The sequence below is a fragment of the Myodes glareolus genome, chromosome 7 (genome assembly GCF_982192425.1).
Source record: "Myodes glareolus chromosome 7, mMyoGla1.1, whole genome shotgun sequence".
NCBI lineage: Eukaryota > Metazoa > Chordata > Mammalia > Rodentia > Cricetidae > Myodes > Myodes glareolus.
Window position 1 is genome coordinate 93,431,626 of NC_142032.1, and position 144,179 is coordinate 93,575,804.

General features: G+C 42.5%; 2 protein-coding genes, 1 long non-coding RNA gene, 1 other non-coding gene and 1 pseudogene across 4 annotated transcripts; 4 read left to right on the forward strand and 1 right to left on the reverse strand.

Annotated features, from left to right (window-relative positions):
- The first annotated feature begins 46,502 nt into the window (after positions 1–46,502).
- Positions 46,503–57,849, forward strand: Eif4g2 (eukaryotic translation initiation factor 4 gamma 2). The gene is made up of 23 exons (XM_087908699.1): positions 46,503–47,052; positions 47,218–47,229; positions 48,313–48,439; positions 48,788–48,853; positions 49,382–49,522; positions 50,292–50,394; positions 50,934–51,065; positions 51,158–51,224; positions 51,355–51,506; positions 51,837–51,947; positions 52,100–52,183; positions 52,273–52,371; positions 52,542–52,680; positions 52,761–52,921; positions 53,219–53,332; positions 53,911–54,036; positions 54,185–54,289; positions 54,385–54,600; positions 54,682–54,940; positions 55,047–55,251; positions 55,351–55,562; positions 55,666–55,787; positions 57,032–57,849. The coding sequence occupies exons 1-23, from the start codon at positions 46,503–46,505 to the stop codon at positions 57,095–57,097; spliced, it is 3,369 nt and encodes a 1,122-aa protein (XP_087764825.1). The 3' UTR covers positions 57,098–57,849.
- Positions 53,385–53,565, forward strand: LOC125417244 (small nucleolar RNA SNORD97). The gene has a single exon (XR_007237092.1). It is a non-coding gene; the product is annotated as a small nucleolar RNA SNORD97 (small nucleolar RNA).
- A 15,569-nt stretch (positions 57,850–73,418) lies between the features above and the next one.
- On the reverse strand, positions 73,419–101,829 carry Ctr9 (CTR9 component of Paf1/RNA polymerase II complex). The gene is made up of 25 exons (XM_087908563.1): positions 101,612–101,829; positions 100,470–100,568; positions 96,253–96,492; positions 95,701–95,818; positions 94,311–94,400; positions 91,191–91,339; positions 88,734–88,841; positions 86,285–86,392; positions 85,939–86,175; positions 85,725–85,814; positions 85,509–85,637; positions 85,228–85,411; positions 84,032–84,120; positions 83,034–83,219; positions 82,869–82,956; positions 82,581–82,729; positions 80,620–80,736; positions 80,361–80,506; positions 79,572–79,643; positions 78,975–79,110; positions 78,726–78,872; positions 77,868–78,025; positions 76,837–76,933; positions 76,480–76,592; positions 73,419–74,396 (listed from the first exon to the last, which is right to left on the reverse strand). Exons 1-25 carry the CDS (start codon positions 101,654–101,656, stop codon positions 73,976–73,978), a joined length of 3,516 nt encoding a protein of 1,171 aa, XP_087764689.1. The 5' UTR covers positions 101,657–101,829; the 3' UTR covers positions 73,419–73,975.
- A 16,474-nt stretch (positions 101,830–118,303) lies between these two features.
- On the forward strand, positions 118,304–120,893 carry LOC125417128 (uncharacterized). Its single transcript, XR_007237055.3, has 3 exons — positions 118,304–118,514; positions 119,485–119,606; positions 120,544–120,893. It is a non-coding gene; the product is annotated as an uncharacterized LOC125417128 (long non-coding RNA).
- An 8,726-nt stretch (positions 120,894–129,619) lies between these two features.
- LOC148121502 (pyridoxal phosphate phosphatase PHOSPHO2-like) lies at positions 129,620–130,338 on the forward strand (annotated as a pseudogene).
- Positions 130,339–144,179: the final 13,841 nt, after the last annotated feature.

Sequence of the window (144,179 nt, forward strand, 5' to 3'; positions counted from 1 at the left end):
AGAGACACCTTCCAGAACCCCATCACAGAAGTAGCCCGACTTGGGCACCACACTTACGTGACACTTAGATTTGGGAGTCTGGAAGCTTGCCATGACCTGAACCAGCGTGATGCCCCTCCTTGTCCTTGCTGGGACATCTACTAGGACTGTCAGAACAAACAAACACATGACTTCCTAGTGGAAACCACATTGGCAAAAGTACAGTCTTCTCTTGAGCCTCCATTGTCAACTTCCGTGCCATCCTGAGGCACACCTGTTTTACAGAAACTAGGTTTATAATCCAACCCGGAAGGTCTTCTGGCAAATGTATCTGTGTTTCTAGCCTCAAACAATAAGACCTACTATTAGAATTAAATCCTTCAGTCTATGATGTAATCAGCAATCCAATGCCAAACTATGCATCAGACTAGTGTACCCACCCATCTTGCTCTAGGCCTGATGTAACCATCCTGGCAGGAATGAAGAAAGCCACTTTTGCTCCTCCCTTTGGCTATCAGACTATTGAAATGATAGTCTCCAAAGAATGATGGGAAAGGGGCTGACGCCTGGTGCCAGTCTGAGGAAGAACTTGGTTTCCAGGAAGAGATTTCCCACAGTTCTGAGAACTTGTCAGACTACCTCACAACACAGACAGGAGCCAGACAATGATAGGTTGTTGACAGGCAGGACCATGTTTGACCAGGAACTTCTTACTTAGGAATACCACTAGTGACCACTAGTGGAGGAGAAGGGTTCCAGACATTCCTGTCCTTCCTCATCTTACCATCACCCCTGCTGCTGTAAAATTAAAGAACATTAAAGGGGCTGGAAAGATGGCTCAGCAGTTAAGAGCATTGCCTGTTCATCCAGAGGTCCTGAGTTCAATTCCCAGCAACCACATGGTGGCTCACAACCATCTGTAATGAGGTCTGGTGCCCTCTTCTGGCCTGCAGACATACACACAGACAGAATATTGTATACATAATAAATAAATAAATAAATATTAAAAAGAAATCTTTAAAAAAAGAACATTAAAAATAGTTTTTGAGAAGCTGGAACTGATGGTACAAATCTGTAATCCAGTACTTGGAAGGTAAAGGCAGGAGAATAAGGATTTCTTGCTCATCCTCCAGTCCATTCTAAGTTTAAAACCAGCTGAAGCTACATAAGACCCAGTCTCAAAAAACCCAAAAATGTAAACACAAAACTTTATTATTTCTGAGAATCTTGAATGCCATGCCAAAAGGAGTTGATTACCCAACAACAGACATACAGAATAAGGAAATGACTTTAATATTTTATGGAAAGTATCTATATTAATTATTCATCTCATTGTTGTGATAAAATACCTGACCAAAGAAACCTCAGGTCTATTTTGACTCACAGTACCGCGCCAGCACGGTCTGGAACCACGAGTCTCGGCGGAGGGTGTCCAGGTTGAATAAAATCCACAGAGCACGAGGTTGAGGTGAAACAGCAGCTCATTTATTGTTCTGCTGGGGCTAGCTTTTATACCATGGCACCAAATGGGGAAGGGGCTGCGAAGGGACTGTCACCTGACCCAAGGAGGAACTCTTACTTGACCCCAGTAGGGGTCAAGGACTGATCACATGCACTCCACCTTCACCTGTCCCCAGTAGGGACTGTCACCTGACCCCAGCAGGGATCAAGGAATAATCACGTGCACTCAAACTTCCTCATCCAACTCCAGGAGCAGAGGGAAGTTAAGATTCTTTACAGATAAGCACCTCAAATGGGGGCAGGGAGATATAACTCGGGGTAGCAATTCCCACATCACAGTTCAAAGGGACAGTCTATCCTGTAGGGAAATAATAGTGTTAGGAACTTGAGGCACCTGGTCACACTGTATCCAGTCCGGAAGCAGACACAGAGGCACACTGCTCTTCAGCCGGCTTCCTTTTTATGCAGTACATATAGGATGCCCCGTTAAGATGCCACCTACACTTATGGTGGGTCTTCCCACTTAAATTAATCCGATCTAACAATCCCTCATAGGTGTGCCCAGAGGCTTGTCTCCTAGATGATACTAGGTCTTGCCAAGTTGGCAATATTAACCATCATAGTACACACATACACAGATAGACTTGACAGATTGGCTAGGAAATAGACGAGAATTAAACTAATGGCAGTGGGGTTAGAGAAAAGATGGACAAAGAGATCTATTGATGGAGGGCCTTCCTGGAGAGTGGATGTAAGGAATAAAGTAAACTTTGTGTCTCCCACTCTTCTGGAAGTTTCCTCTGAGATTGAAACATTCCACCTGGAAAGCTTGAAGCAACTTAAAATCGCTTCAGGAAGTCCCTGAATCTGACCAGATTCACTAGGCCCCTCCTACCAGGACAAGAAATAAAAGCTCAAAGTTCCCCTCAGACTAAAGGAAACTGAGCTGCCAAGGAGATCCTCAAAGTAGAAAGACTGCAAAGACTCCAACCAGACAGCAGCCTGGAAGACTCAGAAACCAGCTAAGAGGCCTGGAAGAGGTTTAGGCCAAGTGAGGCATCTGGAAAGGACACTCTCCAACCTGTTGGGTTAGGCAGGGTGCTCCAAGCTTCCAGCTTTATGCTGGGGTGGACTTTGGTGCTGCGGCTATCTTTGAGTCATTTCTGTTCCTGTAAGTAACCCCAACAGAACTCATTGGTTCACCAAAATGGATTCCGATGTTGTTCTGTTTTTATGTTTGTTTGTTTCAGATAAAACGCTTCCCCACTAATGCAGTAAGCCAGATCAAGTCAAATTACAAGTATAGTAACAAGCTTATTGATAACAAAGAAACTCGGCCAGGTGGTGGTGGTGTATGCCTTTAATCCCTGCACTCGGGAGGCAAAGACAGGAGGACCTCTGTGAGTTTGAGGTCAGCCTGGTCTACAAAGTGAATTCCAGGACAGCCAGGGAAACCCTATCCCAAAAAGCAAAAAAAAATAAATAAATAAATAATAATAAAATAAAAGCCAAAGAAAACAAAGCTACGCCAGGGCAGGTTCACTAGTCTCAGAGAAAAAAGCCAGAGAAGTAGCACCCCCACACACACCCAAGTTAAGGTAGGAAGGTTTTCTAGATCTTAGGTGAAGGGTGATGATGTGCCAGCCAGAAGCCGGTATGGTCAAAGGCTAAACCCCTGGGAGGGCATGTGGTTGGGTAGTCATGTCAGGAAGGTACCAGAAACGCAGAATTGGGCTTTTGATGCCATTCCTCTGTTAAGAGGTTTTTTTTTAGTGCAGGCTGGGTTGGGGGAAGTAGGGCAGATGGGGTTTTCCAGCTTGGGCAGGGGTCAGCTGGAAGCTCCAACCGAACAGTCTTCACACTTTGGTCTGTCATTGGTTCCCTATCTGGGGTGAACAGACGTGTGTGTTGCATCTCCCCAGAGAAAGTTTGTTACATAACAACCACCTTTCCTTTTTCACAGAAACTCTTCCTTTTAGGTGCAGTCCCTCATCTATTCCATGGGATGAGAATGAACCTGCCCTAAACGGGACAGGGACTTAAGGGGCGGCCCAGCACTTAACGCTTGCTACTCTTACTGAGGACCCAAGTCTGGTTCCCAGCACTCATGTCCAGCAGCTCACAACTGCCTTGGATCTTCAGCTCCAGGGGTTCTGATGCCCTCTTTTGGCCTCTGCAAATACTTGCATGCACGCACACACAGAAGGGGAGAAGAGGAGGTAAAGAAGAGAGTATGAATATATTAAAATAAGTCTTTAAACACACACACAGAGAGACTGTTGCGGAACATTAATTTAAGATGTGTTACATTTGTTTATGCTGTGAAATATTTAATGATACAACAATGTGTTACATTTGTTTGATTAAATAAAATTAACTTGCAATCAAGTTAAATAAAATTAACTAGCTGACAGGAAGTGGTAGGGAGGAACCATGTATAGTTGGGGTTCTTAAGTGGGGGTGAAGCATTGGGAGACTCCAAGCTAGGAAAGGAGGTTAATTAGCTATGTGCTATTCAGCCTCACTGAGAGAGGAGAATTTCACTTAACCCCTGATAGAGCCAATACCTAAGGGAACAAAATTCCTGTCTGGCTATGGCCACTGCAGCCAAACAGCTACTGGTAGCTGCAGAGTTGCAACTGCCTATTAGGACAGCAGTTGCTTAAGGGGCAGCTACTGAATTTAATGAAAAGCAAAGAGACACTGAGACAGAGGAGATAGTGACCCAAGGTGGCCATGCCAACTGTTCAGTTCGCAAACGTAACCTAAAAGTCCTTTCTGGGAGCCTTTCTTCTAATGCTGCTGAAAAGAATGTTCTCTCTCTCCAGGAGTTTTGGGATGCCATAGACTATTATACTGTCATGGAGAGAGGGCTTATCAATAGACATAGAGTGAAAAAAAGAAAAACATTATTTGAGCCATAGAATCCACCCATGCCCCTACTGATGAACTGTTGATGGTGGTCTTTGTTCAGACAGGGTCTTAATACATAGGCTAAGAACTCCAACTTGCCATCCTCCTGTTATAGCCTCCTCCTGAATGTTAGGGTTGTAGGCATGTGCCACCACACTTGGTTTATGTAGTGCTAGGGATTGAACCTAGAACCTGGGAGGGCACGCAGGCATTCAGGATTATAGGCATGTGCCACCACACTTGGTTTCTGTGGTGCTAGGGACTGAACCTAGAACCTGGGAGTGCACAGAGACATTCATGCACACACACTGAATAAATGTAATTTTGAAAAGTTCTTGAGACTGATCTAGGGAAAATGTGAGATGACAGAAGGAAGATTAAATTATAATTAAAAATTAAAAATATTAATAGAGGGCTGGAGACATGGCTCAGTGCTTAAAATCATTGGGTACTCTTACAGAGGACCCAGGTTTGATTCTCAATAACCACCTGTCTGTCTACAACCATCGGTAACTCCAGTTCTAGTGGATCCAACACTTCTGGCCTCTACCAGCACCAGGCACGAGAGTGGTACACAGACATACATGCAGGCAGAACACCCCCACACACCTAAGTTTTAAAACTAACAATGACAAAATCACTAATGGAAAGTAACAACTTGATGCCTTTACCTGTAGGAGGTGAATGGTGAGTCAAGAAAGTATACAAGTGTAGGGTTGTAAGAGAATATAAAATCTTTAAATATTTCATTTATTTACTTACTATGTATGTATATTGGTGAATACATATAAGTGAATGTGAAAGAAATGGTGCAAGTCTCTGGAGAGAATATAAGCTATTTAAAAACTTGATAATTTGACATGATTTGTTTGGTTATTAATATAGTCAGAATGTGTTAAAATATGTAATGGTTACTTCTTGGGTCTTTAAGTTTAATTTACAAATATTATATTTTTTAAATTTCATAATCATAAAATATGGACACTTCTACTTTGTTATGGTCTAATTCACAAGCTTAATTAAATATTTCTCATTTAATATTATATATATTCAACTAGTTATGTTTTCTTAAGACATTTAAAACTATGATCACAAATGTTTTACAAATGTAATAATATCTTTCTGAGCATTTAGATAACTTTTGCAAATCTAGTACCATTAAACCAATCTTGTGCATGTGGTCACTAAACAAATGGCCTTCACTTACCAAGCTTCATGGATGTCAAAAGCTGAGAAAGCATAAATCACTAGTGATAATAATTACAGAAATAATGAAACTATATTATCATTGTTAAATGTTACAGATTCTGAAGCTGGGCAGTGGTGGCGCAGGCCTTTAATCTCAGCATTCGGGAGGCAGAGGCAGGTGGATCTCTGTGAGTTCAAAGCCAGCCTGGTCTACAAAGCAAGTTCCAGGATAGCCAGGCTGTTACACAGAGAAACCCTGTCTTGAAAACAAAAGCAAATGCTATATAGTTTGACAAAGATGGAGGTGCATCACATCAGTCTTCCTTCAAAAAAGGACAAGTTTCCTTGTTTGGGAAAGACGGTCTCTAGCTGTCAATTCTTTCAGGATGTGTCTGGGCAGCAGTCATGCCATATCAGGGCATCTACTAGCTGAGAGAGACAGGTGCAACACACAGTCCAAAGTGGACACTGACCCGCAATACTGGATTCAGAGCTTCTTGGCTCACCCTCTCTTCTGGAGAACTGGACTGCAGTGCAATCCAGGCACAGAGCCGCCACCTCACACCCCCTAGGCACTGCAGTGCGATCCAGCCACAGAGCCGCCACCTCACACCCCCCAGGCACTGAGCTTTTGTCACTCTTCCAGTGATGATCTTACTTGAGCCCCGGGTTACAGAGGGTTTTTGTTTGGTGTGTGTGTGTGTGTGTGTGTGTGTGTGTGTGTGTGTGTACCTGTGAGAGATTAAACTCAGGAATTGTTCTTCAGGAGCCATCTTGTTTCTCTTCAGGAGTTTTGATGTGCTGTTTGTTTTCTAAAAGCTTTATTTTGCTGTATGTGTACGAACACCTTGCCTGCATGTGTGTATGTGCACCACACGTGTGTCTGTTGGATTCCCTGGAGCTGAGCCACCAGACGGATGTTGCAATCAATCCCAGGCCCCTGCAGGAGCAACAAGTGCTCTTAACCTCTGAGCCATCTCTCCAGCCCTCCTGTCTCGTTTCTTAAGACACTGGGATCCTGAGTTTGATCATCAGGTTAGGCTGCCAGGTTAGAAAACCTCAGGAATCTGCTGCCTTCCCCAACTCTGAGATTACAAACGTGTCACTGTGCCTAGCTTCTTACATTGGTGCCGGGAACTGAACTCAGGTCTTCATGCTAGGCCTTTCCTGCAAGCCCTCCACTGAGTTATCTCCCTATCCCTCCCTCCTCATTTTGGAGACAAAGTCTTGCTTTGTAGCCCAGGCTGGTCTGACCCTTTCCAGTCTAGGTGGGAATCTCCTTTCCTCAGCCTTCTCAGCGCTGGGATTTCGATACATGCCAGCACATCCAGATTTCAGTTCCCTTTTAAAAGTGAGGCTCCACCTTCCTACTTGATATACTACTGAAACCTTACACATCTTCTAATATAAATTAACTTTGCATGGATGCACACATACCCATAGGCAAACTCACAATTTGTGGTTCCCACAACTAGAACTGAACCTAACACTGACTACCACTTGAACAAATTTGCAAAATTTACTTCTCTGTGCTCAGTGTTCTTACCTGTAAATAAGATCTGATTTTAAGATTGTCGAAGAGAAAGCTGGGCGGTGATAGCGCACGCCTTTAATCCCAGCACTTGGGAGGCAGAAATAGGTGGATCTTTGTGAGTTCAAGGCAAGCCTGATTTACAAGAGCTAGTTCCAGGTCAGGCTCCAAAGCTATAGAGAAACCCTGTCTCGAAAAACCAAAAAGAAAAAGAAAAAAGACTGTTGAAGAGAAAAATGAGTTAATACATTTAAAAGTGCATACAGCCCCTGGCTCCTACAGCATATTCAATAAATACTAGTTATTATCATTATTGGCCGAGTCCTCCATTGCTTGTATTGATCTCATATTCAATGTTTTCGAATAATTTGGCAAAGCAATTACAGAAAACCATCTGTATGTTTTAAGAACATTGTAGAATCTTCAGTCTATTAATATGTTTAACTAATTAAATATTCTTTCCATTGTTTTATTTTTGAGTTTTTTTTCAGTTTCCAAAGATACAAACCAGATATGTGAAGTTTAGATTTATGTAAATATAAAATAAATGTATGAAATATTCCAAAATTATTCTAAACCTAGACAACTTCATTCGGCCCTGAAAACTATTATTAGGCGTTAGGTTTCTTTTACCATATAAAGATGACTGATCACAAGCTGAAGAAGCATGTTTAAGAAAAACAGAAGCTCTCCTTGGTGTTAATACCAAATGGAGAATTTTCTGTCGTTGGTTGCAGGGTCTGAAATAAACGATCCAACCTTCAGCTATTTCTGTGAAGTCTCAAAAGGCCAAAATTTTGAAATAATGAGACCTACTGTCTAATACGACCTGTACGTTCACACATACTACATCTATTTCAAGGTGCCAATCTGGGGAAAGCCTTCGGATCTACAGGGACGCCACACAATAGCAAAAGGAAGAGCGCACACGGCCTCAATCCTAACCTCGCCCTTTTGGGAAAAAGAGGGGACGAAGAGGTATGACTTAATGCAAATGCAGCAGCCCACCGACGGAGGGATAAGTCGGTAACTGAGAGGCACCTCAGAAAGAGGAAAAGAGATCTAAGGACTTTCCCTTTCGTCTCTCTCACCCCTGGGCCACCTGGGAGACCTGACTACAGGAGACTTGACCTCGGCAGGCCTGACTGCCACGGCCAAGGATGATGCAGAGTGGAGAAAGTGAGTTTTCCCGTTTCCCGGTGTTGAGCGTGCAGGTCATGGGGTGGGGTTGAGACTCAGCAGCCCCGGCGGGCGAGCTTCCGATCCACACCTGTCAGCGCCGTCCGCGCAGGACACCTGAGCAGAGGGAAAAGCCGGCCTGGGCTCCGCCTAGCTGACAGCATCACCCAGGTGGAACTGCGAAGCCCGGCAATCCGCTCCTGACCCAGCGCTGAGGCCCACGGCACACCGGGAGCTCAGAGAAGGACCGTCCGGCTCGCGGCAGAAGGCTCAGCCGCCCGGAGCCTCTACCAAGCCTGGGCCCTTAGTCCCGCCTTACTGCTCAGCGAGGATTGGTGACGAAGGATAAACTCTGGCGCTGATTGGACGGCGGCGAAGTCGTTCAGATCGTAGTGTCTGGCCTCCGCGGAGCACTAAATGGATTTTCAGTCCCAGGATCGCCAAGTCTTAGAGGCGTCGTAGGGTATCCCCGAGCTGACAGCATTATCCCGCCCCGCATCCTCCTCCCCCGGCTTTGTTTTTCACCCCTCCCTCCTCCCTCCAGTCCGCGACGACTGGCTCTAGACCTGGTTCAGGCCTCGCTGAAGGTGAGGGCAGAGGTGCCCGCGAGGGGCGGCTCTGAAATGGCCGCTGGCTGGAGCTGTCTAAGATGGCGGTCTCGTGCTCGGCTGGGGACTGGGCGCTCGCTGCGCTGCAGCTGTAAGCTGATGGGATGGAAAGGTGTTGGCACGACTTCGTGTCGACAGCACAGGTGACATCCCGGGGCGAGAGGAATCCGGAGGCCAGGGTGGGCTACGGCGTGAAGCGAGCCTCCGGGGGCGTGGCGGTCCGCGGGCAGCGCACACCGGTGACACTCCGCCCCTCCCCGAGTCACGGAGGGATGGCTGTTCCTGGCCGCGGGGTGACCGCGGCGGAAAGAAGCCTGGTCCCTCCTGCATCCTAGCCTTTGTGATTGGCCTGCGCTCCTGCCCCTTCAGCAGGCCGACAGCGAAGGCAAAGGTGGAAGGACTGCTTGCCTCTTTCAGTTCAGTCCAAAGGGGAGACCCAAGTGTTCCCGTTTCAGGGGGTGAACTGAAAACTTAGGAGCACAGGTTATTTGTCCTGAAGAGCTGGCAGAAATTACCTCTGAAGAGAAAGGCATGAGGCGCTGTTTTAAGAAAATGAAGCTGCTTGTTCTCTGTTCACTTGACAAGGGGAGGGGATCCTAATTTTATGGGGAATCACTGGTTCCATGAAATGGTTTCTGTTTTGTTTTTGCCAAATTCAAATCAAGACGGGAATAGGTTTTGTAACTGCTGCCAGTTTAAAATTGCTGCCCGTCGCAGTTGCAACACACTGGGAACCTGTTTCTGCACACATACCCACTCTTAGTACCAGGTGGCTGTAGCGCTTGATGAAACAGAAAACTCACAAGTAATGGAGAAGCGCGTGGGATGTACAGTCAAGCTTTTGGGGCTCTGTTCTTGATTCTTCACTAACAAAATGTGTTAACCTAGCAGGTAACAACTTCTCCATGTCTTTTTCTAAAGTGCAGTCATTAACATTCCCAGGTTCTCGACAGTTGGATGAGTTAACCCATGTGTGGAACTACGCACAGATACTGACAGCTCACAGATAATAAGAAACAGTTACTCAGTAAGCATTAGTTGTCAGATTGGGGACACAATTTGGTTATCATAACGGCATCTGTCATGTAACACTTGAATGTATGATTTCATTTTAGCTCCAATGCTTAGTTTTAGAGATATTGAGATGAGACTGTCTTTTTAAAAAATAGGCTTTGTCTTGTTTTTCCCAAAAAATTTCCTGTGTTGTCAGTGGGTAAGGAAACATTTCATATCAGGGAAATTGCCTGGATAGTAAGGAGGATGAAAATATTAGCATGTTTACTACATGATGGGCACTTTCTGTTTACATCTAAGAGCTGCATTGCGTGGAGAATCATTTGTATTGACTACTTACAGTATGATAGATGTTCGTAGTGGAAGATTGTGCTTCTGATTGGTGCAATGTCTAATTTTAACTTTCCTTGTTCTAGCCCTGTCCCTTAATCTTATTCTTTTGAAGAATCTGCATTTCAAGCTATCAAGTTGGAGAGAGTGATTGCAGAAAGAAGGGTTGGTTGTTTCAGGTATCTTACCTACTGACTGTTGACAGGAAAACCATTTGATTGAGAATCTGAAAGGAAAAGACAGCTTAATTTGTAACCTCATGAAGTTTAAAATCAACAGGATCAGTCTGTATAGATTACAAATTTAATTTAAAACTTAAAAAACAATATTCATTAGATAGTCTTAAGTTTGCATTACTCTTGTATTTCTTTTGTTACATAAGAGAAAAACCTATTAAAGTGAGTTTATGTTTTTTGTTTGCTTGCTTGCTTGTTTGTTTCATGAGACAGGGTTTTTCTGTGTAGCTTTGGAGCTTGTCCTGAAACTCTGTAGACCAGGATGGCCTTGAACTCACAGAGATCTGCCTGTCTCTCCCTCCAGAATGCTGGGATTAATGGTGTGCACCACCACCATCTGGTGAGTTTATACTTTTTGTTTTGTTTTGTTTCTTTTTTGTTGTATTGTTTTGTTTTGTTTTTCAAAACAGGGTTTCTCTGTAGCTTTGGAACCTGTCCTGGAGCTAGCTCTTGTAGACCAGGCTGGCCTCAAACTCACAGAGATTTGCCGGCCTCTGCCTCCTGAGTACTGGGACTAAATGCATGCACCACCACCGCCTGGCGATTTTATATTTTCCTAAGATTCTGACTATTACTTCTAGCACAACAGTAGTCAGAGTAATTAGTAACATTGTGCACTACTTTTAGAAAGTCTTAATTAAGATAATGTAAATATTATATACTTTTAAGTCCAGAGAAGAAGTATGTACTTTTTGGTCTGTAGTTTATTCCTTACTGTTAACACATAATGCTTAGGATACACTAGAATTCTCTGTCCCAGAAAACAGTGTTTTCAATATAGCTTATTAGATTTGTTGCAGCCCTGAAGAGAGATTTCTGATATACAATACTATCAACATTTAATACATCTAATGAGAGCAGTTATCAGAAAGATAAAAGAAATTCTAAGGTACTATCTACTATGAGATAAGGTTGGTAAATTATGGGCCACACAGTCTGTTTTGGTGCATAAAGTTTTATTGGGACACCTACACGTTCTTCCATCTGCTGCTGTGCTATGCCTACAGAGCTGAGCAGTTACAACAGAGCCTATGACCCACAAAGCAAGCTTTTTTACTGTGTGGTCTTAAGTGTTTACCAGCCCTTGCCATGGAAGGATTCCTAAAAATGTTTCTAAAGAGCTCTTCCTTGAAATGTACAAATGAAATCATTATTATTTCCTAGCCAAATAGTTCCCAGATAGTTTTTTAGAATGTTTAATATTCTATGAGTGTTATGAGAAAAAAATACTATATTAGCAATAATTCTCTTTGTAGTTTTACTATAAGTTGATTTGAATGTAAGTTTGACTACTAAACTTGTTTCTGTAGTTTTTATTTTTATGTGATAATCTGCCTTTAAGAAAGGTGTGCCGTACCAGAGAGCACAAGGAAGTCGCATGAGATCACCTGATAAAAGAACAAGTGATGTTCCAAAATGATGCCTAGGCAGCATTTACGAATTAACCGGTGTATGGCTCTGTATCTTCTCTCTTCTTTGTTTCTTGTCTTATCATTTCAAAGCATTTGTGATACTCGGTGTTAAATCCAAATTAACCATGTTTTGCACCACAAACTCATTACCCCTGAATCTTTTGCTGAAACAAGGAAATATTAAACAAAGAGCAGAATCATTTTGTTCCCAAATTGTATCTGAACCAGACAGTCAGAAGGCTGGAATATTACAAAGTGAAGATGAACCATTGAAGTCTTCAGTTTCTATAAAAACCAGAAGGTGAGCTTTCCAGGGTCGAATTTATGTCCAATTCCAATAAAATAACAACATTTAGTAAGAAAATAGAAAGGAGAAAATATGATGAAAGTTTTTGTCCTTTGGATTTACTTACTTTGGCAATCGAGATACACCCCATGCTCAGTGTGTATTATGTAAGAAGAGTTTATCCAGTAGCTCTTTAGCCCCAGTAAGCTCCGAAGACATTTAGAAACTAAACATGCTGCATATAAAGATAAAGACATCAGCTTTTTCAAGCAGCATCTTGATTCACCTAAAAACAATAAACCTCCAGCCCCTAATCTCTCAATACAGATAATGAAGTGTTACAGAAGCATCATATACGATGATGTAAGTTACTACATAACCCTGAGTGGAGAGGCTCATACTATTGGAAAATTGCTTATCAAACCTTGTGCAAAAGACATAGTGATGTGGGTGTTTGATGAACAGTATACTGAAAATATTTGATGGGTTTTCACGACAGCTAGATGAATCAGCTGATGTTTGAGGACTGGCTACGATGCTTGTGTTTATTCATTATAGGTTTAGTAAACCTTTTGAAGAGGACCCGCTCATATGTGAGTAATGCAATTGGTAAAGAAATATTCAGCTACATCAATAGTTTTATGCAGAAACATGAATTGTTTGCAGTGATGCTTCTAGGGCAGTGAAAAGGAAAGTTGCTGAGGCTGTCACCTTGATAAAATATGTAGCTCCAGAGGTACCAGTCGTCACTGCCTGTTATATCGACATTAGCAGTTAAAATAATACCTACATCTCTAAAAAAAAAATGTGCTAGATCAAGCAACACACATTATCAATTACATCAAAACTCCTCGACCACATCAATCCTGGTTACTAAAAGCTTTATGTGAAGAAATGGGTGCTCAGCACACAGCACTTCTTCTGAATACAGAAGGAAGATGGCTTCCGGAGCTAAAGTTCTTGTAAGACTTTTTGAGCTTCAGTACAAACTATTGGATTTCATGGATTCTGCTTTTCGAATCTGGTTGCTTAACAAATTCATCTTGACTGCATATCTTGCTGACATTTTTACTAAATTAAATGAGGTTAATCTGTCAATGCAAGGAAGAATGTAAACACTGTTTACAGTGTTTGATAAAATGTCAGCATTGTTAAGAAAATTGGAGTTTGGGACCTCATTGTAGAAGGAAACTTTGTTTTCCTACACTGAGTGACTTTTTGACTGAAATTAATTCTACAGTTGATACAGATATTTATGGTGCTATTGCGCAGCATCTGAGGGGTTTGCACTCTACTCTTTTGAAATATTTTCCTGTAACAAGTGATAATAATGCTTGGGTTAGAAATCCATTTACAGTAACTGTTAAACCAACTTCATTAGTCGCACAAGACTATGGGAGTCTGACTGACTTAACAACTGATTCCCAAGGGAAACAAAGTTTCAATGAACTGTCACTAAGTGATTTTTGGAATAGCCTAATTCATGAGTACCCAAACATTGCTAGACATGCTGTTCATGTACTTCTTCCTTTGCAACACTGTCCCTGTGTGAAATAGGCTTTTCATATTATGCTGCAGCACAAACAAAATATAGGAGAAGCCTTGATGTTGCACCTCATGCAGATCCGACTTAGCAATATTGCACCTAATAAACAAATATGCGATAAAAAGACACAAAAACACTGTTCTCATTGAAATTGAAGGGTTTTGCATGTCTCTTGGTAATGAAACATGAAAATAAAAGATGATTTACTTTGTCTCTAGTATTGGAATTTGAAGAAACTAAGTCAAAAATTCAAAATTCAAATAATATTGCAATTATTTCTTACACTGTAAATTTCAGAGGGTTCCATAGTCACAACTGGAAAATGATGATCAATAAAATACAGTTCTAGTTCCTTACTTAGTGAAGCACTTTAGGGTGTAGGCCCTACCTTCTTCCCATCCATGCTTGCCCAACAACCCTCCAGGTCTGTGAAATGTCTTTCCATTCCCTAAAAAACAGCAGTTTCATGCTTTCCGATATCAAAAACTCAGTCATTCACATCTTACTTCCTGGTGACTGCCACTTGCTTTTCAATACTATGACTTAATTTGTCATGATGCTTTTTCTATATATTTCAGTTTTCACCCTATTCTGCTGTATAGTGTGTGTGTGTGTGTGTGTGTGTGTGTGTGTGTGTGTGTGTCGTCTATGGTGATTTCAAATGTTACTGGGCTGATATTTTAGAGGGTCTTACCCAGCTCTCTACCTTTACTAGCTGACAAAAGCCTTTACTAAAGTTCAGTAAAAAGGAGACGAGTAGGATAGTGAAGAAGAACCAACAAAAAAAATGGAAATGGAGATTTCTTACTTCATTAGTTGATATGGTGACATGTGTCACCATGTTTGGGTTTTTGGCTGTGGCTCAGGTACTCTGTGACCTAGAATTCAGTATGACCATTCTGTGGAAGTCATTGAGGCGTGCCCTAACATTTTGGTACACTCTGAACTACAGAGGGAAGGGAGAAGAAATAATGAATACTTCAGGTATTTTCTCAGTTCTTCTTAGATTATTTCAAATTCCATTGCACTTTAGCAATTATGAGACTTTTTGTGTGAAATACTTGGATGACTAATTTAATTTAGTAATGCTATTAATTTATCCTTGGAATACTATAAAAAAAATTCCTGTTGATTTACTGTCTTTGAACTGCTTTTCCCATGTCATATCATATAACATTGATAACCAATTCTGGTAAATATTTCGTGTTGCTCCTGTATTCAAGAGCTACCACAAATAGTCATTATTTAATCTCACTCACTGAAACTTTTATTCTCCTGTTTTGGCAAATTATGGTAAAATGGCTTAGGCTCAAATGCCCATTCTACTACTTACTACTTACCCAGATGTTTGACTACAGCATTCTGAGCTTTGCTAAGCTTCTGTTAATTCTTTTGTATTTATTTTATTTTATTGGGGTATTTTTCAGTGTAACCTTGGCTGTCCTGGAATTCACTGTGTAAACCAGGCTTGCCTTGCATTCACAGAGATCCTCCTGCCTCTGTCTCCCAAATACTGGGATTAAAGGTGTGCACTACTACCAGCCAGCTCAGTTAATTCATTTTTTAAATTAGATTTTCAGGGTGATTTTTAAAGTTAAGAGAGAATGTGTTTAAAGGCCCAGAATAAGTGTCCTCTACTGTCTCAAGTGTTCCCAGTCAATCTGACTTAACATTTCACTAAGAGACTCAGTAATTTTCTAAGCCAGAAAACATTTTGATATGAGGCAAAATGAAACACTTCTGTCAAAGTTCTCGCTCTCCTCCTGCCTTTGTCAGCTATGAAAGAAATATCTGTCAGTCACCCTAGTGAATGTGTTGTTTATGATTAATGTTTATAACAATACTGTGAGACTTGGACTTGAGCAAGGTCACACTGATTAGCAAAATTTAGTCTTTCTCAAAGATGGTACTTTTCTCTGTCATTGCCTTTCAGACTTTTCAAAGAAAAGTGAAGAGTGACTTTATAAGTCCAGCACATCCCCTCCTAAAATCTGAACATTTCTTTAAAATCTGTTTTTTCTCAATTCATCCAAAATGAACCATTTACTTTAAACTATAACTTTATTTTCCTGTTTAAAAAATTACCAATTGCTGTAATATAAAGTTAAGTATTCAAAAGTACGTCACAGGGGAATGGAGAGATGGCTCAGTGGTTAAGAACATTGCCTGCTCTTCCAAATGTCCTGAGTTCAATTCCCGGCAACCACATAGTGGCTCACAACCATCTGTAATGAGGTCTGGTGCCCTCCTTGGGCTGCAGACATACACACAGACAGAATATTGTATACATAATAAATAAATAAATAAATAAATAAATAAATAAATATTTTTTTAAAGAGTATGTCACAGTTTCCCATCGGTGCTGTGCATTCTATGTACAAGCCTGGTATTAAACAGCCCCAGTTTGAGAAGCATGTGCAAAGCTGAGCCTGCATCGGTCTTGAACTGAATCTGGTAATTAGAAGACTCCATGTGTGATTGCTGGGCTTGATTAAATCTCTCTCCAGGATGTCTCGCTTTTCAAATATATTCTTTTCCTATCTTTTTCTGGACCATATTGTTGGGCAGTCTGGTTTCTCCTATTTAAATTCAGTTTCTTTATCTGGGACCCTGTTATCTGCTATTGGACCTCTAAGACTGATCTTACCCAACTAGACACCAACTCAAACATTCTGAAACCTGTCTGGCCCCTTGTCTTATGGCTTCCATAACTAGGGAGAGTGGGCTTTTAGCTGTAAAGATGGTCTGATGCTGGCTGATTACTAACTCCACGCCATACCTTCTTCTGACTTGCTCTACTCTCTTAGTTATAACTGAATCCCCAAAGAGAAGATTCTTTTTTTTCCTCTGTGTTTAAGTACTTCTCGCCCTTCACAAAGTGGGCAACACTGCCAGTCTCCCTTGCCCGTTCACAAGCCCTTTGGTTATTGTGCCAGACAACATCCTTGAACACAGAAGCCTCGCAAGCCAGAGGGAAGCCACTATCTGGTCAGTCGTCCACACAGAAAAGAAATGTTAAAAGAAGAAATAAAAGTCATTTGACTTAATAGAACGACCACTTGGGGTCTAAAGGGTACAGTCAAGGACAACTACCCTGCCTACCTGTCATAAGCAGTGAAGCTCAAGAGGTGTCAACTCCAGAGGACTTTATCTTTAATTTCTGTATTTCAAATAGTTGAAATTACTTAGATTTCTTAGTGAGGATTGTCCGTTTTAATCTGACTTATATCCACACGTAAATACGGTAATAGTCAAGGTTTCTCGTGGGTCATTTGTAAAATTTAACACATTTCTTTTTTGTTTGATTTTGGTTTTCATTCTTTTGAGATGGATTTCTCTGTGTATCTCTGTATGTTCTGGAACTCTGTAAACCATGTTGGCCCCAAATTCTCAGAGATCCACCTGCCTCTGCCTCCTGAGTGCTGGGATTAAAGGCGAGCACCGCCATGCCCAGCAGCAACGCTATTTTTAGCAGCAACTTTATGTATTTTTCTTTCAAGACTGGGTTTCTCTATACAGTCCTGGCTGCCCTGGAACTTGCTCAGTAGACCAGGGTGTCCTTGAACTCAGAGACTAACCTGAGACTAAAGGCATGGCCACCACCCTGTCAGATTTCTAATCATAGAAAAGTGGATTGACTTTTCTAGCTAAAAGGTGAACTACAATTCATAAAGCCTCCCTTAAACAGGGCCACAGGCTAGGCTGGATTTTAAGCGCTTCAAAGACAGCATTTCATTTGCCTTAAGATTGTTCATCCCTAAAATGGAATCACCTACAATTTACAAAATGGCTTTGGAAACGTACCTGTGGAACTGATGCATGTTTCTTTCTTTTCTTTTTAAGTTACTATAAATGAGTACTGTTAATTAGCCCAGTGGAAAGAATTCTAGAGTAAGTATCAAGAGACTTGTGTTCCGTGACTAATTAACTCTTACATTTAAGTTCATCCCTCTCTAGGCTTTAGTTAATTTTTTAAATAAAAAGGCTTGAACTGAAGTGAGCTCTAAAATTCTTACAAGATATGATCAAAGTTTAAACTCAAATAAGGATTAAGGACTCAGTTATTTAAAATTAAAAAGTGTGTGTGTGTAGATATGGCTTAGTCATTCAGAATGCTTAGTCGCTCTTGCAGAGGACCCAGGTTTTGTTGCCAGCACCCACATGGTATCACTTAACCAACAATAACTCCAGTTCCAGGAGATCCGACTCTTCTGACCTCTATGGGCACCAGGCACACATGTGGTATACTTATATACATTCAGACAAAACATTCAAACATGTAAAATTAATAAGCCTAAAAATTTTGTTTGATTTGTTTTTTGAAACAGGGCTTCCCTGTATAGCTCTGGCTATCCTGAAACTTGCTCTGTAGACCAGACTGGCCAAGAATTCACAGAGCTCTGCCTGCCTCTGCCTCACAAGTTAAAGGTGTGTGCCACCACCACCCAACAGTTTTTTTTCTTAGAAGCTAGCTTTTTTCAATTTTTCTTTTACCATATTTTCCATCAATCAAATGAAAAAAATTAACAAATTGCCCTCTCATGAATACTGACTGGAAAGAATGAAGTGTTTTGAGAGAGGGAGACATGCTTTGAAATTCAGGAAACATTTAAGAAAGGCTAAAATGTATGCAGTTATATCCAGTTATCTTTTCCATCTTACACATCTTCAGTTGGTGGAGCATGGATCTGTTATAGTTACTGTTACATTGCTGTGAGGAGGTACCATGATCAAGGCAACTTAAAAGGATGCATTTTATTGGAGACTTGACTATAGTTTCAGGGGGCTAATCCATAATCATGGTGGGGAGCAGAGCCACAAGTAGGCACGGCACTGAAGAAGCAGCTAAGAGCCCTTCATCTGGTCTGTAGACAGAGCGGGCGTCACTGAGCCTGGTGTGGGCTTTGAAACCTCGAAGCCTGCCCCTAATGACACACCTCATCCAATAAGGCCATACCTCCTAATCCTTCTTAAATAGTTCACCAGCTGGGGGCTAAGCATGCAAATATATGAGCCTATGGGAGCCATTCTCATTCAGACTACCCCAAGATCATGATGGAGTTTTCAGAGTGTTTTTACCCCATTCCACAAGAAATATTTTACATTATGTTCTCTCTCTCTCTCTCTCTCTCTCTCTCTCTCTCTCTCTCTCTCTCTCTCTCTGTGTGTGTGTGTGTGTGTGTGTATAATAAAGTTTCCTAACAGCCCTAATTTCACTATGTGTAGTGCATCTGCTAGGTTTATATAGTTTTTTAAAATTCTGTATTTAACTTCTTAAACGATGGTTAAGACTGATTCATTTGGGGGTTTTAATTCATTATTTGAAAAAACTTGGATCTATTCTTCAGGAACTTGGATCTAAGCCAATTAAGGTATAGTATTATTCTAGCTACAGGAATAGTATATAGCTTAGTATAGGCTAGTAAAAAGCAAAGACAATATTTGGGGGAGTTAGAAAATATTTCTTAGCTGGGTGGTGGGGCACACCTTTAATCCCAGCACTTGGGAGGCAGAGACAGGTGGATCTCTGTGAGTTCAAGGCCAGCCTGGTCTACAGAGTGAGTTGCAGGACAAGTTCCAAAGCTACAGAGAAACCCTGTCTCAAAAAACAAAACAAGCAAAAAGAAAAGGAGCTATTTCTTCACCCTTAAGGAAGTGGCAAATACCCTGTGTGCCTGACCGCGCTGGGGTACTGTGGTGCCGTAACTTACCACCTATGGAAAGCAATGCATATAAATGAGTACAAAGCCAAAAATATGATGAGAAATTAAAACTTGGGCCCTAACCAAACCCTACACTTGACCACTACCTTGCTTTCTTTTTTTTTTTTTTATTTAACTGGGCTAATAAATACTTTTTAATGTCCAAAACAGTCTTAGTTGTATTTTCTATTATTATAAGCAAAATCATCTTAACATGGTGGTCTGAAAGGAAAGCAGTAAGTAACAAGAACTTCTTGAACTTTCCTGTGGTGTGTGCCGTCCCAGATTAACATGGTTTTCTAGCCCTCCACTAGGGTTTCCATTTAAAATGACAACAGGTACCGTTTTACAGATGAAAAGCTCAATCAGAACATGACTTAACAACAGTCATCATCAACATCATCATCATCAACAGTCAACAACATCATCAAACGTCCTTTTCTCTCGGTGGGACAACTTGATAATTCATGAATTTTTTTAAGCTTACACTAGGCTAGTCCTGAATTTGCTATATGATTAAAACTAGAGATTAGAATCTGTTCAGATTTTCTTTAATTTGCTGAAGGTTAGTATCTTAGTTAGGGTTTTATTGCTGTGATGAGACACCATGACCACAGCAACTCTTATGAAGGAAAACATTCAATCGGTGGTGGCTTCCAGTTCAGAGGTTTAGTCCGTTACTGCAGTGACACGGAAGTGTGGCAGCACTCGGGCAGCTGGGAAGGTAGCTGAGAGTTCTCCATCCGGATTGGTAGTCAGCAGGAAGAACAAGCTAGACCTCCTGAACCCTCGAACCCCCCCCCACACACACACACAGTGACATACTTTCTCCCACAAAGCCACATCTCCAATCATACCATTCCTTACGGGCCTATGGAAGCCATTTTCATTCAAACCACTACAGTTAGTAAAGATGATGAAATTTATAAGCAGCACCTTAGTAAGTCATGATTTTAGAGGACATTCCAGGCATAAGTAGTTTGAGTAGTTTTCTACCTTAAAAGTTGTTTTTTGTCAAAAGCTTTAAATAAGTACTCTAAAGAAGCCATTAATAGAATCATGGTCCCTACACAAGACAGTCTTGAAAAGCTAAATTTTTATGATGGTACTTCGAAAGACTTCTGAGATCTTCTACTTTAAAGGCCACTTTGAGAAATGTATATAGTAGTTAGTTGAAAGAGACTCAGTTTTCTGGTTTTGTTTCCTTGAGATAGGGACTCTGTAACCCAGGATAGCACAGAATTCTCCTTGTAGCCCTGGCTAGCCTAGAACTCTATCCTACTGCAGCCTGTACTAAGAGTGCAGATGTGCAGCACTGTCCCTGGCTTAGGGCTTTTGAAGAGTCGGGATGTACTTTGGGCTTCTTCTCACGCTGTATAGCCTTTTCTATCAGGCTCTTTGTGTCATTTAAATTGAACGATTCCCTGGTTTGACCTAGAGAAATAGAGTCAGACCTGTAATCTTTAAAAATCCCCACATTTGCTGACTTAGAGTTGTTTTTGTTTTGTTGCTGTTGTTTTTGTTTGGGGGTTTTTGTTGTTGTTTTCAAGACAGGGTTTCTCTGTAGCTTTGGAGTCTGTCCTGGAACTAGCACTTGTAGACCAGGCTGGCCTCGAACTCACAGCAATTCGCTTCCCTCTGCCTTCCTAGTGCTAGGATTAAAGGCGTGAGCCACCACCGCCAGCACGTCTTAGAGTTTTTATTGCTGTGACCAAAAAGCAAGTTTGTGTAGTAAAGAATCTGTTCAGTTTACATTTTCACATCACTGTTCATCATCAAAAAAGTCAGGACAGGAATTTGTGAAGGCCCGAAAATGTGAGCCTATTTCCCTGTTGACCAAAGGTCAGAAAGTTGAAATTTACCTCTAGTTCCACCAAGGTTATTGCGCTCCTACCTCAAACAAAGGTCTCACCTAGATGGAAACCAGAGTTCTGCTCTCTCAAGGTTATTGTCAACAGGTGTGGCTAATAGCCAGACCTTGTACTCCAGGAATAGAGAAGTAGAGTGTTCCTACCTCGAACAAAAATCTAAGGATCCAACTAAGTTCCTGTTTCCTTATAGAGCAAGTTCGGATTCTGCCCAGGGAGTGGTTTGCCTACAGCGTGTTTTGGTCTAGGGTGTAAGTGTGATTTGTTTTGTTCTAGCAACAGAATGTTTAACTATGAATGTAGCCCGCGACCTTCAGTTGGTGTGTCCTTTTCCTTGTAACCTGTTAATGCAGTTTTTGTCTTACTCCTAACTTTTGGGGTTGGGGTATTTAAAGCAATTGGAAATTAAACGCAGGCGAATTTCAGTACTCACTGTAATTCCCTCCCAATACTATCCTATGCTTCACCATTTTATTATTTCCACACGCATCTTCATATTCTTTACTATATTTCTAATCCCCACACCCCTACCCTGACAAGAGGTATTTTTGTCAAGACTGGTCCCCTCAGAAATTTAAACAGGGCAGGAACCTGGAGGCCAGAGCTGATGCAGAGGCCCTCGAGGTATGGTACTTGCTGACTTGCTCCCCACGACTGCTCAACCTGCTTTATTAGAGAACCCAGGGCCTAGCAATGGCACCACCTTCAATGGGCTGAGCCCTTTCCTATTGATCACTAATTTAAGAAAACGCCTTACAGCCACATCTTACAGAGATGTTTTCTCATCTGAGGTTCCCTTGGGTCACGTTGATTAGAAAACTCCCCAGGACTTTTGCATTTCTTTTTATCAATGAAAGGAATGACTATCACGTGAAGAGACTTTAACCAGGTCCCTTCAACTGCACAGCTGCTGAGCCTTTGCTGCTGCTCTGTCTCTTTCCTACCCTTCCTCTCATCTGAGAACTCTTGGTGAGTGGATTTTATTGATGAAATTATTTTAAGGTTAATTTTTAAATTTTATTCTCCTTGAATTATGATTTCAAACCTTCATATGAAAAAGTATTCTTTTCCTTCTTTCTCAAACTATGTAAAGGGGGAATAGTGATCTGAATAATTGAGCATGGAATAACTTAGACAATGAGACTTTATCCCAACGCTTTTCTCTACTATGTGAAAGTGTTTTACAAAGTATTAGTTCATCCATGTTCAGAGCATTCATGGGTGTCAGGTAACGCATTCTTCATAAGCTCTATAACTAAGGAAACACTTAGGAAACGCTTCATTCTTTTTACAGGAACCTTTAAAAGGCAAATGTTAGTTTTACTATCCCAGACGATCAGTTAAAAGACACTGCTTGTTAGGCTAGCAGAAGGAAACAACTGTAGTGTTATTTTCAAAAATGCAAATGATTTTGGCATGCTTGAAGCATTTACCCATTTCATTCAGCAACTCTGATTCACCATTTTTTTTCCTCAACCAAGCAGAGACACAAGTGAATATTCTGCCTTGATAGCAACCCACTTTTGAAGTGCATATCATTTAAATGTACACATGGGATCTATCAAAGCACCCCATAGTTTGATCAGACAGTTGTCATCAGGAGTCAAACCACCTTTTCAGACTGTGTATGTGTGTGTGTGTGTGTGTGTGTGTGTGTGTGGTGTGTGTGTGTGTTGGGAGGGTAGGTTCTGTTGTGTGATTTTTTTTCATATTGCTTTTGGGGGAATGGAGGCCCACCACCACCCAGCTCCCAAATAAATCACACATGGAGGCTTATTCTTAGTTATCAATGCCCAGCCTTAGCTTGGCTTGTTTATAGCCAACTTTTCTTAACTTATGTTATCCCACTACCTTTTGCCTCTGGGCTTTTTCCTTTTCTTACTTCTGTACACCTTTCTTTACTTCTTTCTCCATGGTTTGCTGTGTAGCTGACTGGCTGGCCCCTAGCATCCTCTTCTTACATCGCTTGCTCCTTTTGTGCCCTCCTGCCAGCCCCACCTATCCTTGCTCCTGCCTTGCTATTGGCCATTCAACTCTTTATTAGGACCATCAGGTGTTTCAGACAGGCAAAGAATCACAGCTCCACAGTTAATCAAATGCAGCATAAACAAGAGTAGCACACTTTAAAATAATATTCCCCAGCAAGGTTCTGCCAATAAATTGTATTTACGCTAGAAAACAGGTTACTCCGAAACCTGCAGCATCCAGGCGAGTACAGAATCTTGCTTTTTTTTTTTTTTCTATGTATAGTTCTGAGTTTAGTGACTTCTCAGTTTTACTCAGTAAGCTGAGTTAGGACATTTTCATATTGTTCTTGGGTTCATCATCAGTCCAACACTAAATTCTGCAATACTGCTGAGTAAGCTGTATCTCTTGTACTGTTGATTATTTTATACTTAAGAGAAAAGGCACTCTTATCAACTAAACTGTGTGCCAGGAGATGAGTAAAGCTTATGGAAGTGAGAATTCAAATTCTGTTATCATAATCAATGAAGAATTGTTCAGTAGTCTACATATAAAGCTTTATCTGTAAATAAACCAAGCCACTGCTGTGTGTTGTACAACTGCTAATAAAATAACCTTAGGGAGTTGTGACAAAACTAATAATAAACATTGCATTTTCAAGTCAAAATATTTTGAAATTCAACCTTAACTATTTCTTAATAAATGCTTAAATTGACTTTTTCATTTTATTATAGTATATAAGAGGAAATGTAAGCTTCAAGAGGACAGATTCTTGAGTTTCTTATCTGTCTTTGTGTTCTGACCATAAAATGATTCCTTAGCCTAATGGTTCTTTACTAAGTAAAGGTTGAATGTTAGTTACAGGGTAGTGATGGAAAGGGATCAGATGTGACTCTCAGGTCTAATAACTTTCTAATTGTGGGACCCCGAACAAGTCACTTAAGTCTTCTGGCCCTAAGTTTCCTCATCTCTTAAAGGTAAGTAATAATTGGCCAGGCATGATAGCACACACCTATAATTGTAGCACGTAAGAGATGAAGGCAGAAAGATGAGTACAGTATTAGCCTTAGCTACGTGAGAATCCATCTCAAAAAAAAAAGTGATCTAATTATGAAAAACCACCATGAAAAATTCTGTAGCTTTATTTAAAGTCATTCTAATTATAAAGTCATTATAATTATAAAGTATAATTACATATTTCAATACCAACAGTGTTATAACACAGTGTAGCCTACAAGAGTAAGCTTGAGTTCATAGTAACACTTTTTTCTCCTCAATAATATACTGAGTACCAATATATAATAATATAATTGAGTGCCAATTGCTTTATGTAATTTCATTTAATACATCTGTGAAGTAGTATATTAATCCTGTTTTGAAGATGAGGTAACTAAGTTTGTTATCTGATGCATTTTAAGAAAAGGCAAAAAGAAAAGAAAAGGAAAAGAAAGGAAAGGAAAATGCCAGGCGGTGGTGGCGGACACTTTAAGTCCCATTACTTCGGAGGCAGAGGTAATCAGATCTCTGTGAGTTCAAGGCCAACCTGGTCTACAGAGTGAGTTGCAGGACAGCCAACGCTGTTACACAGAGAAACTATATCTTGAGAAAAAAAAAAAGTTGATGTTTTAAAGCTAGCAATTTTTGAGGATTTTTTTGGTTGGTTGGTTGGTTATTTGGTTGGGTTATTTTGGTCCAGCTTAAAACATCAACTTTTATGTTTATGTATTTACGTACCCAAGCACCTTGTGCGTGGTTGGCAAGCACAAGGCCAGTGAGCTACATGTCTGGCCGCAGCAATGCTTCTTAAGTCACAGTTTTTAACATGTCAAGCGTCAGATGCAGCCTAGCTTCAAACTCTGCTTCAGAACCTCTCACAAGCTGTAATCATTTTGAGACTCCACTAGGGAATGGTGTACTTCCAAGCTTGTTTGTGTCAGGAGGATGTGGATTGTCTCCAACTGTTCGAAGTTCATTGATACATGGACTTCTGTAGGCAAATCACGGCAGACCTGAGCTGGCTCAGTCAAAGTGAGCAAGCAAAAGTGCCAGGAAGACCGAAGTAGTCTTGTTTGGGAGACAGAGCCTGGTGCGGCTAGATAAATGCTACACTGTTGCGCTCCATCCCTATCTCTTAAATCAATCTATAATCTAGTTGTTTTAGAACTGATACCCCTACGTTTCTGCTGTTTCATTCAAAACAAGCCAACTATATACACGGATCCTGTTCCTATTCAAGGTGTGAGAATATTACACAGGGCATAATACCAGGAGGCACAGCTCATTGTCAACCATTTTAGGAGGCATCTCCCATAGCCTGGGAGAGTTGAAGTTGCTTTTCCAGTTCCACAAAGGTATAATGTGTAGCAAACCTGAGACTCCAAGTCACATCTGCCTAGCAACAAAGCCAGTGTACCCATCTATTATTCTTCTCCCAGGGAATGCAGAGTGATGTTTGGCTGGCATAAACCCACTTACAAATTAGTAATTCTTCACTTTTTAAAAAACATCTATTTGACCCTGACGGTGGTGGCGCACGCCTTTAGTCCCAGCCTTTGGGAGGCAGAGGCAAGTGAATCTCTGTGAGTTCGAGGCCAGCCTGGTCTACAAGAGCTAGTTCCAGGACAGGCTCCAGCAGAGAAACCCTGTCTCGAAAAACCAAAAAACAAACAAACAAACAAACAAACAAACAAACAAAAAAACCCAAAAACAAACCAAAAATCTGTTTGTTCTCTAAAATGGAATAAGCTGCTTGCGTTCTAATTGTTTTTGTTAGGATTGTTTATCTTAAACATTTTCTTCATAGATATAGACAGGGTTTCTTCCTTCCTTCCTTCCTTCCTTCCTTCCTCCCTCCCTCCTTCCTTCCTTCCTTCCTTCCTTCCTTCCTTCCTTCCTTCCTTCCTTTCTTTCTTTCTTTTTTCCTAGCCGTCCTGGAACTAGCTCTGTAGACCAGACTGGCCTCAAAATCACAGAGATCCGCCTGTCTCTGCCTCCCAAGTGCTGGGATTAAAGGTGTGCGTCACCACTCTCTGGCCTGATGCCTAATCTTGATTATCAATATTTTCCGTTTTGTTTTTGTTTTGAATTTTGGTTTTTCAAGACAGGGTTTCTGTGCGTAATAGCTCTGGTTGTCCTGGAAATCGATTCATAGACCAGACTGGCCTCGAACTCACAGAAATCTCCCTGCCTCTGCTTCCAGAGTGCTGGGATTAAAGAAGTACACCACCACTGCCCACTTTGTTGCCCGTTTGCAGCACTTAGAAAGAGGGACCCTCCACTGAGAGACCGCCTCCCTCAGGTGGGTCAGTGGCGTGTCTCTGGATGGCGTGTCTCTGGATGGCGTGTCTCTGGATGGCGTGTCTCTGGATGACGTGTCTCTGCAGGCATTTCTTGATGGCTACTTGATGACTCTGTGCATGGTGTCGTCCCTGGGTAGGGAGGCCTGGGCTATAGATGAAAGGTAGCTGAAGAAGAGCAAGGAAACAAGGAAGCCGTTCTCCTGTCTTTGCTCCTGTTTGATTACCTGCCCTAAAGTCCCTTAGTGATGGGCTCTGATCAGGACATGAAAACCAAATAAACTCTTTCCTCCCCAATTTGCTTTTGGCTAACAAAGACTCAAACTAAGAGATACATTTTTGTTTGGTTGGTTTTGGTCTGTAAGTTTGGAGGAACAGTGTCTCAAACTGTAACTCAGGATGGCCTAAAACTCATTTTAGTCTTGGCTGGCCTTATATTGATGGTAGTCTTCCTGCTTCAGCCTCTCAAATGTTGGGATTAAAGATGTGAGTCACCATGCCGAGCTACAACTTTTGTGATTACTGCATTAGGCTATTGTGCTGGGTTGAATAGGAACTGCCTCAGTAGACTCATGTGTTTGCATGCTTGGCCCGGACACAATGACATTATTAGGAGATGTGGCCTGGTTGGAGGAAGTGTGTCACTGTGGGAGTGGCTTTGTGGTTTTATATGCTCAAACGATGCCCAGTGTGGTACACAGTCTCCTGATACCTGCGGATTAAGATGTAGAACTCTCAGCTCCTTCTCCAGCACCATGTCTGTCATGCGCACCCACAAAGGATTGCCATTGTACTATAGGATATATTGCTAGTTGTATTGGCCATATTTTAGTCAGTTCTTTAAAAATATTTTTTTTCAGATTTAGGTTCTTTGCTTTTATTAGCATCACCCTAATTAGACATTGTACTATTTTATAATTATTTGAGGTTATAGTAACTTTTAAAGTGTTTAGTATGAACCCTTCTGTTTATGAGTACAGAAAATTCAAGGATTTGGTGGTCAAATTTGGATTTGAATTTTGGCTTATTTTCTTTCTATCTATATAACCTTGAATAAGTTATTAAACTTTTTTTTTGAAAGTAATTTTATTAAATTATAAAAGTTTCCATTTCCGCCCCTCTTCCCAACACCCTCCCACAGTTATTAAACTTTTTAAACCTTAACTGCACAGTAAGGCTTGTAATACTTTCCTCAATGAGTTATGAGAATTGAATAATATATGAAGGTGCCTGAAGTATAGCAAACACTTAACATTAAAACATCTTTACCCATCTCATAGGTTTCGGGAATTGGTAAAAAACATAAAAGATAAACTAATCAAACCACACAATACTAATAAACCCTGCAATACTAATAAAGCCCAGAGTCTAAAGGAAGTTCCTCATGTGTTTCTCCCTGTTCCAGCTCACCCATAATGCATCTGTGTAGTGAGTGACATAATATCCCCTGTGTGGTGACATAGTTGCACCTCAGATCCCTCACTGATACTTATTAGGCAGATTTTTTTAATATTTCCTTTAAATGAATCTTAGTATGCTACTTGACCCAAGAAATAACTGTCTTGTCTTAGTCACTGGATTTTTATTCTTTAGGGCAAAATGCCCTGATTCCTCCCTCTAACAGGAAAGTTTTGCCCTGACCTCTGGAATCTGAGAACCCCTTTCTAGATATCAGCACATACAATATAGATGCCAACTTGTTACTTCATCATCACTATAGACTGGCTATTGACTCTTTCCTATGTTGCTTAATCACCCCCTCCCATCACCCAAGCCTGACATGCTGGCAGCATCTAATCACAAATTATCCACCAGGAGGTAATTTCTATCTTCAAGGAGATATTTGGTAATTCTGGCAGACATCTTTCATTGTTACAGGTGAGAGGAATATTCTAGCAGATAGAGGCTGGAGATGAAAAACACCCACAGTATTTTCCACAAAACATATTCTCATAGCAAAGAATATTTGACCCTTATATGTCAAAGTGTTGGGGTTGAGAAATACTGGCTTAGTTTTAGACCCAAGTCTTTTGTTTTCTTCAGACTGGACTTTATTACATATAGGATACTCCATACTTCCTTTAGACAAGGTCAGCCTCCATACTCCCTTTAGACAAGGTCAGCCTCCATACTCCCTGTTAGACAAGGTCAGCCTCCATACTCCCTGTTAGACAAGGTCAGCCTCCATACTCCCTTTAGACAAGGTCAGCCTCCATACTCCCTGTTAGACAAGGTCAGCCTCCATACTCCCTGTTAGACAAGGTCAGCCTCCATACTCCCTTTAGACAAGGTCAGCCTCCATACTCCCTGTTACTAATAGGAAGTGGAACTAGCCCAAGAGACAGAAGTGTATTGCAGTCAACAAAGCTGAACAGAATTGGGGATCTGAAGAGCGTTTTGACATCAGGCATGGAAACGTAAAATTTGGAGTTTGCCCAACTGTTTTTCAGACTTGTTTTTGTCCTGTATGTTCCTTGCTATGCTCCCTTCCCTGTGTTTTGGAATGGTAATGAGTATCCTGTGCCATTATATGTTGGAAGTGTATGAGCTGCTTTTTTATTTTTACAGGGAATTACAGTTAAAAGATTATATGAATCTCAGAAGAGACTTTGAACTTTGGACTTTAAAACATTGTTGAGACTGTAATAGACTATGGGGACTTTTGAAGTTGGGCTAAATGCATTTTGCGTTATGTTATTGTTACAAGCTATGGGTAAAGTAGAATGTGGTAGTTTGAGTGCAATTGGCCCCCATAATCTCATAGGGAGTGGCACTTTTAGGAGGTGTGGCTTTGTTTGAGTGGGTATGGCCTTGTTGGAGGAAGTGTGTCACTTTGAGGATAGGATTTTAGGTCTCATATATGCCTAAGCCATGTCCAATGCTTCAGTCCACTTCCTGTTGCCTTCTGATGTCTGCTTGCATGCTGCCATGATCCCTGCCATGATGATAATAAACTGAACCTCTGAACCCCAATTAAATACCTTCCTTTATAAGAGTTGCCACGGTCATGATATCTGTTCACAGCAATAGAAATCTTTCTCTAAATCTCTTTGTAGTGGTTGAACCAAGAGAGTTGGCAAGGCAAGCTTTTCAGTTAATGAGAAAGAAACAAACAAACAAAAAAATTACTTTCATCTAAGCAAGACCATTTCTTCTTGATTGCCTCTATTATAGAGACATGCAAAACAAAAATTTTAAACTTAGTAAGTTAAACAAATTTTCATATACCACCTTAACTTTTATTATGAAAAAATTTATTTAAAAGTGTATTAGTCTACTCAGGTGGCTATAACAGTACCATTCGCTGAACAACTTTTAAACTATAGAAGATGTTTTTTCTTAACTTGGAAGTTGGGTAGTCCAAAACCAAAGTCCCAGCAGATCCAGAGTTGAGTAAGAACCCTGATTCCAATTCATAGGTGGTTCTCCTTCTGTGTCCTCACATGATGAAGCAAACCGAGCTCCCTTGGTCCTCCTTTACCAGAGCACTTGCCATATTAATAAGGGATCCCCCCCCCCGTTCTAATCGCCCCCAAAGGCCTTGCTTCTTAAGCTGTCCCCTGGGGAACTAAGACATCAGAGTATAAATTGGCCCAGGGACGCACACTTCACACCCCCAGCAGACATTTTTTCATACCATGATCATTATAACTTGTCAGATTTTAAGAGTTCAGGAGAAATATTAAATTTTCAAGCATGCTGCAACTACAAACAAGTCAACTTGACACTCTGGTGCCAGCCGTCATTTACGCCATCCTCCTTGCCAGCTTTGTCCTTGACTTCACTCTTCCTGCCTTCCTCCCTTTCCTCCTTCCCTCCTCTTCATCTTCCTTACTTCCCTCCCTCTGACTTTCTAGTCTCCTTAGAGCATCCCAAGGATTGGTGACCCTCTGAAATCCTTTGCTCTATTACCCATTTCCCAGGCTGTAGGAGGAAATGAGTCACTCCACTCTATGGCTAGCAGACATCCTTGGTTCTTGGCCAAAACCCCAGGGTTCTTTTTCTAATTTAGAAAATAATATGTGTGGTTGTATAGTTTATAGCCTTTGAACACTGTGTGTGTGTGTGTGTGTGTGTGTGTGTGTGTATGTCTAAGTCTTCTTGTTTATTAAAGAAGTAGTATCAACCACCTCCTGAGATTGGTATGCACACATGAACTATTTAGAGAACATAGACTGAAACATGTAAGCCCTTGCATTTATTATTATTATGGATTGACCTATAACCTTTCTTGAAATAGACTCCTGGTACTTATATTACAGAAACAATTTAGCAAGTGTTTATTAGCCGCGGGTGCCAGACAGTGTGCTAGGCAGATCACAGACAGGAAACAAAAACTAATGCTAGCTTCCATGAGCACTGTTTGGTCTATTGATAGTGCCAATGGCAAGGAATAGCTATTTTTTTTCTAGATGGTCTTTTATTATTTTCTCTATTAGCTTTCTTTGTTGACCTGTTTTGACACTGGGTCTTGCAAAGTAACCTTGACTGGCTTGAACTTGCTGTGTAGTGCAGTCTGTCTTCAAACTTATAGCAACTCTTTTCCCTCTATCTCCTGGGTTCTGGAATTACAGATTTGTGCCACCAGGTTCCAGGTTCCACTGGTGTGTGTGTGTGTGTGTGTGTGTGTGTGATCTGTTAAGCCATCTCACCAGATCTATTTATTTTTGAATGCCAAAAAGCATTTTACCTTGACTTGACCTTTCTCTCTCTTTTGTGTACGTGTATGTGTGTGTATGTGTGTATGTGTGTGTGTGTGATCTGTTAAGCCATCTAACCAGATCTGTTTATTTTTGAATGCCAAAAGCATTTTACTTTGACTTGACCTCTCTCTCTCTCTCTCTTTCTCTCTCTCGTGTGTGTGTGTGTGTCATTTTTTTAATATTTATTTATTTATTATGTATACAATATTCTGTCTGTGTGTATGCCTGCATGCCAGAAGAGGGCACCAGACCTTATTACAGATGGTTGTGAGCCACCATGTGGTTGCTGGGAATTGAACTCAGGACCTTTGGAAGAGCAGGCAATGCTCTTAACCACTGAGCCATCTCTCCAGCCCCTGTGTGTGTCATTTTTGAGAAAGGACCTCTTTGTGAGCTCAGCCTGTCCTGAAACTCAACATATAAATTAGTCTGGCCCTGAATTTAACAGAGATCTGCCTGCCTCTGCCTCCTGAGTGCTGGGATTAAAAGCATGCACCACCACTGCCTGGCAGAGACAAACTTTTTAAATGTTCTCACCAGATAATAAAGAACACTTCCTAAAACAAAATGTGAAGTTCTAATATAAATGACTCATGAGAGAAAAAAAAAAAAGACGGGGTAGATATTAAGGAAAATACGGTGAATTACTTAAAAAATAAAGAACTTTTTTTTTCTTTTTTATCATTTCCACCTAAACAGAGACATCTTTGTTCGTATAGTTACAAGTACTGTCTCTCCTGGAGAATGCTCAGCACCCAGAATATGAAAATGAAAACATGGAAAACACACAGTACAGATATTTGAAATTCTCTTTCTTTTAGTAGTCTGTCTTAGTCAGTGTTCTATTGCTGTGAAGAGACGCCATGACCACAGCAGCTCTTATAAAGGAAATCATTGGGTCTGGCTTACAGTTCAGAGGTTTAGTTCATTATCATCATGGTGAGAAGCATGGCAGCATGCAGGCAGACGTGGTGCTGGAGAAGGAGCAGAGAGTCCTACATCCAGAACCACAGGCAGCAGAAAGACAGAGACACTGGGCTTGGAATTGGCTTTTTGAAACCTCAAAGCTCTCCCCCAGTGACACACTTCCTCTAACAAGGCCTCTTAATCTTTTCAAATAGTACCACTTCCCAGTGACTGACTAAGAATTCAAATCAGTGAGCCTGTGGGGGCCATTCTCATTCACACCACCACATACATGGTCCTTTGAATTTATGTTTCAATATGTGACAAAATGACTAGAAATAGAGTATCTGACCACACAGCAAGCACAGCTCTCATTCACTGCCTGAACATGGATCAGAATCAATGTCTGAAATTCCTAGCACAGGAGGCATGAAGCAAATGAATTTCAAAGACAGAGTACTTAGCAAAGGAGTTTGTTCTGGTATCTTCTCCCTGCCTTGTGCAGCTTTAAGGGCAAGACCCTAAACATAGATCTCATTGTACCTTGGTTTCATCATCTGTCGACTTGGATAGTTCTAATTCCTCTTTATAGTCTTCTCTCGTGGATAGTGAGATCTGTTTGCAGGAAAGTGCAGACCTTAGGAAAACAGTGCTACATAGTCTGAAGCATTAAAAGCATACAAATATTCAATCATTTTACTTCATTTTTACCTGTGACTTCTGGGAGTATCTTTATTCACCCATGCAGAGTACCTCCATTCAAACTCTTTTTATTATTGTTTGTTTGTTTGTCTTGAATAATTTTGTTTTGCTATATTTTGTTTGCTTTGAGACAGGTTCTGTCTACATAACCCTTGCTGTCCTGGAACTGACTATATAGACAAGGCTAACCTCATACTGACAGAGATCTGTTGGGGAAACTGTTACTTCGTTCCCACCTGCCCAGACCACAAAGTAATCACTCAGAAACTATACTATTTGCAATACTGTTTGGCCAATAGCTTAAGCATGTTACCAGCTAGCCCTTTTCCTAAACTAACCCATCTCTGTTATTCAGTATATCACCATGAGGTCATGGCCTACCAGCAAAGTTTCAGTGGGCTCCAGCGGAAGTGTCTGTCTCCAGTGGCAGCTACATGACCTCTCTCTGACTCTGCCTATTCTCTCTATATCTTTTACAACATCAATATTTTTTTAAGCATTGGCTGAAAGCAGCTTCTTTATTCTTTTTTTTTTCTTTTTTGGTTTTTTTCGAGACAAGGTTTCTCTGTAGCTTTGGCACCTGTCCTGGAACTAGCTCCTATAGACCAGGCTGGCCTCAAACTCACAGAGATCTGCCTGTCTCTGCCTCCTGAGTGCTAGGATTAAAGGCATGGGCCACCATTGCCTGGCTCAGCTTCTTTATTCTTTAACTGATAAAAGCACCACATATACACAAGGACTTCCCACACTATTCCCCCTTTTCTGTTTAAAAAGGAAGGTTTTAACTTTAACGTAGTAAAATTACATACAACAAAACATATATCAAGCAAGAATACAGTTACAATATTTATATCTACTTTATCTTTTATCATATTCAAGGAAAACTATAACTATCTATTCTTTAACTCCATCAAAGACTGCAGAAGAATATACTATTGCCTAAGTTAACAGGAAGTGCATTGTAAACAACTTCCAAAACTCTAGAATTGACAGAGACCTCTCACTGCCTGGACAGTCACTCAAAGTTTTTTTGTAATGTTGCGGGCACCCATCTTCAGCTTACTGGCCCATAATATCCAACAAACTTTTCCATGAAGCAAGAAATCCAAAGATCAGATCTGTTTTGCCTTGTAATGGCTAAGACCATCAGTTGCTCCCCCAACAAATTGGCACTCAACAGGGATCCACCTGCTTCTGCCTCCCAAGGGGTGGAATTAAAGGTATATGACACCACTCCAGGATCTCTCTCTTTCTTTATATTAATTTACTAAATAGCAAGTTTCCTTATGACTTTTTCAAATATCCTTGGTTTTAGTTGAATCTTTTCTCCCCATCTCCCTGCTTAAACTTTTCTATTCCTAATATCCACCCCATCAACTTTCTTAGAATACTTTCATAGGACTTCTGTTCTACTGTACTCCTTTCTTGAAGCTTCCCCTCGCTCTCCTGGCCTGCTTCCAGCTTCCTGTCCTCTACATACACTTAATTACCACATAAACAGGTACATAAAACTCAGAAACTAGGATCTGTTTGTCTTCCTGAGCCATACTCACCTCACTTAATACTTTTTTCAGTTCCATCCTCTTGCCTGAAAAGCTCATAACTTCATTTTTCTTTGTGACTGAATAAAATTCCATTGTTGTATATGTACCACATTTTCATTATGTTTTTCAGACAAGGTCTCATTTAGCCCAGCTGCTTTTGAACTTCTATGTATTCCAGACTAGCTTTGAATTCATGATCTGCCTGTGTCAAACCCCACAAATACTAGAATTGCAAGCATAAATTACCATTCCCAGGTAGTAAATCTTTTTTAATTAATAGATTTTAAAATTGTCAGTGTTCCAAAGAAATTAAGAGTATAAGATTATTTTCAGTTTTTGTAAGACAACTTATCATAATAGTCTTCCCAACAACCTCTGTATTTAAGTTCTCATGAGTACTAGAACCAATAATATGTGTGTTTATGTGTGTGTAGAGAGACTGGGAGAGAGACAGAGATTTTGAAGAATTGGCTCACTTTAATGTGGAGGCTTGGTTAGGCCAACATAAAATGGGATAAACCAACAGGCTAGAGGCAGGGAAAGTTGTAGATAGGGGGAAAAAGGAATATTTTCTTTATCCATTTATCATTTAATGGGCACTTCAGTTGATCTTATGTCTTGGCTATTTCAAATACTGCTGCAATAAACATGGGAATGTAGCTATCTCTTGGACACACTACCTTTATTTCCTTTGCATACATACCCAGTATTGGAACTGCTGGATTATGTGGCAGTCTAAGTTTTGTGGAACCACCATATTATTTCCCCTAATAACCAAACTAAGTTGCCTTCCCACCAAGAATACAAAGGTACACATTTTTCCATGCCCTTGCTAACAGTTGTGATGGGCATTCTAATAAGTTTGGAGCAATATATCTTGTGTTTTAAATTTGTATTTTCCTTATGAACATTTTAATATATTACCTATTGGCCATTTGTATGTCTTTTGATCTATATCTATTTAGGTCCTACACCTGGTTTTCAATCAGATTATTTGCTTTTCTAGCTTTTGAGTTGAGCTCTTTGTATATTTTGAACATAAACCTCCTACAAGATGCATAGTTTATAAACATGTCCTTCCAGCCTACCTGTTCTGCATTGACTTTTTTCTTAGCTGTGCTGTTTAGTTTAATATGATCCTTTTTGTCTTATTGTTTTGATTGTCTGTGCTCTGGGAGCTGTATTCAAAGAAATCATTCCTGGATGTGGTGATTTGAATTTAATTGCCTCCCGTAATCTTATAGGGAGTGGCACTGTTAGGAGGTGTGGCTTTGCTGGAGTAGGTATGTCCTTACTGGAGGAAGTGTGTCACTGGGGTCCAGCTTTGCGGGGTTTCTATACTCAGGCTACCACTCAGTGTCTCAGTTGACTTCAGATGCCTCAGAGTCAAAGACTCTCAGCTCAAGCACCACATCTACCTGCATGCCACCATGCTCCCCATCCTGATGATAATGGACTGACCCGCTGAAACTATAAGTGAGTCACTACAATGAAATGTTTCTATTTGTAAGAGTTACTGTGATCATGGTGTCTCTTCACAGCAATAAAAACCTAACTAAGACACCAGACCGATGGCATAGAGCATTTATTTTCTGCTGGTAGCTTAATCATTCCTGGATTTACATTTAAGTCTTTAATCCATTTTCAATTAATTTCTATATATGATTATGAAATGAGAGTCTCTCCAGGACAGGCTCCAAAGCTGCAGAGAAACCCTGTCTCGAAAAACAGAAGAAGAAAGAAAGAAAGAAAGAAAGAAAGAAAGAAAGAAAGAAAGGAAGAAAGAGTCTCATTTCATTCCTAGATCATGTGGATACTCTGTTTTCTCTTCACTATTTATGGAAAAGATCATTCCTATATTGCATATTCTTGGCTACTTTTGGAAAATCAGTTGGCTATCACTGTGTGACTTTATTTCCAGGTTCCCTGTTCCTTCACATTGCTCTGTCTTTTTGTATGCTGGCAGCATGCTGCTTTGGTAAAAATAGCGTTGAAGTCCTGCTATGGTACCTCTGGATTGCTTTGACTCAGGGTCTTTTCTATTTCCATATGAAGTTTGAAATTTTTGCTTTTCATTTTTTGAGACAGGGTTTCTCAGTAGTTATGGAGTCAGTACTAGAACTAACTCTGCAGACCAGGCTGGCCTCGAACTCACAGAGGTCTGCCTGCCTCTGCCTCCTGAAGGCTGAGATTAAAGGCATGTGCCACCACTGCCTGCCTTGTTTTTCTTTTTTTGAGACTGGGTTTCTTTGTAGCTTTGGAACCTGTCCTGGAACTTGCTCTGTAGACCAGGTTGGCCTCAAATTCAGAGAGATCTGCCTGCCCCTGACTCCCAAGTGCTGGAATTAAAGGTGAATGTCGTCACCACTTCTTGGCTCCAAATTTAGAATACTTTTCTATTTCTATTAAGACTGTTATTGATATTTTGATAGAGAGTGCATTGACTCTATAGATTAATCTATGTTGGATGGATATTTTAATAGTATTTTTCCAATCAATGAATATGTGATATCTTTCCATTTCTTTTTTGTCTCATGCCTACCATTTATGTTTTGTTTTGTTTTGTTTTTTTACAAATAATTTGCTTTTTTAAATTTATTCCTAAACACTTTTTCTGGAGCTACTGTGTAGGATTATTTTCTTGCTTTCTTTTTCAGATAGCTCACAATTAGGGCACAGAAACACTATTGATTTTTATGGTGTTTTTTTTTTAATGTTAAAATTCTACTTTATTCTAAAAGCTTTTATCCCTCTGAGGGGTACCTTTAGCATTTTCAACATGGAAGTCAACATAGTCTACGAACAAGGAAATTTTAACTTCTTCCTTCCCAATGTCAGTGGATTCTTTTTCTCCCCTTTTCTCCCTTAATTTCTGTTTCCAACTTCTATTATGATGCGGCTATTAGAGGAAAAGCTTTCAAGTTTTGTTTCTGCTGAGTATGTTGTTAACTGTGTTTTTCTTTTCCTGTGAGTGGGTTTTATTGTGCTGAGGTGCACTGCTTCTATACCTAATTTGCTGAATGTTTTTGTCAAGAGTGAATGTTGAATTTTGTCAAATCCCATTGGTGTGTCTATTAAAGTGATAATATAGTATTTACTTTATTCTGTTAATGCGATATATTACATTTATGGATATTTGGATGTTGAAAGACATTTGCATTTCTAAGATGAATCCCACCTAACCTGGGCAAATCATCTTATAAAATGTATTACATTTTGTGAAGGGGCTGAAGAGATGAGCACTGGCTGCTCTTCCAGAGGTCCTGAGTTCAATTCCCAGCAGCCATATGGTGGCTCATAATCAACTGTAATGAGATCTGCTTCCATCTTCTGGCTTTCAAGGGCACATGCAGGCAGAACACTGTACACACACATGATAAATAAATCTTTAAAAAAAATTATCACATTTTGTGTGTTCACTCTTGTATGTGTGTGGGTGTGAGCATACACACAACTTGTCAGGCTTGATGGGCAAGCATCTTTACCCAGTGAGTCATCTCACGGCCCAAATCACCTGATTATGCTATGTGCTCTGCCGCTGAGGAGACGCAGCACACAGGAAGTATTTTTTTTCATTTTACAGATGAAAAAAATTAGGTTGAAAATAAAACCTGATGTTTCTATTGTTTTAAACTTTTATTCCAGAGCCAGGCAATGATAGTGCACACCTTTAATCCCAGCACTCGAGAGGCAGAGGCAGGTGGATCTCTGTGAGTTTGAGGCCAGCCTGGTCTACAAGAGCTAGTTTCAGGACAGGCGCCAAAGCTACAGAGAAACCCTGTCTCGAAAAACCAATAAAATAAACAAACAAACAAACAAACAAACTTTTTTGTGGTCTTTTATTAACTTTATATCCAAAAGGGAGGACATATCTGAAATCTTATATTGATTCTAAAATCAATAAAGGATATTACCAAAACAAAACAAAACAAAAATGAAAAACAGAAAATCTGAACAGATCAATGAGTAAAGAATTTGAGTCAATAGTAGAATTTCTCCCATAATGCAAATTCAAGAACTTTTATTTGAGGCCTTGAGTTCAACCATTAGCAGCAAAAGATTTATTTCTTGAGCACACAAAAGCATTCTTCAGGGCCCATAAGATGGTTCAGCAGGTAAAGGTGCTTGCCACCAAGCCTTACAATGAGTTCCATCTCTGGGACACACATTGTGAAGAGAGAGAACCAACTTCCTAATCTGTGTCAATACAGTGTACTTTTCTCCACAGTATGATTAAATAATTTATTGCAGTTAAATTTTTCAATTTCATTTCAATAATTTCTATTTTCTAAGACATGGCTCTCTTCAGCTGCACTATTTTAGAAAATTTTGATTATATTTGATTATAAAATGAACTATTAATACTCTTGAAAATAAAAAGTATAAAATATTTCAAATGGTAAATAACTTTATTGAGATAAGATCTGTAGCCCAGGCTGATTTAAAACTTGCAGCAAGCCGGGCGGTGGTGGCACAAGCCTTTAATCCCAGCACTCGGGAGGCTGAGGCAGGCGGATCTCTGTGAGTTCGAGGCCAGCCTACAAGAGCCTACAAGAGCTGGTTTCAGGACAGGCTCCAAAGCTACAGAGAAACCCTGTCTCAAAAGACCAAGAAAGTCCTTTGGATTTTCCAAGAAAAAAAAAGAAAATAAAGAAAAAGACCAAGAAAAAAAACCTTGCAGCAATTCTCCTTCCTCAGCCTCCCAAGTGGTGTAACTAAACGCAGGAACCACCAAACCAAGCTGTAATTTCCTTTCTTAATAAATAAAAAAGCATATGGTGGCACAGAGATGCAAATAATTGCATCTCTCAAACCTTACCAGAGGAACTTCTATTTTCAGTAGATGGTGACTAACACAAAGACCCACAAATGGCCAACGGTACAGAGACTAAGACCCTGCAGAATGCTCAGCCCCAATGGAATATCTATGCTGAACAACCCTTTCCTGCCAAAGCTCAGGGATCACTGTAGAAGAAGGGTAGAAAGAATGGAAGAGCCAGTGGCGTGGATGAATGAAAACAGTAGCTTCCAAACACATAGAACAGCTGCACGCAAATTCACAATGCTTATGAGAATACACACAAGCCCTGTGCAAGCTCAAGCCACATCAAATCCTAGAATGAAGGAAGGCAGACATGAAGTCGCACCCTACTTGAGGAGCGACCGGCAAATGATAGCGCTGGGAAGAAGAGAATCAGTTTTCTTTAAGAGTCTTGTCCCTGTTTAGTTGACCATGCTCCAAAGGAAGGCCACACATCCACATCCATAAACACATGTACTTAATTGGCAGGGAAAAAAGGGGGGCACAAAATTAGGTGAGTAGGAAAAAGGTAGATGTAGATGTAGTGGGAGGGTTGAATATGGCCAAAACTTAATTGTGAAATTCTTGAAAAATTTAAAAGGAAAAGAAGAGAAAGGATTTGATATTATCCCTATAATAGTAACTTGTATTCATACACACACACACACACACACACACACACACACACACACACACACACAGCTTTCTAGAACTCACTATGTAGACCAGACTGGCCTCAAACTCCCCGAGATCTGCCTGCCTCTGCCTCCCAAATGCTGGACTGGCATGCTTATTTTTGTCTATGCCGTGAGCCACTTGAAAATAATTATACCTAAACTCCTTGCATAATAATTAGTATATGAACACATTAACATCTCCCAGATGAACAAAAACTGAATTTTAATCATATATAGAACAGTGGTTCTCAACCTGTGGATTGTGACCCCTCTGGGGATTGACTGACCCTTTCACAAGGGTCACCTAAAACCACTGGAAATAGGTATTTACATTGTAATTCATATCGGTCACAAAATTGCAGTTATAAAGTAGCAACAAAATAATTTTTATGGTTGGGGGTCACCACAACACGAGGAACAGTATTATGGGTCACAGTGTTAGGAAGGATGAGACCCGCTGATAGAGAACATGGTGTAATGGAGCAAGACCTAAGTACCATATGACTAGACTAACTATAGGAATGAAGGAGGGAAATACCTAAGAATAAGGAAACAGTCTGTAACAAGCCAAAGTCCTTTTATGCCAAACTAAGGAAAGGAATTCAGAGGTTATTCTGTTAGAGGAAAGGTAGTGTCATGGTCTGAATAAAAATGGCTCTTATTGGCTCAGAGATTTTAAATGCTTAGTCACTAGGGAATGAAATGCCACTGTTTGAAAGAATTAAGATTATGAGGTGTGACCTTAGAAGTGTGTTGCTGGGAGTGGGCTTTGAGGTTTCAAAAGCCCTTGTCAAGCTCAGACTCTCTGCTTGCAGATCAGGGTGTAGCTCTGTCTGCCACCATGCTCTCTGCCATGATGGTAATGGACTAAGCCTCTGAAACTGTAAGCAAGCCCCTAACTAAATGCTTTCTTTTCTAAGAGTTGCTTTGGTCATGGTGTCCCTTCATAGCAACTGAACAGTGACTAAGACAGAGGTTGGTACAGGAGTTGGGTATTGTTGTGGCAGGCTTCACCAGGCTGCTTATTAGCAAAATATTGACTTGGGGACTTTGGATTAGGAGAGCAGGTGAATGCTTAAAACAGGTCTTAATAGGCCATACTAGTAAGAGCATGGAAGACAGTGGTGCTGAGAGCAATGTTGAGAGCGTGGCTCAAGAAGTTTCAGAGAGAAAGAATGTTAGATATTATTAAGTGTCCTAGGGACTATTCTTGTGGTATTTTGGCAAAGAATGTGGTTGCTTTTTGCCCATGTGCAAAAAAAACAAAACAAAACAAAACAAAAAAAAAGCCTGAGGCTAAATTGAGGAGTTTTGGACTAATGACTGGTAGATTTCAATACAGCCTAGTATTGACTCCGTCATGTGTATCTAGAATGGAAAAGAGCAAGAGACAAAGAGAAGTACAAAATGTACCACGTGAAGAGAAAAGGAGCACCAGGAAGTGTAATGGAGCTAACTCTAGTGCTAGAGGAGATCAAAAGTATAAAGAAAAGTCTGATGCTAAGTGGAATACAGAAGGCGGTGACTTGAAAGACCCCAACCTGCTAAGTTTCCAACTTGTGAAAAGAAATGAAAGGAAAACATAGGCAGCGGCAGGGAACCATCAACAACAGAAAGATGTTACAAATGTGATTGGAGTGGGCCTAATGCCAGCTCCAGGAGGCTGCAGAACTTGGCAGTCTGACCACATGGTTCTTGCTTTAGAATCAAGAATACAAGAAAGGGGTTATGGAATCTCCTCCATGGCTAAAGAAAGCCACCAAGGCCAGGTGTGTGTAAGAGGTGTTCCTGAATGGAGGCCGAGAAATGCCTCCATTTCTGTGTGAAGCTCTGAAGGCGAATCCAGGATTTCATTGGAGACCCCAAGATGTTAGAGATGCCAGAGTCATGGGACACCTGCCAAGGAGAGCTGCAGACTGGGTATGGAACCAGCCAAAGAGAAAGAAGGATGCTTCAGTCAAGAAAGCTGAAAGGATTCGGGGATTTGAAGAGCACTTTGACGTCAGACATGGAGATGCAGAATTTGGAATTTGTCCTGCTGCTTTTCGGCTTTGCTTTGTTCCAATACTTCATGATTGAAAGAGAGCATGCTCTCTTTCCTCCCTTGTAGAATGGTAATGTATACTCTGTGTTATTGTATGTTGGAAGTATGTGGTCAGTTTTTGATTTTGGTCTTACAGGAGGTTACAGTTAAGAGACTGCCTTGAATCTTAGGAGAGACTTTGGATTTTTAAGCAATGTTGAGACTGTTGATAGACTATGGGGACTTTTAAAGTCTAAATGAGTGCATTTTTGGTAGTATGATATGGCTATAAGCCTATGGGGACCAGGGAGTTGAATATGATGTTTTAATAAGATTAGCCCTCATAGCTAGGCAGTCAGGGCACATACCTTTAATCCTAGCACTTGGAAGGCTGGAAGGCAGAGGCAGAAGGATCTACGAGTTCAAGGCCAACTTGATTTACTAAGCTAGTTCCAGAACAGCCAAAGTTACACAGGGAAACCTTTTCTCAAAACAAAAATCAAAAAAGACCCATAGACTCATATATTTAAATTATTAGTCACCAGGGAGTGGCTCTATTTGAAAGAATTAGAAGGATTAGGAGGTATGACCTTGTTAAAGGGAAAATTGGCCAGTGTCAAGCTGAGACACTCCCTCCTTCCCTCCCTCCCTCTCTCCCTTTTTTCCTCTGCTTGTGGATCAGGCTGCAGCTCTCAGCTACTTCTCCAGGACCACACCTTCCTACCACCATGCTCTCTACCATGATGGACTTAGCCTCTGAACTGTAAGCAAGGCCACAATTAGGTGCTTTCTTTTATAAGAGCTGTGTTGGTCATGGTTTCTCTTCACAGCAATAGAATCGTGAGGGCTTCATACTTATCTGTGCTTCAAAACTGAGATGGCAGGGGAAATAAATGCTTGCAGTGGAGTATTAGATGTGAACATTTTTTAAAATTACATTTATATTTATTTTGTATTCATGGGGATGAGTGGGCCATGTGGCCCTATCTATCACAGTGCTCCTGTTGAGATCAAAGGACGGTTTACAGGAGTTGGTCCTGGGGTTCAAACTCATTACCCGGCTTAGGGGCAAGCACCTTTATGCACTGGGCCATTTCACCCTCATCCCAGGAATAAATTTTTAAGGGCAGTAATATTTGTCTAACTGGCTCCCTAAGAGATGACAGGATGTTTAGGAGTAATAAAAAATAAGAACAGCAGAAGAGGTAGGGTTAGCCCAGAATATAAGGGGATGAAAAGCTACGGTGCCTGGGTTTGACTCTCTGTTACCCTGCTTGGGAAAAGTCAGTTTCCATTCTAGACAGCAGTTTCCTTCCCTAGGGCCTGCAAACATAATTATCTATAATCCTCTTCCCCATGGTAATAGTTGTTAAAAGTTGACCACACACTGGAAATAAAATGAGAATTTTAAATACTATTGATGTCTGGATTCCAAACCAAATACTCAGAATTATCTGGTCTAGAATCAATAGCTGGGACCAAGTGTTCAAATGCAAGAATCTGTGGGTGATACGACACTTTCAAGCTAAAAGCAGCCACCAATAGGTTTATGGACATCCTTGTGTTAATTTTCTTATTGCTGTGACAAAAATAGGAGCAAGAACTGAAGAGAAGAGACATTTTAACTCACAATTTCAGAGATTTCAGTCCATCAAAGCAAGGAGGGCATAGTAGCAGGCATACACAGCTTTGTCTACAGTAATAGGAGTATGAGGTAGTATGAGGGAGCAGAGAAGACAGACCAGCACGAGCAGTGAGTGGAATCGTCAAAGGCCTGCCTCTAGTGCCCTACTTCACTAGTCATGTTCAACCTCCAAATGGCTCCACAGCCTTCACAAAGTGCCACTAGCAAGAGAACAAATGCTCAAAACACTCCTGAAAGGGACAGTTCAGAGTCAAATCAAAACTTAGTATGTAACATTATATGTCAGTGACTATGCTATGTCCCTTGCATATATAATCTCATTTAATCATTACAAGTCTGTAAGTGTCATTATTCCATTTACAGGTTCCAAACAGAAGAGAAACAATTACTTGCAAGATCAAGTACTAATGTACTGAATCTGTTGAACAATTCAAAACAGCAAACTGACTATAAAGGCTAGAGAAGACCACAAAATGAATGTATCAAGTCAGATTAGCTACAAAGAAATTCTTTCTCTCCGCGCCCCTCCATGACTGCGAATCAACCTGAGACCTCAGGAAGGGCAGGCAAGTGCTCTACTGCTAGATTACATTGCTATCCCAAGAGAAAACATTTACTCAGCCACACTTGTCCTGTGGGAATTTCAGGGTCATATTTTAAGATTTTTTAAAAAAAATAATGGAAATCTTTTTTTGTATATAATCTCTTAATATTTCAGTGTCAAGTTGCTTGAAACAATATTATGTGGTTCAAACCAAATAAGGCTACAAGTTTGCTTCTCTGATCCGTAAGAAATTGGAAATTTGGAAGTAAGAGTTCTGAACTTCAGATACATAGTTAAGGAATCCTTAGGCAAAAATGATAGTAAAAAAAAAGCAAAAACAAACAGAAAATGTAAAAATGTATTAACAACTAAAAATTCTTAACAGATTTCTAGATGTATTAGAAATGAATAAAATAAACATGTCAAGCTGTTTGGTTACATTTAAAATCCAAGTATTTGAAATTTTATACACCCAAAATATGATGCCAACTTCAAATTTGTGAATGCTTATTTCTATGATTGAAAAGTAGATTTTGTTTGTTTTTGTTTTACAAGATAGGGTTTCTCTGTGTAGCCTTGACAGTCCTGGAACTCGCTCTGTAGACCAGGCTGGACTTGAACTCACAGAGATCTGTCTGCCTCTGTCTTAAGTGCTAGGGTTAAAGGTGTGCACCACCACTGCCCTGTGGAAAAAGTAGATTTGTTTTAAGTCTACATTTATTTTTCCTTCGTTTTTATTTACTCCCTGTCTGCTCAGCAACTCACAAGCCTGCATATCTGCAAAACTTACAGCAGAGTTTTGCAACTAGCAAAACAAGACTTTTTAAAAAATATTATATGCGCGGGGCTGGAGAGATGGCTCAGCGGTTAAGAGCACTGACTGCTCTTCCAGAGGACCCGGGCTCAATTCCCAGCACCCACATGGCAGCTCATAACTGTCTGAAAATCCGGTTCCGGGGGATCTGACACCTTCACACCAATGCACATAAAATAAAGTTAAATAAAAACCATAAAAAATATTTAAAAAAAAATATTATATGCGCATGGTGCCTCAACATACATGTGGAGGTAAAAGGTCAGCCTGTTCTCTCTCCATCACGTGGGTTCAGGAGACTGAACTCAGCCATCAGGCTTGGCAGCAAGCGCCTTGACCAGTAGTACCATCTTGCTAGCCCCTTTTTAAAAAAATTTAATTGAAGTCAAATTTCTTATTTTTAGGACACCCATATTTTAGAATTAAGTGGCTATTCTTTGACATCCACACTAGTCTAGTGAGTATGGCATTTTTTTAAAAATCACTGTGTTCCTACAACACAGATGTCTTCAGTATATCAGGAGGCATATAAATCACTTGTATAAAACTAAAATATCACACATTTAAATTTCTTGTATTTTAAAAGTGGTCCCTTTCCCAAAAAGGTTTTTCTTTTTTACATGTAACTAACTCCAAAAATGAAAAGATGCTTTTTACAGTTTTCAGTTTAAGGGAATTTTATTTAATAGCATTAATTTTGTGGCAAAGAACTCAGGACGCTAGAATTGCATTAAAAACTGTCAAAGCCAAACTATCCTATTATCAGACTTAAATGTTAAGGAGAGTACAATTCTCTGAAAATTCTATTTAAGGACTAGATCGGTCTTCTTCCTTTTTTTCTTTCCTTTTCTCTGTGTAGCCCTACTGTCCTGGAACTCATTCTGTAGACCAATTTGACCTCGAACTCACAGAGATCAGCCTGCCACCACAGCAGGACAGGACTAGGTCTTAAAACACCAAGATATGTCAAATTAAGTTTGGGTCTTTGAAAATCCAGTTCTTGGGTATTCCAAGGCATGATTTAAAAACACGTGCTTTTACTTTTGGTCAACCCTTTTACCAAAACTGCATGCTCAAACACGAAGATAGGGCTTTCTGTTGTTTACATACCTTCATTTTTGTAATGCTAAAATGTCGAAACAGTGACTGTGTGGTAGCACCCGCCTTTAATTCCAGCACTCGGGAAGCAACTCTGTGAGTTCGAGGTCAGCCTGGTCTAGACAACAAATTCCAGGACAGCCAAGGCACAAACAGGGGAACATAGACATAACCCATCCTTTAGCCTGTCACCTTTGTAATGCCTCGTTTTCCTTAATAACCCTAAGTAAGATCAAAAACACTGCACATCTAGAAATCCCTGGCCTCTACTTTCCTTTCCGGGCCGACCAAGGAGAGGTAATCTGCAACCCATCTTTAACATTTTTGAAATATGAAGAAAAAAAAGAATTAAAAACGAGTCTGCAATTTTACACCCTCCAAATGCCCGCTCTCTACAAACACAGTTATGCTAGCAGGCCTAACATAACTGAGTCTAGCTCGGGGCCAGCAGGGCGAACAGAGGAGAAGCTGCCTCCAGCCTAGGGTACAAAGGCAACCCTTTCCTTCGACTCTTTCCTCGTTCCTCTACAGATGGAGGGCCAACAAATAGAACGCGGCTTTCGGGCGGGCACACGTCCCTCTGCTCAGTCCGCAGGCCCGCCCGAGGCCAGGCCACGAGGCCACGCGGAGCTCTCGGGGCACAAGGCCCGAGCGGGTCAAGGAGAGGAAAGGAAGCTGCTCTTGGAGGCAAGCGTGAGATTCGGCCTCCAGAACAAAGCGCCGGCCCGGGGAGACGCGACGGCCCAGAGCCGCACACTCCCGGGGCTCCCAGCGCTACGCAAAAGCCCCGCAGCGCGCCGGCCCGCCGCCCTTACGCCACTGGCTTGGCCCCAGAGCCTTCGCGAATATGGCTTTGCGCACTGCGGCGGGGCTGCGCCGCAACCTAGCTTGCTCGGTGGCTCCTCCCCGCCGCCGTGCGCGGATTGGTGGCGGACGGAAGCCCGGCTGCTGATTGGACAGCAGAGAAGCCACTCGGGGAGGCTCCGGTGGGGCGGCCGCCCCGGAGTGATAAGTTGGGCTTCAGACACGCCTCGGCGCCAGCAGCGAGCCGGAGCTCTATGGAGGCGGCGGCGGGTACCAGGTGGCGGCTGCAGCGGCGACTCCTCTGAGCTGAGCGTTTCAGGCCATCCTCGACTCCTTCCTCCCCCTTCCCTTCCCCTTTTTTGTTTTCCGTTCCCCTTCCCCCTCCCTTCCCTGTCCCCGACGACCGGATCCAGAGGAGGCAGCTGCGGTGGCAGCTGCTGAGTTCTCGGTGAAGGTGAGTGGATCCGCCGAGCGGAGCCCTCTAAGATGGCCGCCGCCCCTGGCGCCGCTTCTTGTCGAGTGGTACAAAATGGCGGCGGCAGGCGGAGCCGGGCGGGGCTGCTCTCCTCTGCCTCTGGGCCACCTAGAAATCCCAGGCTTCTGCTCCCCTTCCCGGGCCGGCCCGGGAGAGGCAGTCTGCAGTCTGCGCTGAGTGGCGGGCGCGGCGCGAGGACGGCGTGCGAGCGTGGCGGGCCTCGCGCCTCGGCGGGAGGGACGCGGCCCGCGGCGGGGCCCGGCCGTTGGCGCGGGACCAGCGAGGCGGACGAGTCCGGAGCCCGGCCTCCCAGTGGGGAGGAGGTGTGTGGGCCCTGTGGCCGGTCGCCGCGCTCAGGGAGGGCGAGGCGCCGCGCTGTCACCGGGGACTTCGAGCGGAGGCGGCGGGCGGACGGAAGGCCACCTTCCTGCGGGAGAACAAAGGGCCGCCCGGAGGGGGCGCCTCCCGCCCGGCCCCGGCCCTCGTCGGTCGGAAGCCCGGCCACACTGGCCTTGTGGGAGGAACCCGCTGCTCTTTTGTTCGCGCGTAGTGGGGCGGAGGTTCCCGCTGCCATGTTGTGGCCCCGCTCTTCCGGCGGCTTTCCACACGCGCCCTGTGGGAAGGGGTGAAAGGACGGGCGGAGGACAGAGCCGTCCCGGCGGCGAGTAGGGAGACCTTGGCCGGCCTGGCCCTGCTCGGGCCGCGCACGGCAGTGCGGCAACCACGGGCCACCGCCGGTGCTGAAAGCGTTTCTGTTAGATTTTAAAGGCCCCGGAATATGGCTACGTTCTAGGCAGTATCCAGATGTTCTTGACACCCCCCCCCCCAACACACACAAACACAAAGGCTGTTCCTGGCATCCTTGACCACTAAGGGAATCCACGTATCTAAACAAGATTTCACTGTGTGTTTGTGGTTTTGACTTTGTTCTATTTTAGTCTTCTAAGGGCTGCAGTGCAGTGAAAGTTAATCAGCTGCAGTGAGAGCCGAAATAGATTAGAGCGAGGGTTTATACATGTGTTTGTTGGCAGCACCTAATTTTGGCGTTCTCTCTCGTTCCAGGCTTTTCGTTTGTACCATCCCCTCCCCTCCCCACCCCATCCATTAATATTATTCTTTTGAAGATTCTTCGTTGTCAAGCCGCCAAAGTGGAGAGTGCGATCGCAGAAGGGGGTGCTTCTCGTTTCAGGTATAGTTTTGGGTAGGGCGGTAGGTAACATAGGAGGCCTTTTGAAAATGAAACCGCTACTAAATCGCACTTATGTGCTGTGTCTCTTAGAGTATAGGGTATACTGGGGGCGCATCAGATCCTGGGACTGGAGTTAAAGACATTTGGGAGCTGCCCTATGGGTGTTAGCATTGAACCCTTGTCCTCGGGAAGAACAGCCAGCTCTCAAACCGCTGAGCCATCTCTAGCCTCTGGTTCATTTTCTTTTAGGCCAAAGTTCAGTCTTGGTTGTGGTGCAATTTCTAAAATATAAATAGGTTCCCATTTGAGTGAGACCTAATTGGTAAAGTAAACATTTCTTTTGAATAGTGCTTCTTCGGGCGGAGGAGGAAGTAGGGGTGCACCTCAGCACTATCCCAAGACTGCTGGCAACAGGTATGGTAACTGGTAAAGACAGTGACTGGATTTTATTAATTAAAGACTTCTCCATGCCTAACAGGATAACCCTTGGGAAATCACCTGTAATCCTGATGTGAATCCTGATGTGAATTCATAATTTCAAACTGTTTCCATCCTCTTGGTTCATATTTGCTGACTCCAAAATAATTGTCCCTACTTTTTGATATTTGTGATGTGGTCTGTGTGGAACATGCTTGTTAAGCGTGTTGGTGTTAAGTCTCAAGGTTGGGTTCCTGGATCAGCAGGGTTTTTTGACATGATCTAGGAATATATTGCCAGAAATGGAAATTCTAAAGTACTAGAGCAGAAATTGGGAATGGGCCTCCCAGTCATTTTAAGCCTAAAGACTTCCAGGATTGCTTTGTTGTATGGGAAGAATATAAAGCCTAAGATTTGTTTCGTTTTATTTTTACTTAGCAAAGTGGTGGGACATTTGTTAAATGAGTGAATACTGTTTTAGGTTTTCTAATTGTAAGCTACTTTGTTGATGTTTTATTAAACTAGCGAGTTCCTGGGGAAAACCCCAGGGCAAAACGCTCAGAAATGGATTCCTGCACGAAGCACTAGACGAGATGACAACTCCGCAGCAAACAACTCCGCAAATGAAAAAGAACGACATGATGCAATCTTCAGGAAAGTAAGAGGGTAAGTGTCTGGCTGTGCTGTTCTCTACTATGTATGCTGCACAGTGCACAGAAATGATTCAACATTTTAGTGGATTCTCTTGCCAACAATATTCTAAAAATCTTTTGACGAGGAGTCCGTTGCCCATAGGTGTCTGGCTACAAGGGATATTTATTACCTGTGAGCTTATGCTAACTTTTCCATGTTGTTCTGGTTTGTAACATCAGTGATGTGATATAACCATCTTAGCCTATGGTCAATTTCAGATAATGAGAACCTTGTGCTCTGAGTTTTGAGAATGGTATCTGTGAAACTGCAGAAAAGCTCAGATAATATGATTCAGATGTCATAGTCTTTATCTGTGAGCTTATTTCAACATCTCTTTGATTAGATGAAAAATGAACATTACTATAATAGCATGCACAAGGTTTACATAGGCCCAAGGTTAGACAAGAAACTACTGGGAGACATGGGAAATATTTTATTTTTCCATGGAGTGATGATATATCAGTCAGCCACACTCCAAGATAAGGCCCTATGATTAGGAACAAATGACAATTTTTTTTTTCTTAGAGAAAGAACATGAAATGGGGGAGGAGTGGAGCTGAAGGTCAGGAAAGACTATAATAAAAAAAATACTATATGGCATTATCAAAGAATAAATAGGAAAGAAAGGAGAACATTTTTCCCTGTTTAGGGAGTTAGTAAAAGGGAAGTCAAAATTTAAATGCTATTTTACAGCTTAGAAAATAATTGTTAACCCATACTTGAAATGTGTTTTTCCCCCCAGCATACTAAATAAGCTTACTCCTGAAAAGTTTGACAAGCTATGCCTTGAGCTCCTCAATGTGGGTGTAGAGTCTAAACTCATCCTTAAAGGGGTCATACTGCTGGTAAGTTTAAAATGTAACTAAAGGGGGGCAGAAAATTTACAGACACAAGTTTCTTACATTTAATTACTGCATTAAATCATGAGAGGTCCTGGATACGGATATGTGTTTCTGAATAATGATAATAAAAACAGAACTACTTTGAATGACATTAGGATTCAAGAAGTGAACCTTGAATCCTCATTTTCCTTGGTTTATCAAGTTGTCTGGAAACAGCTGCTGAGTTCTTTCCGTTGTGAAAGTGGTTTTGGGGGTTTATGATGATTCATATTGGATTCTGGCATCTTGTTTTACATGACTATCAACCACAGAGTTGCATGTTTAACGGTGTCTTTGATTTATAGTTTTCTTGCTGGGGATGTGTGTGCAATATAAGATTTATTAGATTGTACCACAGATATTTTTAAAGCTTTTATATTTTTGAGGTGTTGTCCAAATGAATTGAGACTGTCTGTAGCTTGATGTGAGGGTTAAGGCTGTTTTAAAAGAGGGCTCCTTCAGCCTCTTAATCATCATGGTTTGCTTCTTAATGGCTTCTGTAGATTGTGGACAAAGCCCTAGAAGAGCCAAAGTATAGCTCACTGTATGCTCAGCTATGTCTGCGATTGGCAGAAGATGCACCAAACTTTGATGGCCCAGCAGCAGAGGGTCAACCAGGACAGAAGCAAAGCACAGTGAGTGACAGTTTTTGTTTGCTTTGTTATAAATTAGTTTGGAAGATTTTTTTTATTTAGCAAAGTTTGTAATGCCTTTTGTTTGCAAATAGACATTCAGACGCCTCTTGATTTCCAAATTGCAAGATGAATTTGAAAACCGAACCAGAAATGTTGATGGTAAGCATTTAAATTTGCTATTAACTAGTACTGGTGTTTTTATTAACATTTGTGCCTTCTGTGGCCTAAGTCAGAACACTTGCAAGAATGGTTCTAAGTGTTCTTTATTCTGTTTGCCTCCCCTCCTCAGTCTATGATAAGCGTGAAAATCCCCTCCTCCCTGAGGAGGAGGAACAAAGAGCTATTGCTAAGATCAAGATGTTGGGGAACATCAAATTCATTGGAGAACTTGGCAAGCTTGATCTTATTCACGAATCTATCCTTCATAAGTGCATCAAAACAGTAAGTATGGAGTAGCTTAGAGTGAGGTAGTCAATAAGAATGTCCTTATTTAGGGAAAGTTAGTCAATTGCTGCATATCTGAAAAGGTAGCTGGCTACTAATACTAACATAGTTTAGTAATCAGAGAAACTCAATTTCAAAGTACTTTTTAAAGTAGAGGTAGATTGGATTGCTTTGTCTGTGTTAATTCATAGAGGAATTTCTTCAACACAGACAGGTAGGAAAGCGTTGTCTTGCATGCTCTAGGAATTAAGAGTCAGTCCAAACCTAAGGAAGGAAATGACTACATAAACCAGATAACTAAAATTTTAAAACATGTTCTTTTGGTAGCTTTTGGAAAAGAAAAAGAGAGTCCAACTTAAAGATATGGGAGAGGATTTGGAGTGCCTCTGTCAGATAATGAGGACAGTGGGACCTCGATTAGACCATGAACGAGCCAAGGTATGCTTTTACTGAGAACGGTGAGGTGGTGTGTCTTGTGAGTTGGGGATTGCTCTAGTTGCCTTTACCCTATAGCATGATGATTCAAAATGCCTTAGGTAGTATACATTTATCTTAGTTCTAATTGTGTTTTTGTTTTATCTTTTTATCAGTCCTTAATGGATCAGTACTTTGCCAGAATGTGTTCCTTAATGTTAAGTAAGGAATTGCCAGCAAGGATTCGTTTCCTACTGCAGGTAAGATTTTTTTTCAACAATGTCCAATAAGCTTGAGGTTTTTTCCTTTGGAATAGTAAGTTAAAATTTAAACTTTTTTAAAATTGCAGGATACCGTAGAGTTGCGAGAACACCATTGGGTTCCTCGCAAGGCTTTTCTTGACAATGGACCAAAGACGATCAATCAAATCCGTCAAGATGCAGTAAAAGTGAGATTTTTCAGTTTCTTTTTCTTTTCCATAGTAGTGTAGTCCTTTCCTTAACTCTTAAAATCTAGAATTAGTGTCCTTCATGCCATTTTGGAGAGAAGTTCTAGAACTGTAAATAAGGTAATCCAGGGTCTACAGGCAACAGTACTTACCCACTTTTCTTCTCAAAGGATCTAGGAGTGTTTATTCCTGCTCCTATGGCTCAAGGGAGGAATGACTTCTTCCTGGAGGGACCGTTCATGCCGCCAAGGATGAAAATGGATAGGGACCCACTTGGGGGACTCGCTGATATGTTTGGACAAATGCCGGGTAATTTTAAGTAAAGCAGTGTTTTGGTTAAACTAAGGTTAATGCTTTAGTGAAGTTCTAAGACTTGTGTGTATTTTAAGGTAGTGGAATTGGTACTGGTCCAGGAGTTATCCAGGATAGATTTTCACCCACGATGGGACGACATCGTTCAAATCAGCTCTTCAATGGCCATGGGGGGCACATCATGCCTCCCACACAATCGCAGTTTGGAGAGATGGGGGGCAAATTTATGAAAAGCCAGGTAAGACTTTGAGAGTGTTTATAGTGTTTAGGGCTAACCTTAGGTTCAATACATTATGTCCTTTATTGTTTGTTTTTAAATGACACTGAGTTTTAATGCTTTTTTTTTTGCTTATCCAAATTACCAACTGACTATTTTAATTTTAAAATTAGTAAAAATCACATCACTTTATTCAACAGATAGGTTAGATATTCTTCCCTGTTTCATCTTTTCTGGGCAAAGCAATGGCTTGGCTCATTCCCTTGGTACTCGATTACCATAATTTTTATCTAGACTTTCTCTCCCTTTCTGAAATAGGGGCTAAGCCAGCTCTACCATAACCAGAGTCAGGGACTCTTATCCCAGCTGCAAGGACAGTCGAAGGATATGCCACCTCGGTTTTCTAAGAAAGGACAGCTTAATGCAGATGAGGTACATTTGCCTACATTACTTCTATGCAGTAGATTGTCAGTGCAGGAGTCTCTTGCCCGATGATTATAAAATGACGCGAAAGAGGACTTGAAGCTGGATTCTTTTCCTTTTTCTCTCTGTTCTCCTCATTGTCTAACTCTTCTATTTCCCTCCCCTCCCACTTTCCTCTGCTTCTTTTTCTCTCTTTGGATGTCCAGCGTCCTATGAGCGAAGATTATGAGATATGAGGGCAAGTTTCTAAGTAACTTTTACTAGTTAGCATGAGAAATCGTTAAGATGTTGGTGGATTTCTCTGTAAGTAGAATAAAGAGTATCTATATTGCTGATATTGGGTGAATTATGTTACAAACTAAGGTTTGTAAACAGTATCTTTCTCTTTTCCTCCAGTATCTTATTCATTAAATCAGATTACTTTTTCCAGAAGTTAAATTTATCACGTGATATGAAGTAACTCTTTGTTTTTAGAGAATTATGTCTCTGTCATAATTATTAGGTTTGTATAGGATTCTATACATTTGACATTTAATGTTTATTAGCTCTGTTAACTTGGTTATGTGTTGATTTGTTTTTGATTTTAGATTAGTTTGAGGCCTGCTCAGTCGTTCCTAATGAATAAAAATCAGGTGCCAAAGCTTCAGCCCCAGATAACTATGATCCCTCCCAGTGCACAGCCACCACGCACTCAAACACCACCTCTGGGACAGGTATGGGCCCCAAACTATCTGCCCCCTGAAGATGAGTGAGAATTCTGTTTTCTTCCCTCTGTTTCAGGTGGTACTGTTCTTTTTGGTTCCTTACATTTTGATTACACATTTTGATGAAATGTGTTATGTGCTGCTTGTTTGCCTTTAGACACCACAACTTGGTCTCAAAACTAATCCACCACTTATCCAGGAAAAGCCTGCCAAGACTAGCAAAAAGCCACCACCATCAAAGGAAGAACTACTTAAACAGACTGTAAGTTTTAGATACCCCCCCCCCCCCCAGTCATCTCTTGCTTAAACATTTGAGGACAGGGAACACTGATGGGAATCTGATTGTGTTCTTCTCAGGAAGCCGTTGTGACTGAATATCTGAATAGTGGAAATGCAAATGAAGCCGTCAATGGCATGAGAGAAATGAGAGCCCCGAAACACTTTCTTCCTGAGATGTTAAGCAAAGTGATCATCCTGTCACTAGATAGAAGTGATGAAGATAAAGAAAAAGCGAGCTCTTTGATCAGTTTACTCAAACAGGAAGGAATAGCCACAAGTGACAACTTCATGCAGGTAGAACATTGTACTGATTGGGTAATAGCTCTTTCCAGTTGTGGGTGGAAGCTAATAACTGTTTTGAATATTCTTCCCAAGGCTTTCCTGAACGTGCTGGAGCAGTGCCCCAAACTGGAGGTTGACATCCCCTTGGTGAAGTCTTATTTGGCACAGTTTGCAGCTCGTGCTATAATTTCAGAGTTGGTGAGCATTTCAGAACTAGCTCAACCACTGGAGAGTGGCACCCACTTCCCTCTCTTCTTACTTTGTCTTCAACAATTAGCTAAATTACAAGATCGAGAATGGCTAACTGAACTTTTTCAACAAAGCAAGGTCAATATGCAGAAAATGCTGCCAGGTAAGAGCTGACTGACTTAGTTAACAAGTGATTTTTGTGTACTAGGAAAGTATTTGTAAAATGGTCTAGATAAGTCAACTTGGTAAAATGAGAATTGTCTTTGCAGAAATTGATCAGAATAAAGATCGAATGTTGGAGATTCTGGAAGGAAAGGGATTGAGTTTCTTATTCCCACTCCTTAAATTGGAGAAGGAACTGTTGAAGCAAATTAAGCTGGATCCATCCCCTCAAACTATATATAAATGGATTAAAGATAACATCTCTCCCAAACTTCATGTAGATAAAGGATTTGTGAACATCTTAATGACCAGGTAAGATGAATGGTTTTCACTTGCTAGAAAGTCTACAGGGCAGAGGCCCAAGAGCTGGTGTTGAGCTAGACAATTTCTAACATGATGTCTGCCGTTCAGCTTCTTACAGTACATTTCTAGTGAAGTAAGCCCACCTAGTGATGAAACAGATTCTTCCTCTGCTCCTTCCAAAGAACAGTTAGAGCAGGAGAAACAACTGCTGCTCTCTTTCAAGCCAGTGATGCAGAAATTCCTTCATGATCATGTGGATCTCCAGGTCAGTGCCCTGTATGCTCTGCAGGTGCACTGTTACAACAGCAGCTTCCCGAAAGGTGAGGTGACTGTCCAAAGGGAATGAGGGGCAGTCTGAAATAGCACACTGGAATGATGGAATTAATTACATGCTTTGGTTGTTTTTGTTTCATTTGTTCTAAGGCATGTTACTTCGATTTTTTGTTCATTTCTATGACATGGAAATTATTGAGGAGGAAGCTTTCTTGGCTTGGAAGGAAGACATAACTCAAGAGTTTCCAGGAAAAGGCAAGGCTTTGTTCCAGGTAAGCGCTTTGTTAAGATTTTTTTTGCTGTTGACTTGGCTTGGTTGTTTTCTTTTGGTAGTATTTTAAATGGACTTCTTCATAACTTCAATGCATCAAAAAGTATGTTAGTCTGCACTATTACAAGATGTGATTAAATAGGCAGTTAGCAAATGAGATGAAGATACAGGGGAGAATCATGCTTAAAAACCATAGTGCTTGTGTAAACGTGTTAAATTAGAGATAGGTAACAATTTTGGTGGCAAAGCTGCTTACATGGTTAACAGAATAAAGACATTTGGATTTAAAACTTAAAGTGAAAAAAGCATACTTTGTAGTTTGATATTGTTATTCAGTAGAATTAGAGCTCTGGAAATAGAACTTTACATGAAAGAACTCTAAATCCATAGTGTGCATAAAATTAGCTTTTTGGAGAATTTAAAAGTAGGAACTCAGCCTGGTACTAGCTAAAAGGTCTTAACACAATTCAGGTAGTTCTACTAATTTTTCCAAGGCCTCGGCTTTGAGGAAGCCCTGGTTTACAACTTCCTCCAATCTAAGGTTTATAAACCACTTTAAGGGTTGTTTTTAAGCATTTATCCCTTACTCCTGTTTTTGAGAGTCTGACATAGTAATTACAGAATGCAGCTTGGCGTGTTTGGTCTGGAAGAGTTGCTGTCTTTGACTAGCTGAAGACTAGTTAATTTTCCTAGGTGGTGTTTGTGCCTTGAAGCACAGCACTTTGGGGTTAGAGTCTGCGACCATCAGCTATGAGTTCAAGACAAGCCTGGACACTCAGTGTATGGGATCCTGTTCTCTGGTGGGCAACTAGAGAGAGAGCTCAGCAACTTAAAATGCTCAAAACTGTCTTATCTCCAGTTCCCAAAGGTCCAATCTCCTTTTTGGCTGTTGGGCCCTGTGCATACACAATCATATACCATTCAGTCATCCATACATGCACAAATGTTTTAAAGGAAGGAAGGCTAGAAATGGCTCAATAGGTAAAGCTTGTGAAGACCAGACTCCAGAATCAACTTAAAGATTTATTTTGTATGTATGTCTATAAAGGTGTCAGATCCCCTGGAATTGGAGCTATAGACAGTTCTGAGTTGCTGTGTAGGTGCTGGCTATTACTAAGCCCAAGTCCTCTGGAAGAGCAGTCAGTGCCTCTTTTAACCACTGGGCCATCTATCTCTCCAGCACCCTAAACCTAATGTTTATAATAATAGACTTAAGTTTTTTTTTATTATAAATTTAATTTACAGGTAAATCAGTGGCTAACCTGGCTAGAAACTGCTGAAGAAGAAGAATCAGAGGAAGAAGCTGACTAAAGAACCAGCCAAAGCCTTAAATTGTGCAAAGCATACTATGATGTAACTGCATTTGACCTAACCACTGCGAAAATTCATTCCGCTGTAACGTTTTTCACAATATTTAAAGCAGAAGCACGTCAGTAAGGTTTCCTTCTGCATAAGGTTTTTGTAGTGTGATGTCTTAATCATAGTCTACCATCAAATACTTTAGGAGTATCCTTAATGTTTAGATAGAATATTAGCAGCATGCAATAATTACATCCTAAGTTCTCAAGCAGAGGCAGTCTATTGCAAAGACCTTCTTTGCTGCCAGTTACCATAGGCTGTTTTTAAGTTAGAAAACTGAATAGCAACACTGAATACTGTAGAGATGCACTTTGCTCAGTAATACTTGAGTTGTTGCAATATTTGATTATCCATTTGGTTGTTACAGAAAAATTAACTGTAATTGATGGTTGTTGCCGTAATAGTATATTGCCTGTATTTCTACCTCTAGTAATGGGCTTTATGTGCTAGATTTTAATATCCTTGAGCCTGGGCAAGTGCACAAGTCTTTTTAAAAGAAACATGGTTTACTTGCACAAAACTGATCAGTTTTGAGAGATCTTTAATGCCCTTGAAGTGGTTTTTGTGGGTGTGAAACAAATGGTGAGAATTTGAATTGGTCCCTCTTATTATAGTATTGAAATTAAGTCTACTTAATTTATCAAGTCATGTTCATGCCCTGATTTTATATACTTGTATCTATCAATAAACATTGTGATACTTGATGTAGTTGTACATGACTTCAAATAGTACCTCCAAAGTTATGGAAAATTGTTCATTTTGTTTTGAGGTATGGACTTACCTCAGTTTAAGAACTTGGGAATTTTAACTTCATAGTCTTAACACCAGTGCTATTTAGTAGTGATTCACCCTGTAAGCATTATTAAGTTATAGTTCAGTTTTTCACCCTGTTTCTGTCAGTCTTGTAATGCAAGCTGTCAACTTGATCTGGAGCTGCCTTTACTGTTAAGAGACTTTTTGTGTCAACCCTGACTCTGCTTTCTAAGCACCTTAGGAATAAGCTTCCTCATCACTCCATCCTCTTTGAGGTACCTGCTTAGTCCTTAATCTCCATTTACTCTTCACAACAAAACAACCAGAGCAAGAAACTGAAAAACAAAACTGCCATGTGGTTTAGAACTCTGCAAATGCTAGGCTTTAAATTTATGATTTAAAAATTTAAATCATAAAATTGGCTCCTATTGCTTTCCATTTTTGTCTGGCCCTTGTAATATGTAGTTCCTTTACCTGGAACAGTGCTTTCCTTACCTCTTAACCTTCAGGTATTGGTTTAAATTTCACTCGATTTGCCTTCTTCCTCTGCCAGGACAAGAGAGGAGTTTCTATCAGTCAAGGGTTCCTTTTGAGGTGTGACTGAAAGGTCCACGGGGAACCCAGAGAACAATGGACCACAGAAATAGCTTGACTGGGTCAAGTCCCACTGTGTTCCCTGCATCCCCTGCCAATATCTTCTCAGGTGTCACCAGCTCCAGAAGCCTGCAGTGGAATGAGTAGGGACAGATAGGCCCTTTGCTCCCTCCCAAAAGAACCCTGGTCTGCTTTGGTGGCTTTGTCATCAACTCTCTCAGTGGAGTATAAGAAACTGAGAAAAGTTGTTGAAGTTGAGAGCCAAGGATAATTGTGGGATTGAGGTTCATCCCACAGCTCAGCCTAGCCTGTGGTCTACTACCCATCTACCCCTTGTGAAAGCTGAGCTCCAAGGGGACAGGACAGTGTAGGTCTCATCACTGCTGAGTGGGATTTTTATGAGCTTCAATATTAGTGAATTTTGGGAATTAAGGATTTAAGGGAAATTCAAAATTAGGTTTAGGATCCAAAATGTCCTGGATAAAAGATTGTCTTTGAATCTGAAGATTGATTGACTGCATGGTAACTGAATTAGGGCTAACACACTAACTGAAATGATCTGTGTATTGCCCCACCCACTAGAAAAACTAGTAATGAATAAATGTTTGGATAGTGACCTGGGTTTTTCTCATTTGTTATACCCCTTAATTCTGATGTTTCAGAGCTTGCAACTTAGTTGCATCCAGACTTGACAATGCAGTGGTTACTTGAATGTGTGTGTGAGAGACATTTTTTAAGGCCCACTCAACAGTGAGTTCCTTGAAGAAAGCAGGCCCCTGGGGTGGGAAGACAGTCCTTGGGGTGGATGTTGTGGACCAGCTACAGACTTCAGGGTTGAGGTAGGGCAGAAGACAGACTATCTGACAAGTCCTAGGTAGACAAGAGCAGAACAGCAGAAACTGAACTTGGGAGTCACATGGAAGGGCCATTCCACACTCCCACATAACTTGGAACTTGAGTCTGGAAAACAAGACAGAATCAATCTACCCACTCACTGAGTGCTCTCGGAGCCCTTTGCCAGGCTCCAGGAGGGGACCTTGAAGACAGTGTGGACAGACACTAAAGTGTAAGACTCTTGGCAAAGTATGAATGACAGTGATGTGACTCAGGAGCAGGGCTGTTCAGGTCAGCAGAACACTCACACATCTTTTGGAACATGATGGTTGGCAGGAGAGAAACAACTGTTAAAGGGGTGGTAAGTATCTAATAGGCGGGAAAGAATGTTAGTGCTACTTGAAATGGTGTTCAGAGAAAGCCACCTGTGGGGGAGATAAAGATCAAAGTTCAGGAGGGAATCAAGCCATGAGAGCATTCAGGCAGAAGGAAGCAAGTCCACAGGCCCTCAGATGGGGATGGATGCTTACTGAGTTCAGGGTGGTTGAACAGAGTAAGGTGGCCTGAGGTTGGATAGAGATTGATGGGGGTGATTGGTAGAACCAGTCTGATGTAATAGATACCTTTATTCAAAGAAGAATGGGTAATTTTATCTAACAGTGATAACTAAAATGATCCAGTGTCTGCATTTGGTTGATTATTCTAGCCAACATTCACTGAACATTTAGATTGAAGTAAACAGATTCATCCCATCTAATCTTCCTAGCATCCCCGGGTAGTATACTATCTCTATTGATGCAGAAACAATAGAAAGTCAGACATCTTGTCCAAGAGCTGTAAGTAGTTCCAACCCCAGCCTTGCATTGTGGTCCAGTTACTGCTCACTTTATTCAGTCTGGGACCCCAGCTCAAGGATGATGCCACCCACATTCAGGTGAGGCTTCTCCCTTCAGTTAAAACTTTGTGGAACAAGAATAATTGGAGAGATAGTTCAGCGGTCCTGAGTTCAGTTCCCAGCAAACCACGTAACTCAGTGGGATCTGATGCCCTCTTCTGGCGTGCAGGCAAACAGCATTCATATGTGTATGTATGTATGTATGTGTGTGTGTGTGTGTGTGTGTGTATATATATATATATATATATATATATATATATATAAAAACTGGAAATAGACACACCCAGGGATTTACATACATGGTGATTATAAATTTAAACAAGTTAGCAAGGAAGGTTAGCTATCATCCAGAGAGAAGCTTCATTTTTTTTTAAGATTTGTGTGTTTGTGTAGTGCACAGCACTTGCATGGGGAGAGGACAACTTTCCAGAAGTCCATTTTCTACCTTGTTTGTGAGGGTCTCTGTTCTACCACAGCACAGCGGTGAGTTTCCGTCCGATTCTGTCTCCACTTTTCCATCTCATCGTAGGAATGCTAGACTTACAGACATGAGCCACTTCAGCTGGCTTTTAAGGTTGGTTTTTGGGATTCAGTTCAGGTCATCTGTCTTGTACAGCAAGTGCCATGTCACCAGCCCCGTTTGATTTCTTTTCCCTTTTTCTGCACTCCTTCCTATAACATGACTGGTTAAGCACTCCTGTGTGACTTACTGGGATGGAAATGCTGTGGATAAATGTCTATTTACCCCATATAGAGCATGGACGACAGAACGGGGAGCCAATGAATTTATTAGCATTTTTTTCCAGAAGCATGAATGAAGAGGGTACCAGCACTCACCTTTCTCTGCTTCCTGATTGTGGGTACCTTGTAACCAGTGACATCACACTACCACTATACCTTCCTGACCTTCATAGACTATATCCTCTTGAGCTGTATTCCAGAGCAAGCCCCTCCCACAATAAATTGCTTGTTAGCTATTTTGGTCTCATTAACAAGAAAAGTTACTGGTGGTTTGAATGGGAAATGTCCCCTGTAGGCACATGTAACTAAATACTTGGTTTCCCAGCTGGTTGCACTCTTTGGGGAGGTTATGAAATCCTTAGGAAGCAGAGCCTTGCTGGAGGCAGTTCACTGGGGACAGGATTCCAAGGTTTATTGCCTCATCCCACTTCAGTTCTTTCTGTTTCAGTAGAAATGACATCAGCCAGCAACCCTGCTCTGGCCACTTGCTGCCATGCCTTCTCACCATTATGGACTCCTTTGGAACCATAAACCAAAATGAATTCTTAGCCATTGGTATGGTTGTGGAGTTTTGTCACAGCAACAGAAAAATACGAAAGGCAGTAACTTAGGAACTATCTTGTGAATAGGCTGCAGTCACCATAGGATTGGACCATAAGACCTGGAGTACACACACTGGCCCAAACACCTCTGCAATGGGCTGGATTGTATCCCTCCCCCAAGTCAAAAGGCCTGAATGTGGTCTCACTTGGAAAAGGTCTTTGCCAGTGGTACAATGAAGTCCTGAGGATGGTTCCTAGTCTTGAACCATTATGATGTCTTTACAGAAAGAGAAGAAACAGATTTTGTCAGTTGATGACACAGACAGAGATAGGAGGGATGCCTCTAGATATGGACGGATACTTCTAGACATGGAAGGATGCCTCTAGACACAGAGGGATACACTAGACATGGAAGGATGCCTCTAGACACAGAGGGATACTCTAGACATGGAAGGATGCCTTTAGACACAGAGGGATACTCTAGGCATGGAGGGATGCCTCTAGACATGGACGGATACTTCTAGACATGGAAGGATGCCTCTAGACACAGAGGGATACTCTAGACATGGAAGGATGCCTCTAGACACAGAAGGATACCTCTAGACATGGAGGGATACTCAAGATTGTAGGCAACACTAGAAGGCACTTTTTTCTTCTCTAGGCTTTTTGCATTTAAGACACCCCATTCCTGCAGGAACAAATACCCCTGCGATTCCCCAGCACCATCCCCCTTCAAGGACTACCATGCCTTCCAGCTCACTCCTCTCACCTCCCTGGAACTCCAAAGCCACTTCACTCAATGCTACAAACCTTTAATACAGTTCCTCAGGCTGTGGAGAACCCCAACCATAAAATTATTTTCATTGCTACTTCATAACTAATTTTGCTACTGTTAAGAATCATAATGTAAACCAGGTGGTGGTGGCACAGGTCTTTAATCCCAGCACTCGGTGGGCAGAGGCAGGTGAATCTCTGTGAGGTCAAGGCCATCCTGGTCTACAGAGCAAGTTCCAGGACTACTGGGAAACCCTGTCTCGAAATCCCCCCTCCCAAAAAAGAATCATAATGTAACAATTTTTGGAAATAGAGGTTTGCCACAGGGGTTGCTACCCACAGGTTGACAAACCAAGAAAGAGTATGTCACGAGTGAAGAAATGAGAGCACTCTATTTGATTCTCAGAAGAATTCTCTGGAAAAGCTTACAGGAGACATTCGTTTTAGCAATGAAAAAATAGAAAATAAAAAGTGAAAGAAAAAATTATTCTGGTAATTTTTATAACTTGGTGGGGAATGACCTTTTGGGAAAGTTTCAGATTTTTATTTTATTATGTATGCCATGTTCTGCCTGCATGTGTGCCTGCAGGCCAAAAGAGGGCACCAGATCTCATTACAGATAGTTGTGAGTCACCATGCGGTTGCTGGGAATTGAACTCAGGACCTCTGGAAAAGCAACCAGTGCTCTTAACCTTTAAGCCACCTCTCCAGCCCAAGTTTCAGATTTTTAAGGAGCTTAAAGTTTATATAATTTATTACGTAAAATTATGGAGTCAATGCAGGGTCTTCAAGGATCCCTGAGTGAAAATCACATTTGTGTGAAAATACTTAAAGCCTAAAGGCAGATGGCAGCATGGGGTGAGAGGGTGGTCAATATGCCTGATTCAAACACACAGAGATTAATGGCACGCTGATGAAAATCTGTCATGCACACCTCAGAAGTTGACCACATAAGCTCTTCACATATCAGGCAGAAAAAAGAGCAATGTCTCAAGCCCTAAGATGGAGACGATGTTTATTCCAATTCAGACAAGTAGGCAGGCACGATTGTTTGAAAAGGTCCTGTCTGTCGGGGGCCTGGGAACTCAGAGTTTGAATAACTCTAAATATCATATTTTCTTTTCCTAATGCAGCAGTTGAAATTGGAGTTTATTTCCAAGTACAATGGGGAAACTCTTGATACAGCATCCGTGGCAGCCATTTTGTGGTATTTTATTTGTTTTCAATACTGGAGATGAAACTCAAGGTCTCATATGTGCTAAGCGAGAATTTTACCACTAAGCTACAAACCTTCTCTCCAGACTTGCAAATTGTAATGTCCAAATTACTCTTCAGGAAAAAAGCAAAAACAAAAATCCAGCACTCATCATTTCTTCCCAGCCACACAAGGGCTTCCAGTTACTTGTTCTGAACCGTTCTGTTTGGGATGACACATCCCTTTAAAACTGCTGGTTTGAGATGTCCAGGAAGCCTCTTGAAAGGGTTGGCAAAGCATAGATAGATAGATAGATAGATAGATAGATACATACATACATACATACATACATACATACATACATACACACACACATACATACATAGATACATAGATGTGTACCGTTTATTTGCAGTACCTGTGGGGGCCAGAAGATGGCACCATCCTGGTGCTGGAGTTACAGGTGTTGTGAGCTGTTATATGAGGGCCAGGAATTGAATTCATGTCCTCTTTTCCTCTTTACCACTAAGGACACATGTTTCTGTAAGATTTATTCTTTTTTTCTTTCTTTTTCTTTTCTTTCTTTCTTTTTTTTTTTTTTTTTTGAGACAGGGTTTCTCTGCGTACAGCTCTGGCTCTCCTGGAACTTGCTCTGTAGAACTGGCTGGCCTCAAACCTGGAAATCTGCCTGCCTCTGCCTCCTGAGTGCTGGGACTAAAGGCGTGCACCACCACTGCCCAGCTATTTTTATTATTTTTAATTGTGTTTCTGAGATTATATCTGTGTGGGACTGTGTGCATGGATGAAGGTGCCCATGGAAGCAAGCGGTTTCAGATCTTCCACAAGCTGGAGTTACAGGAGATTGGTGCTAGAAGCTGAACTTGGATCCTCTGAAAGAGCAAGCAGTGTGAGCTCTTACACTGAGCCATCTCTCTCCAGCTCCAAGTACTTTTAAAAGCAGTACATTGAATGAAAGAGAGACCTCACCTACTGGGTAAACGGGAGGGTCAGCTGTCCTAATTGCTCATTCTACTGGAGCTCAGGATAACATGTCTAGCTGAGCAGGGACTCAGATACTCACAGCCTGGACTTAACTTCAAGCAACACAATGGTGATATTCTCTCAAAAACCACGGGGGCAAGCCACTGGCCAGAGATTTTATGTAGAGTTTAATGAAATTATTTTATGAAATGTGGGCAGAAGAAAACACTGGTTGTTAACACACACTAATATAATATGTGCTTTTAATGTGCATTTTAATATAACAATGAATGAAATATTAGTAGCTGAACTATTTCACATACCTCCCAAAGGCTTACAAATTTGAGTTAATAATTTATGCTAATGACATCTTATTTTGTGTGTAGGTGTGTATGTATGTATGAGCATGTGCAAGCCATGGTGTGCATGTGGAGACCAGAAGACAGCTGGAGGGTTCTCTCCTTCCAACATTTTGGCTCCAGAGTAAAGCTTGTTGACAAGCATGTTTACCTGCTAAGCCATCTCTCTGGCCCGCAGACCCCTTCCAAGTGGAGAGAGAACCTTCCTAGGGACACATGGCTGCTGTCTCACAGTGCACACATCCACATGACTCCAACCCACTGAACTCGCGAGAACTCAGGATGGAAGAGAGAGGAGTCAGGCACTACAAAGAACCAAAAGTCAAATTACTGCCCAGAGCTTCCATCTTTAGATAAATGTGATTTTGTTTTGTTTTGTTTGAGATGATGTCTCACCATATAGTCCAGGCTGGCCTCAAGCTTTTGATCCTCCTACCTTCTGCTCATAAGTGCTGGGATTAGCCACCACTTCTGTCAAGAAATGCAAAGAACAAAAACTAAATGAACACTTCTTGCTCAGTCTTAATGACGGGGGACCTTCGGAAACAGATAGGAAAGACATGAGGTCTGCTCTTTGTTGAGGCTGGGAACCAGACGCCTGACTGGGAATAAGAGTTAATGTAGAAAGACAGACACGGGTAACATAGATCTGGGATCCGGTGCCCTGTGCTCAGACGGGGAGATGAACCAGCAACCTGGATGCTCAGCGCATGAACGAGGACTACAGCAAGCTCATCTCAGTAGGGTGTCTCTGTGGGGGAGGGGGATTTCATCAGTTTGAACACACTGATAATAAACACAGAGTCACCAGTAACGCACTGATTGGTGTTGCACTAAGGTCAGAAATCAAAGCCCTTCTTTCCTCCTGGTGACATCTAACCAAGAGTGAACCCAGACTGGAATTCTCTGCTCTGTCTTCTCCACGCCTGCCTTCGTTCCTGCTTGTCTGCTGTATGAATCTGTATCTATGCCTGCCTAACGCTGTCTTTTGAATCTGTCTGTCCCCGTCTGTGCCTGTCCTTTGATCTCTTTCTTAATTGAACAGCATAGAAAGCATCAGACGGGAAAGGAATGAGGTACTTTACAGAAATCTTTAATCATTTTACAAGGGATTAAGTCATTGACTCTACTGATCCCCACTGACTCAGATAACAAACACTAGCAAATGATGCCCAAATGCTGCATTCAGCATTTATAGTAGATATTCATTTTAAGACTGCTGTTAGCCTATTTCCAACAAATGATTATCATAAACTGCAAACACACACACACACACACTTACTACTTTTGGGTCAGGGACATGGAAGTGCTTTTTTTTTTTGTATTTTGAGACAGGGTTTCTCTGTAGCTTTGAAGCCTATCCTGGAAACTAGCTCTTGTAGATCAGGCTGGCCTCGAACTCACAGACTCACAGAGATCTGCCTGCCTCTGCCTCCCAAGTGCCGGGATTAAAGGCATGCACCACCACCACCCGGCAGAAGTTGCATATTTTAAGATTGCAACTCAGTACTAGTTTCAATGTAAAAGCTGATTACAGGGGAAATCCAAGGCAAGTAATGTCGTTCCAGTGTTCTCTTGAAAGCAGGCTAAACAAACTCGCTGAATACACAGTCGGATGGCGTTCTTTTTTTTAAAAATATTTATTTATTATGTATACAATATTCTGCCAGTATGTATGCTTGCAGGACAAAAGAGGGCACCAGACCTCATTACAGATGGTTGTGAGCCACCATGTGGTTGCTGGGAATTGAACTCAGGACCTTTGGAAGAGCAGGCAATGCTCTTAACTGCTGAGCCATCTCTCCAGCCCCCCGGATGGTGTTCTTATATACCTTCAGGGTGTATTAGTAACTCTGGTTGTGAGGTCCTCAAAAGTTTCAGTCTCTTAAAACGTAAGATATGTTTTCAGAACCACCCATTGCACGAGGTATGAGCGCACAGCCATCCAGGATAAGGGGCCGCCATGAGTACTTCTTGCACATACTGTCTTCACCTACAGGTCACCCCTTTGTCAACACTTGGACCAGGAGAATGTCTTGGCATTCCCATGGCTCTGAGGCATTGTGCTCTTGACACGGCAGGTCATGAATGTTCATACACACAGGGGTACACCCACTCCCCACAGTTCTTGAATTCTCTGGTGGGGGTTTTCCAGCAGGCCATTTCAATTAGCAGTGTGAGAATCTCTAGGGTCACACGAGAGAGCTCCACACACTACAGTTTCTTCAGCAGCACTGGACAATGACCAGTGTCCAAATTAAACCCTATGCTGGCCAAAGAGGGCCCGTTTAGGTTTATATCCTGCACACAGAAGTCTGCTGGGGGAGGTGCGTGAGACGTCCTAGCAAGTAAAGATGCTTACCACCAAGATGACCTAAACCTCATCTCAGGGACTCAGAGAAGGGGAGGACCAATTCCTGCAAGATGTCTTCTGACCTCTACACACATGCTGTGGCACCACACATGTGTCCTCTATCTCCAATTCTGTGAGACATGAGAGCGGTGCATTTAAGAGATCATCTCTGTGTGTGTGCACGTGTGAGAGAGTTGTTCAACAGGGAAAGATGCCTACTGTCAGGTCTGATGTCAGGAATTCAATTCCCAGGCCCCATATGGTGGATGGAGAGAACCAACGCCCACAAATTTTCCCCTGACCACACATAAAGTGTTTTAAGACATGGTTCAGTGGCCGGGCAGTGGTGGCGCACACCTTTAATCCCAGCACTCAGAAGGCAGAGGCAGGCGGATCTCTGTGAGTTGGAGGCCAGTGTGGTCTACAGAGAATTAGCAGGACCGTTAGGACTGTTACACAGAGAAACCCTGTTTCAAAAAACAAAGCAAAACAAAAACAAGAGGTGGTTCAGTGATCAAAAGCAATTGCTGCTTTCCCGGAGGCCCTGAGCTTGATCCCAGCATCCACAGTGCTGGGTGCCTTGCACCAGCCTGCAGCTCAGCCCCAGGGAAGCCATGTCTCTGGCCTCTGCAGGCGCCAGCGCTCATGTGCATCACAGCCTGCAGAGACCCAGACACGATTAGAACCAAATGAGTCTGAAGAACACGAGGACGCCTCTGGAGCAGGGCAGGGCTGCTTTGCTGTGTGGCATCCGTCTGACCTGGGGTGGAAAGCGTGAAGCTGAATCTTATGACATTGGGTCTTCTTGCCTGAGGGGAGGCTGTTTTCGTTTTATGTTTTTTTTTGTTTTGTTTTGAGTCAGGTCTCACTATGGGTCCCAGGCTCATCTGGACCTCACTATGTAGCCCAAGCTGGTATCAAACTGCCAGAGATCCTTCCACCTCAGCCTCTGGAGTACGGGGGTTACCCGCCCATTACCCGCCTATGCCACGAAACCTGGCTACACTGAGTCTTGTGAGTCACAGTTTCCTGTCACCAACCTCCCACAAGTGCAGCTCTGCTCCAGGTTCCACCAGTCCACGCTATCCAAGCTCCTACTAACCTAGTTTAAAGTAGAGTGTCTGTGATTGACACCGAAAGCTTTGGGAGTTGTCCCAGGGCTGTAGAGTACGGCATTTTCAACAGGTCCGAAAACAGGGTTTCTCTGCATAGTCCTGGTTGTCCTAGAACTTACTCTGTAGAGCAGAGGCCAGGCTGGGCTCAAATTTTCAGAGATCCTGCCTCTGCCTCCTGAATGCTGTGATTAAAGGCGTGCGCCACCACTGCTTGGCAAAGTCTGTGGACTTCTTAAAGAAGACTTTATGTGTGCTGGAAAAGGCTCTTTGGCTTAAAGATCTATTTGAAAGACAAGGTGGATGAGAATGTGAGCTCAGATCCAGCATTAAAACAGCTGAAATCTGCTCTCTGGAAGCCTCACACCTACTCAGTGTTCAGTCACTGGTTAATTGTGGCTGTCATGACCAAATACCGGTTAGACCCTGGCGAAATGACAGTGGTGAGGTTGGATCGGCTATACATGCACACAAAATAAATATGTAATTAACATAAAATATTAACTTAAAGTTAGAGTCTTTTCCAAGAAATAATATTTAAGAATGGAAAATATTACCAGAAACATTTCTTCTACAAAGCAGAGAAAAAGTGAGAAATTAGAGCCAAATACAGATTTATAGCAAAACTATAGTTTATATCTATGAAATTTTAGGTCTGAAGTAGTAAATACCATTTTCAATTATTTAGAAACTCCTCAGGCACTTAAACTGCATTAGATGAAAAATATTTTTCTGGCCAGACAGTGGTGGCACATGCCTTTGATCCCAGCATTCGGGAGGCAGAGGCAGATGGATCTCAGTGAGTTCGAGGCCAGCCTGGTCTACAAAGGAGTTCCAGGATAGTCAGGACTGTTACACAGAGAAACCCTGTTTTAAAAACAAAAAAAAAAATTTTCCGAAAACTGGTGTTTTGAGAATTTCTTCCCTAAGAGTAGTCAACAACATCTACTCCCTCCTCCTGGGGTTCTAAGAACAAAGACCAACCCAGGAAACCAATGAGTTCACTGGACTTATGGAACAGAGCATGCGGGGGAGAAAAGTCTTCACCCAGCATGGATTGATGGCTTCCTCATAGCATGGTGTCCCCTTCAGCCAGCTTTCCACAGCCTGTTTACTCCAGCAGCGCCCCAGCCCCTGAGGCCAGGTGCAATTAGGGCGGAGCTGCCTCCAGAGGGCTGAGATGGGTGGCGTGAATCTCAGATGAGGGTCCAGTGACCCTCTTTTCTGCATCTTTCTATGAGGAAAGTTAACACACTATTGCAAGCAGGTGTAGCTGATCTGAAAGCGGCATTTTGCTCCGAGGACTGCGTGGTACCAGGAGCAGGAGGAAGGAAACATGTAAAAGGATAACCTATGAAGGAATACCTGACCTCACCCCATTGGTCCAGACAAGCTGGGCGTGAAGACCAGGACCATGTGTGCACAGGGTGATTTTCCTGGGGATTTACCTCTTCACCATTTTCCTCTGTTTACATCTTCCTAAGCACCCCGAGAGCTCAGTGCACTCTTACTGTTACGGAAGAACTGTCAGCTTACTGCACCTGACAACACAGACTCGGGCTTTGGTTTGAGAATAAAAAAATGTTTTTTTCTTGCATAAATGGCAACAAAACTGACTTTTTATTCCAGCAGTTCTGGGTTTATGGTTGTGCCTAGTCTACTTCTGACTGATCAATAAAGAATGAAAATCATTTTCTCCAACAAGGTTTTCAGCCCTGACTGTCGGGAGAAATGATCTGAATCAGAGGGGCCAAGAAGCCACTGGGAAGACGCACATGCCCAAGGTCACAAAGCTTCTCAGCACGGAGGTGGGGTGGGGTGAGATCCTGACCCAAGATTGCTGGATTCCAGGGTCTCGTGTAGCCCAGGCAAACCTCAAACTTGGCCTTCATGCATGCCAGACACACAACCAACCAAGTTACATCCTCAGTCCCAGGGTCTGGGCTCTTCACCAACGGGTTCTCCACAGCCTGCTGTTGGCAACAGCCCCGTCAAGGGAACAGAGCTAATGCCGCTGAGACACAGATTCCGAGGCCCAGGACATCAGAGGCCAGTTTCTGTGCGTCTCAGTGGGCAGCAGCCAAGCAGGGCCGGTTTGGCATGGATCCTTTGTCAGAGGGCTTTCCCATTGGGGACCATTCCCGTAGTTACTGTCCAGAATCCAAGATGGAGGCTCAGAAGGAAGCTGTGCCTGAGGGAACCTCACATTGCTGTTCTGGTAATCTCGGGACACAGAAACAGGCTGAGTCAACAGAAGCAAATGGGGTGTTACTCAGAGGCACCTCTGAGGCCAAATCACCACAGAAATGTGAATGCAATATGCTAGACACATAGGAGCAAATATCAGGACTTATTGAGTGACAATAAATTCACAAGGGTTCATGCTTTCAGTGATAGCAACTTATCATATAATTTGTCTGCCTTGACAGACTGGCTGAGGCAAATGCAGGGTTTTTGTTTTGTTTTGTTTTTAATTCTCCCTTCATATATTACATTGTGATGGAATTTTCCCCTCCCTCCCGTCCTCCTTCTCTCCTCTCTTCCTTGTCCCTCCCTTGCCACATTCTCTCTTCCCCAGTCTAATTATTATTAATGCTCATATCACACATAACACAGTAAATGTATCTACATTTGTATACTGTCTTGGTTACTTTTCTATTGCTATGATAAGACATCATGACCCAGGCAACTTATAAAAGAAAGTACTTGATTTGGGGCTCACAGTCCTAGAGGATGAGTCCATGACCACCATGGTGCAGAGCATGGCAGCAGGAAGGCAAAGATAGTGATGGAGTAATTGCTGAGAGCTGAGAGAAAGAGAGAGAGACAGAGACAGAGACAGAGACAGGAGAGAGAGAGAATTGGGCTTTCAAATCTCAAAGCCCACGTCCCAGTGACACACCTCCCCCAACAAAGCCATACCTTCTAATACTTCCCAAACAGTGCTACCAAGCAATTGTGGACCAAGCATTCAAACACAGCCTATGGGGGCCATTCGCATTCAAACCGCCGTATGTATATAAGGGTTACAGAATGAACACAAGTTAAAGAGCCTGCAGCAGTTTCAGAGGCCTCAGAGGAGGAAAGCTGGGGAGGTGGGGGAAGCTGCTGGATCCAGGTCTGAGTGTCAAGCAGCAGAGTCCAGCTGCTAGGTGAAAGACAAAGCTGTCTGAAGCAGGAGATGGGAGATGGGTCTGGGCAGGAAATAGGTGACGGGACCAGGTCACGAGGGCAGACAATCAGGTAGGCCTTGCCGATAGCTAGGGGCTGAACAGAGCCGAAGCCCTAGGGAAGCAGAGGTCCTTGGTCTCTGACCCACACACCAGGTTTTCAGACACTAGGTTGGTTGATGTGAGGCTGGTTAGCTCAGTGTCAGGTGTCCAGCACCCATGGGGGCCAGGGAAGAGTTACACCCTTTCCTTGGTTGCTGTGTCCAATGAAGTGTGTACCTGGTCTCCTTGGTTTCCTTCCTTTTGAGGCGGACTTTACTAGGGAGCTCTGCTGGAGCTGCTAAGGACTTATGTACACCACGCTGGCCTTGAATTTAGAGATTCACCTGCCTCTGCCTCCTGATGTGACTTTAACACTTCCATGTGCACCCCCCCAGTCTTAATTCACCCCAGTCAGCTTATAGAGTGGCACCCTTTCTATTCCTAGGAATAAGTAAGTCACTAATTAATCTCTGCTGCATGGGTGATGTCTGGCAGATGTTATTTCTAGGTTCACCCAGAGACCATAGCCATCTTTCTTTCTCAAAAAACTATTGACCGCAGGGGATCTGATCTTCTGGCCTTCAAGAACATCTGCATGCATGTGGTGCATATATGCAATTACGTGCACAGACATTTTTAAAAAGTTGCTTATAAAATGAAGTCTCCTGGAATATCAGTGTTTTACCTTATGGAGTAACCAAGAGCAGGACGCAGCCTGACCTCAACAGCAACCACACTCTACACGCTATCTTTGGCTTTCCTAAGGTCTGCCTTGCTATTTACCACCTGTAGTAATGGGAGCTTCCAAGTAGGAAATGGTCTTTTTGATGGATTCTTGTCCCTCTAGGGACAGATTTGAGGGGTACTGGAAAGTGTAAAAGAAGTGACAGAAGGCACGCACCTCCCATCTGTACATCATAGGACGAGTTGTGTGACCTGCACCCATGCAGCAAACCCCAACCTGCAGCTTCCCAGGAGTTGCTGACACCCTCTGTCACCACACTTGCAGGCACCCAGAGGTCCTCCATGAAGTGGGGCTGCCCAGTGTCTTCCGGTCTCCTGTCTTTCAGGAAAACAGGCCTGGTCTGCTTTCTCCTTGGTTCCCCCACACTCTGCAGACACTTGCACTCCACTTCACACCACAGGGACACACTTGTAGTCACAGGGCTTTGTGCCTCTGCATTCTCAGTTCACTGACTTTAGGCACATTTCATATACTCAGTAAAGCTTTTTTTCAATGTTTACAAACATGTGTTACTAGTTGTTCAGCCTGGTGTGATAGATGGTGCACACCTTTAATCCCGGATTCAGCCTGGTGTGATAGATGGTGCACACCTTTAATCCCGGATTCAGCCTGGTGTGATAGATGGTACACACCTTTAATCCCGGATTCAGCCTGGTGTGATAGATGGTGCACACCTTTAATCCCGGATTCAGCCTGGTGTGATAGATGGTACACACCTTTAATCCCGGATTCAGCCTGGTGTGATAGATGGTACACACCTTTAATCCCGGATTCAGCCTGGTGTGATAGATGGTACACACCTTTAATCCCGGATTCAGCCTGGTGTGATAGATGGTGCACACCTTTAATCCCGGATTCAGCCTGGTGTGATGTGCATACCTTTCCTGGTGTGGTGCTGCACACTTTAATCCAAGCACGAGAGAGGCGGATGTCTGTGAGTTGGAGGCCAGCCTGGTCTACATACTGGATTCTAGGACAGAAAGAGCAATGTAGAGACCTTGCCTCAAAAATAAATAAAAATTCCGTTTTCTTGTCTATTTAAAAAGAAAGCCTCCAGGAATCTGCCATGAATTACAAAAGCCTTGAGGAAGCTGCCTTTGATTTGGACAGTTCTTCAAATTTTTGCTTAATATATTTGTATTAAATATGTTACTGAGCAGAAAAAGGACACACGACTACCCACCATGGTTGGTAAAGGATTTATTACGTGGCTGGGGGAGGTCTTCCCATTCTAACAACAGAAAAGCACTTTCCACAGCTTACCCACCCCAGTGTTTGCAACTCTGACCATGGCTGCAGCCTCACACTGTGAACACCTTCCTTTCAGAGTTCTACACAGGGACATCTCTTCCCATCCTCCAGAAAGAAAACTTCTATTTCAACTCACCAGGGAACAAAGGCATATATCCCGGTTTCTGCAACATTTGTTAAGCTTGCAACAAAAACCATACATAGCAGCATGCTGCCTGCCAGAGACCAGGCTAGCCTGGGCAAGCCTTGCAGGAATGCAGCTTTCACATACGACAGTGGAGCTGCACCGCAATGAAGGATCTCACTGCTCCAGTTTCAGACACGGGATCGAGCACAGGAAATGTCTCTTGGAGTTTAGTAAATATACAAATAGAAAAAAAATTGCCTTAAGAAAACTTCACAAATGACTAAGCATCTGAAATGTTTTTATCACAGCTTTTATATATTATAAAGCTCCCCCCCCCCCAGGAGTCTTGGATGAAACAAAACCTAGTCACTGTCATCTGATCCGTGCTCTGAGCCTCGGTCTGAGGCCTCATTGTTTGAGCCCTCTGGTTCTGATTCATTTCCAGAGCCTTGGCCAGAGCCCTCATTGTCAGACCCCTGCTCCGACTCACGGTCGGACTCTGCACTTGGAGAAGCTGGGCGAGAATCATTTTCTGAACCTCCGGAAGGGCTTCTCCCAGACTGCGCAGACTCATTGTCCGACTGCTCGGAGCCCGAGCGCCTTCTCTTTCTGGACGGCTGGTCACTGTCGGAATCCTCATCTGACTCCTGTCTTCCCGACCTCGGAGGGCTGCCCGCTTCACTGCCAGACTTGTTCTGGTTGTCATCCGATTCACTCTCAGAGGAGGCCCGTCTATTGGGCCGCTCATCATCGTCGGAATCGCTGTTGCTGTTCCTAGGATGTCTGGAGGAGAGAGGTGTGGGTGAGACACGAGGACACTGGGCAGCACTTTCTGCTCTGGGTCACGCCTGGTGCCGGACACAGGGGCTCCTGTGATACTTGTTTTTTGTGCTGTTCTGTAAATGTGGGCTTTTCAAAAGCCCAAAGGGTGGGAAGTCTTCAGCTGACCATATCAACAAATTCTAGGCACAAAGGTGAAACGCCGGCCCTCTGATGGTGGCTGAGGCTCAGGAGTCCTAAGACTGGGACAACAGGCCACTTCCTGTCCTAGAACATCCATGTCAACAGACACCCGAAAGGTGACCTTGCTGCTCTTTGTGAAGGCACCAGGTCTTCACAGGGGTGAGGTTTATCAGGCAGGAGGCTGGGGTTAAGGTCCATCAGCTTACTAGCTTCTGTCCCCATGTTCCCCCAGTCAGTGGACAAGTGTCAGGGAAGTGAGGCTACAGGAGCCGGTGGAAGGCCTCCTGGAGCTCCAATAGGTTAGAACCACATGGCCACTGAGAAGCTGCCTTAGACATCTTCCACAGCTCTGGGTTCCATGACACATTTCAACCCGACTCAAACCAGGAAGGGTGAGGGAGGTGAAATGCGCCACTCCCTTCCGAAGGGACGACATCTCTACGGACTGCAGAGAGACTCCTTGTGCCCAGTTAGAAAGAAGGAACCATATGTGCACTATCTAGGCCAGGCCACTCTGAGAATATGAAGATGTGACCGAGAGGACAGCACTGGCATTCTCTCTGAGATCATTCAGCTGCTCCAATACTCAGACCCCTTTCATGATGATTGGGACAAGTTTAATTGATGCAAATGGCACAGCAAACTTATTTATTTCTAGTCAAATGCCTCAACTGTGGGCACAAGCCTGGCAGCAGTTCAGCCTCACAGCCCCATTCCTAGACAATTCTGCACCTCCTCACTGGCCTCAGACCCTTCAGCCTGGGGGACACAGTGAGGACAAGGGCCAAGCAGCCCTGCAGGGAAAAGCAATCCAGATTAGTATCAGTCAGTCTCTGCAGAGCAGAAGGAACCTACGGGCTCAAGGGGTTCTCTGCTGCACTGATATCAGTGTCCCTGTGGCACAGTGACCCCGGCCAACCGCCACTCCCTATCCTCCTCCTCCTACTGTACTTAAGTGCCCCACTCTTGTCAAAACAGCAGCCTCCACCAACTCCAGGAGGACACACAAGCCCATTGCAAAGTGGTTTGGGCTCCACTGCATCTAAAGAAGTTCCTTGGGGAACTCCTGAGCCTCTCTTTCCATCTGTATGTTCCTCACCTGTCAGTCTCCCAGGAAGGACATACCGTCCACTGGCGCTGGAACAATGGAGGGTTCAGGGAGTGTGGCAGAGAAAGCGCTACCCAGGAGGCTGGGGTAGGCATGTGAGCTCCAGAGGCTACCATAGCCAGCTGTCACTTCACCACGGCCGTGAGCTCAGGGTGAACTCTGTACAGGCTGTCTAGCATAAATCCACCAAGGAAGGCAGAGATGTGTCACCTGCCCAGCAGGGGAGGAAATGGAAACTAAATTCCCCATCTCAAGGCCAGGGCCAGGCTACTCGTAGTACTGCTAGCCTGTCAGTGCTGGGCAGCAGAATGACACTTTGCTTAGAAATGATTATGCCACCTAGGAACATCAGCCAAGTTTCTGAATAAGATGTCTGTTGTGATGTCTTTTAGCTACAAGAGGCGAAGATAACTCAGCATGGAGTACAAGTCTGAGGCAGGAAGTCAGTGAAATACAATGCCAGCCTGAGGCTGGGGAGAAGACAGCATGGCACACTGACCACTCCCAGCCATCTAGTCTCTAGTTTTGTTTTCCCTCACAGGACAACAGAGACAAAGAAGAGAATCAGAGGGCTGGTTAGTTGCCTCTGTGGCTTGCTACTGTTAGAATATACCCTGGGGAAATTCTTGCCCTTCATCAGACGGACAACAGAGACAAAGAAGAGAATCAGAGGGCTGGTTAGTTGCCTCTGTGGCTTGCTACTGTTAGAATATACCCTGGGGAAATTCTTGCCCTTCATCAGACGGGGATTACCTGCCATTAGAATTTACGGGGGGGGGGGGGGGGGGGTCTTACCCTTCATCGGCAATTTTCAGTTTATCCTCATCTGAAGAATCATCACTCGATGATATAATGGCTTTGGATTTTATTTTTCCCTTCATTGAAGGAGGCAGGCGTTCTGGCTTGGGCTAGAGAAATGTCAAGCATGGTCATTAGTTGAAATTCTCACGTTACTGGGACATCTTATTAGACCAGGTTTATTATAGCAACAGAATCAACAGTCTCCAATGAAAACAAACATTTCTGTTGGAAGAAGCTGCAGAATAAGTACACTGTGGCACCCCATCAGTCTAACACACGCACGCACATACACACACACACGCACGCACGCACTCACGCACGCGCGCGCAGGGAGACAGCTCTAGAACTTACAGCCTTCTTCTTCTCTGCTCTTGGTGGACGACGCTTCTTTGGTTTAGGGCCATTTTCTGTTTCATCATCATCAGATCCCTCTTCTCCCTTCTGAGGTCTTAAAAAGTGAGCATCAAGGGCTTGTTAGGAGGTTTGGACCTACCGGGACTGAGGTTACCTTGCCATTGCAGCAGAACCTTTCTACATGGATGCTGACCTCGGCTCTACTACAGCTCAAGTCACAGGTCACACAGTCTGCCAACCACTGGTTTGCATGACATCTGCTACTAACTCGTCCCTGTGCAGCTCCCTCCTTCACTTCCACTGCAACCTGTGCTCACTGCAGTGAGTGAGTGAGAAATGCCCTGGGTTTGGGATCCACATCTTCCCCTACTCTTCCTTCCTCCCCAGCTGCTACCAAGACCCGCACCACAGCTATACATGGGACTAATGGAGTCACAATTCTCTCTCAAGGGTAACTGGCCAAGAGATAAGGGCAGGCCTGGGTAAAAGAGCTGAAAGGAGATTCCTGGGCAGGAAAGCTTGGGGCACCCTGGACCTCAAGACAGATGGCAGCAGGCGGTGAAAAGGCACTTTCCCAACCATTCATTCACAGCCCAGAGAGGAACGGGCTCAGTGATGCCAGTACTGCACTGGCATAGTCGGTACAGCTGCCACCCAGGCTGCTCACTTCACATCCGTGTCCAAAATACAAGGAAAGAAAACTGAGCATGGTGCTGCACTCCCATAATCCCAGTACAGAGGCAGAGACAAGTAGATCTCTGGGAGTTCAAGAACAACCTCGGCTACAGAGTGAATTCAAAGCCAATTTGGGTACATGAGACCCTGCTTCAAGAAACAAAACGACAAGAAAGACAATGGTGACTATCAGCTGTCTTCAGGGGACAAGTAGATATACATGTAAATTAAGTCCGTGGGATATTGAAATAGGTTAAAGCAGGGAGTCGGTTTAGGAAGATGGAGATTTATAATAGAGAAAAAGAAAGGTCTCCTGACTTTCTAGACACTTAGAACATTAATGAGGACATTACCTTCTCCTCCTCTTCTTCTTCCTCTCTCCACCTTCCTCCTCGTCGCCTTCCTGTTCACTGCCACTGCCCTTCCTTCTCTTCTTTTTTTTGGATATAGGGAGGTCGTCGTCGGTGTCGTCATTGACAAACTCATCAAATTCGCCTCCTTTCTTAGAACGCTACGATCCAAAGAGAGCCCAGTCAGCTACTTCCAGGTACTGACAGCACTGCTAGGGTGCAGAGAACCGTACAGTGTCCTTGCAGGTCTCTGACAAGGGCAGACCTTTACTAAGTCACACGGAAGAGGGGCGTGGCTAGGCCTGAATTTCATGAGGGGTCCCACGGTCTCAGAATTGGCAAATATCATCAACTACCTGAGAACTCAGCACAAGGCAAATACATCTTCAATTAAAAATGCATTTAACCCATTTAGCCCACAGAATGCAGAAAAGTATTGGTTGTTCACCCTCAGGATCACATGGCTGACTGGGAGCTGTGGGTCTCTGCAGCCACCCAACATCACAACAGAACTTCATGCCAAATATCTCAACTTGGCAAAAGACCAAGATTCAAAGTACAGCTCTACCGAATGCTCATATTTACACCATGTGAAGTCAAAGAAGTGTAAGTCAACCCGTCATGAAAGCAGGACCACCTGGCTTGGTGAGGTCGGCAGCAGAACTGCAAAGCACGTGTGTGTCATGACCTGTGACCCACAGCACCACACGCACTAAGAAGGCAGGGCCACTGCCCACACTGGACACTGCAATCCCGTGTTGGTAGAGGAAGTCAAGACTAAGGAACTAAGAACAGTCAGCTAAACTGTGCTCTTCATTTCAGAAAGCCCAAAGGCAGATTGGACATCCAGTCTGGTCTTACCCGCCCTCCACCTCCGCCTCTTTTCTTCTCCTTTGTGGCTTCAGTCTCGCCAGTGAACATGAGGATGTTTTTGGTCTTCTCCACATACTGGGCCCGCTGTTCCAAAAGTTTCTTTTGCTCTTCCTTTTCTCTGAGACGTTTCTCTTCCTAGACGGAAGTATGGGGACTTACCAAAATGCTCTGAAAGTGACCAAACCACCAGAGAAGAGTAGACAGAGGACTAGCTCCCAACACAGTGTGTGCACGCACCTGCTCTTTGAGAAGCTTCTGTCTTAAGAGCTCCTTCTCCTGCTCCTGCTTGGCCCGCAGCTCCCGTTCTTCCTCATCCTGCTTGCGTGCTCGGGCCACATGATACTGGGCCTGGCTCAGTAGGTCGGAGCACTGCCTAACATTTCAAATGCAGAGAAATAGCATCGCAGTTAGGACACCTGTTTACCTAAACCCGTGTCCATGCTATCAACTGTGCTAAGTTCCCCAACTCAGGATTCCTGTCTTGACTCAATGACACAAGGTGTGTAAAGCAAAGAAGTATTTCTCAGCTTGGGGTGGTGGCTCAGGTCTGCAGCTCAGTCCTCGGAGGATCCTGAGTTCTAGCCTGGCTGTAGAGCAAGACTCTGCCTCAAAAGGACAACAGAAAGAAGAAAGAAAAAGGATTTTTCTACAACCTAAGTACTTACACTCCATCAGTTTCCTCAAAGTCTGAAAGGTGCTGCGGGGAGGCACGCCCCAAGGAGAGGAAACAAGTGACCCCGAGAAGGCCAGGAACCACCGTGTTATGGCAACACTCTCCTGATCCACACCAAAACAACCACTTCCCCCAAAGCCACTTGTGTGAACAGGCATTACCTGGCTTCAGAGGCAGCAAGAGCCAAATCGAATCTCATTTTATCTCCTACTTTACTCAAGTAACTGAAATATCTAAAGGGAAAAGAGAAGATATTTCACTAATCCTATCATTAATACCCTCAAGGTTTAATAAACAGAAGTCCATCAAGAAAGACAAAAATATATTTAATAGTATCAGTAAACAAACAGGTAGTAAACAGTAAATTTACTAAGTATCAGCACCGTGGGTGGGGCTTAGGTCAGGACAGCACTCACACTTCAGATGAGGGAAGAGATATTAACAGAGAAGAACATAAGCATTGCTGATCAATCATAGATGTGAGGTTTTCATTTTAGCACACACTGAATTGCTAAGTCCTATAAGGTTAAAGACATTTGAACTGCGCTGAATAAATATGGTAAGCAGTAAGTGATAAGATCTTAATCCCAGCTTATGAAAACCAATATTCCATAAAGACACCAGCACAAGTGGAGACTAAACAGTTCACATGTGGAAAATGCTGGCTCATACTGCTGAGAGGTTAATGAAGAATCTAGGGCAAGCCCACAGCCAGCCAGTTAGGTCTAGGGATCAGGCTTCCAGAGTCCAGTGCAGCAGCACTCTGCTTGGAGTTGGGCGCCACCACATGGTAGCTGTGAGTTTTCCCTACAACTAACCTGTGCTAAACCCCCAATGCTTGCTTTCCACCAATGATTATTTTTTGAGGGAAGTCAATTTTTTTTTGTGTCTTTTGAGATAGTTGCAAGGAAGCAAACCACTTAAAAGCCTTTCGTCTTCAAAATTCTTACCGGTGTGCAAGCTCCAGCTCTTTCACAGCATTAAGGACTTCCTTCAGATTACTTTTTTCATCTTTTAGGACAGAGGTAGCTAATCTTTGCAAGACTAAGGCCACATTAAACATCAGAACTGTATCACTCGGTGCCACATGTCTGGCCTGTAAACAGAAAGCAAAGCAAATAACTTCTTATGACTGAATGGCACAAAGGAATTTTAACATGTAGGAAGCAGGCAGCAGTTCAGGGGCGTGGGCGGGCACAGTCCTGTTACCTTCAGCAGAGTTTGCTTGCACTCCTGTAACTTGCCGCACTTGAAGAGGGCCCGGGCCAGGTAGAGCACGACTTCAGTGTTCTGGTGTTTATAGAACTTCCTGAGGCAGTTCTCATACTACAGAATGGGAACGGTAGTTAGAGACAGCCGGGTAGAAGTCTATTTTCATGCTATGTCAGATTTCAAAGCAGTTTTAAGACTCTGAAAAGACACTCCACTCTGGTTAATTTCAGAGAATAATCTGGACTTGACTCATTTGCCAGTATGCATTTTTACAACATAAAAATCTGACCACAGAAAAACTAGAATCAAAGTAGTTTTTTCACTTGAAATTTGTACCAATGCAGAATGGAAGGGTAAAGAGACTAAGTCTGTCTGTTTGTCTGCCTCGCCTTCAGCACCCTTTCTTCTATCTTTAGGACAGTATCTAGACTCCACGTGCCCATCACTATGACAAGTTATATCCTGGCTCCTGTGCATGACATCCTTTAACATTGTCCTCTTGAGATCTGTGCAAACTAGTGGCAATGAGCAGAGGAAGTTATTTTGTTAACTTCAGTTCGTTTGCTGCTCAGACTAAGAAATGAATATCTAAGTTAATTTTTTTTTTCATTTTCTTACTCTAATATGTGTGGCATGTATCTCAAATGTATGGCAGAGGTGGCTACAGAGGCCAGAAGAGGATGTCAGGTATTCTGACCTATCACTTGCTGCCTTACCTTGAGCTGGGACTTCTCATGGAACCCAGAGCTTGCCACACACACACTGCCCCAGTGACCCTCCTGTCTAGCTCTGACAGCAGTGAGATTACAAATAGGCATGGTCAGATTTTACATGGGTATCTGAACTTTTAGGTCCTCATGACTATGCAACAAGCGCTCCCACCGAGTCATCTCCGGAGCCCCCAGAGCTAATTTTTATTTAAACGTGACACTTTTTAACCACAAGCATACAACCTGTTCAAGGCTACTGACAAAGCAATTTCATGGGAGATGGTAAAACAATTTTCCCAGCACTATCCCTGATGACAAAGTTGCATTTCTAGAAGGCAGTGTTGCTATTCTGCAGATTGGGATGGTTTATCACCCAGCACCCATAGTCACGTGGTTCATAACAGCTTGTAGCTCCAGCTCCAGGAGATCAATGCCTTTTCTCTGGTCTCTTCAGGCAGGCACACACACACACACACACACACACACACACACACACACACACGGCATACTTTCAAACAACACACACATACACAAGTAAAAGTAAATCTTAAAAGGTAAATCATTTAAATTGGGTGGTTGTGGTGCACAACTTTAATCCCAGTACTCTCAGACAGAGGCAAGTGGATCTGAGTTCAAAGACAGTCTGGTCTACAAAGTGATCCAGGACAGCCAGGGATACACAGAGAAACCCTATCTCAAAAACCAAACCAAACCAACCAAACAAACAAACAAAAAAGATAAACCATTTAAATTGAGGGCAGTTGTATGAGGCTATAATCCCATGTACTTGGGAGGCTGAAGTGGGAGGACTCTTTAAAGGCACTTAAAAGATCAGCTAGGGCAATACAGAGACTGTTAACAATAAAACAACAAACAAAACAAAACAAACCATTAACAATAAACTCACTTAACATTTCTGAAACTGGACTCACTTCAGAAACTGAAAGAATAAACATTAAACCCTGCTGTTTAGTGGACACTTGTTCTTCATGTTAGTGCCTAGTTCTTTTCATAATAGATCCTCACAAAATCCTGAGGTTAAAAGACCCCCACACTTTACAGAGAGGGAAACGATCAAAGAGGATATTTTCTGGCATGCACTTCTGGCACTGGGACTCACATCTACCTGGTTTTGTCATTACATGGTTACAAACATCTGGACAGACAGTATCAGAGGACTGGCCCGAAGGGTTAAGGAAGCATTGGTTCCATATGACATGCAAACGTCCGGAGAGGCGAAGACTTTACCATCTGCACGGCGCTGATGTACTGCTTCTGTTCCACGTAGATGTGTGCTAAGTTCAGCCACACATCACTGATATCTGCCGTCGCTTCTCTCACTTGGGCAAACACATCACGCGCTTCACGGAAGTATCCCTTGTGAGCCAAAACTGCTCCTAAAGTCACACAAAGGCTGATGTTGAGAATGCCCTAACCTCTGCCAAAACAACTAAAAGTCCAATAGTAAAACAGCTGTACTGATACCCCCCAAAGCACTAATTTCACCAATCACTATGAACCAAGGCTTCTAGTTACCTATGCCATTGGCAGCATACAGGTTCTTGGCATCATTTCTAAGGACTTGTTTGTAGATGGCCAGGGCACGGTCTTGATGACGCTTTTCCTATAAGAAAGAAGAATTACTGGAAAATTCAACAAGGACACAGATAGCAATCTTGTTGAAGGAGACAAGGGGATTACCTTTTCTCGGTCTCGGGTTGGCTGGTGCAAAGTCTGAAGCCACACATTGCCAAGGGCCAGCATAGAGTAAGTGTCACTCTGTGTGGCTGGCTGCTTTAATATCCTCTCAAACTTCTTCTGGCCTGGGCCCCATTCTTGTTTTGCCAGATGGAGGTTACCAATCAAAGACCAGGCATCCGGGTGATCCTATGCAAACATAAAGAAGTAAACTTTCCAATCTGGGATCTGAGAAATCAGTCATCTTACCATAGCTAACAGTTGAAGATGTTTACAGCTACACTACAATGGTGGTTTTCAGACTGGGAATTCAGACCGATTAGTGAGTTTCAAGAACAATTTAGTGTCATATCAGCAAACAAAGTGCAACAGAATGGGAAGAAGTAAAAACAACAGTGTACTGCCAGGCAGTAGGAGCAGATAACAACGTGTAAACCTGTCTTTCAGGCTCCAGGCTGCAGTGTGCAGTCTCCTCTTCCTGGGAGCCACAATCAGAACTGAAATCACCTAAGGAATGCTAAGACACTGACTCTGGAAACATTCTCGGCAAGCCACTGGGCTGAGTGCAGGTGAAAGGCCAGGACACACACAAGGAAGGGAAAAATAGGCAGGAAACCGTTCTATATATTAAAAAAAAAATGGTGCTGATTATAACATGATTAATTATACAAACTATTTTACTCTTTTTTTAGAAAAATATTTATTTATTTTGTATACAGTGTTAGTTTCTATGTCTGCATTCCAGAAGAGGGCATCAGACCTCATTATAGATGGCTGTGAGCCACCATATGGTTGCTGGGAATTGAACTCAGGACCTCTGGAAGAACAGTCAGTGTTCTTAACCTCTGAGCCATCTCTCCAGCCCTATTATACTTCTTAAAGTCCTTAACAAGTGAAACAAAACCAAAACAAGTCATTAAACACAGATGCCATGGATTAGGAACATTAGAGCTATTACACGGGCAGACTGATTTTGCAGGTAAAAGGTGAACACCACCAACCTGATTGATCTGAAGGGCTTCCTTAAACCAATCTGAAGCTTCATAGAAGTTTCCTTTATCTCTGGCCATGGCTCCTAGGCGCAGATAGCCTGAAAGTGCACATTTAATTCATCTTCACTATCTCAGGTCTAAAGCGGTCCTAACACCAAAGTCTTCCTTTCGGAACAGTCATGCTTTGTGACTACTTTCAGACAGACAAGAGAAAAGCCTCATATATGAAGACACATGACACCTCACTGTAGCTAGGCAAAAGAGAAACTGCACCACTAGATCAATCTTTCTTTTTCTCTTTTGAGACAGGGTCTTACTATTACCTCTGGATGGCCCTCTGAGTGCTGGGAGTAAAGATGTGTGCACCACTATGCACACAAACATTGATGCCCTGTCAAGCTGCTCTCTGAAACGGCTGCTCGGTCACCACCAGTATGGGCATCAAGTAGTGGATGATCCACACTCTGGGCTGGGTGGAGCAGAGCAGCCTAAGATTTCACCACAATACCCAGAATGGTGCACAATTTGAACTCAGGAGTTATTTATGGAATTTTTTCATATAGTATTTTGAGAGCAGACTTGAGTGTAGGCAAATGAAACTAAGGAGAGTGGAACCTTGGAAAAGAAAGAATTGCTACAAAGCATATACAGGTTAACTTAAAATGTCAATAATTTACAGTGCCCGCAGTAAAAACTCAAATTAGGACATTTTAGTAATAACTGTTTCAAGAAAAAAAACTACTGTCTTACTATCACACAATGTAAAAATGTTGGTGCAAAGTTAAAGAAGGTAACTTACAAACTATGCCCGTTATAAAACATGCCAGGGGCTGCAGCTGGCTCACAGGGCAGAGGCACAACCTGCCACTGAACACAGCTCAAGAGACTGTTGCTGATCCACTTTTTGAGACAGGGCCTCATACACAGCCATGGCGGGTCTCAAACCTGCTAGGTAGGGGAGCTGGCCTTAAATCCCTGATGCTCCTGCCTCTGCCTCCTTAGCGCCAGTACTACAGATGAGAACTACCCCTCAGGCTGCATCTTTTTTTAAGGAGACAAAATTGCTTTAGAGAAAAAAAGAGTATTAGACCTCTTTAAAAAAAAGTTACTATTGATTTTAACAAAGACTTTCTTTTCTAAATAAGTTTTCTGTTATTAAGAGAATTTAGGAATTTTATCACACAAAAGCAGCTTAAAATTCTTACAATCAACGTAGTTAGGGTGCTCTCGTAAAATGTTTTTGTACAGTTTCTCTGCTTCGTGGAATTCACACATGGCCTCATAGAGCCTGGCTAGATTGTAGGACGTGGTAACGGAGATGGCGTTGTAATAGTGTTCATCATGCTCGGCCTCTGCCTTCGCACGGTCCAGTGATGCCAGGAAGTATTTCTGTGAGGTAGAAAACGCATTCTTATGGGATATGGCTGAGCAAAGTTCCTGTAGCCTGGTCAAGCATAGAGAAAAAGGAACGTTTCTGTTTTCCCACCTTTGCTTCTCCGAGGTTCCCAAGTCTAAAATGGAGGGCCCCAACATTATTCAGGATCTCAGGGGGGACATCGGCCTGCACTTTCTCCTGCAGGATGCGGGTGGCTGTTCCATAGGCTGAGAGGGCACCCTGCATTTTTACAGTGGACAGAGTAAGGTTTACTCACAGAACAAAGAGAAACACATCATTTAGGATATGAAAAGTCGACGTCAATACCTGTATATCAGTCTGTTCTAAGATCTGAGCCAATTCAATCCAAGCTTCCACATCATCAGGATACTGTTCTGTGACCTTCTTCAAATGGCCCTAGGATAAATGAGATCATTCAAATAATGCTGTCAAAGTTAAAAACCAACCAAACAAACAAACCATGGCTACCATAATCCGCTCATACTCCCGAGGCTCAGGGTAGCTAAGGTTTACAACATACCTTGGCTATGTCTCGTTTCTCCTGATCTTCTGAAGCAGCATAGAGAGAACCAAGAATTTTCATAGTTTCGTAATTGTTGGGGTAAGCTTTCAAAACTTTCTCAAAGCACTGGGACGCATTCTCTTTGTCACCTCGATAAATATACATTTGTCCCAAACCAAAAAATGGTAGTACGAAGGAGGACGACGCAAACTGCGTGGCTTGATAGTAGTACTGAAAGGCTTGGTCATAATCCTCCTGATAAACGAGAATAAAACAAGACAGGTAACAGGTACAAAAGTGGTCAGAAAACCGAAATCCTGTAATTAAAAGGACTAAATATTTAGAAAGGTGCTAATGGTCTTACCTGAACATGGAATGACCGAGCCAGCTGGTAGCAGCTTTCTGCCTGCATAGCCTCCACCTCTGTGTTGTGGAATGCATGGAGAGCCAGGTGCTGCACTTTACTATAATCCTGAAGTTGATGGCCAGAAAAATCAATTGAGTGATGTCAGAAGATTGCTTGAATAGTGGTTTAACTGGTAACATTTCATTTAGCCATAAGGTATATTTTCATCTTCTCCCTAAATAAACTTTAGCACTGTAACAATTATAACCTAATGCTTAATGAATAATCATTATGCTTCCACAACTGCAAGAAGTAAAGCATCAAACAGGATTGATTCAGTATTAAGTCTGAGTTATTAGATCACCCACAATTTACTCACTAAGAAAATAGACACAGGATAGAGACAGCTCAGTTGGTAAGAGTTATGCAGTCATGGCGACATGAGTGCAGGTCCATTTCAAAAACTGAGGTGCGAGGGACTAAAGAAATGACTCAGTGGGGCTGGAGGGATGGCTCGGCAGTTAAAGAGCACTGAGTTCAATTCCCAGCAAACATATGGTGGCTCACAACCATCCATAATGAGATCTGGTACCCTCTTCTGGCCTGCAGGCATACCTGCAGGCAGATCACTATATGCATAATAAATCTTGAAAAAAAAAAAGAAAGAAAGAAAAGAAAAAGAAATGACTCAGCAATCAAGAGAGCTTGCTGCTCTTGCAGAGGACCCAGGTTAGGTTTCTAGCACCCACATGGTGGCTTACAACCTTCTCTAACTCCAGTTACAGGGGCTCCAATGCCCTCTTTTGATCTCCTTGGGCACCAAGCACCATGTGGCGCACAAACATACATGCAGGCAAAACATTCATAAACACAAAAGATAAAAATAAATAAAATCTGCAAAAAAAAAGGTAAAGGGTTATAGAGGAAGATATCTGACACCAAACTCTTGCCTCCACACAACTGTAACTGTGTACTCACATGCACATGTTCATGTGCACACACATGCACAAGAAAGGGAGGAAAGGAGGGAGAGAAAGGGAGGGAGAAGAGAGGGAGGATGGACAGATCAGACTACTTACCTCATAGGGTAGATGTGATCATTACAGAATTAAGTACTGGGAATGCACTTTTAACAATGTTTGGGATTTAGTAAGCACTGAGTACATGAGTAACAACAGGAACAGTACAGTAGCTCATATTAATAAAGTTGATACATTTTTGTTACACAAGCATTTTAAAGTTCATAGTACAGTTTAGCCCCTGATTCCAGTAAGGCAGGTTAAACTTTCCTGTTCTGGGCTGGAGAGGTGGCTCAGAGGTTAAGAGCACTGACTGCTCTTCCAGAGGTCCTGAGTTCAATTCCCAGCAACCACATGGTAGCTCACAACCATCTGTAATGAGATCTGGTACCCTCTATTGGCCTATAGGATATATGTAGACAGAATACTGTATATATAATTAATAAATAAATCTTTAAAAAAAACCAAAAAACAAGAAACAAAAACTTTCCTGTTCTTTGTGTAAAGATTTTGTCATCGGTGAGTGAGAGAGACATTTTCTTTAGCAGTATTCCTCTGGTAAGCTACCCATAAGCTTGTGAACAACCCCTCACCCAAGTTGCTACGAGCAATACTAATTAGACTCATGGGTCATCAAATATAAGACAAAATATCAGAGGGACTAATTGGAAAGAGGAAGGAATCAGCAGGAGGGAGGTGAGAGGGAAATATAATCAAGGCATATTATATACATATATGAAAATGTCAAGAGAAACCCATTATGTATGATTAATATATGCTAGTAAAAACTTTTAAAACGAAGAACTTTTAGCAGTAGTATCTTGGATTTGGTATGCTAAGAAATCTAAAACACTGCTGCTTCCACAAAATTGTTGGAACTAATAGGTAGGATCAACAGGTAAAAATAAAGAGACTCTGGTGCATATACAACAACTGAAGCCAAATTTATGAAGCAAGCGCGCCCCTAACTGGGCCTAACACAACACCTGTTGTAGGCTACATGCTATGTCCTGACTTCTCCAAAGGCTAAGGGTCTCTTCAACCTCTGCCTTTCCTCTTTCAACCACCCAACGACACCCAGTCTAACACAAGAAGAGCTTCTGCACTGTGGTGAAATCCCCCCTTTGCCACTTGATCACGTCCTTATTTCTCTATGAGCAGAGGCCTTTATGTTCATATTTAATGAGCTTCCACGCCTGTGTGAGTGCAGACAGCAGTCTTACTTATCTCACATCTGATCACAGGTTGCACACAGTGCAAAGTGCCAATACATAATTAAGTCAGAGAATAAATAAATGTGTACTCATCCCTGGGCAACTAATACAAGCTCTAATTTGGGAATAAAAAAACAAAATGACATTTTCAAATTTCTTCCCAACTAAAACAAAACTCATGTACTCACTACACTCAAAAAATCAGATTTAAATATCAAGTAAATGATTTTTTACCTTCTTGAAGAAAAAGTGGTTTGCCAAGTGGTTCAGTACCATAGGGTTGCTAGGGTCAATAGTATAGGCTCTGGAAAGAAGCTGCACACCATTTTTGATAGAATCAGCCTAAAAGAAAACAATGTGAGAGTGGAGTGAAAGCGTCACGTAACCACCACTGTCCAGTCTGCTCTAGCTTCAAGAAACAAGGTCCCACGCCTGCAGTTCAGCGCTACAGGACAGCTTGCTATTCATCAAGGATGTTAAGTTTCAAATAAGGAAATCCCAAATTGTTACAATTTAGCTTTTCTTAACAATGTATGTTTGGTGCCAGTCTTAATAACTTATGCTCACTCTGAGGCAAAGAACGGAAAACATATTTTAAAGACATTAATTTTTATTGATATGTATGAGCATTTTTCCTGCATATGTGAATAACTTGTGTCTACAGTGACTGTGGAGGCCAGAGGAAGAAATCAGATTTTCTGGAGCTGTAGTTATAGACAGTGGTGAGCTACAATAAGGGCGCAGGGAACTAAACTCATGTCTTCTGCAGGAACAGCATGTGTTCTTGACTGCTGAGCTATCTCTCCAGCCCCCTTTTATGATTTTTTTAACCGTTCATTTGTGATGAAATTCCCATTTGAATCTTAGTATTTGAGTTTGTGTGTGAGAATGGGGGTGTGTGCACCACTTCTCTTTCTTATGTGTGTGAGAATGGGGGTGTGTGCACCACTTCTCTTTCTTATGTGTGTGAGAATGGGGGTGTGTGCACCACTTCTCTTTCTTATGCAGCGCTTGCTTAAGGTTGTCCGATTATTAGTCCTGCCGCAGCTGTCTTCTTTATATGGCACCATTTTACCTTGCTAATGGAACACAGCTTCCTTTCTTTATGATACAGGGTCTCACCATTTATCTCTGGCTGGCCTTGAACCTTCTCTGTATACCAAACTGGCCTGAGACTCACAGGTTTGCCTACTTCTGTGTCCTGAATGCTAGGATTGAAAGTATGACTCACCATGTCTGGCCTCAGAACAGGTTTTGTAGTCTGTGAGACCTTTTGTTTTTGGAAGGAAAGCTCCCTTCCCCTTTTACAATCCCAGGTGACAAATCATGACTGAGCTAAAGTAGTCAAGATAGTCTATTCTCTTTCTCTAGAGATTAGCTAAGGCAGAAATTCTTACCAGAAACAGTGTCTGTTTTTGCCATCACTACCGTGGAGACGGTACTGACATTTAGTGGGTAAAGGAGCAGAGGTAGGTAAACATTCCACAACAGAGTGGACACTTACTCACATAAAGAATCCTGCAGCTCCACTGTCAACAGTGCTGACACTGACAAATACTGGCAACCAACTGGACAATCAAATAAAGAGGTGGGACAGGAACCACATATCAGTCAGAACTTCTGAGAGAAAGCCTTAGAGAAAAGCCTCTTGCTTCCTGCCCTCCTGGGAGACTAAAGGAATAACCTGGGGCTGCAACAACCATCTAGAACTATTAAGTGACAGATACAGGGAAAAATCACACATTAAGGAGGGGCTGACATAAAGTTATTGAAAATCTTAGAGTCTGGTCATAGCCAGAACCTGGAAACAACCTAAATGTCCCTCGACCGAAGAATGGATAAGGGAAATGTGGTACATTTACACAATGGAGTACTACACAGCAGAAAAAAATAACAACAGCTTGAATTTTGCAGGAAAATGGATGGAGCTAGAAAACATCATTTTGAGTGTGGTAACCCAGACACAGAAAGACAATTATCTCACTCATAGGTGGTTTTTAAACATAAAGCAAAGAAAACCAGCCCACAAATCACAATCCCAGAGAACTTAGACAACAATGAGGACATAAGAGACTTACATAGATCTAATCTACATGGAAAGTAGAAAAAGACAAGATCTCCTGAGTAAATTGGGAGCATGGGGGTCTTGCGGGAGGGTTGAAGGGAAGGGGAGAGGTAGGAAGGGGAGCAAAGAAAAATGTAGAGCTCAATAAAAATAAAAAAAAAATCTCTGAGTCTGATGACACTGTGGTATCAAATTTGAGACCTTAGACACTGGTTTAGTAAAATATAAAAATGCTAATGTTTAAACTGAGTGCAGGTTTCTTACTTTGTCAGATGCATTCCAGACAGATTTATAGGCCTGCAATCTTTCATCTGAAATTCTAAACTTCACAAAGTTCTAAATCCATTTTTGAGGGGTGTAGGAGTGTGTGTGTGTCACATGTACACGTGTGCTGGTCATAAAGCAAAATCACGTGGCAGGGACACCTTACCTAAGCTGTGAGGCTATCTTCACATGGCTATGACGTAGAAATGTGCTTACTTTGGGGATTGTGCCTGCAGCAAGGCACATTTCCTTATCTATAACCTGAAATCTTGATTTCGAAAGCATAACTTGTTCTAGCAGTCCTAGATAAAGGACAGCAGGCCCAACAAACCCGGAGCTAGAGACTATCTTTCCTCCCGTACCTCTTTATTGTTGAGTTCTAGAACAGCCAGTCCAACCAGTGCTCCCACACACTTAGAGTTGAGTTCCAGTGCTCTGCTGAATGCTAGTCGAGCTTTCTCCAGTTTGTTAAGTTTGACAAAGCAATGGCCCATTCCTAAACGAACTTCAGCTAAAAAATAAGTAAAATCAAGTCATTTGTCTTGTCAACCTAGGACACTTTAAGAGTTCAATTTCCAGTATCTGGACTCCTTAAGAACTGCTGGCCTACCTACCACACATCTGATTTCACTAGTAGCTAGACCATCCCATTCCAATTCTTCTCTCCTCTTATGGGTACCACCCTTACCATACAGCAGAATAATTGTAATACTGGCATTCTTCCTATCATGTAGCACCCACTGCAGTAAACCAACACCACTGGCTCCATTTCTATTTAAAAATTATTATGTATACATATGTGCACACACACACACATACATACATACATACATACACACACATACATACATACATACACACACACACACACTGAACACACATATACACTGGTGCATTCAAGAATAACCCCAGTATTTAAATAGAAAATAAAAAACCCATCAAGACCTTCAAGCTGTGTCCGAGTACATATAGCTGCCGTCATTCACTTCTGAGCTATGCTGATACACCTATCTTATTTTAAGATCATAACAGAGCACACATATGTCTCTCCCTAAGGCAACACTACACTGGACATGGGATCCAGTCTCATCTATTTGAAGACATCAGATAGTACTGCCTGTCATTTTTCCTGCATTATAATATTTTTCCTTTCTGGACCATTCTCAGCCATATTCAAACATTCTACCATCTTACAGAAATATTTCTTGCTTCTATTCCAGCTAACTCCTGTTCTTCCTGAAAACACTCCTCAACTGATGAAACACTTGCTGTCTCTCGTTGTTTTCTGACATTTCCTCTGGCATCCACTATATGAGGTGCATGCCTACTATTCCAGTAAAACTTTTGATCAAGATCACCAGTGATTTGTACTCTGCTAAATCCACCATCAATTCCGCCTGTTTCACTGGCCTAACCATAGAATGCAACACAGTCCATCACTTCCTCTTGGGAAATGTTTTACATTCAAGGACATTACTGAGTTGTTTCTTGTCTTTGGTCACTCAGTCTGCTTTTCTGAGTCTTCCACTTTCCTAACCTCTATACTTTAGAGCCCCTTTCACAGGGGCTGTCAAGGCCAGCAGACAGCACAGACATTTACATCATATAACTCATAACAGCAGCAAAATTACAGCTATGAAGTAGCAAAAAAAATAATTTTATGGTCGGGGTCACCACAACATGAGGAACTGTATTAAAAGGTCGCAGTGTTAGGAAGGCTGAAAAGCACTGCTTGAGTGTGCCAGGGCCCTCTTTCCTGTCTACACTCACTCCCCTGTGTCTTCATGCACTCATCAGGCCTTTGCACATATCAGTGACTTCCAAGTCAATCTGTTCAGTACAGACTTCTTTCATGAACTATGAGACAAAAGCCTGTCTTCTTGTGACTCAGATATTTCAACCTTTCAAGTCTAAAACTAGTTTCTCTTGGACTGTTTGCCAAATGTACTAAAATGTAACTCTACTCTTAAAACTAATTCTTGTTTCTTGTTTCAATCAGCTCTCCTTTCTTTTTTCTGATTTTTAAAAAAGATTTATTTATTAATTATGTACACAGGGTTTCTTCCTGCATGTATCCCTGCAGGTCAGAAGAGGGCACCAGATCTCATTAAAGATGGTTGTGAGCCACCATGTGGTTGTTGGGAATTGAACTCAGAACCTCTGAAAAAGCAGTCAGTGCTCTTAACCTCTGAGCCATCTCTCCAGCCCAGCTCTCCTTTCAAAATACTAGAATGTAACCACATGTACCACCCACCGTTACCACCTTAGCTGTGAGCTTTAATAGTTTGTAACGTGCACACCTGTGCACAGGAGCCTTCTCCCAAGTCCACAATACCTCTGGTCCTTGCCTAGCCGCCCCACATCCTACTCGAGTCTGCATCTAGTTCAACAGTACTCTTACACATAAGTAGATCACACCATTCTTCTGCCCACAACCCCCCAAGGCTTCTCATCTCTGTCAAAAGTTTGGAGTCTCCAATATAATCTTAGATGCTCAATATGAAAAGCATCGGGCAGCAAATGTGAGCTCATTTCTTACTACTTTCCATCCATCTCCACTCTGGATACACTGGCATCCACAGTATTCTCACAACCTGCTCTGCTCTTTCCGGGATAATACTCCCCCATCTATGTGTATTGTCTTATAGGCTGATGTTGTTTCAAGTTCTCAAGTCTCACCAATACCTTTCACAGTATCTATGTTTCTTATTTAATTCACTGGAATATAAATTAAATGAGAGGACAGGAACTTTTGTCTTTGGATTTACTGCTGCATTTTCTGCATAGTTCCTGGCACATAGCTGATATAAAACAAAAATATACTAAATGGAAAATATTTGGGAAGAAAGTAGCACAGGTCAAAAATATGATACAATCTGCCACATAGGTTTTTTTTGTTTGGTTGTTTGGATTTTGAGACAGGGTTTATCTGTGTAACAGCCATAGCTGTCCTGGAACTCACTTCATAGACCAGGCTGGCCTCAAACTCACAGAGATCTGTTTCCTCTGCCTCTTTAGTGCTGGGATTAAAGGCATGTGTCACCACTGCCCAGCCAAGTTTTAAATCAAATAAAACATCAAGAAAAGAAAGAATCTGTGTGTTGGGGGTGGGGCATAAGGTTGATACTGGGTGTCTTCCTCGATCTTTCTCTATTGTCTATACAGAGTCTCTCAATGAAACCAGAGCTCACCAATTCTGGTGAAGGTAGCTAGCTGGCTTGTGCCAGCATCCCATTTCTGCCTCCTGAGTGTTGGGATTACAGATGGCTACCACACCTGCCTGGCTTTTCACGGGAGCAGAAGATACAAATTTCAGGCCTTACTCTTAGGCAACAAGTACTTTTTTCACTGAGCCATTTCCCTAACCCCAGAACAAATAACCTTGATTCTGTCACTACATTACTTGTGAAATATCTTTTTATATTAATTTTCAACATTTTAAGTTGGATCACTAACAGCTTAGAATTAAAATTTTCCCTTACCTGGACATCCTGGGTTAGTACGCAATGCTTTTTTATAGTAAGCAAGAGCTCCTCTATAATCCTTTTTGTTAAATGAAATGCAAGCTTTCCCTGTGGTGATTTAAACACACAAAAAAACACTATCAATTAACGAACACAAATCTGTTTTACACTAATTTATATCTCAGTAAGAAATACTTGAAAGTAGTGAACTAACATATTAAAATGTGTTTTCCATAGGTTGTGCATTAATTTAGTTATAAAACTCTTTATGTAAAATAACAATATAAATAGCTAGCTTGTAGTTACCTATGAAAAGATTATTTGTTGACTCTTTGGAAACAAACAATAACTTAGTCTTTTGATTGCTGTGATAAACACCAGGACCAAAACAACTGGGGGAGGAAAGGGCTTATTTTAGCTTACAGTTTAGTCTATAATGAAGGGAAGTTAGGGCAGGAACTCCAAGTGATGTGGGAGTCCCCTCTGTGTGCTGTGATTACCATTAATGAATAAAGAAACTATAGCAAGGCAGAACTTAGGTAGGTAGGGAAAGCTAGGCTGAATGCTGGGAGAAAGAAGGGCGGAGTCAGAGAGAAGTCATGGAGCCACTGTCAGAGTCAGACATGCCGAAACTTTAGCCAGTAAGTCACTGTCATGTGGCAATATACAGATTAATAAAAACGGGTTAAATTAATATAAGAATTATCCAATAAGAAGCTAGGGCTAATGGGCCAAGCAGTGATTTAATTAATATAGTTTCTGTGTGATTATTTTGGGTCTAAGCTAGCTGGGTGGCTGGAAACCAACAAGCAGCCCTCCTTGCAACATCCAAGGAGAAGTCTGGAGGCAGAAACTAAAGCACGGGCCATAGAGGAATGCGGCTTATTGGCTTGTTTCTCCCAACTTGCTCAGCCAGCTTTTTTTTTAACACGCAAAACTACCCACCCAGGGGGTGGGACTGCTCCAGTGGGCTGGGTGCTCCTCTGTCAATTATCAATCAAGAAAATGCCCTACAGACTTGCCTACAGGCAATCTGATTGAGGTTCCTTTTCCCATTTGACTCTATCTTGTGTTAAATTGATAAAACACTAACTAGGACTCTATATAGACATACACACACACACTAGCTTATTATATTTACATATATATGCATATATGTAACATAATATATTACAATATATAAAAAACACGTACATATTTTATAATATATAATTTATAAACAAAAGCTCTGACAAATTCTGACCAACTAGATTCCTACTATATATCTATCACATATACATACATTATAATCTAATATATATAAAACACACACACACACACACACACACACACACACACACACACACACACGCTCTGGCAAACGCTAACAAACTAGAGATTCCTCAGGTCCCTGCTGAAGAGCACTCACCAAGAAGGGCTGGAATATTGTTTGGAGACTGGTTAAGTACGAAATGAAACTGTGCATCAGCCTGATCCATTTTGTCACCTTCGAGTAGACAGAAGCAGGCTCTTCCCAACAAATGGTTCTGTAATATACAGACTTTATTTAGACCAGAGACAATTTACCAAATGCCAAGCAGGCACAGAGGGCAGAGCACAGCACTCCTCTCTTAGTGGCCAGTGGAGCTGCCATGAAGACTCTCTAAGCACAAATGAGAAGTTTACCCTGAGATGCAAATCTGTGCTGGCAACAATGACAAAAACAAAGGTCACAATTCTTAAAATCTGCTTGAAACTCACCTAAGAACACTGGGATTATGGATTCAACATGTACATATATACTAAATCTGTCCAGATTTAACAGTATAAGGACTAATACAATTCTGATTTTAATAAAACCTTCTTGACTATATCAACAGTTATTTCAGTAAAAATTCTTTTCACAAAGAATCTGCTACACACATATTTTGCTTTCATGTGGTATTTTGGGCTCTCATAAATTCAGACAAATTTGACTTACCTGATCATACATAATAATTTTATCAGCCATTGTATACAACAAGGTTGCTTGTGTGATAAGGTCCTTCTTATTGTCCTTGTTCTTTTCTTTCCGAGCTTGTTGCACATAGTAGGCTGCCAATGTATCCAAGCAAGTCATCTGGTCTTTCTCATGGTCTCGATAGTCCAAGTTGCCATCTATTCGTGCTGCTTCCAGCAACTTTACGAACTCTTCCGTTTTCCCTTGCTTGTAGTATTCCAGCTAAAGGCAAAGGATGAAATTAATATCACCAAACATGTGTCTACACACAAAAACTACAAAATATTTACAGAACCTTCATTTGTAATAGCAAGAATTGGAAGCCAACTATTGATCAACAAGTCAACAAACCAGCTGTTGTATATCTCTGTGATGAAAAGGAGTAAGTCACTAACAGCTATCACAACATAGATAAATCTCAAAATAATTATACTCAAAGAAGCCTGTCCACCAAAGAAATACATACTGTGTGATCCACTTCCTTAAGACTCTAAAAAATATTTAGCAACAAACATGCAACTAGTGGGGCTGGAGACAGCTCAGGGGTTTAAGAGCCTGGCTGCTCTTCAAGAGGTCTTGGGTGGAGTCTGGAAACAGGGGACTGGAGAAGAACTGTAGAAAGAACTCTGGGGTGATGGTCACATTCACTGCTGTCACAGGTACACCCAGACTTAATACCAAACGGTACAGTTCACACATAGTATATCACAGGCCTACTAGACTTGAATAATGCTATTAAAACTGAAACCACAAAAGATATTTCTGCTTCTCATCTAGTAATAGTTTAACCCCAGCACTGAAGTAACAGAGACAGGTAGGTCCTGGAGCTTTTTGGCTAGTCACTCTAACTGAAATGGGGAGTTCCATGGTTAGTGAGACCAAAACAATGTGGAGCCAGATGTGGTGGCTCACACATTTAATCCCAGCATCTGAGAGGTAGGGGCAGATGGATCTCTACGAGTTTGAGGCCAGCCTGGTGGTCTATATAAGCTCTGGGCCAGTCAGGGCTATGTGAAACCTGTCTCCAAAACAAAAAAGAAACAAACAAAAAATGTAGACAGCCAATATTGACCTCTGGCCTCCTCATGTATACATCCACCTCCACATACAAACACGCACATACAACATACATACCACCCTCACTCCCACAGTAAAGAATAAACAGAATCCTAGCTAGGGATATAAATTGCCTAGCATGTTACAAAAGACTTCTCTATAACCAACTTGAGCTCTGGCTTTAGTTCTAACAAAAATTACCAGTAACTTTGGGACAGATGAGTAACCTCCCTAGGCATCTATTTCATGGAGCTACATGCCATTAATAACAAATTCTACCAATTAATAACAAGATTAATAGCTTAATCTCTAGGTGACAGAAAAACTTGACTCTTCTACCAAAAAGGCAATGTCTGCCAGTAATGCTACTTCTTTGTGTATCCACATGAGAATGGAAGACACTTTTTATTGTATTTTATTTGGAAACAGTCTCAATATGTAGCCTAGAGTAGCTTCAAACATGTAACCCTCCTGCTTCAGACCCTGAAACACCTGCATTTAGAACTATGCCACTGCACCCCACTGGGAAGAAACTCTGAGCAGATGTCTCAGGAAACAAAAGCACAGACAGACAGAAAGAACTATGATAAATTATGGTCTGCACAGCAAAGGAGTCAACAGAGTGAAGGAGATGGCTTACACAAAATCTTTGCCAGTCTAACAACAGAGAATTCATCTCGAGAATACATAAAGAACTCAGACAACCACAAACAAACAAACAAACACAAGAATAAGTAAGCCACTCAATAAACAGGCTAATACTGTGACAGATACTTTCCAGAAGGGTTAGTACAAACTATTAAGTACATAGAAAATGTTCAGCATCTTTAGCCACCAGGAAAGTGTATAATGAAAAGTACACTGTGAACTGGGCACGGTGGCACAAACCTACAATCCCAGCACTTGGGAGGTGGAGGAAGAAAAATCATGAGTTCAAAGCCAGCCAAATAGCAGGTTTGAGGCCAGCCTGGCCGATATGAGATTCTGTCTCAAATAACAATAGCATTACCCTAAACAACAGCAGCAAACAAACCAGAGGATGGAAAGATGTTAAGAGCACTTGCTACTCTTATAGGGGACCTGGGTTTGGTTACCAGCAAACTGAATGGCAACTAACAACTGTCCATACCTCCAGTTCTACAGGGCCCAATACCCTACAGGGTCCAGTACCCCCTTTGGCCTCTGAGGGCATCAGGCACACATGTGGTACACAAGCATACATGCAGGTAAAACACTCATACACATACAACATGAATAAATCTTTAAAAGCAAAACAAAACCTCCAAAAAATAAAAAATTAAATTTTAAAAATTATATATGGAGATACTATCTCACCCTAGTTAAAATAGCTATATTCAATAACAACAACAATGTTGGCAAGAACCATCTATACCATTTCTAGTCCTATCTCAAAGGTAATAAAGTAGCATATATAAACACCACCTGCACATCCAAAAAAAAAAAAAAGTAATTTATTTATTTTCATTTCATGTGGATTGGTGTTTTGCCTGCATATACATTTGTGTGAGGATACTAGCTCTCCTGGAACTGGAGTTACAGACAGTTGTAAGCTGCCATGTGGGTGCTAGAAATCGAACCCAGATCCTCTGGAAGAGCAGCCAGTGCTCTTAACTGCTGAGCCATCTCTCCAGTTCCCAGTACATCCATGGATCTATGGAATCAGCCTAAATGTCTATCAATAGATGAATGGTAGATATACCATCCATAAGAGAGTGTTATCTGGCCCATACAGAATGAATCATGTCATATTCAGAAAAATGAATGGAACTAGAGGCCATATAAAAGGTTAAGCATTATACAGATTTTTTTGTATGTGAAGCTGGAATTGAGAAGAGAAAAAGAAAAGAAAGAGGATAACCTCAAAGTAGATGGATTACTAGAAGAGCAAGGAAAGGAAGAGGGTTGTAGATATGACCAACATACAACATATTCATATATGGAGATATCTCAGAGAAATCCATTAACATGTATACTATGCACTAAGCATATATATATTTAAAATGAATACATGAAAGACTGAGCAGGAAGACTAAAAGTTCAAGGCCAGTCTAGTCAATTCAGTAAGACTCTGTCTCAAAATAAAAGGTAAAAACAAGGCTGGGGATATAGCTTAGTAGATGAGTGTTTGCCTAGCATTTGCAAGGACCTAGGTTCAATTTCCAAGATACTTAAAAAAAATGCCCAATTCCAAACTTATTTTTCTGACCATCAAGGTAATATTTGGAACTTCTTACATATCATTATATGAAAGCCACTTGTAGCTTCCCAGTTTAGGAATAATGAGTATAGAGTTTATCTCATACCACTTCTCATAAAAAGGAAACATGGTGCTAGGGAGCAGAGTCTACAGCTTTGAAAGGATCTTCAGCTTGGATTTCGTTGAAAATTTCCAGCAACATTCGTATTATGGAGGCAGCAACAGATGTGACAAACAAACAAACATAAGACTGAGATAAACTTCACTCCTATGCATTAGCTTGGAGCCTAATTACCTTCGAGATCTTTTAGAAGAAAAGTTATGGAAAGCAATGCTTACATAGTCTATCTATCTATACATAAGCTAAGCTTCCCCAAATCATCACTAAGTAATTAAACCTTGATGTAGAGAACTATTTACCTTAAATGAATCTTGTCTTTATCAACAGACATTAATTTACCAGTGGAGTCGGGCAGTGGTGGTGCAGCCTTTAATCTCAGTAGCTCTCGGGAGGCAGATAGGTGAAACTCTGAGAGTTCAAGGTCAGCCTGGCCTACAGAGCAAGTTCCAGGAGGCCCCAAAGTTACAGAGAAACCCTGTCTTGAAAAACAACAACAACAACAAAAAACCCCCCAAAACCAAAACCAAGCCAAACCAAAACAAAATATATATCAGTGGAGCTGTATAACTTTCATCATTTTCTGTAGACCAACCAGGTTGGCCCCAAACTTAGAGCCTGACCTGCCTCTGCTTCCCCAGTGCCGGAATTAGGGCTGTATGCCACCATGTCTGGCAACACTGATTTTCAGACAGATCATTTCATCATGTACAATTCATCTGATTTAATCATGTCGGCTATTACTGTACATGAAAACCAAAATCACATATTCCCAATCAACAAATAATATGCTATATGAATACTGACCGCCAAAGCAATCCATATGTGCAGTTGTGTGTGTTCCTGTTTCAAAATACTGATAACTTCATCTCCCTCCGGTAACTGATCGAAGTCAAGTTCAATGACCTAAAACACAAAATAAATGTTTTATCTCCTTTTTAAAAATTCACGATTTTTGAATGTTCATCAATACACACTTTACAAAGGGTGTATATTCACTTTCAGTGGGGTGAACTAATACATGTTCATATTTAAGGAACACATGGCAAATAGGTTGTAGTCTGATTTGGTGAAAGCACAGCGAAGCAGACAAACCCTGTTAGTTGTCCTCCCATCACTAAACTATAAAATTCCCAACTACTTGCTTATTCAAAAACAAAATGAAACCTTGTATAACCTATAATTCAATAAAGTGCTGATGCCATAGGTCTGGGATCTCAAAAACGCGACCCCAGAGGCCAGACAAAGTTGAATGCCAACACAAATTACGGAGGCAGCGTTGTGTGTCATATACGTGCCTGAAATGTGGGCACCAAAAACAAGAAGAAAAGTGTTCTGGATATATATATATATATATATATATATATATATATATATATATATATATCCAAGACTACTGGATTTTAGAAATAAATTCTACCTCGATCAAATATTAAAGTGTGAAATATCCAGTGAAGCTTTATTCAGACAAACCACATATCACCACATCACCCACGGTGGAGAGTGGTCTTGGCCACTCAGCACTCGGAGAGGCTAAATCTCGGGGCCTTATCTCGCAGAGCGAGCTGTGTAACAGTGTGCCTAGACAGTCTCTTCTTCGAAGGCTCTAAGAGCGACCTCTGAGATCCCCAGGGAGGTTAAAAAAAAAAAAAAAGATTGCGAGTTTGAGCAGCAGGTAGACCCGGGGGGCATCTAGCGCCCTCTGCGATCGGTGAGATTTACCCGGTGCTCACACCCCTGCCCCCCGGAATTAGGAAGACAGCCGAGCCGAGGACTGTCAACAACGAGAAGCTGCAGGCGAACTTTCCCGAAGTCCTTGCAGCCAGAAAGCCGAACAGGTGAACGGAGCCGCGGTCGGGGAGCTCTCCGCTCAGACGCCAAGCGGAGCAAAGTCGGTGCTGGGATCGTCCAAGTTCACAGCCCTCCCCCGCTCAACACTCGGCACCCACCTCGTCAGTATCCCGGAGGGGAATCTCGATAGACCCCCGCGACATGGCGAGCTCGGGAAGAGGGCGCTCCTCACTCCGCCGCTCGGCAGCTCGCTGTCCTGGCTTCCAGCCGTGAAGAGGTGACCGCACCTCACAGCCCACCGAGTCGCCTAAGCTCCGGCTTCTCCCTCTCTGTCGGCCGCTGAAACAACGAGCCTCTGACTGCGAGCGACCACTTCCGGAGGCCCCGCCCCCTGTCCCGGAAGCACTATCGGGAGGGCGTGTCCTGCGCGAGCTCCGCCCCGCGGCTCCGGCTGGTTCCCCTCTGGAAAGACTGATCTTTCTGAGGTTGGGGTTGTCGGTGACCCGAACGCGTTCGGGAGCTCGGCGTCAGCCCGAGAGTGACCCGAACGGAGGTCAGCACAGGCCCGCGCCGAGGGGAGAAGAGCGTGGAAGGCAAAGCCACGCCCCGCGGCGGGGAAGGGCCTCTGATGACGAACTAGCACGTGGGCGGGCCCTCGCCGGGACCCCTAAGTTTCTCAGGGAGCAACTCAATCGTTTATCAGTGCTGCAGTCGTGTTGTCCTTCTGCAGCTCGTTAGGCAAGCCACACTGGTGATATCTTTGTGACTAGTTTAAACAGACATGCTCGGTGAATTCCGAAGTTATGGTGATAAAACACGAATTATTTTTATTTGTTGCATTATTTATTTTTATATGGGGACATGCGACCGAATGTTTGGCGAATGGCGGTCAGGAGACACCTTGTGGGAGTCAATTTTCTTTTCCTAGTCTTGCTAGTCCTGGGAATCGAACTCAGGTCGTCAGTGTTGGTGCCAGGCAGCTTTACCTGCTGAACCATCTTGCCGGCTCTGTTTTATTTTTTGAGAAAGGGTCTCACTCTGTACCACAGGCTGACCTGAAACCCCTGACCTCAGCCTTCTGATTGGTGCGGTGATAAACATGAGCTTGGGCACCTGGCTTTTATATATTTCTTTATGTACTTATATTTCTTTGGAAGCACAATTAAAAGGAACCACTAGATTTGACTTAAATAAAATCAGAAGAATTTGATTAAACCTAAATAATAAAATTATAGAACTTGAAAGAAAACATTTTAACTAATGATTTCATGATAGAAGAGTATTAAATTAGTTTTCTGTGTTTGGGACAATAAAGTAAATAAGGGAAGAATCTCAAATAAATAAGCGAGTAAAAAGTGCCAGTTTAGCTGGGCACGGTGGTGACCGCCTTTAATCCCAGCTCTCAAGAGGCAGAGGCAGGTGGATCTCTGTGATTCTCCTGTGTTCGAGGCCAGCCTGGTCTACAAGAGCTAGTTCCAGGGCAGGCTGCAAGAGCTATAGAGAAACCCTGTCTTGAAAAACAAAACAAACAAGCAAACAAAAAACCCGATTCATCTATGTTTTTCCTCTCAACTCCCTTAAAACCCTTGTGGAGAAATTGTATTAAATTTATGTTTTGAGTTAATGGTTGTGTAAACTATTTAAATGTGTTGGTGTACAAAAGAGTTCCAAAATAGCCTGGAATGGAGTATAGGCTGGCCAGGAACAAAAGAGCAGTTTCCGTTTTCATAAATGTTTGGATCAGTGTTTACCAATATAAATATAGTGCTAACTACATACGTAATTAAAAGAAAGTTTTTTTAGGCAAGGTCTCACTGTGTAGCCTTGAATGACCTGTAGCTCACAGTGTAGATCAGGTTGGTCTCAAACTCACAGAGATCTGTCTGGCTCTGACTTCCCAATGCTTGGATTAAAGGTATGTGCCACCATACCTATCATAACTTAAAAATTTTAACTGCCACATTAAAACATAAAAGCCAGATAAAATTAATTTTAGTGATACATTTGTTTGTTTGTTTGTTTGTTTGTTTTTGAGGCAGGGTTTCTCTGTAGCTTTGGAGCCTGTCCTAGAACTAGCTCTTGTAGACCAGGCTGGCCTTGAACTCACAGAGAGCTGCCTGCCTCTGCCTTGACTGCTGGGATTAAAGGTATGCATCACTGGCGTAGAGATGGATAATTTGCATTGTAATGGATCTTGGTTTATTGATACAAATTTAAGGTCAATTTTGTTATATGTATATTTCTGCTCTTGATTAACGTACCATGTTTGTGTAGCTCATTTAAGAATGTAATGTATAATTAAAAAATATAGGGTAATAGATAATTATCTATAATAGTCAAGCTTGTAGTCATGTTAGTTAGATTTTCTAGATGTATAGAGATATATTTCAGTTAGATAGGTATTTTTCAAATCTTTCAGAGACCTTCAGAATATGACATTTAAAATGCTTAAGAACTTAGGACTTTTCATGGCAGTGAGACATGTCTACTCCTGGCAACACCAGTTACTTCAAGAGGAAGATGGCATTGAAGAGGCTCCTTATGGAGTTGCTTAGCCATCTGGGCAAAAAACTGCTCTTTCCTGGACTGCTTAATGAACTGGACATGTAGGACCTGCAGAGAAATGACTAAAGGGTGGGATGATCCTTTGGGGTTCCTACTTCATGAAAGAGTCTGCCAGACATTCTGCAGGACAGAGAAAAAAGTGACTGAAAAATTGCCAATATAGGTGGAACTGTCTTTGAAATGTCCTGCTTCGTGGAAAAGCCTGCTGGATACTATGGGGCTGTAGACTGAAGATGGATGCTTCAGTAATACAGAAGAACACTGGGTGACTGTTCAGGCAGCGAGAGGTCTCTGTCAGTTCTAGAGTTCTGGAAGTAGCTTACAATGCACTTCCTGTTTACTTAGGTAATATTATATCCTTCTGAAGTCTTTGATGGAGTTGAAGAATAGATAGGAAGTAGGTATAAATATTGTAACTGTATTTCTTGCTTAATAACTGTTTTGTTATATGCAATTTTACTATGTTAAAATTAAAGCCTTCCTTTTGTTTAAACAGAAAAGGGGAAATGGTGTGGGAGGTCCTTCTGTCTATGTGTTGCTTTTATTGGTTAATGAATAAAGAAACTGCTTTGGACTATATCAGGGCAGAAGTTAGGTAGGTGGGGAAAATTAAGCTGAATGCTGGGAGGAAGAAGGGCAGAGTCAGAGAGATACCAGGGAGCCTCTACCGGAGTCAGACATGCTGAAACGTTAGCCGGTAAGCCACAGCCACGTGGTGATACACAGATTAATAGAAATGGGTTAAATTAATATGTAAGAGTTAGTCAATAAGAATACTTAACTTAGTTGTTTTACTTTATTTGGGTCAATATTTATATTTTCTAACATTTATAGTTGGAAAAGGAGTCACATACCTCATTTTTCCATACTTTCGATGAATTAGAATTAAAATTCAGTCCTCCACTTGGATGAGTCATATTTCAAGTGTCCTCACATACAGGTGATGAGTACTGTTTTGGGCAGTACAATACATTCATTTATTACATGACAAATCATATAAAAATACACACACTGCCAGGCAGTGGTTGGCACTCACCTTTAATCCCAGCACTCGGGAGGCAGAGGCAGGAGGATCTCTGTGAGTTTGAGGACAGCCTGGTCTATAAGAGCTAGTTCCAGGACAGGCTGCAAAGCTACAGAGAAACTCTGTATCAAAAAACCAAAACCAAACACACACACACACACACACAGAGTGGTGGGTGGTGGCTGTTACTCTGCATGTCCCAAAACCTCCAGGATACAAAAGTCACTGTTAGATGTTTGGTCTTTCTTTACTGGTAACCAGAGATATCCTAACTGATAGTGGAGAGCTCAGTGGTTCGCTAAGAGGGGAACTTTATTTAGATTGAGATTTGGAAGAAGTAATAATTAATAGGAAAGTTAGTGTGATTTGCGTGGGGTGGGTGTGTACTAGAAAGGGGAGCTCATGAATCCAGAAGAAAGCCACGAGACTGGAACCCAGAGCATGAGTGGAGAGTGGGTGAGCTTACCGATTTCTGGCATGCTGGGCTTCGGCCGTGTGGAACAAAGGTTATGGCATCGATCGGTGCTGATGTCCCACAGCAGGGAATGCAAAATACTCTGTGCTCTGAAATAAACCATACAGGACAACGTCTAATCAGCTAGCATCTCCAAAGGGGAAAATAGTTAGCAGTTCTCCTATGATACTGATTCTCAGACAGAACAATTTATTTGCTGACTTTAATTTTGGAAGTTTGGAGATAGAAGATTATTTGGAACCATGTGAGAAAATGGCTCTTTTCCCACCATGAACTGACCAGTTTTAAACCTGGAAACTCTGGTGAGTATACATTTGATGAAGCCATCCTTTCCTGAACTCACTTAAACACTCTTGCAAGATTTTTAATTTAAAAATTGTATTTAGTGTTACTGTTGTGTGTAGAGGACGGCAGACACCTCTAGGAGTCTCTTCTTTCTTTCATCAAGTGTTCTAGGAATCAACCATAGATGTCAGGTTGAGCTTCATGGGCTTTTACCTCCTGAGCCATCTCACTAGCGCACAAATGGTTTTGAATGGTTGTTTTTCTGTGTCTGAGAACAACAGCTCTGCTATGGGTGCCTCCTCCCACCCCCTCCAGATTTATTTAAGTGTATGTGTGAGTGTATGCCACATGTGTTCAAGTGCCCGTGGAGGACAGAAGAAGATCGTGGATGCCCTGGAACTGGAGTTACAGGCAGTTGCAGTACGTGGATGCTGGGTTGTTCTTCTACAAGAGCAGTACACAGCTGTAACCTTTGAGCCACTTCTAGCCCTCCCGCCTCCCTTTGGGTTTTTGTCTTAGATACAGTGTGACTGAAAAGTTTTGTTGTTGTTGTTTTAAGTATTCAGTGTTCTGCCTGCATACATGCCTGCAGGTCAGAAAAAGGCACCAGACCTCATTACAGGTGGTTGTGAGCCACCATGGGGTTACTGGGAATTGAACGCAGGACCTTTGGAAGAGCAGGCAGCCTTAATCACTGAGCCATATCTTTGGCCCCTTTGTTTCATTTTTTTGAGACAGGGTTTCTCAGTGTAACAATACTGTCTGTCCTGGAACTCACTTGGTAGACTAGGCTGGCCTCAGACTCACTGAAATCTGCCTGCCTCTGCCTCCCAAGTGCTGTGATTAAAGGTGTGCGCCACCATTGCTTCGTGAAAAGTTTTAAAAGATATGCATTTATCAGTGAGAGAAAAAGAATGAAAAATTTGACTCCGTGGCTTTAGATTGTTCTGTGAATTTGAAAATACCTTGGAAAGTGAAAGAAGGTAGACTTAGATTGCTTAGGAATTACCCATCCCAGTGGCATGACACACTGCTAAGAAAAGCTGTAAGGTAGTGGAGAAGTGAGTGGGTTTAAGATGCATCTCAGTCTATCCACTGATCCAGCGGTTGGCATTTTGAGTATTAGGACTTCCCAGGGCACTGGATATAGGGGGTCACTGAAAAATCATCATGCCAAGAAGACATTCCGACTTCTGCATGAGTGCTGAGAAGATGGGGTGTCTTTTCTTTATTTAGGAAAGGTAAGTGGAGGACGACTCTGGGGCAAGGTACATAGATCATATATTAGTAGCGTCTTTCTCACTGTCTCTGAGACAGTCAAAGACGCATAGCAGATAGGCATTTGGATATGAAGATCTGAAATGCTAATGACAAGTTCCTGGCTTAGAAAAGTAAACCCGAGAGCTGCTGGCATATAGATGGTGGCAGAGGCAGGGGATCTCTGAGCTCAAGATCAGCCTGGTCTCCAGAGCAAGTACCAGGACATCCAGAGCTACACAGTGAAGCACTGTCTCAAAGAACCCAAACCAGAACGAGACAGATAACACAATTGGCTGAGATGATCTAGAGAGAGAGTGGAACGTGAGCAGGAGAGGGTCCAAGTCCAGAGGAACTTCATGAACAGATGGCATGAAGACAGGGCAGTCAGCTAGCAGCTGCGGAAAGCAGTGGTAGGCAGAGGACCAGCTGCCACAGTCCTGGCAAGTGTGACCTAAGGCACAGCTCCTGACACAGTGCAGCCAGCTTCTTGTTCTTCCCTGACTGTGGCTGATACTGGTTAGGTCAGATATGTTCAAGCTGTGGATCCAGTTTCTGAGCGATTTCAAAGATTTTGTCTCAGTTAGCTTGACTGAGCAATGTCTGTTCACAAAATGCTGAGTTCCTCTAGATGTGGTGGCACATGCCTTCAATCCTGGCTCTGAGGAGGCAGAGACAGGGGGCTCTCTGTGAGCTGGCAGCTAGCCTGGTCTACATATAGAGTTCTGGATCAGCCAGGGCTAAACGGTGAGACCTGATTTACAACAAAACAAATAAACAATGAAAACAATAACAAAAGTTCTGAGTTCCACGTTGGGCCTGTGTGTCCCAGGTCAGGGTAAAGCAACAAGCATGCTTGGTAACCATGAGAATATGAAATGTGCTTTGTGAGGGCTGTCCTCTGTTGCTGGCGTGTAGTCGGTGGCCATGTTAAATCCACAATTAGTCAACCTGGAAAACAAGCTACTTCATATTTGGACACAATATCTAAATATTCAAAGTCATAAGGAACAGCTCATTTTAAACAATACTTTACTTCTTCAATTAGATATTTTAAGCATCAGCACACAAAGGGAAAAATATTTTGGGCAGTTTGTACACATTGTTAAGAAGGTTTGAGAAGTTGTGCGTAGTTTGCTATGACTTAAAGTAATAACTGACACTGTACCTCGTGCTGGGGGACTTAACAAAAATTCATTTTCTCTCAGCTGCTGAGAGGTAAAGGCCAAGATACTGGAAGGACAGGTTTTTTTCCCCCCCTGAGGTGTTTTTTCTTGGCCTGTCTGCGTCTGTTTTCTGTCTGTGTGTTCATACTGTCATTCCCTCTGTGTGTCAAAGATCTTCCTCCGTCTGCTTAGTACGACATCACTATGGTGGATAAGGAGTCACCTTAATGACCTTATTTTAATATAATTACATTGTCAATGATTCTGCCTCTAAATATATTCTAAATACCGAAACTTAAGACTTTTACATGGGAATTTTGTTTCAGCAGGTTATAATAACCAAAACATTTTCCTGTAAGGAGTCCTTCTCTGTCCTGCCAGCCAGCTCCCAAATAATGACATGGAAATTTATTAATTATGAAAGCTGGGCCTTTGGCTTGTTTTTAACTAGCACCCGTTGCTATTAATCTATGCTCTGTCACGTACCACCCATCCTGCTTCCTCCATGCCTCGTTCCTCCCCTTCTGCAGCCCCCCATCTAGATTTATTCTTCTTTCTATTTCCTCTCTGTGTCCAGAAGTCCTGCTTATACCTCCTGCCTCGCTATTGACCATTTAACATTTTATTACACTAATCATAGCAATACACCTTCACACAGTGTACAAATATTCCATATTTCTCCCTTTTGGCTTAAATAAAAAGGAAAGATTTTTAACTCTATCATAGTAAAACTGTATATAATAAGAACAATTATCAGGTAAAAATTACATTTACACAGGGTGGTGGTGGTACACGCCTTTAATCCAAGCACTCGGGAGGCAGAAGCAGGTGGATTTCTGTTAGTTTGAGGACAGCCTGAACTACAGAGCAAGTTCCAGGATGGGTTCCAAAGCTATACAGAAAAACTCTGTTTCAAAAAAACCAACCCTCCTCAAAAAATTACATTTACAATGTCTAGTCTATACAGAGAAACCCTGTTTCAAAAAAAATCAATGCCCCCTAAATTACATTTACAGTGTCTAGTCTATCTATATTTGGCAAATTTATAAACAATATACCATTATTTATCCTATCTCGGTGACTCCAAAGTTTTGTCCTATTTTGCTTTTTATCCTAACTTATATTGCTAAACACAAACTATCTTTTTAGACCTTAAAACATTTTCTTAGATGACCAACTTAAGCTTTTATGTGTCTCAACCCTATGTACTTTGCACCTCTTTTGTGGGCTTCTTTTCTGAATTTGGTAACTGTAACTATCTAGTCTTCAATTCCATCAAGGACACAGGAAGGTTATAATATTACCTGAGTAAAGAGGAAGTGTAAAGTAAGCAACTCCCAAAACTAAAAGAAATGATAGAGACACGACTACCTGGACAGTCACCCAAGGTCCTCTGCAACAATGGGACACCCACCTTCGGCCTACAGTCCTATAATATCCAACACACTTTTGTAAAGCAGGAGTTTTGGACCAGGAGTTTACAGTTCTACCTTGTCTTGGCAAAGTTTGGCAGTCACTTTCTTTTGTGCCCTGCTTGTCCAGTTTGGAAAGCATATTGTCAGCAGCTGAGGCAAAGGCAGTTTCTTTCCCAATAACTAACTTTGTCACAATAAAAGCAAACTCCATATGGAGGTTCTTTGATGCCCATCATCCTTTTTTTGAAGTAAATTGGTGCTGCCAGGATCAGACATGTCTCACTGTCATGAAAAGCCTTAGGTTATTAAAACATCTTAAATGCCATAGTCTATAGGTCTCTGAAGTGTTTGAAGACCATCTGTCTATCTAAAATGTATCTCCATTTGACCTTGAAAACATACCTAACATGGCCACAAATTTGATTGTTATACGACTAACTACTAACTTATATTTTTTTTTTCTTTTTGTTTTTTCAAGACAGGGTTTCTCTGTGTAACAGTCCTGGATGTCCTGGAATTTACTTTGTAGACAAGGCTAGCCTCAAACTCACAGAGATCTGCCTGCCTCTGCCTTTCAAGTGAGCCACCACTGCATGCTAACCTGTATTTCTTAATTATCCTAAGGACTAGGAATTTGCTTTACATTTTAAAATAAGCTAAAAAGATATAATACCTTAAACAAGAGTAGAAACATATATACAGTATAACAAAAATAACCTTAAATTTGCATCAATATACACAAATTTATACCAATGTAAAATATTTGAGACTAATGATTGTTCAAAAGTAGACTCAACAATCCACCCATTTATCTCATAATTTCTATACTATATCCCTCCTTTTTTTTTCAGAAAAAGTTCCCTGATTCTAACTTTTATTCAGCTTTTTTCTTGACCATTATCAATAACAACTTGTAATCTCCCCCCTAAGTGATAATAAATATCCATAACCCAATGAAAGACCAAAAACCAGCCACCCCACCCACCTCTTGGAAATGTGGACTTTGTGTTCTCTAGACTGCTTCCTGTTGTCTGGGGGCACTGTCATCTTTAAGGAACCCTGAAAAAACTGAGATAATGGTCAAGTCTTAGGAGACTAGCTGTTTCATTTGTTGTCCAAGCTCTGTGTAATGAGACAGTTAAGGCTTATCTGAAGACGCAGCTAAAGTAGAGTGTGAGGCTGGGCTATGTTTCAAATGTATATTTTTGAGGAAACTGCAACAGAGGCATTCTGAGAGACTGAATCACCTGTATTATTGTCTTCTTTATTGGTGCTTGGTCTTTTTTTCTTTCTGAAAATACACAAACTTTTAAAGGTAATGTATATATATCTGCATTAACACAAGAATGGAATGTGCAGTTTATATAAGTCAGTTAAAGATGATTTTCTATTCTATGTTTGATCAGGTAAAAGGCATTTGTCAACTTTATGAGTCCATTTGGACTGTATAACAAAGCCCTATCCATGCCATATGAAAGGATGACATATAATAAAAAGTCATGAGGGCTCTGTAGCAAACAGCAGTATTTATTGTGTCTCAGTCAGTCTCAGAGCTGTTCCCTTACAGTGGGATCAGCATTTCCATCACCTGTCTTGTAGTTTTTCTTGGTTTCTTTTTGTTTTTTTATGTCTGTAGCCTCAGATTTTCAGGAGGTCTCCCCCAATCAAATCTTTCCTTCATTAATTTTGAACAGAACCAAAACTTTTAATTTCTGGTAGAAACAAAGGCATAACCTCTTCTCCAATGCAACATATTGTCTGACTCCCATTTTGAAGTTAAGACATTTAAAAAATAATAGGTTGGTTTAATTTAGCAGTTTCAATAATCCAATGTCTCTCAGTAGCTATTGTTTTTGTACATTAGCATTTAAAAATCTAAAAGTACCATATAGGATCCAGATACCCTATGTATTTCCCATCTTCATGTGGCTTTTTAAATATAACTTTACTCTCTCTTTAAAGACTTTACTTAATTCTTTTAAGCTATTTCATTTTTCTATGACTGTTTATACTCTTTTTTTTTTTTAAAAATCTGTTTAAAGGACAGATTTACTATGAACCTGCAGTGGTCTCTGACTACAAGACAAACCTTAAACAGTCAGGTCAGCTACTGTGTGACTCTGACAGGCAGGGGTCAGGGGCCGTATCTCTGTACATTGCCGAGCACCAGCTGCCCTGAGAGACTGCGGGACTAGGGATCCACATCTGGTTCCTTGTTTGTGAGTTTCAAACGTTTTTGTTAAAGCTTTCTCAGGACGAATGTGGAAATACATGCCCCAATGTTGAACATTGTATATAACAAGTCTTTCTCCATCCTGCTGGCCAGCTCCCAAATAGCGACATGGAGACTTATTAATTACAAAAGCTTGGTCTTAGCTTAGGCTTGTTTTTAACTGCTTTATGACTTAAATTAACCCATTCCTATCCATAATGCTCTGTCATGTACCTCCCATCCTGCTTCCTCCATGTCTCCTTGTCTCCGCCTCGTGTCTAGATTCCTCTTTCAAGAGGAAATCTCAATTCTGAAATATATACTCAAATAAAAGGGCACCCGCATTTGCAAAAGAAACATTACTAAAGCTAAAATCACACATTAAGCCCCACATGCTAATAGTGGGAGACTTCAACACCCTACTCTCATCACTGGACAGGTCTGCCAACAGAAACTTAACAGAGAAAGAAGGGAACTAACAGATGTTATGTCTCCAATGGACTTAACAGACATCTATAGAACATTCCACCTAAACACAAAAGAATATACCTTCTTCTCAGTACCTGATGGAACCTTCTCAAAAACTGACCACATACTTAGTAACAAAGAAAACCTCCACAGATATTAAAAAAAAATTGGAATAGCCCCATGTATTTTATCAGATCACCATGGCTTAAAGTTAGAATTCAACAGCAACACTAATTCCAGAAAGCCCACAAACACATGGAAATTGAACAGTGCTCAAGTGAATTGCCACTGGGTCAAGAAAGAAATAAAAAAGAAATTGAAGATTTCTTAAAATTAAGTGAAACTGACCACACAACATACCCAAACTTATGGGATACAATGAAAGCAGTGCTAAGAGGAAAGTTCACAGTACTAAGTGCCTACAAAAAGAAGCTGGGAAAACCCTACTCCAGTGAATTAGCAGAACACCTGAAAACTCTAGGACAAAAAGAAGCAAACTCACCCAGAAGGAGTAGATGGTGGGAAATAATCAAATTGAGGACTGAAGTCAATAAAATAGAGACAAAGAAAACAATACGAAGAATCAGTGAAATAAAGAGTTGGTTCTTTGAGAAAATCATCAAGATTGACAACCTTTATCCAAACTAACCAAAAGGCACAGAGAGAGAGAGAGCGAGAGAGAGAGAGAGAGAGAGAGAGCGAGAGAGAGCGAGAGCGAATATCCAAATTAATAAAATCAGAAAAGAAAAGGGGGACATAACAACAGACACTGAGGAAATTCAGAGAATTATCAGGTTATACTTCAAAAACCTGTACTCCACAAAATTGGAAAATTTAAAGGAAATGGACAATTTTCTGGATAAGTATGATATACTAAAGTTAAATCAAGACAGGAGAAACAAATTAAATAAATCTATAACCCATAAAGATATAGAAACAGTCATCAAAAGCCCCCCAACCAAAAAAAGCCCAGGACCAGATGATTTCAGCACAGAATTGTACCAGAATTTCAAAGAACTAATACCAATACTCCTCAAATTGTTCCACACGGAAAAATAGAAGGAACATTGCCAAACTCTTTTAATGAGGCTACAGTTACTCTGATACCCAAACCCCACAAAGACACAACTAAGAAAGAGAATTACAGATCAATCTCCTTCATGGACATTGATGAAAAATACTCAATAAAATACTGGCAAACCAAATCCAAGAACACATCAGAAACATCGTTCACCATGATCAAGTAGGCTTCATCCCAGAAGCCTACTCCAGCTTTCCCTTCTTCCCCACCATATGTATGCTCAACCTGAAGGACTGTCCAGTGCCTTGCACTGAACTCAGCAGCCCAGGGTTTCTATTTTCTGCCCATGCTGTCAGATTCTTTCCCAATGCCCACAGAGGAGCTATGTCCAAGATGGCTTTGAGCCAGTATCACAGCCCAGGGAAGATGAGCTCCTCCAACCTTCAGCTACTCCCTGCCCTATAGCTTAGGACCAGAAATCTGACCTTGCTTTCTCTTCTGTAAAAAGACCATCACAGTGTATTTTTAACTTTTATGTGAGGTTTTTCTTTTTGGTTTTGGTATTCCTAGCATGAAGCAACTACCACAGGCTTTGTTCACAAGAATTTGCCCAATGAGCATTGTTTTCTTCCTCTGAGCTTTGCTCTTACCACAGTTCTGCTCTTTCTCTTTAAAGATCAAATATGGGGAGGGGTGGAGCCTTCTTATAGCTCTGCTGACTCAGAAAGGCAGTGAGTTTGCCTTCTTTGCATTGGACTGAAGGTCAGCCACTTCTTCTTCTGCCATGTAGAACCCTGGTTCTCCAAGTATGGTGGCTGGAACAGCAGCATCAGAGTCACTTGAGAATCTGTTTCCTGTGCAGATTTTCAGGCTCCACCCATATTATTTAAATTAGGGAGTAAGGACCCCAACATGGTCCAGCATGTGACTTTGATGAGCCCTCTTGGTGATTCTGGCAGCTACAGAGTGAGAACCATTAAAGTGGGGGTAAGAACAGGGGCCCCAGAGCCAGGATGCTGGGATTCTGTCCCCTTCCTTCATCTGTTATTTGGTGGCCCTGGTGCCGAGAGTGGTTTCTCTGAACTTTCTTATCTACTGAATTGGGTTTCACCTTTTACAGAGAGGTGCTGAGAAATCAATTAAAGCAGATCTTATGAAGTTCCAAGACTTTGTAGTACACGGAGTCTAGGATCTTAGCATGGCATAGTGAGGGCAGTACAAAATGGAGAAATGTATGCTGTTTTTAAAATAAAACTTCAAAACTGGAGACTGTGATCGAACTGTATAGTATGCAGTCTAGGACTGGGTTTTGGGAAGCTTCTGTGATAGTTCTAATGTAGATCAGAGGTTGGGACCAGAGTTTAAGATTTAAAGGTCTAGAACTAGACTAGCTGAGTACCAACCTGGACGGTTCTGTGCTCTAGCTGACTGACATCGGCAAGCTCCTTGTGTTTGGACCTTTAGCACTGGCCTCACAGCACCTATGTGACTCAGATTTTTGATTGCCAGCCTTCATTGATGGCCAGAAGCCATAACTATCATCATCATCATCACCATTATCATCATCATGGGGACCCCTTCGTTTCTGGAGGCAGCTGAGTTCCCTCTACAGGGAACTCATCTCCCACCCCAACTTGGTTATAGTCAACACCCCCTTGAGACCTTGAAGCCTCCACTTACTGGAAGTAGGAGAAGATGATTTGGATGCTCTGGTTTTCTGGACAGAGAGAAACCAAGTTGAAACTGACAGGGAAACTTTTCGCCTGTTGGTTAGCTTGCAAGTTCCAGAAGCTGTTTTGTAGGCCTGTGGGGTAGGAAAGAGATCAATGACCTCTGTATACTACAATACTAACCTGCCAGGCAAGAAGTGTCTGCTGGAGCAATAGTGGCATGACCGTTATTGGGAGGGAGGGAGGTAACCAACTGCTTTCTCATTGGAGTTGAGGTCTCTTGCACAAGAGGGAATTTATGCCTGGTGCTATAAACCTGACAACAACAAAAACCCTGGCTACTGTGCTAGTTTGCTTTCTGTTGCTGTGATAAAAAATTGATTAAAGGCAACTTGAGAGAGAAAAACATTTCCTTAGTTTATAGATTAGAACCCATCAAGGGAAGGTCACGAAGGAACTCAAGGCAGAAACTTGGAGGCAGGAACTGAAGCAGAGGTCACGGAAGAAAACTTCTTACTAACTTGTTTCCCATGGCTCATTCAGCTTGCTCTTTTATGAAGCCCAAAACCACATGTCCATTGGTGGTGCAGTCCACAGTGGGATGGGTTCTCCCACATCAATCATTAATTGAGATTATGCCCCTACAGGCTTGCCTACGGGCCAATGTGATGGAGGCACTTTCTCCACTGGCGTTCTCTCTTCTCAGATGATTCTAGCTGGTTGACAAAATAAAACTAAAGGAAAAACTGAGAGACAGTTTTTCCCAGTATATAAACTAATGACACGACCACTCTGTGCTACGATTAAGGAGAAGGTTTTATTGTAGGTAAGAGAGGCAGCAGCCAGAAGCATCTTGAAGAATCCAGAGCAGAGGGAGAAAGAAGTCGACTGAACATGGCCAACAGACTGGACCTGGGCAGGAGAGAAGCAGAAGAGCAGAACTGAAAGAGGAACAGGAACAGGGAGAGAGGGAGAACATGGGAGAACAGAGCGAGGGAAAGGAGGAAGGTAGAGAGACGGAGAAAAACAGAGTGAGCATAGACAGAACAGCAGAGTCATAAGGAGCATGAGTATCTGTGGGGAGGGACGTCTGTGGGCTGGGGGAGGTCAGGGTAGGGGAGGAGGTGAGAAGGGCTGGGATGCTAGCATTGACTTTGAAATGTGTAACAGGTCCTTGTGATCCCGAGGGAGCCTGGAGGCCAGCAAGGGTTTTAATATTCTACGAGGGACCACAGGTAGCCATTTGTCCACATTCTGTCTTTTGGAAATTTGGGAAAATGGAGTTTCATTTGAACCTGACACATAGATTCCCAAATTATATGGTTTTGGAAAGCACTGACGTATTCCTGGGAGTCTAGAAGACTGTATACCATTTAAAGCTGTGTGCCTGAGAGAACTAGAAACACACCTAGAAGAGTATGAGCTTGCCCTAAGGCACTGCATCTGGAGGATATTGGAGGTTCTTCCCAAGGAGGAGAGGCCAGAGACATAGTTCTCAGCTGTTTGGCTCAGTGTTGCAGGCGTAGCCCACAGGTACCCTGAACCCCTCAGCAAAGACTGGAAGATTTGGTTGTTGTTCTTGTTCCCAGGAATTTCAAGAAATCTTTGCCTAATTATTAACTGCCTCTGGGCAAATCAGTGTCTATACACAACAAAGGACACAGATGTTAGAGAATCGGTTGGGGAAAGTCACCCAAGAAGCTACCAGACTGTGACAAGCAGCAACAGCAGTCTTGGGAGATGGAAGACTCGCTTTCAAAAACACCATTTAAAATATTTAGTTTTCAAAATGTCAATATAGCATGATAAAATAAAACTCATAAAAGACAGAGCAATCAACCAAAATGCTAATCGAAAAGGCCCAGACTTCAGCCCTACTTAAACAAAGATTTAATTCATCCACTTTAAAATATGTTCAAAGAAAGCCATGTCTAAGGAACTAAGAAAAAGTATAGGGTTATCATAAAGAATATTAATAAAAAGAAAACTACCATGAAGAGGTTGGTAGAGATTACAGAGTTGGAAACTACAATAAACAAAATGAAAGTGTCACCGGCCGAGCTCCATTTCAAGTGTGAACAGGCAGAAGGAAGAATCCACAGATGGAGATGGGCCAACTGAAGCTATCCCAAAAAAGGGAAGAGTGGGTAGAAATGAATCTACGGCTTTAGGTGTCTCCTCCAAATATGTGAAGAATGTAAGTCATCACCATGCTCACAACAAGAAGCTGAACAAACTGAAAATCAACAGCTCTACAGAGGTCAATTAGAGAGTTGAAGTCAGGAGAGAGAGCCAGCACACCCACATAGATAGGTAAATAGAGAACCATGGCTCACCGGCAGCAGTAAGACCCTAAAATGGTCATTACCATCTGTCCTGGAGTTAGGGGCGGGCTAGCTGCAGAGTTGTGACCTCCTGGATGCCCAGTCTGAAAGTGGGAAAGATGCAGTTTAAATATATTTTTAATTTTACAGATTGAAAATTAATAGGTTGCCTTGAGTCTCAGACATGGTCTTGGAATTTTTAATATAATTTAAAAATTACACACACACACACACATATTTCTTAAACTACATATAATTTTTACTTCCAGTCAAGATGCATACTGGGATATCTATGATCCTAGGTGACAGGTACAATGTTAGGCTCAAAGGAAGGGACTCAGTTAATCTGATTCAGATGAAAATTGAACTTGCTCATCAGAGAAATGCTTCTGTTCCTGGTAAGAAATCTGGCTTCTGAACAAAGCCTCAAACAAGAGTAATCTCAGTAGGAGGGATGGATCTTTCTCTTAGGTTATCTTATATTTTAAACTATAAAAAGATGAAGCCTGAGAAAAAACTGACAAGAAAAAGAATCATACAATAGAAACCTGACTCAAATAGGGATTCTCTTTAACTTTCTGGTTTTGCGGCTATTTAACCATGAGGTGTGAGACCCTGCCGGTGTCGCTGAGTGTGTGCTTGAATCCTAGTGGACAGCTTCACCTCATTTCACTGGACAAGTGGACACAGCCAAACACCTGTAGCTTATAATGTCAAGGGTGTTTAAAACATCAATCCATGATTCTGTTTAAATAATTGAAACAGTTGACCAGGTTCTGATTGGCAGACTCTCAACTGTTAGACTTTAAATGATACAAAATATATTTCTTGAAGCTAAAATCTGCCTAGAGGTGGGACAGAATTCAGCATTGTGATGAAGGGGGCTGTAAGCTGATGTCACAGAGGTTGGCTTGGAGCTGGTGGTAATTTCTAGCAGCCCTGGCAGACCTTAGCCCTCTCTCGGTGGAGCACGTTGGTCAGTCTCTGAACTGCTCTAAGAGAGTTGTTTAGATCCTTTTCTCAAATCAGAGGTTTGAGAAACTGCAGGTTTCTGAAGCAGCCTCTATCAGAAACTTTTTCCTTCTATTTTGAGGTGTGTGCGCTCACGTGTGTGCACGCACGTGCGTGCGCGTGCTTTAAATAATTGTCGTTAATTCAGTGCTAGACATCTTAACTTTGGTAAGTATGCTTTGTAGTCATATTGCTTTCTGTAGTCTCTGGAATTGCTGCTCCCCAGTTTCATTTGTTACACTAAGTCCAGGAAAAGGGGACTTGGTGGGAGGGTTAAGTGTTTAGCAGGGAGACACATAGCCTGCCAAAAGACAGAATGAGGCACAAGAAACTCCTGAGAAACCTGGTTCATGGTCTGAGCAAGCCTGTTTCAGGCTCAGCAAGAGCTGGGCTGGACACCTTCAGAATCTTTTTAACCCTGAGATAGAATAACCTACTTGGTTTGTGGGGGTCTCCCACCCCTCAAAAAAACCTGCTTTTAACATAGTTCTTTTTTCTCAGCAGTTTAGGGCAATAACATTTTGAAGGGTCATTCCTTCAGTCCTTAAAATAGGTCTGCCCAGTGTACTTGGTGGAGGAAGTTCTGACTCAGGAAGCACAGTTGGGAAGGTGTGGGAAGCTCCAGGGCAGGCTTTTCATTCGCTCAGGGTCCTTCACTGCCTCTGAGAAGTAATTACTTTCTCCTGTCACCCTCAGCTCCTGGTATCTGAATTTTACACTCAAGTCTCTTTTGTTGTTATTGGTTTTGGTTTTTTGTTTTTTTGTTTTTTGTTTTTTGTTTTTTTGCTTTTTGAGAAAGGGTTTCCCTGTGTAGCTTTGGAGCCTGTCCTGGAAACTAGCTCTGTAGACCAGGCTGACCTTAAACTCAGAGATCCGCCTGCTTCTGCCTCCCGAATGCTGGGATTAAAGTCATGTGCCACTACCTCCTGGCTCAAATCCCTTTTCAACCACAAATAAACTCTCTTACCCACCTGAGGCCAGCGTGGAGCTGCCTGGATAGAGTTCCTTCTACTTACACACGTGAAGATCCATGTTTGGTACCTTTCTTCTTCACTGGGTGATGGGACATGGGGCAGCAGTGGCCAAGTGGGTGCTGAATTTGGGAGTGAAGCCACCTCTGCCCGATCTTCTCTTCCAGGTGTGGAAGATGTCAGCGTGGAGTGTAACTATTCTTTTCAGCGTTGTCTGCAGCCTGTTGGCTATTATCTTCATACTGTTATTTTTTGCTTATCGTCTTATCTGTAAAGACAAGGAAGTCATGTAAGTCCCATGAGGAGCAGTGAAAACACCTCTGCAATGGGACACTGGGCCTTCTGCGGGAGCAGGCTCATTTCGTACTACAGTGGCTTCTTGTAGGGAAAGTCAAGGGCCACTGTCAGGTTTGAGAGGATGTGGGCAGATAGGCACAGAAACTTCCTTTTAACTTGGAGCTGAGAACTTAAAAGTCCACTGTTCTCAGCCTGGACTGCGTGTGTGCGTGCGTGTGTGTGTGTGTGTGTGTGTGTGTGTGTGTTTGCCCACGTGCAAAAGCACGCATGTACCAGCATTGATTTCCGTCACCAGGGAGTGTGCGTTCAGGTGTTTAACAGGCCCCTGGCTGAGCACCCTTTCCCTCTCTGACACGGTAGCCTGGGGAATCCACATAGGATGCCTTGGGCATGAGCTGTCTCCTACTCACACAGAGAATTCCTATAGCGACCTCTGCCCACTCACTGGGGAGCTCACATGTCCCCTGATTCATTGTCAATGGCTGTGGGAAAAGTGAAATGGGTCAAGAGAATAGAGACTCCATGGAGGACAGCTGACAGGGATGGAAGTCAGACGAGACATGTCTGAAGTTTGGGAGAGGCAGGCTGTCAGCAGTAATGGTGTCCCTTTCTCGGGACTTAGATTGTGGACATAAGAGCTGAGCCCAGCCAACTCTAGCACCATCTTCAGCATTCCCAGGTCTCATGGGCCTGTAGCAGCCACTGGGGTGCAAGTCACTCTCCCTTGCTTGAACCTGGGCAACCTGGGTTCACATGCATAGCAACTGTAGGAGAGGGGAAGATAGGGACGGAGCAGAGAGCTTCACCCCAAGGCTGGTGTCACATGTGTGATGGGCTTCAGCCCCGGACTTTCCCATACAGCACTCATGACTGTAGAATTCACTGGAAAGGACAATTCCAAGCTCATTTTTGTGTGTGTCTTTTCTAAGATCCACAAATCGTGGAGATGTCGAAAGCTGCATTGAATCAAGGAAGAACACTAAAGAAAAGATCATCCAGGCCAAACCCGTTACTGATGAGTCTCGTACCCTCCCGCACTGTGAGGAGTGTAGCATCTATGTAGATTCTGGCACCCTGCCACCTTGTTGTTGTGACACCAACAAAGGACTCTGACATGGCTGAGGTGGAACCCCAAATTATCACAATCAGTATTTCTTTGTTAGTATAATGTTTTAATTTTCACATTAATTTCTGTTATGTTTATACTCTTATTTACTCTCTAAATGGTTTTATGTTCTTTGTATAAACGCACAATAATAAAAATAGTCTTATACCTTCACATGGTGGTGCTGATGGTTATGAACGTCATTTTTTTCTAACGTTTTAACTCATTTTGAAGCTTGAGCCTATATTACTATGTTGCAATGTAAGCAGAGAATCAGAGTAGAAAATTAAAAAGGGGCATGTAGGCAATATTAAAGAATGGATATCATTTTGTGAAATGCCTAAATTTTAGAAGTTTTTAAAATTATGTTTAAGACTGAAACTTCCTAAGCCAAGAGAAAAATGATTCCTCTGAGATTACTTTTTCAGGGCTAAATTCTGGTTGAATTTTCTTACATGGGATTCCTTTTTCTTTTTTCTTACTTACATCCTGTTTAAACCATATTATACTTAAATTTTAATTTTTAAATTGAAAATAGATTTTTCCATACAATCTATTCTGTATATGCTTCCAAATGGCCCAACTCCTCCCAGATCCTCCCCACCTTCCCACCCACTGAAGTCCATACTTCTCCTTGCTCTCCTTCATTAGAAAACCAACAAAAATCTAAAGAAAAAAATAAAATAATGACAAATAAAATCAAACAAACAAAGAGAAAAATAAAGAGCCAAGGAAAACGTACGAGAAACACATACAGACACAGAGACATACACACTGGCACACACAGAAATAGAACTTCTATGGAAGTCTACCGACAGAACCCAGTAGTTGTTCAGTCCATGAAGCTGGATGTCTCAGCTGGTCTTCAGTGTACACCAGAATCCTGGAAAACGTAGGCTCTGATGCCAGTGAAGGAATGGACTTGCCAGAAACAGCAGGGAGCAGGGGTGGGGGTAAAGAACAAAGGGAAAAAATTCCTTCCCCCGTGTCTTTATGCAGGCTACCACCAGGTGGTGGGGCTCAGATTAAAAGTGAGTCTTCCTACTTCAAATGATTTAAGAAAAAAAAAATCCCTCACTCCTGCTTGGATTTTAATTAATTCCAGATGTAATCAAGTTGACTACCAAGAATAGTCGTCACAAGTCTAACCCCTTCTCAACTTGACACACAATGATATCTCCTTACGTCATCCTTAATTCCTGAATGAAAACAATAGCCAGGTCATTATTACACCCAACCTGATATAACTACCCCACGTACAAGCACAAGCACATTCTATATTTAACCATGCCATCATTACAGGAAATGTGATATAACTATCCCTCATACAACTGCAAATGCACTATACATTTTAGAATAATTGATGATATCCCTTGAAGGACTTTCTTTTAGTATCTCAAACTTAAACATAATAACCACTGGTAATCTCTTAATTGATGTTACAGTACCTGATAAGAAAGGAAGGAAGGAAAACACAAACAGTTGTACAAACACATTCTTAACAATATTACAGAAACACGCATGTCAATTATAATCCATAGTTTCATTCCTGATGGGTCTGTGTCCTTTGTCTCCCTGCCTGGATTAGGCTGTAGCTTCCCATTGACTTTAATTGCCGGGCTTGGTAGCACCAAGAGATACCTAAAGTCTTACACTTCAGACATAAGTTTTCTTCCCTCCATTGTGGAGAAGCAATCAAATTTCTCCACGGTAATCTTCATCAATCACTCTTCCCAACACTGTCATGCCTTTGGCTCAAGGGCATCCGAAGCCCAGAGTGGCCAGGGAAAGCCCTGAGTTTCAGTCTAATGGATTGTTTGTTGTCTCCTGGCAGAAGTGCTGCCCCTCCTGGAAACAAAACTTCTAGGCCAGAAGAACTTAAGGTCATGGGGACTGAAAGCAAAAAGGTTCCTAGTGAGCCACTAGGGGTGACAGTAAGTGGAACCTTCCTTTTTCTACCCTTTGATTCCTGCACCCATGAATTCCCGCTAGAGGAGAACACACTCCACAAACTGGACGCCGAGTCAAAGCATACACCCCTGTGGAGAACTCTAGCCCAGCCCTTCAGGCTACTCCACCTAATTGACTTTGTAGTTGTGTCTTCTAAAGGCCATTCCATCTGTCTGTCAGGGCAGCTGCTTCAGGACAGGGGGCCTACTATCACACTTCCCTGGCTGGGAAGTGCGTTCCTGGGTCAGAAGCAATACTGTGTGGAATTCCATGGTGGATAATAAGGCATTCTGTAAGTACATGGATGGTGATTTTGGCAAAAGGGGTATATGGAAGAAAGGCAATCCATAACCAACATCAGTATCTACTCCAGTAAGGATAAAACATTCTCCTTTCCATGGAGGAAGCACTCCAGTGTAGTCAGCCCTCCACCGGATAGCTTGCTGGTCACCCCAGGGAATGATGCCATATTGGGTCAGTGGTAGTCTCTGCTCTTGGAAGATCTGGCACTCAGCCCTGGTGAGTAGAAGTCCATGTTGTCAAGCCCCAGGCACATCTTCTATTGCTGCCACCCTGGTTACTTTGTTCACGTACCCACTGCTCAGTGACAGGGATGGCTCGAGAAAGAGGCTGACTGTCCACAGAATATGTTGCCCTATTTGATAACTGAACTCCTTCTTAAGTCACCATATGATGACCTTTTACAGGAGGTACGAGTATCTTTGAATCCTTTGTCCATCTGGAGAGATCTACACAAATACTTCTTCCCCAGATGTCCTTCTCACCAGTTTTCCAATCAGGCTATGTCTAAGTCCCTGACCATCCACTCAACACATTAGCTACAGTCATGAATCAGTGAACAATCACATATCTGACCATTTTTCTTTTGCAAACAAAATGTATGGCCGTGTGTACTGCCCAAAGTTCTGCCTACCGTGAAGATTTTTCTTTGCTGGTGTCTCTCAGGGTTGTCACAAAAAGGAGTTGAAATGCCGCAGCTGTCCACTGGGTGGTGCTTGCTTAGCATGCAGAACCATTAGTGGAGCAGATTCTTTTCTTCCTCAGTCAACTGATCTCAGGGCACACTCCAGTGAGGCTCAGGTGCATGCTAGGCTGCATAGGGCAAAGTAATGGGATTAGAACCATAGGAACTTGGGCACCTCCTTACTGAAGCTTATTTGTGCCTTCAGGACATGCTAGAGCCTGGTCACGTGTTTACCACTTCCATTTGATAATGGGGCTCTGCAGTGCACATCCTGCCTTATGGCTTGTCGGGTCAGATAACAACCAGCTCATGTTGGGCAGCTCAGCTTGCAGAGTAACTTGGTGACCCACTGTCAAATGTTCAGTTCCCACCAAAGCCCAATAGTAGGGCAAGAGTTGTCTGTCAAAAAGAGAATAGTTTTCTCTGAATGATGGCAGAGACTTGCTCCAAAATCCCAAAGTTTCCTTCTACCATTTACCTATAAAGGGCCTAGCGAAGGCTCCACACAACATCTCTATCTGCTACTGACATCTCAGGTACCAAGAAAAAGGCAATTGGTTGTTCACTACCTTCATGCCATGTACCAGAAGATGTATTATTGCTCAAGTAAGGATACCACATCTGGTACAGCAGCTGCAGTTGGAATCACAGCATGATTGAATTTTTAGTAGGCAACTGTCATTCTCCACAATCTATCTGTCTTCTGCACTGGCAAGACAGAGTTAAAGGGAGATGTGGTGGGAGCCAGCACCCCTGTATCTTTCAAGTCCTTAATGGTGACATTAATTTCTGCAGTCCCTCCAGGGATATGATACTGTCACAGGTCATGGAAGCAATGTAAGAATTTGGCCAAGTTCTAAGTACATCTCTCCCAACTACACATTCTGGAACTAGGGAAATAACCACAGGATGAGTTCTGGGACACCCTGGATCTACTGCGAGCCAGACTCCATTAAACAACTGACTTCCAGAAGCCCCCACTTTAACTGGAGGGCCACAGTGTTTCTAGGGGTCCCCCAGAATTAGTGTCAGTTCCAATCCAGTGTCCGTAAGACCCCAGAAAGTTTGGTTATTTCCTTTCCCCCTTATAAACATCCCTTATAAACGTCCATAGGTCTCTAGGAGAGGGAGAAAGACTGGAGAAAGGCCAACTATAAAACTCTTAGGTGCCCCCTACTTTGGGGGAACCTGGCAGTCTCTTCATTCCAGGAGTCTGCACACTGACTCAAGTCTGGAAATTGGTTGGCAGACCCAGATTCCCTTTGCCATGACCCTAAGGAGTCTTTATTTGCTTAAGATTTTTTCCACCGATACAGATCAAACAATTCAGTAGGCTTCTTATCTATTTCATACCTGGAAATACCACGACTGATTAGCCAGTACCAAAGGTCCACATAACTCACTGTGCCTATGCCGCCCGTTATGGGCCAGGTCATCACAAACACGGCTTTGTCTGTGCTGCCCATTATAGTAACTATCGCCTTGTCTTTGGCAAGTCAGTGCAGCCGCACGGCCCTCACTACATCAGGGCCCAACTAAACCTTGCACATTGTTCCTGTGTACGTTAAGTCATCTCAGGTCACTTAGAACCCCCAAGAAATGCAATGTCAAGGTGGGACAAATCACTGTCACACCGTATTGTTTCTGGAACGGTGACAAGAAAGAGCCTGCATGTGCTCAGCACAAAGTTCTATGTCAAATATTTTTGACTCACGCTTAGTTGACTCTTTAGATGCAGAAGGCCAGCCGCATATACATGCACATATTCATATGGGTAACTGCTTAATGAAAAGAAGAGCAATCTTTTCAGCTACTATGAAACCATGGCTTCATCTTTTCTCTACTGTCACATCGGGGACATTCTCTCTTCCTGACTTTGTCTCAGTGTGTCCCAGACCTCTGCATTTCCTTCCACCTGCATTCATTAACTAGAGCAGATAACAATCTGAGTACCTACTACCTTTATATGTGTAAACAGTGTGGGCAGTGACATAGAGCATACTCCACTCTCACTGTTCCAAGCAGTTGCAATGCCCCAAATCTCCTGCAATCTACATAATTATTACGGCATAAATTCCTCCAATAATTTTAGAGCGCATTGTTCATGAAGTAGTTTAATATATTGCTCATAACAGGGAGAAAGCTGACGATTTTGGAGTTTGATGGTTTTAAGTCTAAATCTATTGTTTACATCTTGTTTCTTGGGCTATACAATTTTATTTTTTTAGCAAAGGACTTCAAGAAGCCCTGACTTATGTTGAGGTTTATTTTGTTTCACATTTAAGTGGTAAAATTGTGTCTATATATCGTGACTGGAGAGATAGATCAGTCTTTAAAGTAATTTCCTGGCAAGCAAGAGTATCTAAATTCAGTCCTCATAACCCATAGAAAAATGCTGAAGCCAGGCGGTGTGGTGCATGCCTTTAATTCCAGCACTCAGGAGGCAGAGGAAGGTGGATCTCTGTGAATTCGAGGCCAACCTGGTTTACAGAGCTAGTTCTAGGACAGGCTCCAAAACTACAGAGAAATCCTGTCTCAAAAACATAAAAAAAATACTGAATATGGTAATAAGTACTTGTAACCCCACTGCTGTGGAGGTAGAGACAGGCTGATCCCCAGTGACTGGCAAATCTGTCTATCCTTGAGCTCCTGGCCAACAAAAGATCCTCTCTCAAAAGAGAGAGGTGGTATTTCTGGGTTATACCACATTTAACATTTGCCATTTCATTCTTACCAAGTGTTCCTGCCTTCTGAACTATTAATTTTTCAGAATGAGAAAAAAACTGTGGCACAGTGATTTTTTAAAAAATTGATTTGGCAAACAAGGATTCATGAATGAGGTAACTAAGAAGAGCTGACCCTTGAGCTACACTAAGGAACTGCAGAGGAAAGCCTCCCTGGGCACACAGAAGTGAAGCAAAGAGAATGCTCACTTGACTGCAGCAGGAGAACTGCCTCATTTGGCCTGCCCCATTGGAACCCCTAGCTCTGGAATTACGTTGACTATTTCTGGTTAAGCTTGAATTGTCTTTAATGCACAATCAGGCGTTTATTTCTCAATTTTGAGCCACTGGGAATCGAATCCAAGACTCCAAGCTGCCCTGCAAACACTGTACCACTGAGCTAGAGTCTCAGCCCCATTGCAGTCACTTCCAAGACATTGCTCAAGCTCAGCCGATCACTCACAAGTCAAGGTCCCTCAGGGCTTTCTTGGCTTCTCTGCACAGGAACGCTTTCGACATGGCCTCCATTTCCATTTAATACACACTACTGCCACTCTGTTGAACCTTACACACAAACTGTATCACTGCTTCTGTTTCCCTTTAAAAATGGGATCCTTTTTAGCTGGGCACAGGGCCTTTAATCCCAGCACTTAGTAGATAGTGACAAGAAGATCTCTATGTTCAGGGCAGCCTAGTGCCCATAGTGAATGCCAGGACAGGCAGCTATAATAGAGAGATCCTGTCTCAAAACCAAACCAAACCAAAACAAAAATGTGTTAGTTTTAGGTGTTTGGTTTTACTTCACTGGGATAGATGTACAATGGCAGATCTCAAAATCGGGTACTGAATTGTGTGTGAGGTATGCCCATTGTGTGTGGGATATGTCCGCGTGTGCATTTGCAATGCGACTTTATAACAGACGCACAGACGGCGACTTGCTATATAGTTCAGAAATTACACATATCATGTTACACGCTGTGTAATATTTATCATAGTAGATAAGCACCAGTGTGCATTCCATATGTATTGATTGTTCCCACTCTGGGAGGACTCTGTCTAGGACTGGACTTAGAGTGCTGAAAGGAACAAATAAGCCCTCTGCCACCAAGTTTACATCCAAATGGAAAGACAAACACTTCTGAAAGAAACCATGGACTCAGTGGAAATTTCCAGGTAGTGCTAAGTTGGCATGTGCTGTGAAGTCAGAGCAATCAACACCTGTAAGACTAGGCGAGGGTCAAGGCCGAAGGAGACCGCAGGAGAGATGCTGGGCACAGTTCTTTCATCGCCCAGGTTAACGAAAATGTGGGCAGCTTGGGACACCGGTGAGATGAGCTCTCCTACTAGGCCCCTGTGGAACATCATTATCTCCCCCATCAGGGTCTTCCTGAGCGTTTTTCCTCTGAGTCTCTGATGGACATTGGCTACCACCCAAAGCAGGGCTTGAGTTTAAGGGTCAGGGACATCAAAGAAATATTTAGGGTCAAGAAAAAGGAGGTCAGAGAGGCTGGAAGAGAGGCTTCCAGATGGAGGGAGGCCACCAGAATAGACGATGAGCCCAAAATCTGGTAGATCAGGGGAGCCAGGGGGAAATGGGGGGGGGGGGAAGGGGCAGATTCAAGGGACTCTTAAAAGTGATGTGAGGAGGCTGGAGGGAGGAGCTGGCAGAACTGACTGAATTGGGGAGACTAATGCTGCCTTTGTCCCCTCAGGCTAGAAGACATTTATGGGTGCCCTTATGACTTTGTCAAAGTGTTCGATGGAAAGCAAGTTGCCTCACTGTCCATGGGCAAAGTCTGTGCTGGGGCAGAACTCACTGTCCTCTCCTCTTCCAATTCCATGACAGTGGTGTTTAGAAGTGACGCCGTGATCACCAACCCAGGGTTCTACGCTCTGTACAACACTGTTCACCAAGACGAAAGGCAGAACGGTGGGTATCCTGATATTCACCCTGCAAGATGGCCATCTGGCTGTACAGGCCTTTTCCCATTTGGAGAAAGACGCTTAGAAAATATGACCTCAATTCTATCACGCCTGATGTGTCCACCTCAGCTACTGAGTGACACGCACACTGCCAGTCATAGCCCTTACCCCTGCTCTGCCCCCACAGTCCCTGCCTTCAACCTAAAGCATCTAGAAACATAAGGCTGAGAACGCCTGTCTCTCGTACTGTCTGTGGTCCTGATAGAGAATTCCACTAAGACCTTCCCCTCCCAAAGGAAGACAAACAATAATATGAATGATTATTCTGGAACTGTCACAAAGTCAGTCAACTTTCTTCTGACTGGATTCAGCACACAGCCTCCAGAACACTTGTGGGCCTCTCAGGTCCTGCAGCAGGAGCAGGAACGTTGTAGAGCTCTCTACGCTTAATGTAAGTTTTCCTCCAGCTGGGATCTTTGGGAGCTTATGAGACTCTAACATACTGGGCTGGGAGATGTCTCAGTGGGGAGAGAACCTGAGTTCAGATCCCCAGAACCGCAAAGCTGGGTGCAGTAGCACTTATCTGTACTCCCTGTGAAATGGGAGGCAGAGTCAGCCAGATCCTCAGAACCTCGCAAGCCTGCTAGACTGGTGTGAACTGGATGCCATCAGAGATGAAGAAGAGGCCTGTCTCAAGCTAGGCAAAGCTCAGCAACAAATGGTGTCCTCTGATCTCCAAGTATGTGTCTACACTCACATAAACAACCACACACACACACACACACACACACACACACACACACAGAGGGAGGGAAGGAGGGGGAGAAAGAGAGGTTTTAAAAATTAACCGGCATTGGCAGCGCCTGCGCAGTGCAGAGATGCGGGGCTGGAGCAGCACTCGCGGGTTTTCTTCAGGCTGGAGGACCAACCGGCAGACGCTGGAATGGATGTTGGATGGCAGCTGCGAACCGGTCCTGGGTCAGTAAGGAGCTCTCCCTTCTGCTAGGCTGGTGTCCCCTTCCGCACCTGCTGTGCTAGTGGGGAGCCGGCCAGCGTGTGAGTCCAGGCCAAGGCTAGGTGCGAGCTCCCACACTGCTCCTCGCGGGCTGAGGTTTTCTGTCAGATATTCCACTGTAATAATGCTGGAGTTAAGAAGTCTCCATTCCTTTGCCGTACATCAGAACAGTTTCTCTGCATATAGAAATGTTTAAAGACAGCTGACAAATTAAAGATTTTAATGACCTAAGCTCTGTGCTGTAAAAAAGATTAATTGGACTGCAAGTGCCGTCTTAGCGTAACCCAAATCTGTTATTGGAACCATGAGAGTTTTGCTGGTGGTTGGCTTCAACAATACAAGGGTAGATGACAACAGTGACACCCGGAGTCTACAGACAAAAAAAAAAAAAATGTTCCTATGGAACTGCAAGATTCTTACCAGAAGGGGTTCTGGACAGAACATATGGGCAGAGTGGTTAAGTATCTGGGAGAGGAAGGGGTGAAAGAGGACGAAATGAGAAGAGCAGAGACATCGATGCCTTTCACTTCGAGGACGGTAGAACTTTTCAGCTTTCTAAGGATGAAAAAGGATACTGACTGCATCATTATTTCAGATCCAAACTCCATCTTCATAGATTGGGCTTAGAAGCTGCTGATTTTCATGATGTCTTTGATAATGCGTTTACTAATCCAGCAGGTTTTGATAACAGTGGTCGCCTCACAGTGAAAAATTGCCATGCCCATTCTTGCAATAGGTGCCCGAAGAACCTTGGTCAAATTGCAGCTTTGGTAGAATGTATATATACACAGTTACAGCAGGGAGTGATATATGCACGGATTGTTACACAGGAGATGGTGGAAATGGTGTCTGCTCAGTTCCCTTTCTAAGGAAAATGATGCTGCCATGAGATGGAAAGGATACACTCTCCGTGGAACTCTGGCCAGGAGGTCTCAAAATCTTGAGCCTATGGAATCTTCTGTTGTGGTTTGGTCTTCAGGTGTTGAAATAATTTCTCATTTACGATTTCTAATGAAGGAGTAATGTGCCAACAAAACAAAATTTAACAGGCATCAACAGCTCTTCAATACTCATAAAGCAATACAATTTTAGGGATCATGTCACAGGGCCACTCCTAGTGTCTAACATGGAGAACAATTTTTACAACCTGCCGATGTCCCTAGCATATGAGGACAATGTCACAGCTCAGAAGCATCTATTTTTCCTTTCCTAGATCTGGCCTTGAGACTGGTGAATGGTAGCCACAGGTACGAGGGCCGAAGAGATCTCTTACAATGGTACCTGGGGCACAGTGTGTGATGAGAGCTGGGACCTGACAGATGCCAAGGTGGTATGCCAGCGACTTGGCTGTGGTGAGGCCATGTCAGCCCCAGCTGAGAGCTACTTTGAGAGAGGCATGGGCCATATCATGCTGGATGATGTGCAGTGCATGGGGGATGAAGCCAAAGTGTGGCAATGCACACAAGACAAATGGTCCTCCCACTACTGTGGGTACCATGAGGATGCCAGCGTGGTTTGCTCAGGTGAGTGGCATGGCTTGCATCACCCCTCAGAGACAGAGCTTTGCCAACCCCAGCCATTGGGAAGGGAGATGTCAATACCAGCTGTCAATACCAGATGTCAATACAAGCTGGCAGCAATGAACTCTGGGATTTGAGCCGATTTTAAAGTCAATTTACTTAAGAGTTAGTTTTTGAGCATAGACTCCAGCATCTGTAAATTGTTCAAAAATAGCAATTATATGAATGGTCAGTATTAGCAGACGTCTTATACCTGGCCTGGCATGGCTACATGCTGGTAGCAATCTAGTATCCACCAAGGGTGCTGTGAATGCCAAACTGTCCTACAACCAGTGCATCTGAATTTTCAGTTCACGCCCAGGGCTAACGTAGAGACGAGAGCATCTGTGCTCGGCTGATCAGGCCCTCAAAGGCATATCCAACCCCACATGCAGGACCACATTCTCTAAGTATTGCCTGGCTGAGGTCCTTGGATAAAGACCGAGCTCATCTCTGTGACAGAGGTTCTGTTAGCCCAGTAACTGGCCAAATCAAACAAACACCAAGCTGTACCTGAACCACAGGGGCATTGTGTGCTCCTCACTCCAGCTCTCTGATTCCCTCTCTAGCCTGGATGAGCCGTAATTCTAGTTTTCCAGTGGCCCAGAGCCGAACGTGTCTGAGCCTAAACAAAGTGCCTGATTTTTTATGGGGAGTTACATGACCGATTTATTTAATCTGTCTTTCACCCTGACATTTGCCTTTGAATAGGCATTGATGAGACACCAAGCAGAGGACCAGCAGGTACTGCCTGTCAATATAGGTACTCAGTTGCCAGGGCCCTCATGGGTGAAAATCCCAGCCACCATTCAGGTTCTAAAGCTAGAGGGGAGGGCCCAATTAGATACTCTGTTTCTCCTCAACAAAGGCAGTAACATATGACAGTTGAGCCTTCAGTGACTTCTCTGACTACAAGACAAACCTTAAACAGTCAGGTCAGCTACTGTGTGACTCTGACAGGCAGGGGTCAGGGGCCGTATCTCTGTACATTGCTGAGCACCAGCTGCCCTGAGAGACTGCAGGACTAGGGATCCACATCTGGTTCCTTGTTTGTGAGTTTTAAACGTTTTTGTTAAAGCTTTCTCAGGACTTATGTGGAAATACATGCCCCAATGTTGAACATCGTATATAACAAGTCTTTCTCCATCCTGCTAGCCAGCTCCCAAATAGTGACATGGAGACTTATTAATTACAAAAGCTTGACATGGAGACTTATTAATTACAAAAGCTTGGTCTTAGCTTAGGCTTGTTTTTAACTGATTTATGACTTAAATTAACCCATTCCTATCCATCTATGCTCTGTCATGTACCTCCCATCCTGCTTCCTCCATGTTTCCTTGCCCCCCCCCATGTCTAGATTCCTCCTTCTACTTCCTCTCTCTGCCTGGAAGTCCCATCTATACTTCCTGCCTAGCTACTGACCACTCAGCTTTTTATTATACCTATCATAGAAATACACCTTCACACAGTGTATAAATATTCCACAACACTTTCTTGCTAAGATTGCCTAGATTTTATGAATTAAAAAAAGAATGTATATCCTCAAAAATTCTTGGCCAAGTCATCTAATAACTTGATATTTTAAGCTTTTGCTAAGGCTCCCATAGAGTGACAGGTATTGTTTCCATATTCCAGGGACTTGTGTTTGATATTTGTAAGGACACAGACTTAGGGTCACAGAACCATGCTGCACTCATTAAAAGAATAAGTAAAAGGTCCAGGAGACCCGCCCAGAGTGTCATAGAGGCCTGAGCAACCTACCCAGGAGCAGTGAGCGATCATTGGGAGCAATGACAGCAGTGGCTTACAGAAGCTATTATAAAAAGTTCCTCTGGGAAAGTGCACCTGAGTACCAGCCATCATCCACTGCCATTCTTCATACAAGATACCCCACTCTGCAGTGACCACCAGAACCTCAACCCCATCTACACCTAGAGGAGTAATCTTGGGAACCATGACCTTGGCCTCCACCCGGAGGAGGACCACTGGGGCTGTGGTCCTACCATCACCTCGAGGAGTGACCATTTGAGCGTAGGGCCCACTTGCCCCTGGAGGAGCGATCACCCGAGGCTCTGTTCTGTCTGCACCAGAAGGAGCGTCAGTGGAGCCATAGTCCCCAACTATACCAATTGGAGGAAGAGAGACCCCCTGAAGCATGGGCTCCACCTATACTGATAGGAGGAATAGATAGGTAGACAACGAGGCAAGAATACACTCAACAATATAAAGAGCAATACAGCACCATCAGGAACTAGTGGTTCTATAACAGCAAGACCTGAACACCCCAATACAGATGAAGCAAAAGAAAATGACCTTAAAATCACTTTATGAAGATGATTGAGGCCCTTAAAGAAGAAATGAAAAATTCCATTAAAGAAGTGGAAGAAAAGACAAACAAAAAAAATGGATGAAATCAACAAATCCCTTAAAGAAAACCAAGAAAAAGTAATCAAAACAGGTGAAGGAAATAAGTTAAGACTTGAAAACTGAAATAGAGGCAATAAAGAAAACATAAACCAAGGAAATTCTGAAAATGGGAAATTCAGGTAAACAATCAGGAATCACAAATGCAAGCATAACCAACAGGAATACAAGAGATAGAAGAGAGAATCTCAGGCATTGATACAATAGAGAAAATAGATTCATTGGTCAAAGAAAATATAAGTATGATATACTAAAGTTAAATCAAGACAGGTTAAACAAATTAAATAGACCTATAGCCCATAAAGAAATAGAAAGAGTCATCAAAAGCTTCTCAACCAAAAACAGCCCAGGGCCAGATGATTTCAGCACAGAATTCTACCAGAATTTCAAAGAACTAATACCAATACTCCTCAAAATGTTCCACAGAAAAAAATAGAAGGAACAATTCCAAACTCTTTTTATGAGGCTACAGTTACTCTGATACCCAAACCACACAAAGACACAATTAAGAAAGTGAATTACAGATTAATCTCTGTGGGAGAATTGTCTGTATTCTGTCAATCATATTTTAATAAAACGCTGATTGGCCAGGCAGGCAGTATAGGTGGGAAAGCCAGACAGGAAGTAGGGGTGGAGCAAAGAGACTGGGAGTATTCTGGGACACAGGAAGCTCCCTCTGTCACTCCTGCGCAGACCACCGAAGAGGCAGCATGTAACTTGCCCAGCTGAGAAAGGTACGGAGCCATGTGGCTAATGTAGATAAGGATAATGGGGTAACATAAGTTATAAGAGTTAACAAGAAGCCTGACCCAATGGGCCAATCAGTTTATAACCTTATGGAGTCCTGTGTGTGATTTCTTTTTGGGATTTGCCGGTTGTGGGGTACCGGGCGGGATGGAAACCCCAACAAGCTGGCCCCCTCATGCTACAAATCTCCTTCATGGACATTGATGAAAAATACTCAATAAAATACTGCAAACCAAATCCAAGAACACATCAGAACCATCATCCACCATGATTAAGTAGGCTTCATCCCAGAGATGCAGGAATACTTCAACATACGAAAATCTATCAATGTAATCCATCATATAAACAAACATAAAAAAAAGCACATGATCATCTCATTAGATGCGGAATAAGCCTTCGATAAAATCTAACACCCCTTTATGATAAAGGTCTTGGATAGATCAGGGGGTACAAGGAACATTCCTGAATATAATAAAGACAATATACAGAAAGCCAACAGCCAGCATCAAACTAAATAAGAGAGAAACTCAAAGCAACTCCATTAAAATCAGGAAGAGGACAAGGCTGACCACTCTCTCCATGTCTATTCAATACAGTATTCGAAGTCCTACCTAGAGCAATAAGAAAACAAAAGGAGATCAAGGGACTACAAATTGAAAAGTAAGAAGTCAAACTTTTGCTATTTGTTGATGATATGACAATATACATACGTGACCCCAAAAATTCTATGAGGGAACTCCTACAACTGATAAACAGCTTTAGTAATGTGGCAAGATACAAGATTAACTAAAAAAATCAGTAGTTCTCTTATATACAGATGATAAATAGGCTGAGAAAGAAATCAGAGAAGCATCACCCTTCACAGTAGCCACAAACAACATAAAATATCTTGGGGTAACTGTAACCAAAGAAGTGAAAGACCTGTATGACAAGAACTTTAAGTCTCTGAAGGATGATACTGAAGAGGATATCAGAAAATGGCAAGATCTCCCATGCTCATGGATAGGTAGGATTAACATAGTAAAAATGGCAATTTTACCAAAAACAATTTATAGATTCAATGCAGTATCCATCAAAATTCCAGCACAATTTTTCACAGACCTCGAAAGAACAATACTAAATTTCATATGAAGAAACAAAAAAAAAAAACCCAGGATAACCAAAACAACCCTGTACAATAAAGGACCATCTGGAGGCATCACCGTTCCTGATTTCAAGCTCTATTATAGAGCTACAGTAATGAAAACAGCTTGGTTTTGGCATAAGAACAGACAGGTTGACCAAAGGATTCAAATTGAAGCCCCTGATATTAAACCACACACCTATGAACACCTGATTTTTAACAAAGAAGCTAAGCTAAAAATATAAAATGGGAAAAAGAAAGCATCTTCAATAAAAGGTCCTGGTATAACTGGATGTCAATGCATAGAGGAATGCAAATAGATCCATATTTATCACCATGTACAAAACTCAAGTCCAGATGGATCAAAGATCTCAACATAAATTTATCCACACTGAACCTGATAGAAGAGAAAGTGGGAAGTACCCTGAATGCATTGGCACAGGAGACCACTTCCTAAATATAACACCAGTAGCACAGACACTGAGAGCAACAATTAATAAATGGGACCTCCTGAAACTGAGAAACTTCTGTAAAGCAAAGGACACGGTCAACAAGACAAAATGGCTGTCTACAGAATGGGAAAAGATCTTCACCAAATCCCACATCTGACAGAGGACTGAACTCCAAAACATACAAAGAACTCTAGAAACTAGTTTCCATCAAACTACCAAATAATCCAATTTAAAAAATGGAGTACAGATCTAAACAAAAAATTCTCAACAGAAGAATCTCAAATGGCCAAAAGACACACATGGAAATACTCAACATCCTTAGTTATCAGGGAAATGCAAATTCAAATAACTCTAAGATATCATCTTATACCAGTCAGAATGGCTAAGATCAACACCACCGATGAGCACTTAACCTGGAGAGGATGTGGAAGCGTTGCTGGTGGGAGTATAAACTTGTATAGCTTCTGTGGAAATAAGTATGGTGATTTCTCAGACAATTAGGAATCAGTCTACCTCAAGACCCAACAATACCACTCCTGGGCATGTACCCAGAGGATGCTCAATCATACCACAAGGACATTTGCTCAACTATGTTCATAGCAGCATTATTTGTAATAACCAAAACCTGGAAGCAATCTAGATGCCCCTAAACCAAAGAATGGTACATATACACAATGGAGTGCTACTCAGCAGTAAAAAACAATGACATCTTTGCAGGCAAATGGATGGATATGGAAAAAACATCCTGAGTTGTGGAAGCCCATGAGTGACCCAGTTCCCATCTGGAGTCCATTCTGACTTATAGGTCATCTGAGTTCAAACTTGCCTGCTCTACTTTTTTCAATAGCACTGAAGGCTGTGAGACACTTTTGATTTAGCCCGTGAGCAAAGAACACTCTATCTAGTAGACTGTTGACAACAACCCTCAGGAACATCAAGATAGAAAGTAAGGCTGCTTTTGAGCAACAAGCGCATGTTGGAGAGGAGGCTGCTCACTCAAGGACAGGAGTGGTCTTGTGGTCAGATACTGCCTGACCCTCTGTGCTGTACTTTTTCTGCTTTTGTATATAAGCAAGTTCTGAAATAAACTCTGGACTGTTTGGCTGCTTGGTTTGACCAACCGGCTAGCAGACAGGCCTCCCAATTCTATCCTGTGTCTTTTGTCTCAGTGTCTTTCATCTGACTTTCCTTTGGCCTTAATGAAACCTCCACTTCAGGAACCCTAGCTGACTTTGTAGGGGTGGACTCCTACACTGAATGAGGTAACCCAGACCCCGGAAGACAAATATAGTATATACTCACTCATAAGTGAATACCAGACATAAAGCAAAGGATAACCAGCCTGTGGTCCACAACCCTAGAGAAGCTAGGACCCTCCTCCAGAAACAGACGCAAGCAGATGCAGAGACCAACAACTAACCACTGGGCTGAGCTCCCAGAGTACAGTTGAAGAGAGAGAGGAGCCATAATATGCACAAAGGGGTCAAGGCCATGATGGGGGAAACCCCCAGACTCAACTGACCCGAGCTAGTGGGAGCTCACTGATTCTGGACTGACGAGGAACCTGGGTAGGATGGAACTAGGTCCTCTGAATGCAGGTGTGGCTTGGGCAGTATATGGAGGCCCTGGCATTGGTACTAGGATCTAAGTCTAAGGCATGAACTAACTTTGTGGAGCCCATTCTCTATGGAGAGACACCTTGCTCAGCCTAGGCCCCGGGTGTGGAGAGTGCAGTGTGTGGAGCGTGGCTCTTCCCCAACAAGGTGATAGGACAAACTTAGTTGACTTCCATGGGAGGCCTTACCCTGCAGAATGGACAGGTGGTGGGATGGGGAAAGGTGGGGCACATGGAGGAGAGGAGGAAGGGGGAAACCGGTATTGGTATGTAAAAAGTAAACAAACACATAAATAAAATTAATTATAAAAAATCCCACGAATATGGGTGACATCCTGACCTGTGGGTATAAAAATTACATATAGGGAAAGCATTTGCTGCTATTGCAGATGACCTGAGTTTGGTTTTCAGTGCCTACATGGTGGTTCAAAGCTATCTTTGATTCCAGCTCCAGGGGATCAGATTCCCTTTTCTGGCTTCCAAAGGCACCTGGACACACACACACACACACACACACACACACACACACACACACGGGGGTGGGAGGAGGAAGAGAGAAAGAGAGAGAGGAAGAAAAAGTGAAATTTTAAAAATAAAATAAATGTTTTAAAAACAAGTATAGATGTTTGCACAGGTCTGTATTTCAGGTTGGCTTGCCTGATCTGGGGCTCCCCAAGCCAATGGGTAAATGTAGAAAGGGTCCTTAAGTGTGTGCTCTCCTCAGAATGTCTGGGCAGGTCACTTAACCTCTTTGGTTGATCCCTATTTCCTCTGGTAGTAATTGAATAATAGCAACTGGCAGGCTATGGACGTTTACTTGCATCAGAATATTACATGCTGAAGGTCATTTATATTTTCAGAGCAACCCCCGACACGAGCAGTGCAGTCCGTCCGGGGTGCAGGCCATGGCAGGTGGGTAGCAGTCACATCTGTCTCCTGTGATGACGAGAAAATGGGATGAAATGATGTTTGATTGGTGCTGCTTCTACATCACCCGCCATCTTTGTGTCCTTTACGTTTTCTCTCACTTAAAGTGGGACAGAATTTCTTTCTTTCTTTTCTTTGGTTTTTTTGAGACAGGGTTTCTCTGTGTAGCTTTGGAGTCTGTCCTGGTACTCACTCTGTGGCCCAGGCTGGCCTTGAACTCACAGAGATCCACCCGCTTCTGCTTCCCAAGTGCTGGGATTAAAGGTGTTCGCCACCACTGCCCCACAGGGGACAGAGTTTCTTTTTTCAAAAAATATTTATTTACTATGTATACAGCATTTTGCCTGCATGTATGCCTGCAGGCCAGAAGAGGGCACCAGATCTCATTATAGACAGTTGTGAGCCACCATGTGGTTGCTGGGAATTGAACTCAGGACCTCTTAACCTCTGAGCCATCTCTCCAGCTCAAGAGGACAGAGTTTCTTAGCTCTTCCTTCCTGCTTTCCTTGTCCCCAAAGAGAAGCTAGACCACCCTCTTCTTTTAAAGACCTTACTATTGATGGTTTTAAAGGCAGGAGATAAATGTTAAACCAGGCTTAACCGGATTTCAAGCAGAATAGAATCTTGACAAGAATATGCTTTAAGGCCGGTGACAAGCGCGATCTTGGCACCACTAAAACTTAAATTCTTTGCTATCTGCTGTGTATTACGTCTGCTCTAGAAAGCCTTCTGCTAAAACTCTGTCAAAATTAAAATGTGTCAAAAGTATAGTTCCCAGTATGGTGAGCACCCGCATGACTGCCCCACAACCATCTGTAACTCTAGTTTCAGGGGAGCTGATGCGTTCTTCTGGCCTCGGTAGGCACCGGGCACGTATGTGGTGTATAGACGTATGTGTAGGCAAACACCCGTACACATGAAAACAAAAACAAAAACATACCACTGAGTTCTGGAACTTGTTGTGGCAGAGAAAGAAACAAAACATGACAAATCAAAATGAATCAACTTGCTCTTTGGTGGAGACTGTTTTTGCTTGTCCCCCATGGGATTTTATGCCTAAAGAATGGTATAATGATTCACGAAATTCTTTCCCAGCTATCGCACCTGCTTATCCCCTCAATTATGTGGAAAGCCAACGTGAGCATGGAATTTGCGGCTAGTAAAATTAATGGCTCAAGCAGAGTAGTAAACTTTGCCAACTTATCAGTGAGTTTTGGCCAAGGAGAGTTCAAGTCCGGGTCATACTGACATGCCTCTGCTGCAGGGCAGGCTGCTCCCATGCAACAGACCTGTTTACAGAGATAATTTAAAAAGGCTTTGGGATTTAAATGTCAGCACTATTTTTATTTCAAGTCTTTTTTGCTTTGTTTGGAAAGATTCTCTTCCAACATTAATAGCATTTTAAAATAACTTCTGTTAAAATGGGATGGAAGGAGATCTCTTTGTTTGTTTTTTGAGATCGGGTGTCTCTATATAGCCCTAGCTGTCCTTGGACTCACTATGTAGACCAGGCTGGCCTTAAAGATCCTCTTACCTCTGTCTCCAAACTGCTGGAATTAAAAGTGTGTGCCCCCATGCTCAGAGAGAAGAAGTGTTTAAGGTCTGGAGAGATCTTATGTGTCTCAGAGACTCTGCCGCTCAAGTTCGTCAGTGTAACAGCTTCACCTGGGGGCTGAGTTAAACCCAGATTTCTGGGTGCCTCCTGAGCATCTGATTCTTAGGAGTGAATTTTTACTGAACCTCCAGCTGATACTGGCACTGCTGGTCCAGGGCCCACACGTGGAGAACCTGAGGATGGAGGATTGATGAGTCAGACAGTAGAAAAATGACCATGTGGCAGGCAGCACACAGTAGGTCCAATTCATTCAAGAACTCCCAAAGTTCCAGGACATGCACCAAAGCTACACAGAGAAACCCTGTCTTTTAAAACTACAGAAAAAACCAAAAGCAAAAACAAAACAAAACAAAACAAAACAAAAACCTCCAAAGGGAAGAGTGACTCCTCCTGTCTCAGGTGAAGGACCTGAGCTTAGAAAGTCCCCTAAACTATTCAAGAACACACAGTAGCAGAGAGCATTTTGTTCTGTCTTTGGCTCCAAGCTATATCTGTCTTGTTGAAACTTTGTCTCACTCCCTCTGCATTCAGCAATACTAGCTTATTTGTTTTAGTTTTTTTTTTTCCCTTCCTCCCTCCCACCCTCTGTCCTGAAACTCAGAGAGCCACCGACATCTGCTTCTCAAGTGCTGGAATTAAAGGTGTGTGCTAAACCCAGCTAGCTGTGTTTTAGTTTCTTGAGGGGTGTCTCTTATAGGTTTGGGTAAACTCAGCTTTGCCCTGTACCCCGAGGCTGGCTTCCCAGTCCAATTCCTTCTCTCTCAGCCTCCTAGGTGCCTAGGTGACAGGTGTGACTCCCCTCACCTGGCTTCTCATCTTGCTTTTTAAGACAGAGTTCCGTCACACAGCTAAGCAGCTGAAGATGACGCTGGATCCTCCCAGCAACACTTCCCAAATGCTGGGATAGCTAACACACGCAATGTTTTTATCTTTTTCTGCTTACAACTCACTATAGACACTGCCAGTCACTGAAAGGTGTGTGAGGTGCTTCCCATGTATTAGGGAGTTCTCCAGAAGTCTGGAGGTGCTGGTAATTTAACTCAGTTTGAGCACTGTCTGCAGGAGTAGAGCCTCAGCCCACGGATCAAGGCTCAGTACCTCCAGACTGCTGTCTCTTTCAGCTGCAGATCTCAAGTTCTATGCTGTGAGCCAGCATTTCCAACTTCAGCTATGAACTGGAAGTTCCATTTCCTTGTGAGAGGAGCTCACAAACTCAGACCATCGCTGGGTTACAGGCTGCTTACAGCTGAAAACAAGCGAAAAAGATGAACATCCAGAGAAAGAACCGCAGGACAAGGTATGGTAGAGAAGGGTGTTGGTCTTCTGGGTCCCCCCAAGGTATCCCACCCTCCTGTATCCAGGCATCTAAGTCATCTGGATGGCACAGTTTAGGGACTTTTACGGAGGCTTCATCATGCAGGCACAATCAGTTATCAACTCAGTCGCCAGCTTTTTGGCTTCAGCTGGATTGTTACCCAGAGAGTGCCAACGACTCTCTTCTCTGCCCGTGTCAGTGCTGGGGTTACAGGCATTGGCAAGACCATGTCAGGCTTATGTGGATGCTGGGATCTGAATGATGGCCCTCACAGTTGCCAGGCAAGGGCTCTTACTGACTGAGCCATTTTTTCCAGGCCCTCATTTTCATACTTTGATGTGTACTTTGCATTTTGTTCCTATAAAAATTCTGTCAAGAAGAACCCCCTACATACACAAGGATCGTCCACTGGCTTGGTTTTGTGTGTCAGCTTGACACAAGTTAGAGCCATCAGAGAGGAAGGAGCCTCAGTTGAAGAAATGCCTCCGTGGATCCAGCTGTAAGGCATTTTCTCATTTAGTGGTCAATGGGGGATGGTCCAGTCCCTGATAGATGGTGCCATCCCTGGGCTGGTGGTCCTGTGTTCTATAAGAAGGCAAACCAGGGGATGCAGCCCCTCCATGGCCTCTGCATCAGTTCTTGCTTCCAGGTTCCAACCCTATGGAGTTTCTGCTCTGACTTCCTCCAGTAATGGACTATGATCTGGAAGTATAAGCCAAATAAACCCTTTCTTCCCCAACTTACCTTTTGGTCAGGGCATTTCACTGCAGCAATAGAAACCCTAACAAAGACAGATAGTATTTACATAAAGCTGCATGTACATGTGAGTATAATACAAACATACCGAAATTATTTGCTATGTGAATGGACATATGCCTTTTAAATTTTGATATAGATTCTAGAGTGAAACTGTAATTTGATGCATCCAGGCTGTGGACATAGCTTGCTGACAGAGCATGCCACTTGGCATGCACAGGTTCCTGGGTTTGATCCCCAGGAAGTAGAAAAAGAATGTGCCAGGTCGTGGTGCTCACCTTTAATCTGAGAATTTGGGAAGCAGAGGCAGATGGATCTCTGTGAGTTAGAGGCCAGAGCAAGTTCTAGGACAGATGGCCCGTCTCAGAAACCTTATCTCAGGGGAGAAAGAGAGAGAGAGAGAGAGAATACATGCACTCGCTCTGCCTGCACCCTCAGGAGAGGGGGTGATTCCTACTGAAAGCAGAGAAATTTTTTTTTGCCAGTTTGCTAAATGAAAACAATCTGTTTTAATTTCTTCAACCATACCAGAGAAGAACTTCTCATATGTTCAGAGTTTTCTGCATTTATTTTTCTATAAAGTATTTCTATACTTGGAACAGTCTTCTATTGGCTTCACACACACACACACACACAACACACACACACACACACTTATACCAGTTCTGTTTAAGTTAAGGAAAAGAACCTTTTGGCAAATCTGTTTCATGATATATATATATATATATATATATATATATATATATATATATATATATTCACTCAGCAGCAAATGTGGGGTATAAACAAGGTATAAGGACATATATGTATGAACACATGACAGTACAGCTCATTTCTCTGTGTGCTAACCATGTAGAGTACGGGAAGAGATGTTAAAGTCTTTCCCAGGCCACCCAAAGGCAGGCAGAAAAGAATTTATGTCTTATGTAGTCTGAAGAGAGGTCCACATTGAGATACCAGCCCACGTGTGAATGTTGTTTAGAATCAGAACAATGGGGCAAGAGAGTGTAGACAGAAAAGAGCAGGAGACAGACACCAAGGCGTGCCAGCCAGTTCCCAGAGTCTGGAAGAGGAGAGGTCAGCCAGGGGCAAGAACAGAAAGACGGGTGGGCACCATCTTCCAACCTTGTTTTGCAGGCTTCCGTGGCTTCCAGTGCTCTTAGATGACAGGCCGGTGTGTCCTTCCCACCCTCTGCTCAGGCTGCCCCTCCCCCCACCGTGTGCGCCTGGCTTCATCTCCCCTGACTCCATGGCCTCTGTCCCTTTGTCCCTTGCCCCTTTATCAGTTGGTTGCCTCTCTTTTCCCCGCCCCACCCACACCCCACAGCACCTTATTTTCAGCCTGACTCACTGTTGGGTTGATTCAGAGCAAGGTGCAGTAGGGATTGTTTCTTTTTTGTTCCTTTTCCTATCCATAGTTCAGACACAGTATCTAGCAAATAGCAGGCATACAGTAAGTTTGACTCAGGAATGAATGAGCTTTTTTACCCGACTGGGACTCTGTAAAGTGGTTTTAACCCTTTCTACCTTTTTTTGGGGGGGTCGTTTTTGTTTTTGAAGACAGGGTTTCTCCCTGTAGTTCTGACTGTCTTGGAATGCACTCTGTTGATGATGCTGGCCTTGAACTCAGGGATCTTTAATCCTTGCTTCTGCTGGTATTAAAGGTGTGCGCCACCACTGCCCGGCTATCTTTTTGTTTTTTTAAGAAACACACTGAGGACAGGATCCTTGGAAGAAGAAAGTGACTTCTTGGATAAGGTTCTAGCATAGCAAGTAGTGTTGGGGGTAAAGATGTCGCAAGCCTATTTTATGGACAGTTGACAGTTGCTGAGGAGCCAGAGACTGTGCAGGCCAGAGCCCAGCAGGGGGCAGCAGAGGACCGTGCAGGGCCTGGTCTCCGGGATCCTCCTGCAGGTCCCGGGCTGAGCAGCCACAGCCTGGGTTTAGTTCTTCGCAGTACTCTAGTGCTTGACCAAGTAAAGAGTTTAAGGCCGCCTTACTATGGTGTTGAGATCTGCGGACACCGCACAGATACCACACTGCTGATATCGCACTGAGTGTCGGTGTCTTCCTGTGGGTTCCCAGAAAAGAGGAAAATGAGATAGGAAGGCCAGGGTGAGGGTGGGAGCTATGAAGAGGCTGCGGAGCCCCCAAGTGGAATGGTGCCGACAAGGGGGATTTAGGGCCCTGTTTGCTACAGCCACACCCGGAGCTAGGGAAGCTAAAAGCGTCGGTCCAGGACATTTATACTCAGAAATAGATTTGTTTCTTTTGTTCTCTGGTTTTCCTTCAGTCGTCCTTTTTTGTTTTTTGTTGGTAAGGTGTATTGTG

What these genes read in the sequence shown, in the direction of transcription:
- Eif4g2 (XM_087908699.1), top strand. Translation starts at nt 46,503, where the DNA reads ATGGAGGGCCAACAAATAGAACGCGGCTTTCGGGCGGGCACACGTCCC. An exon ending in TTAAAGGGGTCATACTGCTG is followed by an intron (nt 50,395 to 50,933) that starts GTAAGTTTAAAA and finishes TGGCTTCTGTAG; the next exon opens with ATTGTGGACAAAGCCCTAGA. An exon ending in CAGGACAGAAGCAAAGCACA is followed by an intron (nt 51,066 to 51,157) that starts GTGAGTGACAGT and finishes GTTTGCAAATAG; the next exon opens with ACATTCAGACGCCTCTTGAT.
- Ctr9 (XM_087908563.1), bottom strand. Translation starts at nt 101,656, where the DNA reads ATGTCGCGGGGGTCTATCGAGATTCCCCTCCGGGATACTGACGAG. An exon ending in ACATATGGATTGCTTTGGCG is followed by an intron (nt 96,493 to 100,469) that starts GTCAGTATTCAT and finishes CTTTGCCTTTAG; the next exon opens with CTGGAATACTACAAGCAAGG. An exon ending in AAGCCCTTCAGATCAATCAG is followed by an intron (nt 83,220 to 84,031) that starts GTTGGTGGTGTT and finishes ATGTTTGCATAG; the next exon opens with GATCACCCGGATGCCTGGTC.